Below are 119,977 nucleotides of genomic sequence, written 5' to 3'. Positions count from 1 at the left end.
TATACATCGATTAAATATCATACTTATTTATATCTATATAACTAAAATGTATAATTGTAACTAATTAACAAATAAATATTCTTTAATTTGATCATTTATTTGACATAAACGTAAAACGTATAGGTAATAACTTAAAAAACTGCAGCTGCTAGTATTATACAATAAGAAAGAATAAAATAGGATGCATTGTTCACAGTTAGATATAATATAATATTTGTGAACTAAAAAATATACTAAAATATTTTTAGCTAAAATCTTATTAACTAAAATATTTATGTATTAAAAATTTATAATAGTTTAACATTTTCAACGTAGATTTAACTTGCTTAAGTTTATGATTTTCATTAACTTACATAACTTTAATTATATACCTATATATATATATATAAGTTCATAGTTTTATTTAATTTATCGTCCGTTTCCTGAATAATAAAAACCTAACGGCCACAAATTACTGAAATTCTCGTTAAGCCGTTTTCTAAAATAAAACAGAGCACCTGTGTCACATTGACACTTTCGAGGACCCGTGACGGTTCATTGGGACATTAAGTTATCAAAACGAATTAGGACGGCTCATAACGTGTTACCGTCTTAAAACCGCGCTACTAACTTTCAGCAAAGATAGTCATTAATCATTATTCATTATACACGGTATCTACAGGTTTGTTGCTATGGTTGTTTGCTCGTCGTTTTTTTTCGGCTTCGAAATTGGTCGTCATCACCTTAGTACCTACGTGCAGCGGTGCAAGTGAGATAATTTTGAACACAGATTATTTCTATGTTAGGCTATCACTAGTCGGAGTGGTTCAGATATGATTACTGGTTGTAAAGACGATAAGACTACAATAAGAAAAATCGGAGAGTTGTAGGGCAGAGAACGGATTGGTTTTTGTAGCTGGTCCGTCCAGGAGAGCCTTCTTCATAGGAGCCAAAGAATTGCAGTCTTTCAAGGTATGAATAAAGTTCCATGTGTTTAATCGGTTAACAAAAAGTCACGTGGGGAGAACTAAACTGTTATCGGTTTTGATTTTGGTGGCTTGGAGTTCAAACTGTCTATTTGCTACATGATAACTGGACTATTGTCGAAGGACGATCGATTACGCGAATTGACATTTTGAGCATGGACCAATTACGCCTAAAACAAAGTTTTTGACTAGGGTCAGTGCACCAATTGCGCTTGTATTTAAATTTTCCTATCTCCAGAAATGAAAATATTGTTTTTTAATCTAATTTTATCAACATCGACACAAACAATCTACACACAACAATGCTTAAAAATTAAAAACTTATTTATTAATTAATTAATTAATGGTTTAAGTGACTGATTAAAATATATTTTATAATAGTATCGGAAATTTTATGAAACATTATTACGCACATTTGATCGTATAAGTACGAATTTGAGTGATACGAAAATAATTTTTCACTATCAGTGTGTTATTATTATTGTAAAAAAGTTTAAACTTTGTAACTATGTAACTGATATAACTTTAATTTTGAATAATTAACTAGGTATATTTATTTATATTATATTACGAGTATGTATTTATAGTTTATATTCGCAAAAATTCGATGTGTGTATTAATTTATTATATAATTATTACTAATTAAAAATTTTTCATTAAGTATTTTAAAATATTTTGAACGCAATTGGTAAACTCTCGACAATTTACCGATTAACGGGTAGGTACTCTTCAAAACAGTTGTATACTGTAACTCGTGCATCGCCCGCTGACCAATTGCTGTTCTGCCAGTTCATAACTTGTAATCAGAATTATCAAATCCATTATTGTCTACAAGACTGTGCACAGAATAAAATTCAGCTTTTCGCCGTGACTGACATCACATGCGATATAATATGATACTTTTAAGTACTTTCTTTTTTTTCAAATTTCAAGTGGTCGGACTATAAGAAATAGCAAAAAAAAAAAATTTTTATGGAAATTAAAACACCTAGCTATGATTCCGTTATTTTATTATTTATTTGACTTAGACATATTATTATAATACGCAGTAAGTGCATTACATATTTCGGTTATCAGTTTTACATTTTTATCGCTATTACAGTACAGTAGGATAATAAATGAATGACTGATCAAAACACCACTTCCGGTATTTATATAGTATAGGTACTTAATTCCACGACACCGATTAAAATAATATTGCTGCGGGTTGATGTTGGTTCAATTTGCATAATGCGACAATAAATTGTGCTATAATTATTTTGTCAGTTTAATATGTGTCATGTACTCTCATATGTTAATATAAATCAGATAAATTAGGTAAGATTGACATTTCAAACAAATAAATCTGATAATGATTTACTATAATTTTTCTCTGATGCTCATATAGAGCATCAGAGAAAAATTGAAATCAAAAATCGACTTTAATAAATGAAATCTATTTTAGGGATTTTTCACAGTATGGCCAAGATAATGGATATCATTTTAAAGTTTGTAGCATATGTCATTTTTATAGAAATATTCTCAAAAGAAAGCAAATATTAACATTTTTTAAAATACAAATTGTACGAGGGCAAGATAAGAAACTGTAACTATTAAATATTCTTAAACACTTAATAATAATTTCTTGACTTATTGTTATTTTCAGGCTTAAGTACTTAGATATCTACTAATTAAACTTTTCAACAATTAGATCAGGTTTAACGTACCTGTATGTAATTTTATAAATATAATAATAGAAAGTATTACTATAGGTATTAGTTATAAAATATAGATATATAGACTTAAATTAATATTTAAATAATTTTTATAAAATAAAATTATCCCACAATAGTAATTTATCGTATAGAATAGAAAATGGAATAATTAATAGTTATGACTATTATAAATTGTGACTAATTGTCGTTGAGTCAGGTTAAAATAAAAATGCTCTGTCTAAAATATTAAGTAACTGCTAACGATTACAAGTTAATCACTTTTTATAATTTTTATTATTTTTCAAATGAAAAAACTTCCTTAGAAGAAATACTAAAAAAAAAAACAGAATTTTTTAAGTATTTAAAATATTTGGTTAGTCGTCACTCGTCATTGACCATTATGCTTATTTGTGTTTAAGTATTATAACGGATTATTAATTATCATTCTTCGTTCATTGAAGTTGGTAAATATACTACACTTGTATTAGACATAAATACCTATATATTATAATACTTAGTGCTCATTAGTCATTATATGCGACAATCGTTTATTAGTTATTACATATGGTCATTTACAGATATCATTAATCTAATCTAATTTTTATAGGATATTAATTTATTTTTAACTGATTGCACATTTTTAAAATTTGTCACGTTTGGTCTTACAACTTTATTTTAATTTACTCGTAAGATAATTATTCGAGTTCGAGTACGCGTTTTATTGTCGTTACAAAGAGTATCTGTTTCAAAAATCTAAATACATTGGATAGTGGATACTCAGTGATATTCATCATTTTATCCAAAACCAACAGCAAACTTATTTTTGAACAGCAAGTAGGTAAACCGTAAACTTAAAACTTTAAACGATTCAATTAGTCTGATTGGTCAGAACTTCAAAATCTATTTATGTAAAAATGTAAAATATTATCATGCCTCATATAAAACAATTTAAAATAATATTTAATTGTAAAATAAATTATTTTAATGGAAATATCAAAACATTTATCATACCTAGGCTGACGACCGTCTCCACTTTACAGAATTGTTTTTATATCATGATTCATAATAAAATTCAATTTTAACACATTCATTTCAGTGGTCTACTGAATTACAAGGAATAAAATACTCGACATCTGCTATACACAAAGTGACTTCCGGATTTTTATCTTTTTGGAAATTTATAAAACATTTTTAAGGAGGCCTAGCTTTACTGCTTAAGCCTCTAGTTTCTACTTAGTTCTATATTAAATATAACCGTTTTAAAATGTGCGTGTGACTTACCGAAATTCTTGATTTATTACTTACGGGGCTTATAATAAGGTAATAGTGCCACACGCAGCTAGTATGTACCACATTTCCATATAAAACAACCATACCGGGGAAGCAGTTTAGGTCGCTGGTTGGTATGTAATACAATCGACGTTAGACTTTCTGGAACCGGCGAGGTAGCCTTGACGACGTGTCACGCCAAACACACTATATCGTTATGCAGTATAGTTACGCGTGTTCATGCTGCCATCGCATAATACATTAATACATAATATTTTTATCAATTAAAAATAAATTACAAATTTACAGCTCGATAAAATAGTTAGTCCCGTAATTTTTATGGTGAAGATTATCCAGTTGGATACGCGAACATCGTAGTTATTTTATAGTTATACTATGTATATAAATATTATGAACTATAATTGTTTTTTAGTGACTAATGAGATACTTTTAAAATCGTTTCAATACTAGTGCAATTTCTAATGTGTATAGTCAGAATAAAATTTGTAAAACTCATATACTTGGTGACTAGTGGTTGCCGGCAAGATTCTTCTTCGTGTTAAAATTGAAAGTTTATTCGATAACTACCGGATTGATCAACTTTTATTTTGGATTTAAAAACAAACATTGTTATATAAACAGCAATGGGTAAAATGTAACGAAAACAGTTAATGGTCTACGTCGGTTTTGATCTGGCTAGGTAAAGTCCACAAGAAATACCAACAAGCCTTAAACGGAAAGTGGTTGGTATCTCGGTCGTTTAGGGGAAAACGGAAACTGCAAATATTTTCTCGTAGCTGACTATGGACGTAAAAGTGTTGATGGTCCAGGGTACTCGTCACGAGTCTGGCGGCTTCGCGTGACGCCGGAAAATTTATCTTGTAACGACTGTTTCGTGCGGCCAACACGGACGGCCGGAAAAAAAAAAACCCGAAACAAAAGACTCTCTCGAGAGGAGCGAGCCGCTTGGCAACATCGCGGTCCGCCGCCGCCGCGCCGAAACCGGTCTTCGGTCGTTACAGGTGTGGTACGCGGTCACGATGGTTCGGTCGGACAGGTACCGTCGACAGTGGGGGCGCAGAAAGGGAACGGATGTGGCGGCGGTGGTGGAGTGTAATTGGTGGCGGTGGTTGCGGCGGTGAGGCGGTGCGCAACAGTAACGACAACGTCGACTCGGGAAAAAAGGTGAGTCACTCGGCCGCGTCGCGTGTGTGTGTACCTGCGCAGGTTGCCGGTGAGCGGCGGCGGCGGCGGCAGGGAACACCAGCCGCCCAGTGGGGGAGTACCGAGCGTAGCGGTCGTGGTGTGTATACGCACGCGAAAACATTCCTCTACAACTGCTACGCCGCTGTTGCCGCCGCCGCTCGTACCGCACGGCGATATTTAGTATTAATAATAATATTATGGTTTGGCGGGCCTTTGGCGGTTCCCGTCCGACCTCAGGTTACCTCCACGGCACCGGGACACTGCTGCCGCCGTCACCGTCATTTACAACCGCCGTACGTTAGGTGAGCGTCATCCACGATTGTTATTGATCGTTGTTTGTCAATTACTATTGTAAAATAATTTGTTTTCGCGACGCGGCCCAAACCGGTTGGTCTGCCGCGTCGGCGGCGGCGGCGGATGAGGTTCGGCCGAAGCGCGCCAAATGCGTACTGCGTTCCCGCCTGCAGTCACCGTCGTCGGCTCGGCAGTCGGCACTCGGCCGCGCGCGACTTGCGACTTGTTGTGTCGATAACGACAATATCACCGTTAAGTCTACGCGTGATACGATCGTTGTTACGTCGTGTCCGGCCTTTACTGCAGGTCAAAATATAATTTAATATTGGATTGCAGCCACTGCCATGACGGGCTTGTCGCTGAGGAAGCCGTGCGGCGAGAAGGAGTGCCCCGAGTACCACATGTGCCAGGCCCACGATCTCCAGTGCTATCCGTGTCATTCGTACTGCAACGAGACTTCGCACAACTTTGACGTCAAAATATGCCAACAACAGTGCCAAGGTACGTACCACAGATGCCGAGAATTTCGGCCCATATATAATTATTAGAGTCTTAGATCTACGTTTGTGTTTTTATTTATTACGAATTTTAGAGGTACATCGTACTGACCTACTCAGTATAGACTTATCCGAAATTTCCGATTAAAACTAATGCGTAAATAGTATAATTACGGGCAGATACGTGCTTTTTTTTTTACCGTACGAGTCTAAATCGTACGCTTCATACACCTATTAATTATAGTGCTGCGTGGAGTACGCGAAGTGACTTTATATCATACTATGTCCGTTTAATATAAAACATTAAAGCATCTATATAAATGGCCAGTTCATTGTAGTATCAAGTGTTATGTATTATAATAATGCTTGCTTACCGCAGCTGCAATAGTTTCTGCGAGGTCAACCGCTAACCGTCCTTTCTCGGCGAAGAAAAAAATTATAAACGACGAAACGCGCGCCCGTCAGAAGACCTTATTTCTGTCCACCGACTTTCTACTTTAAAATATCGTCTAATATATTCATCGTGCTAACCGCACACGTACAACATACATTTACTCATAATACCTACCTCATTTCTACGAATATTCATGTTAGTCTTGCAGCCGGCTGGTGACCGTCACATACTCACATCCGAAAGAATCTAAGCTCGTAAACTGTCAAGATAAACACAGCAATGTATTATAGATAAGATAATGCTTTGGGGAGTACTGTATAATTACAATACATGCCATTTATTCTCTTTGAGCTGTGGCAGATATGAGCTTTTACTTTTCCCAACAAGATTCCTTCAGTGCACCTTTGAATGTTTATTGCGCGTTTTTGTATGAAATTATTCTTGTTAAATCGTTCGACTTGTATTGGATTTTGTTCATATAGTTTTTATTTTTTATAAGCTGTTTTAGTAATACGTGTATTATACGTAAGTACAACTGTACGAGTAGATCTGGTAAACAACGTAGGGCGCGATGATGATGATGATGTACGTGATTGCGGTGTAAATAAAAATTAAAAACAACACATTCTTTAAGCGATGGTCCGTAGACGGGTTAAAGTTTTTTTTCTCACTAGTCCTCTTGTTATAGTGAGTTTTTTTCCTTTAAAATAAATATCGAGATATTGGCAGTAGAGAAGGGGCCACAATAATTTAAAGACTTTCATATTACTTTTACGCATACAATTGTTAATAGTTATTACACGTGTGTAATAAAATATTAAATAAGTATTAAATAATATCCGAAAAATTTGTAAAAAAAACTGCGTAAATCTTATTATAATATCATCAAACATATGTATACGAGAAATTGCAGAGTTCGGATTTTACGTGTAAATTTAGCCTTTATGTGTATAGTATCGTAAGTGTATGACGCAGACCTCGTACCACGTAGTCATAGTACCTATATAGGTGTATCTATTATACTATGAGAATAATATATATATATAAATATAGTAGCGAGACGAAATTGGTTGGTGGTCCTGCTTTGTTACAGAGTTTTGTTGTTTTTTCTTCGTGTGTCCTTGGAATACGATTCGAGGGGAACAATTCCAAAAAGAATTTGGTGCCTACCTTAGTATTGTTATTTATTGTCTGTAAGGTAATAAATAATGATTTATGGTACCTGTGGCTGTATAACTACAATGTCTTAAGTCTATACTAGATCATCAAATGCCCCCGCAACAGTATAATATATAATACTATATAACCAGTATATATCAACCAAAAGACGTGCACCCAGATTTCAAAAACTCTCCGTAGGATACCGACCAGTGTTCGATCGTCGCGCGAAGTATATTTATCATTGAAATACAACTGTAGAAGTCGAAAAATTCTACATGTTTTTCAACTTTGACGACTTCACACCTGTTGAATCCATGCGTAATCGTGTAAATTCGAAATTTTTACTGCAGAGTTATTAATTTCCGTTTTTATTACTCATTGTGTTTTGAATTTTTATTTTTTCTGATTTCCGTCCAAGGTTTTTTTTTTTTTGTTCTAAACAATTTTATGTTATACAAATCAATACTTATATTATTAATAAATAATAATATAATATGTCTACTACCACGAATGCAGCTCAACTATAAAATTTTCGTCAGTTATTGTAACTGTACTCCTATTTTATGCCCTATTTATTTATTTGGGTTATATCTAATGTGATCTCAAAAAAATTTGTGGTTTTTTATCCTTTCATGAATTAAGGTACTACATGTGTCGTATGTGTGTGTTTTTTGTGTACGTACTGTGACTTAAGTTTTATGAAATAACCTAACATAACACTGCTCCACAATCTATTATTTAAAACAATTTTAAATGGATTTTTTGCCATCATTTTTATATATATTTCGTCTAAACGAGTGTATACGAGTATAGTACTTACTGCAGAACGTATTTTATAAATAGTAGGTAATATATTTCATGAACTCCGTTGCAAAATATAATCTTCGATTAGATTCATACTAAAAATTTCAGAAACCATCTGTGGTGAAATTAAATTATAAAATAAACTGTATAACATTCAGTTGTTAAATTTTTGATGCCCAATGGGCAGAGAATATACTCAGTATGTAAATTACATTTTAAACATTTTTTTTATAATTAAGATCAAAAATTATGTACAGAGCTGTTTAAAAAATAAATATTATTAATAAAGAAATCAAAATTATTTAAGTAAAGTGACTAACACAATAATTTCTAATATATCAATTCAGTTTATTAAACAATTTAGGGCAATATTTTGTTTGTATAAATTGTACTATACCTGCGTAGTAAATGTTATTGGTAGATACATATTTTCACAGGTGGAATAAGAAAATTAGTATTATTTAATAATTCGGAACACTACTCATTCTATAAAAGAGACATTATTAAATACCTATACATATACACATATTATTTTATATAACAAAATATATTCTAGTCAATGATTAAAGAGAAATAATAACATAAGCAGTGATATGTACTGAAAAATGTAATATATTCATTTTAATTATAAAATTAAAACAATTTTTTTAATGTTTTCAGTACATAAATATGTGTATTTTTTACTATTCTACGTACGCTTTTTAAATATGGTATACTTATTTCCGTTGTACGTCATGCTATATTTTTCACTGCGATTCGACGAACCGTGAATTCACAACTATAATTGTATTATGATGCCCATGATAATTTTTACAATGAATTCTAAATACAACTTTAGATGATAAAGAATTAATTCATAACGCATTACCATAAATCAAAACAATGAGTTTCATAAATTATTAAAAAATATGTATTATTTTATGCTTTTAAACAAAAATACAGATAATTAGTTTCTCAGCATAAAAAAAATCTTAATATTGTTTTATAATTTATATTATTGTGTTTAATTAATTCTTTGACAAATAACTGAAATAAAATATAAGTTTTTATTTAGTATACAGGATAGCCCCTCTCCCTAAATAAGCTACTTGTTAGCCACTTATAAATTATAATATAAAACATAACTTAGGCAAATAAAAATTATTAATTGACATGAAATAAAAATAGAATTTATACAAATTCAATTAAAACTATATAGGTAGGCAGATTTTTTATATATTATCATTTATCACTCGTATAATAATATTTGATTCTAATTTGAAAAGAATTTGAACGTTTATCGAAATCCGCCGTCGATAAATAATATGTACACGCGGAAACTAGATTTTTCTATAGTATTACTATTTACATAATAATACCTAGCAAGAAAAGAAATTGAACGTTTCTTGAAATCCGCAGCCAATAAAAAATGTGTATTATATTGTTTAGCTGTATAATGACGAAACGTGTTTTCTTGTATTATAGGTACCTATGAATATTGATAGTATATTATCAACAGAAAAAAAACACGTAATGTTTTTGTTATTTTTCTATCTCGGATCGGCCAAATTCTTGTGTTTAATTGACCAAATCGTATATGTTGACATTTTTTAATCAAATAACCAGTTATATATTATTGCGCTACTGCGTAGATCAAACATTTTGTCAATTTTAACACAACCTGCACATAATATACATATTATAAACCACAATTTATTCTTCTTTTAAAGAATCATAGATCTTTCGTGCAAATTATTTAGTCATGACGCGTTTACAGTTGCAGGTTGTAACTGTATTGTTTATAGTTACACGTTGGAAATTATTATAACCGAAATTATAATAAAACATTGTATATAACTTTTTTGTACCAGTTCATGGTATACTGTATGGCGTATATACACATATAATAACACACAAGTGTGTCCAGACCTCTTTTGTAGATTGTGCACAAGCTAATATGTGAAATTAAAACTAGATAAGACCGTATAGAAATAAAAGGAGTATGACCCCTAAATTTTGAAAAAAGCATCATCGTTATACATCATTGAGGATTCTGAAAATAATAAATATAAAATCAATTTTTTTTTTTAATATAATGTTTATTGAATATTTACAATCTATACTTTATGTACAATGAGTAAATTTGAGGAAAGGATCGATATAAAATAATTTATAAATAAAATAGTTATAAATTATAATATTTTAAAGGAATTACAATTATTGATATCACATTTACACACGCTGTTCGCCAATTTCGCTGGTCGTTCCTATGCTGAGTTGTGCCTGTAGGCATGATGTTTAGACATAAAATTTGATGTATTATAGATTCTGCATGGCAATCTGAATCGGTATGTTTTTCGTTTTAGGTGATTTATGAAAAGAACCCCCATTATTTTTCTGAAAATCCTCAGCCTAGTGTGACCTGATTCTGTCACAGTGTCATCTATAAGACTGTGTACAGTTATTCACATTAGTGACTCATCGTGCGAGTATAATAATTATGTGCTTGTTTATAGCTCTAGGTAGTTGACCCATACCTATAGTCTATACAAAATGGTAGATATATGTTTACTGTGCATGGTGAATATCTACCCGAAACGGTGAAGTCGTTGTGTAAATGTGTTATAAGGGAAATCAATCGGGTCAACTGTTAGATAGTCATGCTGCTATGTAATATATGTACACATTTAATATAATACGCTGGAGGGAGAGTGTTGCTGGGGTAACTATAAGCTCAACATCGGCCAAACAAACACAAAAACATCCCAAACAATAGAATATTACACTCAGAAGGCCAGAAGTCTGTGTCGTCTTAGGTTTTATTATAATTTCGGTTTTTTAAATTTTATATTCTACACTTGGCGTATCGTCGCAGAACGTGCTTTATCAAGTTTGTTTTATCATCAGTAGGTATAATATACATATATATATATATTTATTATTTATTATAAGTACGTGTGATTTTTTCACTCCACTCCTGGGCACGTTATTAACTCAACCGTATAGGTCACACATATTATGTTTACCGCACGTATGGTAACTGTTGTGTACGCTACTTTAGTATATTGAGCATCATCATCCGTCCTAAAGCAAACGTAACATGTTATGTCCCTAAGTGATAGTCTAACGTTGATAATTTACCGCGAATGTATGTCAAAGGGTCGTGTCAGATGACTTATACAGTTATATATACTATTATTATAGTATTTCTTATTACACACAATGTGTATGATAATATTATGATAATACATTGGTTTTTGGAAGGGCAGATGGTATTATGGTGATCGCGGCGAAATCCGATACTCGTACCACCCGGAACACGCGAGTACTCGCGGTGCAGAGGACACGACCAATAATAATAATAATTATTGTTAATTCTGCAAAATAATTCAATTTTTCATGTATTATGTTGTCTTTATCATTACAACACGATCGTCCATGGCGGGAGAAGGGGGAATTGGGCGCGTAATATGAAATACTTTGTTTTGAATATAAGACGACTGCACAAGCGACGATTCGCAGTCGTCCGTATAAAACCAAAATGTGATTTATTCAACAGACACGACCATACTAATTTATCGTTTTTGAATTTGTTTGCGCAGATTACATACACGATTATGTGAAGCATTACGTCAAGGATAGTAACATCCAAGGTGAGCGACTGTCTATATACAATTATAAATTTATTATGATCATCGTTAATAGATAGTGTTGGAGGTACCTACTTTTCAAATATTTAATAATAAAATTCAAATTCGTTTCTACTCCGTGTACAGATGTGCTACAAGAGTTGGAGAGCCTGAAATCGTTGATAATTTGGTTGACGTTATTGGTGGTCATTGCTATCGCCTTGATGTCCATCATGTTGGCGTTCGTTTGGAAACGCGAGAGGAAAATGCCAAAGCTTAAGAACGGAGGCAAAGATTCATATTTCAAAAAAAAATTAGCTTTCTTAAAGGTATATATAATATATAATTTATTATACACTATTGTAATTCACAATAGGTAACGTTAAAAAAAAATAACCGAAAAATATTACCGTATATGTATGTAGGTAGGTACTAAGAGATGAGAATACGTGATGAAGGAAAAATGTCCTTATTGTCTCCTGTTTTTTTTTCTGAAATATCAACATGTTCAAGAAGGGTGTGTCGTGTTATTATTCTATTTTTCTCGGCATCGCATAGTATAAGAATGTTTTTCATTCCGTCTGGTGCAGGTATACGTGTTTTAAATGTGTTTAGCTCGGGGACGTGACGTTCACATCATTATACAAAGAGAAGCATATATCGTTGTAATTATATTTCCATTCGAACCTGGTGGCGTATATTATATATTATGAAGTATCACGAAGTGCATGCATATACAGGTGTTATGTGTTGTAATTGTGTTTTTATGGTCTTTTGTAACGCATATATATATATAGGTAGCCTCCGTTCCTCTCCCGGAATGGTCGCCGCTTCTATAAGACTTCTCCTGATAATGATTTGTCGTTAAATCGCAATTATTGTTTTTACGACGTATGTTAATATGTTACACGAATCATTCGGAGAAAAATGATAATAATCTTTTTAAAAAGAAAAATGTAATAACGTTAAGTTCCAATTTTGTTTTGAGGCGAATGTTGCACTACACTACCACAATATCGTCAACCACAAATCAAATAACAGACAATAATGCCATTCAAATATTTAAAACCATGTGTATTACACAACTTACGTGTACGAATATGATAGTTTAATAATTATTACTAGGTTTTATAAATGTCATTGTTAATAGAATACAATAATAATCATAGAAATTATAAAATGTTGTATTCACCACACAGTCATCGAGGGACACAATCGTAAATGTAATAGATTTTTAATGTTACTACACGTAATTATCAAAAATCACGTTTCAACAACTTATACATAATATGATATTATATATATTATTTACTTCAGTTGTCAATCGATATTTTCGTCCTTACTCGTTAACCCAAACAGTTCTTAATACATATTACTATTACCTATATTAGTAATATTATATAGTACCATTACCGTGATAACGATGGAAATATCAAACCTATTTCATTCAGACCTCGACCTCAAATTTTAATACATACATAAATGTATAATTATACATATTTTATAACATATGTATATGTTACTCAATATGCTTCACTTAAATAATGATATATTATTGTATTGATGCTCCGTATCGTGGGATGTTTACGGTTATTATCGAGTTGTGTTTGCAATATATGTCGTTCCGATGAAAAAAAAAGCCGATGTAACGTATAATATTTACACATTACATGTACATGTATAGTAATAATAAAAATAATATTTTGAAACGCGTACGTATACTGTGCCAGTTGTAGGTATATAGGAATTTAAAATATAAGTCATTAATATGTATGCTATGTATAAATATATATTGTGTGTAATGTGAACAATAAACAGAGCATACTGTCGTAGACGATTTTTTCCATCTGCGAAATCTGAACGTAGCAATAATTATATTATCATTAATGTAGATTCGTTTAGAAAAAATGGCTACTCGTCGCCTTGCGATGTGTACAATTAAATTATACTAATATGCATAGTGTTATACTTATCTTTTATAATACACATTTGAAGCTCTTATTTAATAAACAATATATAAACATAATTATTAAATAATATTATCGCTTTTCAGCATAGTTTTAACTTAAACATTCAATTTTAACTATTTCATATATTATAATATACCTAAAATCTAAATAGTAAATATATATCAAAATAATCTTATAAATGCATTTGATTAATATAAGGTCTCAGTTTTATGAACTGATTTTCATTATATAACTTCCAACAAAGTCAAGTCAGCCGACAACTAACAACCATTAAAAAATGACTAAAATGGCATAGGTACCTAAAATATTATGAAAAATTAAAATGTTTTTGTGACAATTTTTTACTTATTTTCTTAATTTGACTTAAGTAACGTACCTACAGTACCCTCTAGATATATAGTTATCAGTATTCTGATGATTGATTAAAGATGAACATTCGGCTATTATTCAATTTTTGTGCGTGATGATCAGAAAATAAATAACTTTTTATCTGTACGCCGCACCATAAGATTGATATAAAATAGTCTTCTTTATAAAATTATCATTTACGTTCGAACCACGTATAGTATTAGCTACAAAATTTCTGCAGAGTACAGTTATAATTGTTAATTAAATCACTTTAAAGTATATATTGTAAATTACTGTATCTATGTATTCAAAAAAATATCTTGAATGTAATTTTTTGCACTGGTCGCACTCGCCGTAAATTCGTACACCATGTGAGTCGTAAGACGCTTTAATGTTCAGCAGCAAAGTTCACAATTAATTTTTTCTACTTGTAATATTAATAATTACATTCTAGCTCGATCTATTATGATATCCGTATACACGACGAAGCTGCCGATTACGCAGTCTAATTGATTGACTATACGTATTGCAACATTGAATTCCGCGATAATGGTTTTAGCGCGATATATACTCGATCAAACTTTAATATGATATACATTTTTGTCGTGTGCGAAGTGAAAAATACTAAGCCATACAAGTCTCTGCCTTTACACATCGTACGTACATATGACGTTTTGAGCATTGAAATTTGAAATGTGCTCGTTTTAAAATAATAATACCTGTATAATATTATGTACATTTAAATATTATTTATTTTCTTCATCATCGTGTTTTAATAATATTATTGTCCGATTCGTAAACATTCTAAAGGTCTTCTTTGTGTTTTATGTTTTACCTTGTAGTTTAGGAAGAACACGGTTAACACGGTGAGCGAGACTGTGGACAGCAAACCGTGGACGGTGGCGACGACTATGATGGCCGCGCACACAACGGACGCCCCGAAATCGTCATCGGCGGGTTCGTCGTCCGGCGACAGGACAAACCGCACGACCGTCTCATCGTCGTCAACGTCTTCCACCGACAAACTTCCCTGCGAGGACGCTACCCTCGTGACACAGGAGTTCACCGGTTACGACAACCTGGGCCTGTGCAAAGTGTCACCAGTGCTGTGCAGCAAGCCAACGGCGACAATGAAGATGTACGGCACGACCGACGGGGACCTGCTCCACCGGTACTCACCCTAACCACCCCTATCGCTCCGGGCGACCGGAAGACTCGCCGTCGCCGATACGACGTGCCGGATTGGGATGTCCTAGACGGGGAGAAGTGGAAGACCAGACGATGACGTGCGGCGAGCTCGCGCGCGCATGGTCGAAGAAATAATTAACGTCGCCCGCGCAGGGCGGTACATCTAAAATACTTTTACCTTAGATATACATATTATTATTACCAGCCAAGGTTTGTGGACAATATCCGTTTTAGATTGTATTGTTTTAATATAAATTGTAGATTATAATGGATAAATTATTATCTGTGATCCTTGACTGACGGTCGCGTCTTGTCGTTTCGACCCGCCGCAATTGTTCCGCGGAAACTCGGTGAAACGCGACCTATTGTCTAACAATGTTATTATGTGTGTAGATTAATTTTGATTTGGCTCGCTCAAATGCTGTTTTTTGTGCAGAGGTGTGTGATTTTAGACTTTTGTGAGCGATAGCAGTATCGTGTAGTAGTATACTACTAGTTTGAGCGATTCGAAAACCGTTCCGGGAACGTTAACTAAAAAGTTTATAGTTGGATCGAGTGCATTTCGAAAATTTCGTTTTATGTATATTATTATCAATACAAAGTTTTGTCGTAGTATACACAAATTTTCAACACATAACGTAATGTCACACACGCACATACATTTTATATGTGTGCACGCGCATGTGTGTAACGCGTAAATTGTAGTTTTTTCGTTTCTTTGTACCTATATTATCATTACATTTTTTAAATGAACTGCGCACAGTATTATATCGACGACGCGCGTATCGCGGTCCAAGTACTTAAATCTTATTGTTGTTATTATTGTTTTTCTTTCTTTTTTTATAACAATATAAAAAATTTATACTATTTTGTGTATAACCTTGTATTTTGTAACTTGGTTGATACTTAGAAGTTAGGATAATGTGTTGTATATCGTATACAACTTTAAAGCATGTTGTACGCGCTTTAGCGATTAAATTATTTTAAGTATTAGATTTAGTGAGCTATGAGGAGGATGAAATAAACCTTTGATCAGTGAACCCCGTCCAATAAACTTTAACAGTTTTTAGATAATTTTACCCCACACTCGTCCATGTCTGTACATATATGTATGTGTATGTATAGATGCGCTGTCGGTGTAAAATTGTAAGTTGTCGGCGAACGCCGTTCGTCTAACGTTGTACATAATTATTATAATAATATTATGTTTTTATAGTAAAAACTTTTTTTTTTTATATAATATTATATGAAATGATTTTTTTTATTAAATTATATATTATAATATTTGTTTTATATTAATTTATAGGTACTTTAGCCATTTATAGAACGTTTTATTGTTTGTTTAAACTTCGTGAGACTTTTATTGTATAATTACTATAGTATTAATATAGTTTCCATAACACAAATATTATTAGATAGGTTTATTAATATTATATAGATTATAGTTACTATAGTTAGTAGTTAATATTAAAAATACATAGTAGTTAGGTTAATTTATCGTTCATGTAATCATTCATATTATAGAACCGAGACAATCATATCATATTACTTAAGAAGATATTTTTTATTAGGCATGGATATTATATTATTTGTAATACACCGTCGTACTTAGGTATCAATATAATATGTATACTTAGATAATATTATATTGTAAAAAAATGTTGATTAGAATCTAGTATAAAAAATAGGCACAATCTATAAACTATTTTATTTTTAACGTTGTTATTCATTTTTAACGGTTTAGACTTACCATAAAATGTGTATCGAAAAGCAATATTTATATTTAAGTATCGGTATTTGATTATCGTATTATTTTAAAACGGCGCCCAAGTAGAAGGCTCGATGACTATTTTTACACGTTACATGTACATAAATATACAATTTTCATAAAAATGTATTGTTGTAATACACAACAGAATAATCTATTCCTATTTATTTCATTTTTATACGAAAAAAATTATCACATAAGAAAAAATTATATTATGTTGCATAATATTTAATACTTATAAATACATTTTTTTTTATCTATATAATAATTATTTTTTATTTTTTTTACTTTAAATGACTCTGCCCAATTTTACCATACTTACCTTGAGAAAACGCCGAGAAAAATAAAATGCTTCATTTTCAAAAGACCCAAACCGTAGTAATTATGTCACTATGTAATTGGTTAAAAAAAATTAATTATAAAAAATATTAAAGAAATGTTAAATAATAAATATATAATACTCAGGGATTTAAAATGTTTTCATTTTACTCTATCAAAAATTATCTCAATTTATAATTTGCGCAGCACACTTTAATTTTAAGTCCAACTACACTTGAATCTCAGTTTTTTTCACCTTTGTTTGGTTAAAAAATATAATCAATGTCCAAGTATTCCAGCTTTTATTTTTTCAAACTATAGCTGTTACCTAAGGTCATACTCAGTACATATCTTAAAGGGGAGAGTTTAGAAATATTATTAAAAAAAAAATTAATGTTCAAGTTACATAATCTAAAAAAATATATTTAGAGTGGAAAGGTTGAAGTTTTACCTTCAAGGAACTTCTTAACAGCTACTTAAAATTACAGAACGTCAATACAACATTAAATGGTTGTGGCAACAGAATTTTTAAGTTATTTTTCATAGTTGCTGAACAGCTCAAACAATGATATGATTAGAGCACTAACTAGTAAGTATATAATACTATATTTCTGCAGCTCTGCCTCATCTAATAATCATCAAAGTAAAATAATATTATTTTTACATATTTTTATATTTAGCAAAGTATAAATTAGTTTTGTGAAGGGTCTAACATCAAATCAAATGGAATCAGTTTGTAAAAATGTAAAATGTACCTGAAGTTTTTAAAATTTGTTTTATATTTAATGTTTTAACTTGTATGAAATTCTAGTGGCATCTGAAATAAGGCAATAATTATGAATTTTTTTCAGTTAAGTATACATAGAGACATATTGAAAACAAACAAATCTAACTCAAAATTTATTTCTATTTTCATATATTGACTATAAAATTCTACCATCGTTATGCAAAAGATTTTCTAAACTCTTGTTATGCTGTTGCTTGTTTTAGATTCAATTATTTTAATTAAACTGCAGTAAAAATCAAATAATCCAATATAATATATAAATTTATATTTAAAACTTAAACCAATAAGGCAATAACATTATGTAAAAACTATTCAAGTAAAACATAAATTCAAAATTTTTTAAGTTATAACAATCGAAATTAGTAATTTGTAAACTTTATTGAAAATATTGAGTATTTTAAGGCTTTTTTTGTTCAGGGGAAATTTTATTTTGGTGGAATAGGCGTATCACAGTTACCATGATATAAATGCACTTTCTCAGTACACTTTGCAAATGAGTCAAACGTATCCGCATAACCATGTACTTTCCACCACATGCATAGTTGGCGATTCCATCCACATGACAAACGGTATATTAATTCTGGGTGTTCATAACTTACCAGAGTGTACCAGTCTTGATCACCCAAATGTCCCTTAAAATTAAAAAAATCATAAATTAATTATTTACTAAAGATCAAAAATAACAGATGATGTACACTCACTTTGAATAAATACTTTTGAACAACACCAGAAATCCATTCAGGACTGATAAGTCTATTGTACTCGGCACTTTTTCTTATTCGCTCCAAATATGACAGTATAACACCACTATTCAAGCCATTTAAGTTAGTATGTGGCTGAGTTTTGTACTTATCACCTTTATAGTTCCTCCATTTCCACAGTATATGATGGTAGACGGGGGAAAGTTCTGGGGCCAAACCAAAGAGTTGTGTGTTGGTAAAACTATAATAATAACAATATTTTTTTTATTTTTATTAACTTTGTAAACACTTCTAGTTCTGTTTACTTGTCGAATATGTTATAAAGGTCACAAATGCTGGATTGAAATGCTGTATCAACATCGACTACAATAGCTTTATCCAATAAATTAGGAGCAACTAGATGAAGTGCTGGTGATAGATAAAAAACATCATCACTGTAGTAAGATCCTTTTGATGATTGGAAAAATCGTTTCAATGGTTCGATATTACTCTCAACTATTTTCAGCACGTCTTGAAAATCATAATGAACTAGCTGTAAATCATCATACATATTACATACACTAATAAAACAGAATTTCTAAACTAAAAAACATTTAAAATTTATACTTACGGTAAGTAATGTTTCTTTGTATTGTTTGCTAAATTCATATATTACACCGTCAACTGTTGGACGGCTGGCATTGTCTGTTATAACATTTAGTTCAAAAACAGCACGGCACTTGCCACGCTGGCTAATAAGAGATTTAAAGAACTTGCGAAACTTTGTTAATAAGTGACCGCGAGCAATTTTTGTCACCGATATCCATATACTAACCTTAGACTCGGTCTTATTATTCGCTGGTACAGCCGCCACATGGCTCGAAGACAATATTTTCGATTTTATATTAACCGCAGACTTTGGGTTGGTGTACAGAATCACTAATATTGTAAATATCGTTATAGCTGTAATGATCTTGGCATAAGTGCGCATTAATACCACAGATGCATTGCAATTTTCAATAACAGTAGTACGAAAGATGACGTGTCTCTAAGTCATTTAAATCAACCAAAAATTGTTAACCATACTATGAATCAAAATTTAAAGGTCGTACACATAAGCTTAAAATTTAAATTGTAAAATAAGAATAAGTTAATACTTATTATAGCATAGAATAACGACTTACAACTTACATTTTACAATTTCAATTTTAATGTTTATTATTTACTTATTAAATAATTTAATATTTATTATTTACAGCGTACTATCAATATTCAAAGTTCAAACATCTGCAATATAGGAACCTCAGCGTTACCAACATATTTTGACTGTCTTAACAAAAAAAATCCTGCGCATCGAGAGAATTGACATTGTATGAAAATTAAAAATAAAAAATTGTACATAAATGTGTATAAATAATCGGGATCTGTGTTTGGACAATTGGACAAATCGATTAATTTGGAACAAGTACGTTACATCGTTATGTGCGCTTTGGCAAACGCTCGCGTAATGATATATATTATTAAATAGATAATTCAACACGTACCTGCCATAATTTGTGTTGCATATCTATCGGATGTCGTATGTGCTCCAATACCCATTAATATTTAATACTATCGCCATGGTTTTGGTGCTATCGAATATCGAGTCAGTCCAATATATTATCTAATCGTTGTAGTTGAGTTGGATCGGTCGTTTTTGTCGGTAACAGAAAGCACTTAAGCACAGTATATCAGTATACCTAGTCGTATTATAATAAGTATACACTATACGTTAAGTGCGCAACGCGTCGTCCATACCACGTATTACAAAAGCAAATTATCATTATATTATCTAAATTAATTTATTTAAATACAGTCCACTCGTAATTAAGTACATCGTATTACTTCAATCTTAACTCACCACGTAGCAACAATTTGCATAATGCATTATAAAAAGATAAACTTTCGTACTCTTCCCCGTACTAAAACATAATATTAATAAATTTCAAATTACAACTTTTAACGCTTGGTTGTTGAAGTAACTGGCCATTCACCATTATCCGATCTACAAGCTTATTTTTAACTCATTACGCTCGTATTGTGATTTGTGATAAAAATAATGTATCAATATGTTGTTATTGTGCTTTGTGTTTAATAATAACTGCCTTAACTAATTTCGTAATATTTAATGTATAAAAAACCCTGCCTTAGTGTATTTAAATCTAAAGCTAAGCATAAAATATATTATACTTTCTTCAAAATTCGCATTTATTACTTCTGTAATAAAATATTTCAAACAAAGACATTTTTTTGATAGGCGCAAATGGAGTTAAACATTGATAATTCATGCCATTTTATAGAAAATAGTATTTAAATACTTAACGTTAAAAACCAAAAAATATTTATTGAATACAACAATTTAAATATTGACATTCAAATTGTCTTTAATTTTTAATTGAATTACGAATACAAAAAATTTCATTACAAATAGTTATATAATTTATTTTACTTATCTAAATATAGAAAATAATATTAATGACATAAAAGTGTCAGTAAAGCCAGGAACGAACCCAAGAGAGATCGTGCAAGTGTGATACCTTCTATTTGAAAGTAACATTAGACTTTAAATTAATAATTAACACTTGATAAGCACCATCCCTACAATATTTTTTTTTAAAGGTCGTCCCTGACTATGGTAAGAAAGTATTAATTTATTGATAATAAAAAACGCTAAATAAAATATAACTTCTTCAGTTCATTAATTTTTGCATAATACAAAACCAAGATTGGTTATAGTATATATTTATCACAAGCCTCTTATTTACAACTGGCAAAACCAACTCTGTTGTTTTCTAGATCAAATTCTGTATAATAACGACCGATGAAGACATCTCCCAATATCCACAATGGACCATTTGGAGGAGGAATGTCGATACCCATAAAACCAGATATACACAAGGTTTTTCCAAACTGGGACACCTTAAATATAAAAATAAGTCTTTTTAAATCAATAATCAAAAAAATAACAAATTTTAACAATTTTTTATCTGGAAACATCTAATATTAACAAACAAAAAAAACACAAACTCACCTTCAATATATAATCTTTTCCTTCAAGTTTAAATGTTGTGTTATTAATTACAAACGATATCACAGGTAAATTATCAATTTGATCGCATGCAATCTAGAACAATCATTCACCATTAGTTATAGGTCCAATGAAATATTAAACAACTGATCTTACAATGTATTCTCCTCCTGGTATGGCAGTACCACCAAGAAGCTCATTGATTTGTTTTATATTATCAACGGGCCCAGCAATTAAGCTGGTACCAGTATCAGCAATAGCTTGAAGGGCACCATTCACAATTGATGTATTTCCAACAAGTACTCTTTAAAAAAAAAAAATTAATAAATAATAAAATATAGGTATATAAAAAGGAAAATAAAATACTTCTTCATAAAAATATTAATTAATATTATTTACAATAAAAATAATGAATTTTAACAAAAACGGTGTTTTGTCACAAATAATTAACAATTATGTAAAAATTAAAACATAGTACATACCCATCAAGACCAAACTGCCAATAACCATGCCTGGTAACAGGAACATATGTAAAGGGTCCTGTATATTTTTCAGGGTCAGATCCACCAAATATTATTTCACCTCCCGGAGTGCTGGATGGATCTCTAAATATAATAATAAAATAAAAAATAATTACTTTGAATGTTTTATTCCTGAACTTTTAGTTATGTAACAAGCTTTAAAAATAATTTTTTTTAATATATTACATCATTACCTGGACAAATAAAATGAAAATATGGCATTTTTAATAATTCCCTGACTAACCATATTGTAGAATGGAGGTATAGCTCCATCAACTGAAATTGTGTTGTATCCTAAACCAAGTATTCCATCAAATTTGGCGGCAACAAAAGCTAATCCTGGTTCTTGGATTGCTTCAGCAAAAGTTTGATTAATAATTGAATTTCCATCTATCTAAATGGTAATTATTATTAAATTTAGAAATTCAAATATTAACTAATCAAAAAAATTGGAAGTTTACATTAATAAAAGAAAAAATAAATAAATAGTATTATAAAATGTATTTATGATAAAAATTGATATCACTTTTGTCAAGAAAATGTTGATAAAAAACCAAAGCACTAATAAATAACATTATTCAAATACTTTATATTTATTATTAAATTTTAATTAGTGATGAGAACTTATTGACATTATTACTATTTGGCGGTGAAAAAACCTATTAAAATTTTTATACTTAAAAATTAATCTAACAGTTTTAATTATTCAATTCTGTCATCACTACATACAATAATTTATTTTTGAACTTTATACTTTTACTTTAACTATTAGTAAAAATAAAACTATTAATGCTTGTGAGTTATGACTTAATTTGTTAAGTGAATTTAAAGTTTTATCTATGTACATACTGATTTAAGTATAGGTACAATTACAATTATGTAATTAAATGTCAATTAATATTTAAAAAATTATAATCCTTGCAATACTAATAATTGAAAAATAATTCTATTCCATTGTTATTAATTTACTATAAATGTATCTAGCATCTATTAATATTATTAAATAAATAAATATTATGTATAGAATTGTTTTATTTAAAAAACCATGTACTAACAGAAATGACATCAGTAGATAAGTAGCCCGATAAACTTCCTGAACCGTAATGAATTGAAAATGAAGTTCCATTTTTTTGATATGTAGTTGACTTGGACATATCATATTTGTTATGTAATACTGAAAAAAAAATATTTAAAATAAAAATAAATAGTGTTGGTAGCATAAATAAAAATAATTATATATTACTGCATGCTATGTTCAAAACACTACATTGTTTTGATGGAACCCACAGATTTGATGAACCTGTATCAAATACTACATTGAAGGGTTGAGGAGGAGTTCCGATAGTAATCGGTCCATAGTATTGAGCCTGAAATTAAATTAAATTGTAGAAAAAAACTTAACATTTAAATATGGAGACAAAATATGCTTACATCTAAATAGTTGGACAAAGGTTCGGCATTGAGTGGATTATAGCGACTTTTAATATGATCAAAAGAATTGGTAATATTTCTGAGCTGCTTACGTACACTATCAATTTTGTAGAGTTTTACCCTGAAAATAACAAATAACGATGTGAATACATTTAATTTTTATTTTTTTAAATCAATTCATGAACTATCCTCGATAACATTACTCACCTAAGCAAATCGCCATCGCATTGGACTAATGTAACTGTAATCGCAAATACAGTCAGTAACAGCAGACATAAACGTTTGAATGCACTCATTGTGCACCACACAAGTATACAACGATAGTAGCAACAAATTAATGTTAATAAATTTGTACGAAGACGGATAACCGTAATAAAGTGTGTCGAAATCAAAAATAATGCAAGTCACTTGTTTTATCAACAAAAGAAAAAAATGTCTAAAAAAAAAAATAAGAATAATAATAGCTTATTATAGACACAAGTGTATACTGTGTAATATTAATCATACGTTATTATCAACACTGATATTGATTAATGACAAATGACAATAATATTTGCTTCTTCTTATCTTCTTCTTTTTATAATATAAAACGGGAGTGAACTTCGCTTTTTTCTCGATAAGTTTGATATACTGCCAATCAGAATATTAGATTTTTTCTTATCTACCTATGCGTCGTGTCGCTGTTATTTCCCGCGCCGCTGACCACCCGTTATCGTTATCAGTCGTTATTATTACTGTTATTGCAGTTTTTCCACTTTTCGCCCGTTTTTCCGACCTTTTGAGACCTTTTTCCGTTGCGTTCTCGATTCTGTCGCGCAGAGCGTGTTTTTTTCGTTCCGTACGTGTGCGTTTTTCGTGCGATTCGGTCTTCGACCGTAGCGGTAAGTGGTAACAAAGGCGGCCGCCCGCCGACGAACGTCGCGCATTTTTCTCCGATTTTTCTCTCGGCACGAGTCGATTTTGTCTCTTTCGCTTCCGCGTGTTTTCTCATCGCGTAGAACGTGTCTTTTGCGCGTGTGCCGGTTGTCCCCGAATTCCGTTCGTAGCTGTCGTTTCGCGTTCTCGAAAAACGCGTACGCCCAGCGTGTTTTACGGTCGGTTGGCCCTATTTTCTATTATCGTATATTCGTATATACTACTGTTTTTTTCTATTATTATTATTCAATAAATCGCATTATTTATCTGTATTAAATACGTGTTATTTTGTTTTCAGTGTCTCAACACTCGGACACTTCCACGACTTCATCAGTACTGTCTCGATACCTAATGTATAATATGTGTATAATATGATATATTTGTTAATAATATAATTGTGCGTATGATGGGTCACATTGCTGACATACGTCAGGTTTAACAGATTCTTATGTATTACAAAAACGAATTGCAAAAGTTTTGCTCTTAAGTCGTTACAATGTTTTTACTTGCATTTGAGGTCAGTGGTATTAATTAGCGGATGTGAGTTTGTTAAATATAAAATATTTAATAAACATTATTGAAAATTACAAAAACAAACAAAATCGAGTATTATTTATAGTCTCCAGTATCATATATATTAGATATAGAAGTATAATTCTACAGGATTTCAATTGTTACACATATGTATTATTGTACGAATACATATTAATGCTTTATGAAATGTTGCTATTATGTGTTAAGTAAGTTTTGTTTGTAATATGAAATTATATTTATCAGGCGAGGGCATACCATTTAGTTTTTTGTATACATTTGGTGTGATATGATATATGTACATAGGTATGTATGTGTAAACTCAATATATCATTAAGATATATACAATATATAAATATAGATGAATACAATATATAAATGTAGATGAATACATCATAAACACTCTAAACAACAATAAATATGTGATTTATGGTTTTATAACAGGAATTGTAAAAAATTGCATTGGTTATACTGTACCACAAAGACTCCTACGGGGATGGCGGTTGGTCTTAAATGGTGATGACTGATGAGAAAATATTATACAAGGGAAAATAATACCCAGAAATTTATCTCGATAACAACTATAATAATATGGTGACCTGTAAAAAGGACGGGTGACCAAAAATAAATATAATAATATAAATAAATTTGTTTACGCGCCGTCGTGTTATAATATTATATGATAGAAATATTGAGGTACTAAATTAATAATAACAATAATAATAAAAAAATAGGGCACCCAATTAATATGACAAAAATCGGTATACAAAAAACAAAACAAATGATAATAATAACAATAATAATAATTATGGATATCACCTATATCGACGACTTGGATCTTGAGCAACGTGATCGCATGAATTCTCCGCTGCAGGAACACCGGTATGGATTATAGTGATTATACTGTACACTACCAACTCACGAACTTTACGCCCAAATAATAATAGGTAGTTATATATATATATATTATATTTTAGTGTCTGCAACGGCAAGAGCGGCGGATACAACGACGGCACACACGTTATAAAAGAATAAGGGTGCAACGATACAAAATTTAACGACACACGCGGGCCAAGAGTTTATGGCAACGTCTCGACGATGTCGTACAAGACCAGCGAGCGAGTGAGTTCCCTTTGGACAGCGGTGGTCAAAGACGCCGATGCCATATAGACAAGAGGGGAGGAGGGCGACGATAAAGTCGACGAGCTTATCGCACGCAAACAATAATCATAGTATGTATATCTTGAGCATATACGACGTTTAATGCAGTAGTATTCGTTGCTACTCTATAAATGGTTTAAATCCTCAAGATTCGGCATCGGTTCCCAACTCAAATGGTAATCTGTTATGTGAAAATGATAGGTGTTAGGATAGGTTTTCTAATGTTTGATAGGCAGGTTTGATTCCCACTTCGGCAATATCCGGGCGGCGCATCGAATTACATTGCCGCCGGATATTTTGCATTTTTTATTCTTGATTTTTTCATTTAAATATTATTGTTAGCTAATAGTAATTTTCGTCATCAAGGTGAGTGCATATTTATTTTCGATATCTAATTTTCTATAAAATATCAAAAAGATTTTAAATATATGTATATTTTTTAATTGACTGTTTATCACGACTTGCAAACGTTTGACGTGTATTTTCTATAATACATTTAAAATCTCCACTTTACGCCTACCTGGGAAGTTTAAATGCGTTTTACTGGATAACCAGTGGTGATCGTTGAAAATCAAACACTTGATTCGACTTCACTATTTTACGTACAGAAACAGAACAAGAAAACATATTCGTCGTCTGCAGTAGGTATAACATTCAGCCGCATTACCCAGCCAGATATCGATATACATCGGGTGATGACTGTTAGCTAGATCCATAATTACCATTTTATAGGAGTTTATTTATTTTAAATTTGCGAAAAACACCGAGCAAGCCACGGAAAATGCATCCAATCCGCCGCAGGTGGTTTGCCCAGCCAGGTATCGATATGCACGGGGTGATGACTGATAGCTAGACACTCGATTACCATTTTCAGAATGTATTTTTATTTATTTTACATACATAAAAGCACCGGACAAGTTACGGGACAAGGTATTTTACACTTTTGAATTTCTTGTAATGAGTGATCATTAGACATTCGAATTATTCGACTTTTATAGACTTTTATTATTTACGCATTTAAAACAACACCGCCAGAGTAGAAAGCACAGTCTTAAAAGTTTAATATATATATATAGATACTAAGTACTAGAAATTGCACTTTTGCATTAACCAGTAGCCAAGTATTGAAATAATTAATGAGTATTGTATTTTTGTATAAAATAAAGGTGCTATATAAATTAAAATTTGATCTAGTTATAAAAAAAATAAATAAATTGTCTTATGTTAAAAGTTCAGAATGTCTAAAATTTAGTTTATTTATTCAGAAAATAATTTATAATTAAATTAAATTAAATGTCATCATAAACGGCATTTCATAAATCAGGGATATGAATTAAAGTATTTTTTTTATTCTGGGTACCTACCCACTTATTTTGTAAAAAGAAATTTTAAGTACGGTTAATATATTTTGTACAACAATACTATATAAATATTAATAGTATACAGACAAATGTTTAATAAAAATACGTAAACAAAATAAAAATTGAATGGTGATGGATAATAAAATAAAATAGGCACCTAGCTAATAATTAAGGAATATTCATACCAAAAAAATTTGATCATTTTTCAGCATCGTGTTGATCAAGCGTATAGTAATTAATGTTTTATATCATAATTAATGACCACATTTTCTTTGAAAGTTATTTTTGTTAGTTTTGCATTATTTTACATTATTTTGATAGTTATTGTGTATTTATTTAATTAAAAATTATAACTTAAAAGGTAGATTAAAATTTAAACTGTTTGTAAAACGTAAAAACAATAAGCATTAATAATTTATTGTTTGAAATTAATATAACGCCGTAATTTTGCCACTCTATAAGCGTTTTTTTTATTAATGGGTTTAACACTTGGACTGGTACTGATATTTTTCCTATGCACATACTAGAATAACATAGCTTACACAAACATCACATATATAGCTTTTAAGAATATAAAGAATAATATTAATGATCTTACAAATGTTAAAAAAAAGTTAATGTTTGTTTAATTATAACTTAAACAAAACTAATAAAATAAGTATAGTATTTGAATGAAAATTAAAACGAATATTACTATTCTTGACGACTGCCCCTCTCTAAACGCCATACTATATACGAATATTACGAATACGGGCTGTGTACAGCTGGCTGACCGCAGTTCAGCGTGAACATTATCGAATAGGTAGTTCAATTCCAGTCAACACACGAGCAACGACTGACGGTTATTCACCTATAGTCTTAAAACGTTTACGTTTATAGATATATTGAATATTAATAATAATATTGTACAAATATACAATTTATTTTTCATTAGAAATAAATCCGTAAAAATATATTAAAATAATGCCGGAAACTGTGGTTACCATTCAAAATCCTGAATCCAAACCTGGAAAACACGGAGTGGAAAATGGAAACATGAACAACATTTTTTCTTGGGTAGAAATCAACTACAAATATTTCAAAACCTTGCCAGGGATATTGAAATTAGCACAGTTGGTAAGTTGCATAATAAATATCTATGTATAATTTAAAATGTATTACACATATTATTAAGTAGGTATATAAACACAAACTATTATAACGATTAATTTTTACTAAAAATAGAAAAAAAAACATTTCGGTAAAAACTATTATTTTGAATAGCCTCAGAAATATGAAACATTCCATTGGTTTTGTTGTTGGATAACATATTCTGAACGTTAGACCTATCCCCCGTGCTTTTGAAATTAAAATACTTTTTCTTTCGAAGTCGTTTGAATAATAGTAATAATAATATTATGTAGGTACATAAAACAATCCTACCTAATTATAGTATGTACATATTTCATTCATAATCATCATATTCCAGTCAGAGATAAACTGTCAACTCGCATAGCGCGGTGGTAAACGATGCAACAGAATAAAGTAATGGAATATATCTGGAAAGAACAATAAAGTGAAATTGTATCAAATTTAAATAATTTAAAAATATTCCATACAAAATAATTGTATCGCGTTTTTGTGGTTAAGAAACAAAGGAACACAAACAAAATGTTTAAAAGATTTTAAACAATTATTGAACATGCAAAACTAAAAAGACATACCTAATTTTTGATAGGCAATGAAAATTATCAATGAAATCATAATTTTATCGTTTGGATTTTAATATTGGCTTTAAACGTTCAGTTTATGAATCATTAAACCATTAGTGTAAATGCGCATTTGTTTATAATAATAAAAAACATCGATGTAGTTTTTTTTTGTGTATTATAGTTTTATTGGAATTAGGGACTAAATAATATATGTATAGATAATATTTATACATAACTATATCATAAAACTGTTGTAGTTGTTTACGCAAGGAAATGCCGGATATACATATAACACATATTTTTTATGAATATAAACACAATATTATAATCTATGCGTTTACATTGATGTTATTGTTATTTTAATAAAATTTGTTAAGTGCGCGTGCATACTTAAAAAGAAACATCTATTGGCCAAACCTCACGCCACCACCACTACGCGTAAACACATCAAAATAGGTTTAAGCATTCTTGGCGCACCTAACTTCCACAAGGCTACTACAATAGCTTTTGTCAAACAGTGAAAAGTGACACACACAATTATTATTATATTATTATACATTACAGAAGAAAATATTATAACATTTATAACCTAAATGGAAATTTAATTACACGTTTTATTATTTTCCAAACAACGTTATTTAAGTGTTTGAACTGAAAATCGAACAAAAACAACTCTGCATAATGATATTATATTTTATAATACTAAATACTCAAAAATAAAATCTGGATCGATATTGTAAACGCCAAACAGTACGTACTTATAGATACGTACAATAATACATATATTTGTGCTTTATAACCTACGTAAATTGTTTCATTTTTATACATGTAGTTTTAAAAATATCGTCTCATTCTTGTACGGTTTAAAGAAAAAACAAAGTCACTGCGGCGTATCCACAGTTATATACTATATACATATATGTAGCGTCCTAAAATATACGCCCTAGTTATAATAATAATATTTAGTTGAATATCGGAATAGAATAAAGTATTATTATCGATTTTGTAATGTTTACAATATATTTTGATTCGAAAAATTTTAACGAACCTAATTGACTTATCGTAATTATGAAACAGTTATGTATAATTATTACATTAAATTCATTTCAGACGTGAAAAACGCACCACCATGTATTATAACAGTGGTGGCCAACCTTTTTTTAACTAGGGCCATAAATAAAAAAATTTTTTGACCGCGGGCCATAAAAATTTTTTTTACTTTTAAGTCATCAGAATTTTAGGTTATTTTGCCATTCTATACAAAAGTAATCGTCTTCCCACTGATTTTTAAAAACACGACATTCCGAGTCAATTTTCCGTTTTTTGTTAGACATAATGAACTTTTACAATACACAACGTAATATTACATTAACTTTATATTAGTCCTGACCGCAGACGAATAACGACTGAACACGATGGCTGTAGAAACTACAATGTAGATAAAATTGGTCGCGCAACGAGCGCAGTAATATTACTATATGTTGTATTACTATATATTGCTATACTACTAATATAATTGTAGTATTGTAGTTTCTACAGCCATGGTGATCGTATGAAAATAAGATAAGATACGGTAATGCTATTTATATTATTAAATTACATTGTAACAACAAAAACGCTACGATATGGCGATACGGGATTAAATATGAAGAATGTATACTGTATATTTTTAATTTTTTTTTTTTACGTAAATGTAAAATATTATACTTCTTTCGCGGGCCAGATATTAAATGATGGCGGGCCGGAGTTGGCCCGCGGGCCGTAGTTTGGCCACCACTGTATTATAATATCAAACGACTTGTATTTAACACATACGCGTGAGAAAAAATAACACGCGTACATATGTTTTATTTTTAGATGCCGGTTTGTAGAGAATAAATTGTAATTTAAATAAGCATATTATCGCAGGAAACTGTCGTAATGATAAATAACTTTCTTACTTGAGCGTGAATAAATGTTTTAAAGTCGTTAGATATTAACACTTAAGATTAAACGGTTATTTGAAGGAATCAATAATATTAAATATAAACAGTCGTTCAAAAATTTTTGGTCTGTGGTGACAGATTTTATTTTACCACCATTTTTGTTAAAGGATTTTCAATATGTTTGTCAAAATGATTTAAAATTTTTCACCGTTTGTGTGAATGCATAAATAACACGGAATCCGGAGACTTTGACCTAACGACTTATTTTATGAAATAATTATAACAACAAAGCTCCAGGCCATTTATAAAAACCTGCTCGTGTTCTGCTACAAAAATAATAATAACAATATCCAAACGGAATGTAGTAAAATAAAAAATTAAATTGTGGGTTATTAGGCATGTATTGGGGGATAACGTGTTTAATATTATGTATATAAATACAAATAATTGTTGTGACACACTGCACAAGGTAACCCACGCGAAGGAAGGCGGAAAAAGAAAAGTTCATCTATATATTATTATACCTGCTCTACACGAGGCTCTACACCTCTTTAATAAAATATATTTTTGAAATATATATGTTTGTATACAGAGCGATCGTTTTACCGATGAACTGCAGACCATAAATATATATACATTTCATAGTTGTTATTATTATTTTATATACTCGTATTTATGAACATTTAAACAAATGTTTCTTGAACAAACATAAACAGATAATACAACACTTGACGTGTACCATCCAACAATATTTAAAATTTATTTTTTTAAGCAGCATTAAGTTTAGCATAATTTAATAATACTCATTTCGTTGACATTTTTAAATGGAATTTTTTGTCTATAAGTTTAATTTTAGAATTTACACAGGTGCAAAATATATTTCGTAGTTGTCTACATCATTGCATTTTCATAATATAACTTGTCTATACCTAAACGTTATAAATTAGTGGAATAAATTATTAAAATCTGTATTATATTATACTCGTATATTATCCTTTGCAGTGTACGATATTTTAAACCATAAACCGCATAAATCGGTTGTCATTAAAATCACTTTCTGGGTAAGTAGCATCGGCATAAAATACAAATAGAGCGACTGGGGATTAGTCTCTCTCAATCCCCAGAAATTATAAACAATCCTCTAAATTAATATATACATGAGCGAAATACAGTCATACTTGGCATATATTTCTCTTTAATTTTTCCTGCGAGCGTATACTAATTATATATACTATATTAGTTTATAAAAATATTAAGGAGCCGAAGTCCCTTCTTCTTCTTTTAATCTTCGAGAATTTTGATTTATTTATGTGATCGATAAGAAAATAATATTATTCGTTCATAGGGAAGATGCGGCGAAAAGTACATAATATAAATATTTCTCTACTATATCTTGTAATAAGTCCAAAATATATTTTTCTAAACTCTTTTTCCGGAATTTCTCGTTATAGTCATCCACAATCAATTAATATATAATATCAATAATATTGATCATTAGTTCTGTGTGATTGTGTGTGCAGGTGTGTACCGCGTTCACTAGTTTTAAATTTTAAGTAGGACGAATGACGACGATGATGACGGTACGCACGTCGTTGCAACGGTGTTTTCGACGGAATATACCACTGTTGCAATCACTCCTACGCTCGAGAAGTTTTTCATTAATTAATACGATGTTGTAGTGATTATGGTCGTATTCATTTTTTCCGTTTCCTGCTGTTACGCGACATAAGTCATCTTTGCACTTCCGCTTGCTGACTGTAAGCATTTTTCAATTTATGGGGTACATTATAATAAAGATCATTGGCGTCGACACACTGACCTGCAACTGCGTATAATATGATCTATGATATTATGTGTGTGTAAGTATATACCTACGCTCCTTATACGCGACACATAAACGGCTAAACGTCTTAATTGAACGTTAATTAAACCAATTTCTACCGGTTAACAAACAGTATAATACAGTCATAATTATGAGATGGTCATTCGTTCCCTGTTCGCATTAAAATGAAAAATAATTAAAACGGAGGCGGAGGCGGACCACACCGCGCGGTATCTACCTTCTTTATAATATGTACTTTTGTTTTATTTTCATTAGAACGAGAGAAAATGAGAGGCAGTAGTTATAATGGTTTTATAATAGTACTTACATGCTAAAAAAATATAAAGTATACGCGTAATAAAATAGATACTAAACATGTATTATGTATATAATATTAACACTATATAGGGTGATATTGTTTTAGATGATTTTTAAAAAATGTTAATACAATAGAGATCGAAATATGAACTAGCAGTTTCTAATTTACTCGCTTAGTAAGATAATAATTTATTTTATTAAATATTTGATTACAGTAGTTAATACTTTATAGTGTACATTTATAAAAATGTTTGCATTATAATACTTAAATGCGCATTAATTATGTACGTAAAAATTTAAATGTTTAAAATCATGGTTTTTATAAATTTACTTAAAAATATATAATAAATGAAAATTATAAACATAATATAATTATGGCGAATAAGATTGCATATTGACATAGGTACTATAAATATCACTCCATATAGTAAAACTCCACAGCAAAACCTCTTAATATTTCTTTTGACATATACATAGAGAACAACGCTAATCAAGAATAAGGTGTACGATCGAAACAATAATTAGTAATACTATTTAGGTATTGTTGTGTTGCACTAATGCTGTCTCTTAATGGGAACAAAAAATTACATAGTGATTGTGAACAACTTTGTAAAAATTATAAACTGACATCATGTACGTAGGTACTTATTTAACATAGAGAATGATTCACCAAACATGATCACTCTATTTATTATTTAATAATAAATTTATTAAGATTCTGATTTTTGAAATTTTTCTTTAAAAACTATACTTTTAAATTCTTGAGATTTTTTTGTATTACTTAAAAGGTGTTATGTGGAGATGTAAATTTATATTTTTCAAATGAGAACGCATCTTTTTTAATGGATAATTTTTGAAAATGTAGAAGTACCTAATTCAAAATTTGAATGAGTAGTTCTCGGTTTTTCAAATGTTTATATACTAAGGATAATAGTTCTTAAAAAAGGTTTTATTAAAATATAAAATAGACGTAATATATTGAATCTAGTATTTATAACTCTTTGAAAATTTGACTATTTTTAAAAATTATAAATATTAATAAATTAATTTTAATTACTAATATTTTCAAATCACAATAGCCACTAATCTAATCCAAACCCATTACCATGAAGTTAAAAAACTACTAGTTTGAGTTTTGATACTTTGAAAGTGGGGCTCTCATTTGAAGAACATAAATTTATACCACTTCAGGATTTCCTTAAGTAGTACAAACAATTTTATAAATTTAAAAACTTTATGATCTTAAAATTTATTTAAAAATTCTAAAAATCAGAATCTAAATAAATTCATTATTTAATGAAAAAAATAAGGTAAGAATGTTTAATAAATCACTCTGTACATGTTAACACAAAAAATTCATATATGACCAGCAACAAGTAGTTTTCGAGTTTTTTTAGATTTTCGTGGACAGTTGTACTAAAACAATCACTCTAACATGACTGAAAATATACTATAGTCTATTCTATTATGAAACACAAAAAAATAGTAGTGTAAGAGTAAGGTATGTCATAGAATAAAATAACAATAATAATTATTTATTTTAATACCTATCACTTTATTTAAAAATTTACATTATGCAATTTTATTATATGATAAATAAATTGGTTATATACCAACGTTATAAACATTTACTTGAATTAAAATATATATTTGAGTAGGAAAACTTACAAGTGGATACAAAATTTAATTTGACTTATAAGTAATACGTCTGAAGAACAGTTTCGGTTTAGTTCTATGTTATAAATATCCAGGAGTGTTTTGGATGATTTTCTTAAGATGACATAGTTTGAAAGAGATCCCTGATAGAATTATGACTGGTTTTTTTACTTCGAGTATCTATTAAAATTATGTCGTTATATTATTTGTATTATATATCACATTAAATATTTGTTTTATTCAGTACAATAAATTATAATAGTAACATAGTATAATATAATAGGTAAGTGATTTATACTGCCAATTCTGATATTGTATCACCTATTAAAATACCATCTCTTATTAACACTATAATTTTAATTCCTTAGTATGATAAAACGATATACCTAGTTGAATTATTATTTCAATAACCTTGTATATGCGCTCAAAAAAATCGAACATAAATCCTTTTACACATGTATAACAATCAATAATAATATATTCATAAAACATATTATTATAATATGGACATTATCGCGTTTAACTAACCATCATGCGGGCGATGATAGTGTCCTTTTAACTTTAGTGTATTTGTTGAGGAACATTTTTGGGTCGATACAATTATAGCACAACTATGTAGGCTATAGCTATACATAGTTACATGTATTATTGTATCATAATATGCATAAAATATATAATTAATAGATAATAACATTATATGGTCATAGGGGTCGTGGTGATATGGATTTTCACAGGTAAAACGTAACATTAAAAATTTAAAGTTAATTGACATCGTTTCGAATATTATATCTAAACCATATTGTTCGAAGCCTAAATAATTATGGATACTTCAACAATAAGTATTTTTTAAGTGCTTCATTCTTCCCATTTCCAAGTTCATAAATCACAATTGAACATAATATTATAATATGTATTTTACAACGAATAGTATTATTTAGTCGATGGCTAAAGGGGCATATTAAAATATTAATAAATAGATACACGTACGACGTACCTACCTATATATAATATGGATACAATATAAAAGATAATAAATCAAATAAACACTTTTTTTGGGGGAAATGGAAAAATGTAATTTTTCTTAAAAGGCTTTAACATTTTCCACTGATAACTGAAAATAAGAAAAAGTAGAGAAATAAAATATTTTGAAAATATAAAAAGTAACTAGGTACCTATATATAGTTAGTAGATGCGTAGAAATTGTTTTCTACAATATAGCTTAATAAATAATAATCTAAAAATGGCTAAATTTACAACTTTTAATCACACACCATCCGTGTAGTATTATTTTAAGTGACTTATGTTTTCTTGGTAATTGTATATCTCTATATATTGCAATGTGCTGATATCTCAATAATTGATTCTTTTTATGTCTTTTGGGGAGCGGCTTCCGACTAAGTAATAATGACACAATAATAATTGTCTCGAATTATGCAGTATATTAAAGTGTTAAACTGCGTCTTATTTAAATATTACGTACATCACAAGTATAATGATAATTGAAAAAATAAATATTACAACAGCTGTATAGAATATTCAAACGATAATTTTGTCTTTTGCCGTCTTTCACAAACTTAGCAAAATATTATTATTATTTTTTTTATATATATTTATTGTTATAATTTGTTTTTAATATTTCACATATTTTATTTCAATTAATTATTATAATTACATAACACGCGTCAATCCGTAGAAAATTGGTGACTTTAAATTCATTAATAAAACGATTATATTATAAATATGTACCGTGAGTGACAAGCATTATTTTTTTACGTCACAATATAACAAATAAAATAGATTGAGAAAACTGAAGAAAAACATTTTATTTAATTTAATGGTTAAAAGGTTTTCGATGCATACATAATACTATATGGGTTCATTACTCTAAATTGCAATATGCTTTGATATACGTCCTCAAATTACGTTCTTCTCTACCTCTCAGGACCGTAAAACGCGACTTCGAAGTATTCGAAGTTGAATTTAACTTTGTATGATACGAAAGCGTGCATGAAAGGAATAAGGAACCGTCAATAATATGGATTAACCTTAAATCATTAAAGCATAAAACTATTTAGTAAAAATGACTTTAATGCCACAGAGGAATAAATTATGTGATCGAGTAAATAAAAAAAAAAAAAAAAAACGTAGGTATAAGACATAAATTAAATGCACATGCCATTGAACAAATATGTTTAGTTTTCGTATGCTATTAGGTAGTTATAAGAAAATGGCATTTTATAACGATACCGATTAATGGTGGTGACCGCGGAGTCGCGTCTTACAAAGATGCAATTATATTAATTGTTGCGGTTTACTGTTTGATGGATGCACTATGTGCGTACGTGTAAAGTTTTTACAATACATATAATATAAATATCACTATATTATATTTATTTATAGATAGATATATAGAATTTAAATCATGATAAAAAAAAAAAAACAAACAGCCGGCTTTGAAAAAATAAACGACTATATGTTATGTGTACATAAAATGATAATAAAGCGAGTTATACAGTTGTGCAAAACCACTATGTGTGACAATATTATTATAAACACATAGTGTAACTTGTGTACTTATACCTGAAATACCTATTTTATTCAGAAATAAATGACGAAAATACACAGAAAATGATAAAAGTATGTAGTTTCAAAAGAATGTTTGCGGATTTATCAACCATTAACATCATAATATCATAATCGGCAAAAGTTCATCCCCAGTAACTCATTGTAATATAAGTAAAGGCAACATTAAATTAACAGTATTTTTCGTTAATATACATATCTATATATCACAGATTTATAAAATATTTTAATATATATATTATTTTAATATTTAAAAAATTTTAATGAATGTATATGCAATAATAAGTTATAATAAAAAATTTAAACATGATTGTTGATTACATAAATATTAAAAACTCATTAAATATTAATAAAATTAGAAAATATTTGAAATTTAAAACTGTAAATCTTTTGATAAGTCAATAATTAATTTATTTTTATTTACATTATATACGATAGAAAATATAAAAATTAAGCAAATAAAAATATAATTTTTTTTTTTTTTTTTATTAAATCATTTAATTGTTGACATTTCGGCGTTACTGAATTATCTCTTAAATGTACCAAAAACTATAAAAATAAATATCATAAAAAATTACCTTAAGATTTTTTTGATTTTATTACAAAAAATCGAAATATGTATTTCAATGTATCGTTCTAGCTTCTAACATTAGTTTTAACATCCCCGATAAAATAAAAAACACTAAATTGAACATTGGGCCCTAATGATATGTGTACACAGGTGTGATTATAATGATTACTTTAAGCCGTTTAAAGTATACTAAATACATATTTGGTAATATTTGAATGCTACTATTGCTACTTACTCATTGTTTTTAAATTTGTCGAAAAATATTAAAATATTATTTGCACGCGGCGAGTAAGTGCACGCACGCGGAACCGTTCTCGCATTAGAGCTGTAAAAACATTTCGATAAATCGTTTGTTTTGCATCTGTGAAAACGATTTCTTTTCGTTTTTTTGTCATTTTATTAATTATATTTATACCGACGAGATTAGAAATTTCAGTCAGCGTTTTCCATATCCAGCTGAGCATTCGGTCCGCAAACCGTACACGATACAATAATAATAATATACTACACTTTTTAATCGTCATTCAAGATATAACATCGCGTATTTATATCTAATAAAATGTAGATGTATATACCATCGCATTAATAGAACGCGACGCTCATCTTGGCTTTTCGATCTCGCTATTAACCCCGAAAATAGCAGTCGGTGAACTTGAACATTTCATGAACCACCATACTAAATCGTTTCTATACGTCAATCCATCTGTTTCGTATAATATTAGTGTTTCCCAGATCTTGGGAAACAACAATTTTCGACGTCGGTGAAAAAATTGATGAAACGCAATTTTTTGAAAAAAATATACTCCATTTATACATCTCATAATAATCATTTAAAAATGTTATACTGCTTCTCCAGACTATAGTGGTCCGAATAGAAGCCTCCCTATCTACCAATATTTTATCAAATCATTTCAAATAATACAGATATTATAGTATATCAGTATTAAAATATGCATATATTTATTATATACAGAATAAAATATCGGTATATGTACATAATATATACTTATTGCAATCCTCCTAAATTTTAACATTGAAAAGAGGGGTAGAGGTATATATGTATATTCCTTCTTAATCTCTAATTTATATTTTTTATTTATATATTATCATTTTATTCATATATATTATATAGAAAAATGAGGGAAATAAGTTTTTAATCATATTTTTCTATAACACTTTTTATTAATAATGCATTGCATTATAAATTATAATTTATGATAATTAATGAATTGAAAACACCAAACTATTAAGTTATGAAAGCAACAAAATACTAATTAATTTTTTTTAATTTTAAGAATACCTATAATGTGATTATTATGATCGCTCCTTTAGTATGTAAGATTAAAAAACAAATTATTTGAATTATTTTTTTAAAACATTTGCAATAATACTAAATTTTAGTCGATTTGTACATTTATTTTCATTTATTGTAGAAACCATTTCAGAATGAAAAAATATTTTGCTTCCCCATATAAAAACTCTCTAGGGTTCATTTACTTAAAAAAAAATCAAAGGCTGAAGTTCTTCTTCCGAGATAATTTTAACTATTCATGTCTGATACAGTATATCCTGAGATCGCGGATATCTTGTTGTATTATTTAAACGTATAATAAGTAGGTAGGTACATCAAATTTTACTTGTTACAATATTTTTTTATACATTTTATTCTACACTTGGTAATGTTGATACTAGATAGTTTACCGTATAAATATCAATAATCACAATAGTTCATTAACTATATAGTACAACACGCATACGCCACTGCAACTGTAGTGATATAAAAATAAAACAATTAGTATTCTAGAACGTCATTCATTTTGATACCGTTAAATGGACTACCTATTTATACTCGTACGTTCCACGCGTGTAATCACGTATCGTAACCGTAAGTATATGATGTGAGCCTATAATAGTAGTTCTATATATTATTATACAGAAAGTCGCATTCACTGCAGGGCTGGCCGTGAATATTATCATACACATCATATAATTTATAATATAGGCACTAGGACTAAGCATAACGCATAAGTGATTCATCCAACATGCTCACCCATCTTTTCTTCTTTAATAATGTGCAGCAATTCAAAATCTGATTTTTTTAAATATTTTTAACTATTTGAGGAATGTCCTATACTCCTATAGAGGTATAAACTTCTGTTTTTCAAATTACAATTTACCCTTCCCCCTTTTAAATTTTACATTTTTTAATGAATAATTTTCCTGAAAATTTTGACGTATCCAAATAAAAATTTGAACGAGTAGTTTTTAAGCTAATTAACTTTATATAGGCATTAGGCATTAAAAATTTAAGGATAATAGATCCATAATAATGAGCGTAAAAAAAATCATGACCTACCTGTATAGTAGTTTGAAAATTAAAACGATTTATATTAATCTATCAATATTTATTATTTAAAAAAATGGCCCAAGTTATATTTTATATTTTTGTAAAACCATTTTTGAGGACTTATTTTTAATATGTATATTTTAATAACTAAAAGCTTTCAATTAGGTACATCGACATTTAAAAAACAAACTATTCAAAATAAAAAAAGGAGAATTTGGAGAATTTGAATTACTCTGTATGTATGCGTATACTACATACATATATAATATATGTGTGTGTGTGTGTATTATATAAACTGTAAGTATATGAGTAAACTCATTTATTTATTTACTTTTTCAGAACACGTTTGCAGGTCGATTATCATACTATTGAACTACAGCCCTTCCCCGCTCCTCCAGTCTATGTGACTAGTATAGTATTATAATGAAAACCGTCTATCTAGACTTACTGTATATGATTACAGTGGCCGCAGTGATTACGCGCTTAAAATATATTAAGATATCAATAACGTATACAAAAGAAATAATCGATACATGTATAGCTGTATTAGCTAGGGTAATAACATCATTTTATCCGTGAAGTTTTGTTTGTTTTTGATTTTAATTAGTATTGTTTTCGTAACAGTAGATGGTGCAGGAGCGGTCATCCCAAATCTTATGTAAGCACGTAGCATAACTTTCGTTATTTTTTGGTGTATATGATAGGTATAAGATAAAAAAAAAATCATTATAATGATATGTACGCTACAGCTATGCCATAATATTATAATACTCCGTTTTTGTGATTTACAGCTGAGTATACGAATAGTATAAAACTAATATAATGTCCATATGCAATTATTATGCCTACACATTATAAACGAAATTCCCACAGAAATGAAAGCTTATTATAATATACAATATATATATACTCGTAAGTAGGTACTCGCGCTTGTGTCAACGTCTCCGGGCTATACAATATGTGCGTTTTCATTGAAAAAAAAAGACGTTTAGATTTCAGTCATTTTTACAGCTGCTGCGAGATGTATGTATGCATATGGGCATGGCATAGATTTATATGTATATAGTGGCGCAAGTACGTGTAGGTACATGAACATCTCATAAAACCATCGCGACAGAACGTTTCCATATTAGTTAGTGTTTTTGTGATGTGTACGGAACTACGGAGTGAGTTTAATATTATTATAATGTGCATTATACGTATATTGGTACGTATAATATACCACACTGAAAACTGAATTATGTTTAATAATAATATTATACCAAAATACGAATATTGCTTGTAACGTTTGCGTCATCGCGCTACGACAGCGATGAGTCTGTATAAAATAAAATGCATGTGACGTTTATGACATGTTAATGGAACGCATTTTAAATTCTCATTTTAACGTAAAACTTTTCTTCATAAGCATCCGTAACCCGTTACGTCGTGCAGTGCAAAAACATTAATAATTATTTTTAATTCGTATTTTATTAAGAAAAATTTCCCTATAGTCTAAATGATTAGAGAATCATCAACAAACAACAGTAAAACTATAGAATAATGATTAATGACTATACGTACAAATTACGCGCATGTAATTTATTTTAAATTCTTAATGCACACAAAAAATATAATGCATGCACCTTTAATGCTAAATACCTTAAATTTTTAATAAACGAATTCTGAAACCTTAATCATACTTCATATCATTTACTATGTATTACTATATAACATAAAAACCATTCGACGATATTTTTTGAGAAACAACAAAATATACATCTATTGTTACCGTAGAACCTAGTAAAAATGCTTAAAACTTTCAAATACGATTAATTTTGTTCGAAATTACTTAAATGACCGTCTATAATGGACGTTTCCGTCTTCTATAATCTATAATAGAGCTGTGTTTATTTGAGGTATACTTTAATACTAATACACTATATTATATTAAATTATGTTTCTAAGTTTCTAGTTCAATAAATCGTATGTTAAGAGAATTTTTTTGTTGTTATAATATACAAAGATTCATAGAGATTCATAAAATTCTATTCGTTTGTTGAACCAATTGAAAACAAAGCTGTACGATAATAATTAAAGTGGATTTCGGAAACGGTTCAATGAAAATAGCGTCGCATGGTAATGATATGTACAATAAAAGTTTAAATGTTTAAACGTATATAGTCTCGCTTCTGCAGCATTTCTGGACGTCCTAATAATAGACTCGCATCAGTCATATCACATATTATAATGAATGGGGAACATCTCACGAGCGCAACTGCGTCAAACACTGAATTATAAAATCGTCGAGAAAAATAGGCAATAAATATAATACAATATTATAATTAATAATATAAAGTATAAATAGTATATAATAATATTTTATGTACTTTGTATGTATAATGTATATATATTAATATTAAATGTATAATTTATTTAATACTTAAGTTTCCACATTAAATGTCACCTCGAAAACTCCCAAAATAGTTAATTTAAATGTTGAATAAATATGATTGACAGTTAAGGTTATGTTAAAAAAAATGGAGATTATACATTATGTTTTATAAGGGCCATAAAATAATCGTTTTCGAGTTTTGTGGTTACATTATACAGTATTTGCCATGTTGTCATCGCCAGAAGGTAAATATTACATATTTTGTTGACATAGACGATTTTTTCGAGAGAAAAAACTACGTACGAGTATAATTATGTACTTTTGTCGATTGGAGAGCTGTATGTATAATAAAGCACATGACCTATAGCCTGCTATTGTCCAAAACAATATATAAACACGTATAAAATATGAATAGAAAAATCGACTTTCGTTGAATAACATAATGTATAATTAAATTTGACAGCATTACGAGTTTGTGACAAAATTCAGCATACAGTGCTCAATGAATATGACCGCAAGGCGAGCAAAAACGATAATAATGGAAAAACTACGGTCTTATGTATTAATCGGTAGTGTAATTTTAATCGAGTTCTTTTTATATAGTGCAGCGAGAATACTTTTTTTCTTTGTAACAATTAAACCGACGCAACGACGTTTTCTCCGGTTTGTTCTCACAAAGAGAAATTCAAGTTTCAACAATAACAGAAGAAAAACATGTCAACAAAATAAATAAAGAGTTGACTATATAAATCGTGTTTTTCCGCGAGAAAAAAAACATGTCACGGATTGCGTAGTTCGGATACTCGAAAACTTTTTCTTTTTAAATAATAATTATAACAATGTTGTATAATATATCGTCAAAAATTATACAATGGTTGCTGCGAAGAGGTTGATGAAACATTGTGGGCTTATAATATAAACATTATATTTGTTTAAAAAAAAATCAATCGTATACAATTGTCTACAACCAAAAAAAAAAAAAAAAAACACTCGATTTATTTTTTCTGATGTGTATACAATTTAATTTTAAACTATAATTTGTTTTTGGAATTCCATCCTCTCCAGATGTTTTCTCTTAATTATACGCCACTGTACTTTGTGTATAAAAATGTCGTTGGAGCTCTGCTATAATTGTTTTTTAAGTAATATTGTCGACCCTTTAAAAAGATTGATACAGCCGTAAAATATAAAAAATGTATACGCAAGTGCATTTTTATGCTTCGTGATGATGATACATTATGTACACGAACATACGGTGATGATGCGTAGGTTTAGTTTCCCAGTCAGAAGTTTGAACCAATTATAAAATAATAAATTGCGCGTACCTACATAATTTAAATCGTCTCATAAATGTTCTCAAAGCACAAACTGTTTCCTAATAAAAATATTTTTAAGGTTTAAAGAAATATTATTAAAAGTATAATAGTTATCATGTTAAAGCATCAACTGCAAGGTTTATAGCCAACTATTATAATTGTTGACAAGTTGTTTTCACGCGATGTTTTACCATATTATTTTTTCCAAAATATCATATTATAATGATATGCATATTAATTTAAAGCCTATTGTTCATTGAAAGAACCTATTTGAGGATCTAGAAGCTCTAAATTACATTTTAAATTATAAACTATTTTAAAAATTTGATGGATATGTTTATTTTAAAATATTAAATTATTTTACGGTTTTATATACATTAATAAAAATAATAATAATTTAAAAAAAGCAAATAACGGTGGAAAATGTTTAATATTATTACTATGAGAATACACATAAACATGTAATAAATTAAATGTAGACCTTTTTATTAGAAAATTGTTTTTTTGCGTAGGTATATTATGTTAACTCCGTGACCTAATATTAACTGTAACAAGTTGTGGTTTTTATAACAATTGTTTAACGTTTAACTTGTTACTGGTAGCACATTAGGTTTAATGAATAAATTGTTTATTATAAATATTTGTACTTTATTAAGCATAGTTCTAAAAATTTTAATTTGACGCATAAATAATACAGCTATAATTTAAGCCCCTTCAACCAAAATTTAACTTCAGTTACTTGACGTTTCCGACCATGTTTCAAGTTTTAATTTTTTGATATTAAAGCTAAGAAATGTAATACAACGTTCCTCAGTCCTCCCGTTTCTCTTTTATTCATATCATGGTACGGGTGCACAACAGTATCTAAATAATAAAAATACAATTTTTTGATAGTTTTGCATTTCTAGTGTTTGGCTCTTCTCAAATATAATATCAAATATGTAGGCCCTGGTATCGCGTAAAACCAGTGCAATACTATACCAGTACTACTGTCTACTTGATATCCTACGTGGATGCCACTGCTACTGTAGTTGTTGAGGATAAGAATTTCTGACTAATGTTGGTGTTTTTTTTTTTTGTTTTTTTTTTTTTTTTTGGGGGGGGGGGGGGGGTATTTCTCGCAACAGCACTTTATCGTTAAATTATATAAGTTTATTTTTATAATGTTTAATATAATTATTGCAATTATTATAAGTACTATGACTACTATGAATGATCCATTATGTATGATGTCTATAAAATCATATATATGACATCTAGTTATTGATTGTGTGAGCAAAGGCCGAAGAGATCACCGCTAATTGCTATTCATATAGAATTAATTTATAGAGTATGCTGTAAAAATACGAAGTATGTTATATATCTATTGGTTGTACCAATTATATGCACACATATTGCGGATATATACGTATACGCACTCATATTATTAAATATGAAAATACGGTAAAATTCATAAGACATGTGCTGTGCAGAATAATTAATTTGACGCTACGTAATATTATGATATACCTAAAACTGCGCGTAGTACCTTCTATACCTACGTTATATTTATTTATCCAAATCAACACCATAACATGATAAAATAATAATAATAATAATGACAACGTCGAAACCTGGCGTTTGATTAAGTCTTCGCCAGGCTTCAGAAGAAATTCGTACGGTATAATATTTTAATACCTACTACCTACATAATAATGTAAAATTAAAAATAATGTAAGAAAATCGGTTTTTTCAATGGGAAAATATCTGCACGTACGGGAAGCCATCGTCGTGCAGAGTAAACATTATTATATCATAAATATAATAGTAATAGTAATAACAATAATAATAATACAATAAATAGGCATATCGTTGATGTGTGATTCGTGTACAGCAATAGCCATTGTTTGGAAATTTTTTTTTTTTTGAAAATCGCTCTTTTAGTCAGTCCACGGGATAGTATTCGTATACATAATATATATAAAAAAGTATCTATATTATATGCCGACATAGGTATTATCGTCTCCTATAATAATATAATAATATGTATAGTGTATACCTATACATTATACATATGGTGTAACACTAGTGCATTACGAAGTGTGCCTCGCGCGAACGGTACTTTAATCGTTTTCTGGATCGCAGCGCGAAGAATACCGCTATGCAACTGACTGCGGAAAGAAAATACAAAATAGCGACTGCACAGTGACGGGAATAATAATATGAAATCGATCGGTCGATAATAAATTATAATAATATACTGCGACACATAAACGTCATAACTATAGTGTTTCCTTTAGTAACACCGCTACATATGGTAATGGTTTATTTACCTTCATAAATATATGATATTAGAAGAGTTTATACAACATTAAAAATATATGAGTAAGTAGTATCGATCAGTACCGAAGCCAAGTGGTTGGATCCAGAGTTCGGAGAGAATCATTCTAGGACCTTCGTACCTTAAAAATGTAAAAAAAAAAATGTTGAAAAGAGTTTTGTTATTATTTTAGGAAATAATATAAAATTTTATAGAAAAATAAAGAATTTTCTTTTTTTTCTGTTATTTTATATTTTAATAATTGTTTCAATAATATACTTATTTTTCATGTGATAGTTTTATGTTGATAGCAATGGTGTTTTTTTTATTACGTTGTGAAGTGTTCATTAGATACCTAAATATTTAATTTAAAACTTTATATTAAGTTATGCTATAAAAGAATACTTCATATACTTGGACTCCTCCCCATTAAGTTGTTACTGATTGCGCAACTATAGTAGTATTACGAGTACCTATACCTATATGGCTATAAAGTTTTCGCAGTGATGTTTCCACAAAGTTTTCGAATGAATACTAAGTCATCAAGTGTCTGGCCAGTTAGAATTAAGGTAACTTGTGGCTATAGAATAGTGAAATTTTAAATCTATGACATTAATAAAAATCAAAAATATTAAATAAATTGACACAGTATAATCCACAAAAAATTTAGATCTGATTCGTTCTATTATTTCCGCTACAGTCATGATTCCAATCTACCCACTATCAGCTTAATTAAATAGATAGACGGAACCATACTGCAGACATATGAAAGCTATTTTCAAATAAGCATACTCATAGAGTAACATAAGAAATTTACACAATTTGTAAGATTTGTAAAATCATTCTAATTTTTCGTGTACTTGTGTACGCTCACAATGTAAAGACATGCTTAACGTTTTTCAATTTCTATACAAAGTATACGAACACGCTAAAACATGTTATTAGTCAATGTTAAATGTTAATTGTTAAATTTTAACTAAAAGATTGTAACATTGTCCAACAGTGTTAGTGTAAAAATTCCTATCCAATTTCATTCCTGTTTTTATATTTTGTTCGTCTTCTCTTACCGCACACACAAGGATATAGTGTAAATTAGCTTAACCCAACATATCCAGGGGTCTAAAAACTTTTTTATTCAACAGCCGTATCATACAAAATTAAATCTCTTTACGAGCCAAAATATGTATAGTCAAAATAAACATTTTGAGTTTTATAGAAACTGCAAATTTTATTTAGTGTCAAGTTTAGAAGTAAAGACACTTAACGCATATTTTCCCCATACTTAATGATTTATTGTAGCTATTGTAATAAATTATAGTATTGAATGTAGATTTATAATATATGAATTTTACTTCATAATAAAATAAAATTAAAAACGAACAAGATAATATTATGTGAACAGTTTATTTTTTGAATTGTATGCTGCAGTTATAGATTTAACTTTCAAAACTTATTTGACAACAATAGTTTAAACTATGTAGGACTATGGTGATACCCATGTAGGACTATAAAATATCTATAGACACATAAACAGTAAGGTACTAAGGCCTATAATAGACGCTTTGAGGCACTATTTATGATATCGACAAATATACGGTCTCTGCAGTTCGTGGCGTGTGTGTGTCGTGCGTTGTATATTGTTATTGTTCACTAAAATATGTATTGACTGTATTGATTAACATCTATTTATCATTAACATCTGTTCAATAATTTCATCTGCAAACCGTCTGAAATATATTATATTAGACTCGTTTAAAAAAAAACTTTAAAACTGTGAGTGCCACGCGCTTTTGTCGTTAAATTACATAAAAAAATGTATATGAATACGCAGCGTTGCGCCAGATGAACTTTAACGCGCAGCTAAAATAAAATTATAAAAATAATAACGTCAAACGTTAAACGCATTATATTGTACTTACTGCTTAATGATTATTATACAATAGGCTACCTTGGTCAGTATTATTTACGCATAGTGTACAATATATAGTATACAATTAATATGTTCTACAGTGTTTTCGGTGAAAAAATCATTAGAAACCACATTATTATTATATCGCGTGTGGTTGTACGTAAGACTGTCGTGGTTATAAATGTATACATTATATATATATAAGCATTATATAGGTTATAGGGTACAAACGGTATAGCTGCAAACGTCGTCGGCGAATGAATTCGTCGGTTTTCATGGCCAAGACTTGGCGTGGGCATCGTCGCATATAGATATGGTGCAGGCTCCCGCGCGTGCGGCATTAATGGTCCTATATAATATTATTATAATATATTATTACATACAACATGTGGAGAGCTATACATATATAGCCATACAGATAGAAATCTAAATATTATATGTATTTACAGTCATCGCAAACGATGGTTATAACTATGATCTATCTATATGATATTATGTAGGTATATGGGTGACCTTCGTTTGTGTTTTTAGTTTTTTTTTACACGTGTCTAATATACATGTACGGAGTGATTCACCAAGCATGCTCCCCATTAAATTTTGATTCTTGAAATATTTAAATATAATTAAAGAGTTAAAAACAATATTTTTAAATTATTAAGATTTTTTTGTAGGAACTATTAAAAAGTGTTCCGTGGTGGTGATACAAACTTTTGTTTTTCAAATAAGGTCCTCCTCTTCTTTTTACTGAAAATTATTTATTGGATATTTATTTGAAAATATTGATATATCCAATTCAAAATTTGAACGAATAGTTTCTCAATTATTGAAATGTTTTTATTAAGAAGTAAGGTTAATTATACTTAAAAATAGTTTTACAAAAATATAAAATAGTTGTTATATTATATCTAAAATCTATTATGTATTTATTATACAAAGTTAATAATAACTCAAAAACTATTCGTTCAAATTTTGATTTTAATACGTCAACATATTTAGAAAAATTATCTGCTAAATACTAATATATAGTCTAAAATGAGGATTTTTATTTAAAAAATAGAAGTTTATATGTATATCCCTATTCCCCACAAGATATTTCTTAGTCCTTAAATTAGTACAAAATATTTCAAAAATTTGAAACTATAGTCCTTAAGAATATTTGAATATTTAAAAATTTTAAATATAAAATTTGAATAACTATATATAGTTAAGAGAAAATTAGAGGGTGAACATGATTTTTGATTCACTCTGTATATAATACAGTCATACACACTTCCATCACAAGCATATCGGAAATCGGAATAAATTAAATCGTTAATATTGTAAATTGAACTAAGTATAATGTATTGTAATATTTGTCGAAATATAATTTAATATCGTTATTAGTGCGTACAATTGCTGCATTGGGCGATCGGGTTTGTTATGTTTAGGTATTTATATAATATTGTTTGATTCATAAAAGACTTGTTCATTATTTCAAAATCTGTTAGCATTTTTAAAAATATTTTTAAATTTATTACAAAACATTTCTTTTTATAAAAAAATTTTTTATTTTATCATTATCGTTTTTAAGTTTTGCTTTTATAAATGATAATAGGTATACATTTTTAATATCAAAATCAGAATATTTTTTAAGTATTTTGATGCATAAAAATTTAATTTCAACTAAGAAAATAATTGGTTATAAATTATAACTTATAAGACGTATCCAAAGATTAGAAGAGTGGTTAGTAACGAACCTACATTTTGTTCGGTTCCCTTGAGTGCTGGTACTTTTAACTCCGCTCATCAATAATTTAAATACCTATTCAATTATAATAAATTGTATTAAACATACTATAATATATTATGTATTTATATTTGCATACAGAGCAAGTGCCGATTAAAAACAAAATGATTTTATTGTAAATATTTTTTTATTATTTCAGATACTTGGCATAATATGTTTGGCACTAGCTTCACCGGCCAGGTTACCAGGCACCAATTGGTTTCTGTTCGTGGTCATCATTAGTTTCATAGCGACGGCCATCTGGTCGTTTGTCTATTTACTCTCCATCCGGGAGGCTATTAATTTCCCAATAAATTGGGTGCTTACGGTATTATATTATTATTACTATTATATGTATTAATCAAATTAATAATATTTTATAAATGGCCAAAGAATTTAATAAATTTAATAAATTTATTTAATTTTAATTGAATTTTCAGACATTGTGTTTGAAAGTTATTTAAAGGCCCATTGAATTTTAAATTGAGCTACAAATGTAAGCTTAGCCTGGTAATATTAGCAGGTTAAAAAAAAGTCGATGGTAAATTGTACCCTAATCATTATTTCCTATGCTTAATAATATTTTAGAGTATCTATGGTACCCTTCTCTTTTTGGCCGATTTACTTTTCGATCAAATTTAAAATAGGTCGATTCCCTTTTTGACCAAAACAAAATTTTATATGATATATGTAAAAAAATAAAAAAAAATTAGTATATAATTTTTGTAAAATTAAATAATTATATAATTTTGAAAATAATTAAAAGTATAAAATGCATAAAATGTAGAAAATTGTTTAAAATATAAAAAATATTTATACATTAACATTATTTTTATGTTAATATGTCACAGTATGTATTATCTAAAATACGTATAATATAAAAAATAAAATTTAAACCACATAAGTAGGTTTGTGACATTAACGTAAAAATAATGTTAATATATAGATATTCTAATATTTTAAATAATTTTCTACATTTTATATTAATTATTTTCAAAATGATATAATTATACAATTACCCTAATTTTACAAAAAATTATATACCTACTAATTATTTTATTTTTTTACATACATTACATACAATTTTGTTTTGGCCAAAAGGGAAGAGTACGATTTTGGTCGAAAAAGGAATTTGTGTTTTTTTTTAAATTTGGTCGAAAAGTGAATCGACCGAAAAGGGAAGGGTAGGTACGTCGTTTTTGATCGAAAACGGTCTCACTCCAACACAATCCAATTTCGTCCAAAAATGCATCTTATATTCTTATTATGTCATAATATTGGTACACGTTTATATATTATTACGTTGTATACCCAAACCATAATGTAGATAGGTATAATCTTTATAAATCGACCCAAAACATAAGAACTTAGTTTAAGCGTTAAAATTGTACCTAGCTGGTAACTAATAAAAAGTGGTCATCGTGATTTCAATGCCATGAATGAATTATAAATTATTATCGAAACATAATTTTTTTCCAGGAATTCTTCAACACGCTCCTGTTAACTGTCTTGTACACGGTCGCATTCATCGTACAACTTTCAGCCTGGTCCAGACCGTACCAATCTTATTACAAAAATCCAAACATAGCGGCAGGGGTAAGTGTGCTATTATAATATTGGGTAATTATTTTGACAGAATATTCGTATGTCAAAAATTATTAAGGTTTTTGAAAAAATATTTATTTATTTTTTTAAATAAAGAAGATAATCTTGATCAATATTTTTAGTAATAATTGTGTTAACATTGAATAAGTTTATATGGCGGAGTATTACACCAACATTTTGTACATTTCAAGATACCACTGTGAAGCTATATTATCACTACATTCGGCTTATCTTAACTTTTAATACCTATTGAATTTAAACATAATTAACTATTACTACCTATATAGTATATACTTACTCGTTTGAAATTCGTTTTTTATGTATCAAAATTTTTATAAAAATGTTCTGCTTCGGAATATGAAGTTAAAAATGCATATATAAATGGTATATGTTGTTATTTAAAAATTAAAAATAATAAAATGTATAAATTGTTTACGAAAAATTTATTTTTTAATGACATCCTCGCATATAAAAATTTAATGTTCATAGTACCTGTTATTTGTAGATATATTTACTAATATTACTAGTAATTTCTTTTTCACTTTTTTTTTATTAATTAGGTGTTCGGGATTGTCAACGCGGCTGTGTATGGAACTGGAGTGTATCTGATATTTAACGATTGGAAAAAGTCGAGAACTGCTACAACGGTTCAACAGCAATAATATTCGAGAGGACAAAAAAAACCGCCTGCTACACATAATTGTCTCAGACATAAGATATTATATAATATCATAATTATTATTAATATACTATATAGTACCTAAATGTTTCATGTATTCGAATGTAGGTTATAATAATGGTAATATAAAATTTTGGATAGAATCGTAAATAAATATTATGTATACATTAAAACTAATTGCTAAGCCAATACAAGATTAAAAAATGTTTTCATTCATTAAGTATCAAAATATGGGTTCCTTGGGATATAAAAAACTAATTTTAGTTAGGTGCGAAAAGTATCACAAAATTCATATTAGTTTTTACCAATTAATTTAACGTGTTTTCAAATGTTTCTTTTACACCTTTAGGTTTTTTGACTTTTTGGTCTGTCTTTATGGGTTTGCGTACCTGCACTTTAAACTTAAATATCCATTCTTATATATAGTATTGTTGGCTTATACATTCACAATACATATTAAAAACTGAGCTATTTATAAGTTTATATTATATTACAATATATATTATTTTAATTTTAAATATATTCTAAATGTAAACCGGACGATAGTAGGTAACTGCAATTGTTTGTTACTGACACTAAACATTAACATTTCATCACTATAAGCCAAAACTTAATTAATTTGTTAATTATAAATATTATCAATGATTATTAATATGTTTAATCATAGGAATAAGTTCGATTGAAATGAAAAAAAAAATATAAAAAACTGAGTATATTTAATGAGGCTCAAAAGCGTAGTAAAAAACGGGTAGGAATTACATTTTTAAGCAGGAATAGATAACGTTTGAACATGGCATATTATTAAGTTTTATTTTATAAATAGTAAGGCACAATTTATAATATCAAATGTCTAATTAATTATGTTACTGTTGTTTCATTAAGTTTATGATGTGAATATATTATATTGTATTTTAGTAATTACCTATTTACATTCGGTTTTCCCTATTAGTTTTGTATAGATTTTTGAACAAATACATTTAATAAACAATGAACAGATTTTAAGTTTTATTAAATATTGAACGATAGTTAAATTATTTGTAAATATATATTTATTTAATATTTTTGTTAATCATAATGATATAATTATGTGCTTAAGTGCTTATTTTACTGCATACAAATATCAAATATCATATATTCTTATATTATATAAATCTATAATTTTTTTTCTAAATACCTACCTTTGAATATTTGTTATTTAAGTTTAAATATCATATATCTAAAGTCAATTGAAATATTTTTAATTTAATTTTTTTGTATTTTATTTCATTAAAATTATATACCTACATTTATTATATTAATGTCACATATGTTTTATATTATTTTTTTTTTGCATTTTACATATTTTAATGGTGAAGTATTTTTCCAACATCCATATTATGTTTTTTATACCATAAGAAAAGGGTACTAAACAACTACACAATATTTGGAAAGAGGTCTTATAATTAAAAAAGTCTAAATTGTCTTGTAGATATTGACGATTAACAAGAGTTAAATTAATATCAAAATAAAATAGATCAACACATTACCACGATACTGTACTATGTCTTGTTGAGACTTGTATACATATGAGTTGAACACCTATAAGTTGTTTAGAAGATAGTCACATCTCGAGACTAGTTATTAGTTATTACTAATAAAGACTTATGTTCATCAATGTCAATCATCAATAACATTGCTTCAGATCCAAAAATAATATTCCCAGTTAGAAACTTATGAAGTGTTATAGTTACTTTTTAAAGTAACAAGTATTTAACTTTATGATTGTTTACCTATCTTTTCAACCACTGTCTTAATTTTGTTATAGCTGTAACGTGTTATACCATTAAATAATTGTATGTGTATACATCTATAGTATCCTAGACAGCAATCACTTAAAAAAGTTTTATTATTTAATATTGACAAAGTAAAGCCTTACTCTGAATATAACATAAAATTGATAATTTTAAGTTATATACATGTTATACCTTATATATTAACTGTGGTTGTGTCAAAAGCTTAAAAAATAATTTTTGTAATCATAAGAATTATTTCATCATTGATTACATCATAAAAATATAAAATACTGTTAATATATATTTTATAGTAAAAAAGATAAATCCTGAACTTCCACATGAATTTTTACTCAGTGAGGCAAACTCCGTAATCTTTTCGATATCAAAATAAATAAATAATAGTAAAAAAACAATTACCTTAAGGATCAAGCTCTTTTCTAGTTGGTATTCTGTTACAGACTGAATAAATCTTATAAAGGTCATAATGTAAAGTAATGAATTAAAATTAAAATTATAAATTACATGGAATTTGTAAATAATATTTTTGCATGTTTGTTAAATATGTTTATAATCGATATCATTATCAAAATCAAATTTTATAACAAAAATTATGATTTTAATAAATAACAAATAACAATGTTTAAATTGTCATTTAACTATAAAATATAATTCTTGCTTATTGATTTAACATCATTCAAATACTAAGCATATTATACCATAAGTACTAGAAAGAGTTTTGATCGATGAACTAGTATTTAATGATTTTTGATCAAAAAATTACTATTTTACATCGACAATTTTACTATAAAATTTCATTATTGTCAGAATTAAAAATAGGATAAATATTACACGTTTTAAATCTAATGATATCATACATAAAACTTTATTCATATATTATGAACGTTGACTACTTACATAAACCGATCAAATTTTGTGAAATTAAAAATAATTATATATTATAATAATATAACAAATATGTAAAATTTAGTCAATTACACATTCAGCTCCTACTTTAGTAAATGCTTCTTTTAATTTCTCTGCTTCATCTTTACCAATATCTGATTTGATAACTGTAGGGGCACTTTCAACAAACTTTTTAGCCTGAAATTTACAATATTATATGAAATATCTGGATTATGCAGAAATTGAATATATTACTAACCTGTACTAAATTCATGCCTTCCAATAAGTTTTTTACTTCTTTTATTAAAGCAACCTTTTGCTTTTCATCGAATTTCATAAGTTTAACGGTGAAACTTGTTTTGACTGTTGCAGCTACTTCGTCTTCTTCTTCTTCCTTAAAAAGAATAATAGAAGTTGTATTTATAATGCTGGTTTAGTCTTTTTTTTTTAAATTGTATTTACTTGTGCTGCTGCAGCTGGAGCGCTGACCATTGCTCCCATGGGAATGTCTTTTAGGTTAAGGCGAACTTTTAATAATTCAGTAAACTCTGAAACTTCAACCATCGTTAAGGAAGTGATTTCTGTATATAGTTTTTCTAACTTGGGAGAACTTGTCAAAGAGCTTCCGTCTGGTTCTGGTACAGTCAGTGGCTGTGTAGCGGCAGAGTACATTCTTAATGTTCTTTAAATGAAATAATACATTTTTACAGCTGTATACCTATAAAGATTATTCATTTGTTCACACTTACTTCTTCGACAAAGGTCGTAGATGTCGGCCAAGCATACGAATGGGAGTGTTAAACAACATTTTAACTAGATAATTATTTATGAAAAATGGTTATTACTAATTAATAATAAATTGATATTCAAAAAAAAGTCGATAAGAAAATAAGAAATTCGATTGAAACTTGAAAGCCTTCGGTTTTTCTGGACCGAATAAACTAACCTAAAATGATACCAACAGCTGAAATTTTTCTTAACACTGAATCATGAAATAGATATGAGGTTTGTTCTAACCAAAGACCTTACATTGGGTATAAGGTCTATGGTTGGAACGCGTTTCTGATTGTGCTACAATCATTGTGAAACAGATAATAGATAAGAGATTAAACCGCGTTTTTACAAAACTTTTGCCGTTATGTTTTTTGAAAAAATATTGTATAATATAAAATAATAAATATAATTATAATATTCAAGTTAAATAATAATTGATATTAAAAATACAATTTTATCTGTGGTGTGTTGATGCATGCATTAAAAATTAACGATTTTGATGATTCGGATGACTTTCTTCATCTGACGACGGATTATAATAAATTAATATCCATAAAATGAAAAACAAATATTTTTTAGGCGAGAATATGCTAATTAACTTGCTGAGCATTTGTTTTTAATGATTAAATTCCTTTTTATTTTATTTTTTTATTTAGAAGAACCTAACCTACGATAATGAAACATATTTTGAGCATTTCAGAATTAACTATTATGTTACAACAAAGATTGCAAATTTGTACAGGGAGAGTAATTGTTTAAAAAAAGACAAGCATGGCCAATTTGGTCAAATACCAACGAATGGCTAGGTTTATATAGTATTTTAGTATAGTTTAGGTACTTTTTTGGCTTAGGTTCTAATTGAACTTTCAATTGTTTTTAAAATTATATTAATAATTGTAGACATTTTAATTTATAAATTATCAAATTTAACTTTTTTTTTTTATTGGTTTTAACAATATCTAAATTTATTTTTGTAAATATAATTAATAAGTGGGTCACTGTAGAACAGTTAAACACAAAATATTAAGAAATTTATTTTAACACAAGATCACAAAATCAATTTTTCAAAAAGATGGAAAATGTTTTCATATGTGTCTATTTTTGAAGTTGAAGGACTTTCGACGTCTTGAGATGAATAAACATCTTGCCCAGAAATAGTAGGATCATTAGTCTCCTCAAAGAAGAGTATAGAATTTCAGGGTGTACGTTTTCTTTATGTACAAAAAGCATGTCTATTTCCTCACTAAACTCAAAATAATTTTTTCCTCATCATGTGCTATTTTTGTTTTCCACATACTTTTTATAGTTTCTTTCCAAAATACGCCATCGGTTAATACAGTTATTAGGATTGATTTTCATTTTGTTCATTAGACTCAATTCTTCGGAAACTATAACCCACATCTGTTTAAAGTTTTAATTCTCTACGACACAAATTCGTCTTTATATTTACCTACTATATAAGTCTATCAATTATTTAGAATTATATATATTCTACCGGAATTCTCCGGTGGTGATATCTCTAGGCTTAACGATTAAAAATTCATTTAACTCTGAAATTGAAGATAAACACTTAAATCCAATTTAAACTGACTCAATATGTTTTAACGATGAAGTTCACCTTGTCTTAAATGCCAATTGGAAACTAAGTAAGTGCATAGTTAAAAAAATAAACAGTCCCTTTAAGTATAAAAATTATTTATTTAAAAGCTGAGACAGATGCACTAGTGTCTATTATAAGTCAATTTAGTAAGATTAACTCTGCCTATCCATTCATTAGACCTCTGGTCTAGGAATATGTTTTATTTATTATCAAAATAATAATAATAATTAATAACATTATATTCATTCAAATAACGCTACCTATCGGCAGCTATTTTAATTTAAATTTAAATTACCAAAATTCCTTATACCATTGCCTATCCATCGATTTAGACTTAGTGTGCTCAAAACAGGACACTGGACAATCATCTTATATTGTACAAAATGCCTGATAGTTAACACCAACTTTTTTTAAAATCATACTAGGTAACTGATGTCCCAATTTGCACACAATTTAATTATCGTTCAATTATTTTTAGAATATACTTTATCATTGTTGTAACAACTCAATCTTTATCGTCAAGTAGTATTTTTCTCATTGTACATAATATGTGTACAATCAATTATAAAAAAACTAGTTATACTAGATTGTCACATTTTTCAAGTGGTTCGTCGATTTTATTGCATATTTTATGTTATACACTTGTACTCATTGTCACATACTCACATTAGTTATATACTTATATGCCATGATTTTTAAATATTCCCTTCGGTCCGAAGAAGATAATCAATGCATGTACCAACATATTAAAAAAAAAAGGTTTTTTAATGATTATTTATACTATTTATTCTTGTATTTTATTATATAAATATTTAGTAATGGCGTTGATGTAGATTGTATTTGGTAAAGACAAGTATAAATTAATTACAATTATCATCCAACCGGTTTAAGTACAGATTTCAAACTTTAATGCTTTTTAAAAAAAAAAAAACAAACAAGATGGTTTACAGTTTTTTCTTAAACACAATTTCTACTTCCTTTTAAGTTTTAATTTAAGTAGGTACAATATACAATTAATGAAAAAAATATTTTAGTTCTTACCGTTTTAATATATCAATATGTTGTGAAGATTTAATATGATATTTTGGATATCTCCTTAAAATAATAGACTTTCTTATTGTATTTTAATTCAAAAAAGTATAACTGTAGGTACTTCAAATACTTGAAAATTTCAAAATATAAATGTTTGTATTAGCATAAAGTGTGATTAAATAATATAGGGTTCATTGTTCATTATAAGTGTTTATTCTGGAACTAAAAAATCTAAAAAAACATTTCAGCACAATTTTTATTTTATAAATATTTTAAACTTAAATTTGGTTGAAAAAAGATGTTTAAAAAAAATTATAATTTTTATTATTTGTTCGTGATTTAAGAATATTATTTGCGGGGACTTCCTATTTTTTACGAGTACCTAACTATATAATATTTTATATACATCACATTCACATTTTCAAAACATATAGATTAATTTTAAGTTTCATTGCATATTTATATCACGACTTACAACCTTTTCACATCGTCCTATGGTAAGGTGAAATTGGTTTGAAAGTTAACAATAATGATAAATTACATAAAATATGAATATATACTATTAAAATGATTATTTATTAAATATGTATAATATAATATGTGCAATATTTTTAGAAAAAACAATCAATCTATACTAATATAAAAATAAATAACTTTAAAAGTATCATTAAAAACCACATCATAAGTATAATATAAATCATAAAATAATTTAATATTATAGTATAAAATGTATGCTTTACGTAACCTACGTTGATCAGAATCACTTTGTGTATGCAATGATTTATTATTAAATTCAAATTTAACACATACATTATACAGTGATTTACTTAATGACGTGGTATACTCGACATTTATTGTAAATACAACAAAATGACTAAATTATTTTCTCTTTTTTTTTAATTTATTGATAAATATTTTTTTTATTTCGTCAAAAACCTTGATAATTTAATGCAAGGTTATTGTTTTAGCAGTTGATAAATATTGGAAAAATAAAACCATTTTTATATACACTTTGGTTAATTTATTCAAATAGCAAACTTACTGGTTTTTGAATATTAAAATACATTGGTAACTTCAAGTAACACTGTAGTAAATCTAAAACCGAGTATAGATATTTTACATATTCTAGTAACTATTATAATAAATTATATATTTAGTATAATTTATGATATGTAATGTAGGCATTAATGATAAAAAATATGGTGAACGTGCAAAGCCTAAACCAGTAACAAAGGTGAAAATAACATGTTGTTTTCCCCTATTCGCATAATTATACATATAGGCGTCAATCAGAGAATAACAGAATATCACGCCACCATACGTCATTAAGCGACCCCTATGTAAATACGAATAGAGCGCCTAGCATTTTTAGAAGATAGTCAGCATCAGTCGAAGACCCAACAAGCTTACGACTGTCAGCATAGTTTTTAATGTCTTAAAATCATCAGCCAATAAAGTATTTTATTTAAGTAATTAGTTAAGTGTTTTACTTATTTTTTACGTATCTTTCTCAACCATACGTCTCAAGGTTGTAAACGAACATGCTGCGTCGTTTAAATGAAAATTGTGGTACTTATATTGTGCTACACATTGATCACTACAACACTAACCTAACCTTTTCCGATTACGTAATATAAAACAAGAATAACTTGTATATATTAATTCAACATTAAATAAAAAGTATACATAGTAGGAGAAGAAGTGTATAAATAACATTGTTTAAGGACCGGACACAAAGTTCCATCATTATTTGATCACAGTCAAGGACCATTACCGTTTATATTGTAACGTCATCATGAAAAATATTATTATCATATTCACAATTTTTATTTTTTCTTCATCTTTAACTCTTAGTCAATTGTATCAGTCAACTTATGCACAACAACAGCAACAAGAAATTCCTTTCAGAGAAAACAATTCTATAAGTGATAGACCTATACTACGAGAGTATGATTTTATTGTAATTGGAGCCGGCCCAGGGGGCTGTGTCGTTGCAAATCGTTTATCCGAAAATCAAAATTGGTCAGTACTATTATTAGAAGCCGGTCAAGATGAATCTGTATACACAGATATACCAGCGGCGGTACTATTTTTAAAAACAACAGACTATAATTGGGGTTATTTTGCTGAACCAGCAAAAAATGGTTGTTTTGGTTTTAAAAACAATCGTTGTCCATGGCTAAAAGGAAAAGGCATGGGAGGATCATCAATAACAAATGCAATGTTTTATACAAGAGGAAAAAAAGAAGATTACGATCAAATTGCAGCATTAGGAAATGATGGTTGGGCTTACAATGAAGTATTGCCTTATTTTTTGAAATCTGAAAATAATTCTATACCAGAATATCAAAATTCATTATTTCATTCACAAAAAGGAAATCTACACATCGAACGAGTTAGATACCATTCTCCACGCGTTGACAAATTTATAGAAGCTGGTGGAGAATTAGGATTAAAAAAAAATATTGACTATACAATTGATCCGGAATATGGAGTATCTCGTTTACAAGTCACAACTCTAAATGGACGTCGAGTAAATATATAAATTATTTATGAATAAAATTAATATATTACATAAGTCTAATAAAAGCGCCAGTAATTGGATTCCTTCTATGAAAAATAGATTAATTTAATATTTCAATAAAATTCAATGAACCAATTCTTAATAACTAAATCACATTTAAAGAAAAATTATTTTATTATTTATTCATTGAATGTTTTGTAATTGTTCATATAACCCGCTGAATTAACATAGTAACATAGTACTATTTTTCATTAATTTATTAAAAGCAATTTTTTTTCAACTTAGTTTGATGAAATTTTATACTTTGGTATTGCTTGAAGTAAATTATACTTCAATATCCAAAGTTCCAAATCATTTTATATTTAAACATAATTAACAGTATTTAATAATGGAATCGAGTTTTAGTTTTTCATTGATATTATTATATATTAATAATTTTTTTAAGAATTTCAGCTTTCATTTATCAATAGTTTCAAGTTGATGAATAACTGCACTCATTTGTATGTTTGATTTTTACCCACAAAATAAATACTTTATTGTGTAGGTTAGTGCGTCCAAAGCCTTTATTCATCCAGCCAAAAATCGTCAAAATCTTCATGTGGCGATTCTCAGTAAAGTAACAAGAATAATCATTGATCCAAACACTAAAAAAACAATCGGGGTGGAGTTTATTAAAAAAGGAAAAAATAGAACAGTATATTCTAAAAAAGAAGTAATTCTATCTGCTGGATCCATCAATTCACCACAATTATTAATGTTATCAGGTATTGGACCAAAAGACCACTTAAAGCATCATGGTATACCAGTAATCCAAGATTTACCAGTTGGAAAAACTTTACTTGAGCACTATGGCACGGGTATGTTAACTTCAAGTTTTAAACAATAATAAATCTATAATTTTTAGAGTTTAAAATCTACATTTTTTTTTAAAAATATTTATTTAAAAACTTAATGAGATTCAATCCCACCTATTTTTTTACCATCTATCATATATTAATATGAAATGTGAATTATTGAAATTGTATAATTTAGTTTATTTTTAGTTTTAGTATGATTTACGTACAAGATGCATAGTATTATACATTTTCATATCTAAGCTATAAAAATTGAAGATTTTACAACTTTTTGTGATTTTGATGAATTTTATAGAAATATAAAATTCAAATACCTATAAAAAAATTGTGCTTATATATTTTTAATATTTATACGAAGATATGAGAATATATTACGGTGAATAATTTTTATCAAATACCATCTGTGTGAAAAAGCATAGTGGACTCCGTGACTGATGTTCTCTTATTGTTCCTCTTATTGTAATATAACAAAAACTTTAGCCACAGCAACGCGTGGCCGGGTCAGCTAGTAATTTATATATAAAAAAAAAAAAAAAATGGAAAATCTCAAATGTCTATATATAATTCAAAAAGATTCAAAATATTTTAAAAATTATACTAAGCATATTAGGAAATTCAAACATAAATATTTGGTGAAAATTTGAAATGTTTTGATTATTTATAACATTTTATTTTTATATCTATAAGGTTTTCAAATTGAACACAATATTTTTTGTTTTTCATTAGTTTTCTACATTAACCAAAATAAAGTTAACCGGGACGACATATATTATTAATTGAATCAATGATTGCAAAAACGACATGAGTCATTTTTTTTGTGAAACGTCATGAGTCAGAAAACTTTGAAAGTCAATAATAAAAATTTTTTAATTTTCTAGTTATTAATAAATATTAATTACTTTAAAAAATAAAAATAAAAATATTAAATTTGTTTTTGGAATAATAGACAATGTTCTTTGTATAATTATTATAGACACTATAATATTTTTATTTTAATAATGTTATCCTGATGAGTAAAGTATAGAGATAGGTTTTTAATTTTATTCCACTTATGTAAGACGAAATAGAAAATTATAATATGGTGTGATTAAGTAACTGAGTGACCTATATAGATACGCAGTTATATTTAAATACATTTTATTATAAAGGTGTATTGAACTAGGGGGGAGGCACTACACTAGTTCAGTATTTCGATAAATTTATATGAATATTTTCAACTATTTGATATATTGTTGTAATGAGTTAGGTGTACAAACCAAATATATTATACATTAAAATCACTTCTGTCCTTACTTTTGAGATTACTATTTATAAATTGTAATTTTTTTTTAAATGACGTTAACACTTCATTAGAATTATTTTATATTTATAGATGTATTGAATAACATTATATAATATATATACATATTTTTAATATTACAGCTATAAAATTTGAAGTAAATCAAACTGGACCAGTAATAACGCAAGCTACCTTATCAGACAAACATTTATTTGAAGAATGGTCCAAATATGGTCGAGGACTATTAACAGCACCAGCAGGAGCAGATGGTTTTGGTTATATAAGGACACCATCTGGCAAAGGGGTCGAATTAATATTTGCTCCCATATCAGATGAACCAAATATGTTTATCATTGGTACTGTTCTGTTACAACCAGACGCTCGTGGAAGCGTAACTTTGAAAAACAAAAACCCATTAGATCCACCCATTATGTCCTATGGTTATTATGATAACAATACTACTGATTTAGACGACAATATTTATGCACTTAAATATGCAGTGAAATTAGTAGAAGAAACGCAGGCATTTAAAGATATTGCAGCTAAACTAAGTCCAAAACCATACCCAAAATGTGAACATCTACCATTTAAATCTGACGATTATTGGGCTTGTATATCGCAACATTTAACTAAAACCTGGCATCATCAATGTAGTACTTGCAGAATGGGGGATGTCGTCAACAATAAATTACAAGTTATTGGTATTCAAGGATTAAGAGTAGTAGACAGTTCAATACTTCCAGTTATTCCGCATGGACATATATATGCCCCAAGTTTAATGATTGGTGAAAAGGGGGCAGATATGATTCGAAGATTTTGGTCAAAGTAGTTTATTATAATAAAATGTTTATTATCACTATAAAATAATAATTATTTATTATATTCATTATAATATTATCCTTTATTTATTCTTGTATATGTATTGTATTCTATCAGTAATTGCATATAGTTAAATCTATATAATTATCATTTTTTTTTTTTTTTTTAATAATTAATACAAGTAAATTCAAATCATCATTGTATTTTTATTATAAAACTAAATGTTTACTTAACAAGTAACAATTGACAGTAGTTTTTTATGAAAAATAAATAAATTTAATAATATGTAAATAATTATATTTTATACCAACATCATTTTAAATAAAATGGTAGAAGTAAGTAACTACTTTACTTAAAAGTAGAAGTCGAGTGTACCTTGTCATTAAAAAGGTCACTATAATAAGCGTATTAAATTTGAATTAAATTATTAATCATTATAAGCGAAAAACGAACTTGAACGGAGATAATCTGTTAACTTATACTACTATAAGTAAATATACATATTGCGTGATGTTTTTTGATATTAAAATAATTTATTTTACTATTAGTGTTACGATAGATTGATTTAATTTTTTTTCGGAAAAATTGATTTTATTATTATAATTTTTATTATTTCTATTTTATATTATTATTAACTTTTGAATCAATATTGACTTATTGTAAATACCTATATAGATTTCAGCATTCATGTTTTAAGTAGACAATAATATCATAAAACTAATTTAAATGTTTTTAAAAAGTCATTATGTATATTATAAAATATAGTAATATACGTATATATCCACAAAAAATATTTAATTGTATTCAAATTTAAACTAATACTTATGAAAAAAATAGTTCCTATTTATATAATATAATTTAATAGGTATAATTACAATCTATGAGAAATCGTTATGTACCTATTTGATTTTACTTGTTACCAATATGCCATACTATACAAATATACAATACAAAATTCTGCAAATAAGTTGTAGAGATCACCAGAAATCAGGTCCATTTTTCTGAGTTATTCGTTATCTTTGACGCAGAGTAGTAATAACTATGAATAAATTATTCTTGAAAATTAAAAAATAATGTTTTAGAAATCCTGTTAAGCAGTGACAATTGAACATCAGTCTATTAAACGATGAATTTAATACAACATTATTCTCTACGGAAATAGACTATTGGCATAGTTACTTAATAATTTGTATGTATTTTTATTTTTTAGGTACTGAAGGTGATCTTTACTGTTAAATGTAATGACTAATTCTTAATTTTAATCGTTGAGTAGAAATACATGATATTTAATACAAAGCTCCTCAAAAGTTGTTGATTTCTCAATGAAAAAATGTTGAAAGTCTTTAATCTTAATATTTTTTTTTTTATAATCGCTTAAAGTAGAATTTTTGACAAAAATTACTAAATAAAAATGTACTAATTATTTTGTAGTTAGAAATGCATAAAAATATTTGTTTTTATATTTAAGATTAAAAATTTAAAACAAAATTCTTTTTACAATAATTTTCAACCTATACAAAAAAAAATGTTCTATTTTATGAGTATTTAAAGATCTAATTTATACGACATCAGATATACTATAAAAGATCTACTATATCAAATTTACTCATAAAATAATTATTTTCCCTTAAACAATTTTTGATATTTTGTTGTATTAGAAAAAAGTTACAGTTTGAACTTGAAACGTTCCATGAATACTTATACTAAAATAAAAGTATTTTTACTTTATATCTTCTATAGTTAATATGTATATTTCCATTTTTAAGTTATATTTTTCCACAATTTATGTGTAACTATAGGCATATAAGAACCCGTGAGTGTTAATTTAGTTGCAAATAAGTTTCAATATTTTGGTATTGTTTGTATCTGATGAGATATCAAAAGGGAAAAGACTCCTACCTCTATATAACTATATGAAGTTAATCTCCATCTATTAAATATTGAATTGTGTTGACAATTGTGGGTTACAAATTAGTAATAAAATAATGGAATTGAGTTTCCCGAAAATAACTTAAATATTTGTGTTTAATTTAAATTTAATAATTGTTTTGTCGCACAGGTAAGTGAAACCAAAGCATTTATAAATCCAACCAAAAAATCTTCAAACCTTCAAATGGCAATTTTAGCCAAGTAAAAAAAAATACTCATTGATTCAAAAACTAAAAAAACAAACGAGGTGGAATTTATTAAAAAGGGAAAAATTAGAATGGTATATTCTAAAAAAGAAAACATTTTATCCGCTGAACTAATAAATTCACCTTAATTATTAATTATTGATGTTATCAGGAATCAGATTAAAAAAGCACGCTGGTATACCAGTTAACCAAGATTTACCAGTAGAACAAAATTTATACAAAACCTATGGATTAATCGATATAATAATTTAATATTTATTTGATATTAATTAGTTTTGAGATTAAAAATTGTCGTTTAAACTTCTAATAAACTATAACATATTTACATACATGATAACAATTTGTAAATCACAAGTTTTCAAGACTAAAAGTTACAATTAACTTAATTGAAATAAAATATAATACATATAAAATTATATTAATTATATCACAAAATTGTATTTGTTGTTTAGGTTTGGAATTCCTAGTAAATCAAACGGGTTCAGGGTAACGATCATAGGCGCAATTAGGGGGATTGGCCTGACCACCCTCCCACCCCTCCACCAAAAAAATAAATAAAAATATTCAGATTAGACCTATTAAGAAACCAATAAACGATTAAAATACAAAATTTGTTTTTTTTTTCTGTAGAATTTTGAACATTTCTTTAAATTAGAATTTTCACGACATCCAATCATTTTTGCAAAGATTATAGCCCAATTATTATAAATTATAATACATAGGTGTATCACATACCTATATTATAGATATTATCACATATTAGATGGTTAAAGTCTGTACGGATAAAAGTAGTTGTGGTCATGAATCGTGATCGAAAAATTATAAAAAATAATATATATTTTCAAATTATATTAAATTAAATATTTTAAAACTATTATATAATTTCTAGGAGTTATTGAACATAAATGTTGATGCTATAAAATGTGAAATGAAAGTAGCAAAAAACTATTAAGATTAAATCAGGAAAATGAAATCAATATTGATGGTCCTAAATAAGTTATTAGTTGATCCAATGGTAAACCTATGGTAAGCACTAAGCTTATGATTTATTGAACCTATCAAGGATCAATAGTTGAATAAAATTGTTTTATAACCATGGTATGTAAAACAATGTATAATGTTATCAATATTTTGGCGGGTAAATACAATATAAAAATGATACGATTAGAATTTAGACATGTAGTCGATGTATCAAAGGCAACTATTATTTTATATGTTACTACTATAAATCTATTGAACGAAAACATTATTACAGTAGAAAAATTTTATTTTTTTAAGTATAAAGTATTATACAATATATTTTTTTTTTATAAATATTTAATTATCTTTACCTTTTTGGAAGTCCACGTTTTAAACGCAATCAGACGAATTTAAATTTGAAGAGATATGGGTATTCAAGGGCTGATACCACTTTTAGAAAAATCATGGAGGACCGTTAATGTGTCGGAGTTTTCCGGATGTACTGTGGCCATCGATGCGTATTGCTGGTTACACAAAGGTGTATACACTTGTGCTGAGAAATTGGCAAGAGGAGAAGATTGTCAAGCGTGAGTACAACAAAAAATATTCTTAAAGTTGTATAGGTACTACACTTATAATGTGTACCTTAATGAAATAATATTTGAATATTAAAAAGTCTTCATATATATTATTATCTCGTTTTAACAACAGAATTAATTTCTTTTGATATGAATAATCAAAAATCTGTCTGACATTTTAATATTTCTAAAATTTAAACCAGAAGTGTAACTAAATGAACCGTAAGAAGGTTTTGAGTTTTATAAATTTAGTTTAAATGTTAACAGAATGGTCTAAAGTACTTTTTATGTTGTTTTTTATTTTGAAGAATAATATTCATAGAAATTGTTAATTTATGAAAAGAATTGAAAAATATATTTAACATTACTGAAAATGTATTCATTAGAAAAATGTTGTTAGTTTGTACACTTTCAGAAATGTTGACTGTTGTGTTACAAAATATTAAGCATATTCATGCAATTTGCATTAGCCTAACTAAGATTTAGATGTTATAAGTATTTAAATCAATTACATTTATTTTCATATATGACATTAGACATTAGTTGAGGCTAAAATTGGACAAAATGAATTAAGATCATCCAATTATTTATCAATATTTTATAGTTGTAAATATTCACTTATATTTTTTATACTTGGCCCAATTATATAGTGTATAAAGTTTTATTTAAAATATTTCTATAATACTATACTCAAAGCTAGCTTTAGCAGAGGCCAGCGGAGCTTATCCCTTAGACCTCAAATAATTTCTAAGGCGTTTTCTTACAATAATTGATCTAGGCATCGTTTTACTTTAAAACTGGCTCTGGTTTAACTTTACAGCTTCATACTGTTTCTACTGACATTAGTAATAATGCATATTATTAACAGAAATTAGAATGTTCAATTTTAAATAATAAGATTATTTTTTTAAAATAAATAAATTTAAAATCTATGACTAAAAGATTTTTACAATTTAATAATAATTAGTTTTAAGTATAATACTACTTTATTTAATTTAATTTTGTGATTTTTGTAATTTTTTAGGTATGTATACTATTGTATGCGATTTGTGTCTATGTTGTTGGATCAAAATATTAAACCAATTTTAGTTTTTGATGGACAACATTTACCTGCTAAAGCTGATACTGAAGCAAAACGGCGAAAGTAATAATATAATAATTATTTTAATTATGTCAAATTATTGGTTCTTACATTTCTATAATTCATTTTATTTAGATTAAGAGAACAAAATCGAAAGAAAGCAGCCGAATTAATGCGTTTGGATAAAGGAAAAGAAGCTTCATCACTTTTAAGGCGCAGTATCGATGTTACCCATAAAATGGCACTGAATCTAATTAAGCGATGTAGGGAGATTAATGTTGATTGTATTGTAGCACCATATGAAGCAGATTCTCAATTAGCATATTTAAATTTAAGCGGAATTGCTCATATAGTTATTACAGAAGACTCAGATTTGTTGCTGTTTGGTTGCAAACGAGTAAAATAACTGATTTATATGCTTTGAATATTTATAAAAAGTCTTATATTTATTATGCTTACAGGTGTTATTTAAAATGGACCTAAATGGTGCTGGTATATTAATTGAACAAGAAAAATTACATCTATCAATGAATATTCAACCTGAACAGTTTAGTTTAGATAAATTTCGTTATATGTGTATATTATCAGGCTGTGATTATTTACCTTCTATTCCTGGAATAGGATTGATTAAAGCACGACAATTCATTACTAGAACAAGTGAACCTGATATCTACAAAGTATATTTTCCAATAATTTATTCTTATGTTTTTTTTTAATCCAATAATTAATAAAATGTTATTGTTTCAATATTTTAGGCACTTTCAAGATTAGGATCTTTTATGAATATTAAAATTCCACCTGAATACCGTGATCAATTTATGGATGCTGATCGCATGTTCCAATACCAACCTGTATTCGATCCATTATCTCGTCGAGTAATACCATTAAACGATTTATCAGACCTTAATATACCTGTACTTGTTTCAAAACTAACTAAGGATCAGGCTTATCAGCTTGCACTAGGAAATATAGATCCTTTTTCTTTAGAAATTATGGATGATTGGGATCCAGATATTCAATTAGTAAGATTATACTCATTATACTGATAACATATTATATTTATTTAATCGATTATTGATTTGGGGGTTGTAGACTTCTAATAAAATTGTGAAAAAGAAAATTATTCAAGCTCGCCATAAAAGTATTTGGTCAAAAGATTATCAACCATTTAAATATAATTCTGAACAATGTACTCGTGAAATTATTAAGAGTACTTCAACTTTAAGTCCCAAGGTCTCCAAAAATGTCAATCATTCTTCATCAACTCATCAATCATCAGTAGTAAAAAAACGTCTTCCTGGTACTTATTGTTCAATATAGACACAGACTCCTAAATTAATTTTTATATACTACTTATATTTTTTTTTTTTAGTGACTGAAGATGATATTCTAAATACTCTTGATGAAATTTATGAAAATGAAAAAGTCTTGGAAAAATGTGACATTATTACTAAAGAAAAACATAAGTCTATAAAATCAACATATTCCAAAGATTGTAAAATTACAGATAAACTGTTTAATTCAAAATTAGATATAGATGAAAATGAATCGCCTTCATTTTTAAAACAGTTATCTAAAAGAAAATATACAGTTATAGATCCAGATGTACAAATAGTTAGTGGGTTAGTTATTAAAATTTTTTTATTTTGTTTGATTAAATATTTTATAAAAACTAATTATTCTAGGTACTTTTCTCCTCCAACATCCAATATTAGTGAAGTTGTTGAAGAAGAATCAATAAATCCGTTTAAATGCCGCAAGATTACCATTTATAAAAATAAAAATACTAATGACAATTTGAATATCTCTTTAAATTCTAGTAATATTAATGAAAACAATTTACTGCAGTCTCTTAAAAACAAGGAAGTTGAGACAAAAACATTTGACAAAAAACTGCCTAGTCAAATGCTATCAGCCTTTAGTTGGAAAAGTTACTCAAATAGTAGAGTGGTTACAAATAAAGAAGAATACAGTGAGGAACAAAAATACCAAAACAACTCAAATGATTATACTTCAGTAGAAGATGATACTAAAAAAGTAAGTATAATATCTTACATATATATTATTATGCTTCAAGATTTAAATTATTTAAGATACAGTTAATATTTGTGTTTTTTATTAGGTATTATACTATTATAGTTATGAATGTAAAATTAAAATACACTTAAAACAATTGGTTTAAAATCATAAACATTAGAATATTTTCATTACAGTATCCTCTTATAATAGTCTTACATGATTATTTTGTTTATATAAATTATACATGAATTTAACTTGTTATAAAATGTATATAAATTAAAGTACATCTAATCTATAGAAATAAAATATTTTCATTTTATAATATAAAATAAGTATACATTTCTTATAACTCAATAATAAATAATATGAACGATTGTTTAATATTCTATAAGACATGTGACAGTGTAACTATCCTCTATTATTAGCAGGTCAATCATGAAAATGATATAGATGAAGGATTTGGTAGTCAGAGTACAAAAGAAACAGACAATTTTTCTGTGGTAACACCGAAACAGGTTAAGCGTTCATGTCCAAGGACCGGATTATCTAAAAGTACTGGGAAAAACAATCAGACTCTGTTGTCCAAGTTTGGTTTCAAGTAAGCGATTGAGATTAATTTTGTTACAATATTATTCAAATTATTATTGCTTAATTTTACAGAAGTGGTGAAAAATTAAAACGTTGAGGACTTTTTCTCAAATAATTTCTATTCACCCTAAGACTGATGACAAATAAGCTTGTGTTATAACATAAGCTTGCACTATTCTGTATATATATATATGTTATTTTCATTGTTAGGTTTAGATTATTTCACAATTAATGTTTTTATAAAGGTTATCACAAATAAAACATTACTCAAATTATTGTATTTTGTTTATTTGACAATTTTCTAAACCATATCTGTTTAAAGCAATTGAATATTGAAAGCCCTAGCTGAAGCATAGTCTATTTTTTCATGGCAAAATTGAAGTTTCAATTTATATTTTATTATAAAATATGACACGTGTCTAATAATTATTTTTATACAATGGGTATAATTGTAGAACTTGTCCTTCATTTAAACAATAAATTAATGGTAAAAAAATTATATTTCAAATCAATAAAATCTTTTTTAATTAAATAAAATACATTAATTTGCTTTAAAACTGTGTAAAATGTTAATTATTGGCATTCTATTCGAGTCAATTAAAAATTGTCATTTTTATGAAGAAAACATAGGTATGTGTAGGTATAGATATAATTATTATATTGCATACATTAAATATTATTTATTGTTCCTAACTCTATATAAGGCAATCTATCATTACAACTTGTTCCCCCACACAATAAACAACTAAAATTATACAATTTATTACGACCAACAAATGGAATGTTCATATAGATAAATAAAATTGATTTTTTTTTTTCATAAAAAAATTGAAAAATATATAAATGTGCTAACTTTTTCTATATTTTAATACGCTTCAAATATATATATAATATTTATATTACTTAATGTTAAGTATTTACAATTAATTGGTACAAGAAAGTAAAAAAAAAAATTAAATTAAAATAAAATAAAATTATCATTTAAATATTTTTACATCATATTAGTAGCACCCATTAAAACTTGGGATTTTTTACTTATTACATTCAATGCATGCGTATTACTATTTATTGAACAATAATACACACATTATGTTCATGTTTTACACACTAAGATAAGATCCAGAAAAATTAATTTTAATATCTTGTCTAATAAGTCTACCTAGATAAATTTGATTAGGTATGAAAAAAAAAAATTAAGAAAAAAAATCACAACATTTACAAACTCATAGTATGTTTGGTACTTAATTATACTTTTAACATGAGGACGTATTTTATTCAATTAGACAAACAAATATAGGAAATTATTTCCAAATGAATAGCTGCAAAATAAATAAAATTCCTATCATTGCTACACTGATTTGAATGGATTGAAAATCAATTCAGCTGTAACTCAACCTTAGGTGCAGTATACAATGATAATATATATAATATAATATATTCATGTTAATATTAATACATTTTAATAAAATATTTCTAATTGTAATAATGAAACTAATTTTTTTTTTTTTTTTTTTTTTTTTAATATAGTTATACATATAAATAGATTTGATATTTAAGTAAACATATTTACTTGAAGAGCAAGCAAAAAAAAAAACCTAATAAAAAAAAAAAACACTCTTAAATTCTGATGATGCCATACTTTTAGTCAAAAATAAATGTTTAAATTGATTTGCATTCATGCATAAAATAATACATTTAGGTAATCAAAATATATTTAACGTATACTCTGAATAATAAAACCTCTATCACTACAAATATATTTTGGGATTCGAGTTCAAGAAAAATCAATGAATAACTGCAATTTTGTTAAGAAAATATAGATCTTTTTTTAAAAAAAAATCTAAGAATAAAACAAGGCAGTTATTATGACCCTGAATGGGCCTCACTGGGATGTCTTAAGAGTTGAGGTTGACTACCAGATTGAATATGCCTAATAGGCTGTAGTCCCAAGATAGTTGTATGAAGAGGAGTCGGTTGCAAGCCAACTTGTTCAGTCTGTAAATGTTGTATTGATTGGACAGCTGAGGTGGTAGCATTACGATTTCTAGATGGTGGTGGATCCATATGTTGTCGTTCATGTAATACAAGGTGATTTTTTTGCATAAAACTTTTACCACATTTTTGACAAGCAAAAGGCTTATCTTTACATGTTGCATTTGGGTATTTGACATGATGCTGTTGTAAGCCATGTTTTTGAGTAAAGCCACGGCCACAGTCTCCACAATAGTGAGATTTTTTATTGGCTACAACACCAGATTGATGTTGTGATTGATGATGATTTTGTACATTCGCAATACCATTTGATACACCTTGTACACTTTGTTTCAATGTAGCAGCTAGACTACAAATATCAGATAGGAAACTATGGTCACCGATGTGTAATCGCATATGAAGTGCTAGTCCTTCGTCACTAGCAAATGTTTCACCGCATTCACTATAAATAATTATAAATATTAATCTCAATACTTATTCATAAATTTTTTTTTAAATCAAAAAAATTAATTAATAGGTATACCGGCATGCTTTGCTTGCAGTTGCAGTATAAGGAGATCTATGTACTGGCGTCGATGAATTAAGACCACAATTTCTTACGTGAACTAATAATGTGCGTCTTTGTAAGAACTCTTTACCACAAGCAGGGCAAGATTCAGGTATACGACCATGCTGCCGTTCATGATTAACCAATTCAAATTTACGCAAAAATGCTGCTCCACAGTCTGGACATACGAATGGTTGTGTTCCTCCGTGGAATCTTGAATGCATGACTAGATGTTCTTCACGCGAGAAAGTCTCACCACAAACCTGTAAGCATTACAAATTTGATAAGTAATTTAACACACTATTCAGAAAGATCCATTTTAATCAAAGAATTGCTTACAGAACATGAGTATGGTCGTTCACCAGAGTGGAATTTTATATGAGTGGTCAGATGTCGTTTCTGGGGAAATCGACGGCGACATTCAGGACATTCAAATGGTCTATCTCGAGTATGTACTCTTTCATGACTTACCTAAAATATAATTAACATATATTAAGAAAAATAATTAAGTGAAATAGCCATATTATTGTTGAATGAAATACTAACCAAATGATGTTTTAAGGTAAAACTCTTATTACATTCTAAACATTTATATGGTCGTTCTGAGCTATGCAATAGCAAATGAGTACTTAGACAATGTTTGAGAGCAAAAGTCTTTCCGCATTCAGGACAAATATGAGGTCGCTCACCAGTATGACCTCGCATATGAGTTGACAAATGATGTTTCATTAGAAACGTCTTGCCACACTCTTCACACCCGTGGGGACGTGCTTTTGGAGGCTAAAATAATTATAATAGAATTAGTAAATTGATTAGTAGTGCATTCTATTATGATCTTACTTGTAACGGTTTGATTTCAACACTAGAACTGGAATCGTGATTGACAAGTGCTGCAACTGCTTGCTGCTGTTGCTGCTGATGGTGTGTATTCAAATTTGGATTACCAGTTTTACGTGTGAAATACTCTCCGTCAGTCGTAGACAATTGTATCGGCGGCGCCAAAAAATGTCTAGCTTCTTCGTTCATAAAAAACATACTTCGAAACATGAGATTGTTGCTCATCGTTGTCACGTCATTCTGGTTATTTTTTTTGGCCGCAAGCCGAATATGTTGTCCAGTCGTAGGCCGGCCCTTCTTTGTCGCTTTGATCGGTTTCGGTTCGTAGTACGCAGAACCTGAATTGGCCAACGGCAGTGCACATGCACTGTCAAGGTTCAGCCGTTCGGTCAGATGGTCCGTCACCAATCTTATTGGCTGGAGACTGTCATTGTACCTATGAACAACGACAACAATACTGTAAGTACACTATACGCGATTCGACACCCACGGGCGACATTTCGCAAGCATTAGTTTAACTTACCTTTTTAACATTAACTTGCAACACGAAGACCTGAGAGACTTCGGGAAACGGCTATATTGCGTACGGTCACGCACAGACGACAATCGAAGGAGACGCTAGCCAAGCAGTGGTTGAGACCGTTCGACAGCAAGAAGTCCAAAACACTTGGGACGCGCGCGCGCGCATCGTCGTCCCTAGATCTTGTCAAAAGCGCAACGATAGGACGCAGCAATAATCCCGAACGGACGGAAAAACTACCTTCCTAAAGAATTGGATTTGGCATCGTAAACAACGGAAAGCGTCAATGACATCTTCTGTTGTGTTGATAACGTTCCGCCATTTTAATTGTGTAGGTGAGTCGTCGGAGGGTCGTCGCGACGATGATTACATGCGCGCGCGGGGAGACAAAAAAAAAAATCGACAAAAACGTTGAGAGCGAGTGAGAAAGAGTAAAAAAGCGAAAAGGTGTATTAACCAACTGTCGGGATGGGTGGAGGAACAAACGACACAATAATATCATATCGAACAAAGAGCATAAACTGCAGTCACCGTATACAATTACGCGCGCAGCTCTATCTGGCGGACTGTGATCCATCAGTCATAATCGTTTCATCCATGATAACGCCCCTCGAACAACCAGCCTCCCACTAATATTGAATAATGCAACCAGCCACAGTTTCAATTCGTTTCCGCCAAAATTTAAAAATGTTGTTTGACTTCCGTTTCCGATGAAATCATTTACGATACCACTGATACGAGTGACGTTTTAGGTTAGATTTTTTTTGAAACGTGTTTACAACAACCCAAAGTAATTTAGTGGTACAAAAAAATTACAGAAACAGTGTGTATTATAATTTAAAACAGTAACAAAAAATAATGACAACCACATCTTATATATTTCATTCACAAATATATATATATATAATAGTATAATATTAGATAGCTAACTAGCATAACATTTGGAATATATAATCAGTTATAATAGCTATCTAGTTACTACACATATCTGTGATTTCATACATAAAATGCTTATAAATACTGATAAGGATAAATTATGCATAGGTAATTTATATTTTTTATATATATAAAAATTAAAGTTGTCAACGTATAGTAGCATTATTTAATTTGCCACGGACAACGCTGTGTGAGATCAGCTAGCCAAAATATAACAATAATTAATAAGACTAAAAATATAAGCACATAAACCAAATACTACTGTTATGATAACAACAATTATTAATCTTTAGAAAAAAATAAATATTTCAAAATTACCTATATTTTTATCTATTGAGTATTTTTTTAAGATACTTATTATGAAATACTCGATACATAAACTAAAAATACTATATGTCATAAACTCGGTTGGCGAATACCTTACTTATCAGGTATTGCAGTTATAATTATAACTAATTATAATATCAGTTAGGATATATTACTATGTGCATCAACGCATCACTGTGTTATTTTATTTTTTGCAGTACCTATTCATAAAAATGTTTGATTATGATTTTATTAATATCCACAAATATTTATTTAAATGATAAATTTATTTGTTTAAGAATATTTATATTATTAATATTAATTGTTTAAATATTTTAAGTATATACTATATTGTAATTTTTACATATTTTAACTTAAAAAAAGAAAAATTCATACTGTGTGATGTACTTCAACGGAAGTATTGTAAAACGCTAGATGTCGCGTCATATATATTATGCTCCTGATTTCAATTATTACAAAAGATAGGTAAGTGATTTTGTCTTTTACGAACAAAAATATAAACATTTTATAGTTTTTTTTTCTTTAAAGTAAGACTAACAAAAATTATTTAAAAAATGATTGCAAATAATTTTTTTAATTTATAACTAAAATTTTTTTTAAATAGGTATATTTTCTATTAAATTATCATACGAAACCATTTTTATTATTATGCATTTATGTGATAAAATAAATAATTATAATAGTTGGCGTCAGCGTCGAGTTGGTAAGGTATCGACCTACCAAGTTTTAGAATTTCTAACATTTTATTACAGCTACCGTACAGTTAAATAACTCAATCCAATTATATTTTCTACTTATGTTTTACAAATTATCATTAAAGAAAAAACAAATTAAAACCTTAAACTCATAACCAGCCCATAATTTGAGCGGCCTATCGAGTTTCGGCAGAATACGATTACGCACAGTGCTTGAATAACAAAGGATATAATTTTAACTGTCCAAAGGCGTACAATTGCGCATGAAATTAGGTGCGTCATTTCCAAATTTCTTGTTTAAAAAAAATTTATATCATAATTATTCTTCTTAATATTTAAATACAAGATACAAATACATTCATTCAGAAACTAAGAATATTATAATAGAAAAAATATGTTATCATACCGTCTTAAAAGACAAAAATTGTCATTAAATTTGCGTAAATAACACATTAGCACATAATAAAAAAAGTAAATAATTCAAAAAAATGGATAAATTATATTTAAATTAAATTTTAAAGCCCCGATACCTGTTTCTAACTATGGCCAAATACTTGAGTATATTTCTTGGTATTTTATTTTGTATATAATCTCTGTGTTGCTCACAGATAAATTCAATTATTTTAATTATTTTTTTGATTTTGGTTTGATTATTTCTTTGGAAATTGTTGATAATTTGGTAACTATTTCTGCCTAAGTTTCCCATAAAGGTAGTTATAACAAAAAATATCGGCAGATGAGCACTATTATATTGTGCGTTATATATACTATGGAAACTTTCAGTTCTGTTTGTAGTTCTAAAAATAAATAGCGTATAGTAAACAAAATTTTTTTTTAAGACTTATTACTAAATATTTACCTAGGATTTGGTAATGGTGTCTCAGCCCATAAAAATAGGTAGATATAAATAATCAGACATAATATACGTTTCCAAAAGATAATCTGAAAATAGTTGTCCAACTGCAATATTTGGTCACACTGCACTTATAAGCTCAACAAAAGCATCCTAAACGTCGTTTGGAGCGATAAAAGAAAGTCCAAAAAATGATTTAAGTCATACTTGTAAATTATTACTCTTATTGTTATATGTCATTTTTAATTTTGTGTCACTATTATTTTAAAAATTGATTTTGATTAGTTATTTTTAAAAATATTCATACTTAATTCAACTTACTTTGCGCCACCAAGCTTGTCCCAAGTGAAAACGGTATGCTTTAATTTGTACAGTTGGAAATACTTTTTTGTTGCTTCAATAGCACCAATTTCAAAATCAATATGTAATATTTTAATTTTAAAAATTAGTGACTGCTTTTCGAATCTACTTATTAAATATTTCCATAGCAATTCACAATAAAGATAATAATTCTCATCTATTATAAAAGTATGATATAAAATATAACCAATTACTTCTTAGTGATGGGAAGTTTATCTGGTATTGGCAATAATAAGTAACAAACTATATATTATATAATCTACTACATATACTATCGTACGGATTTACCATGGTTTGGCAATGTTGCTTAAAAGTAAAAATAATATAGCACGCGCAATCGTGCGCTTAAAAAGGTACCGTCGATAAGGACCGCGCGTAATCATATCACGTCCCCGAGGTCCTCAGTTAGTAGTAATTCACCGCCTCAATCCAGCCTTGGTTGATGACTGGTGTAATGGTGATTTATTAGTGTGGTATAGGAACTTGAGTACCTCATTTGAGGAATATATATTTGTTGCAAACGAGCATTTATTTCAAATAAATCTTAAAACCAATTACACAAGGAAAAATAAAAGGTGTAATTTGATATTGAGTAATACTTGAAAATATGATTGGTATATTTATTATATATTTTATGATACTTAATATTTTTATTGAATAATTTAACAAAACTAAATGCATATTTTGTTATTTTATACAGCATATTATATTATACAAATCCTAGCCTTTGTTATAAGTTTTATTTTATGTAGTATTTTGTTGCAGATGAATTGTAAATATAATGGTTAAACATCTGACAATATAAAAACGGAAAGAATCTCTAAAATAACAATATGTGCGGAGTATACGCATTAAGCAATCGATCATTGATATTAAATGATAATAGGTAATCATTAATCCTAAGTATATTTTATTTATAGAATAATAATAGATATATAATATATTATAGAAGTCGCCTGAGACTTTGACGCTGGTATTTAATATGATTATTAGTTGATTGTATTTGTGCCTATTTATTTTATGCACAATGCATAATTTTATAAACTTACATAGGATATGTGGTTATATATGCACATTTGATTTTGATTAACTTTATAATTTATACTCGTAAAGATATAAATAATTTATAAAAAGTGGCTTGGCGTGGCGCGTTGGCTGCTATCAGTTGTGGAATGCGACTGAGAGTAAGTAACGGCCACAGCTACTAGCTCCCGGATGGGTGACCACCCGGGATCATAGTGGTTAAAAACCTTGCCACACATACACGTGTTTACTATCAACCGTAATAATCGTAAAAAAAAACAACCTATCATACCAACCTTACTCCTACCACAGTTCATAATCCCTACAACAGCTAATGGCCCTAGTCGCCGGACTTAAGTTCAATAAGAAAAAAACAAATTATAAAAATAAAGCTATAATTAAATTAGGTTATACTTATAATATACTTTTGCGATTTTGCCAATCTTGTTTTATTTTTTTTTTAAATATTTATTTTTTACTAGTTTTAGAACTTCTAGAACTTATGATCTTTAACGACTTTAACCAAATAGATTGGTGAACAAACGCAATATTGTATATGTAATATTTATAATACATTATTTGTATTATAGCACAAAAAAGTACCTTTATGAATACTGAATAGAAGAATAAAATTAATATTATGTGGGAACGAGAGAGGGGTTCATTGCCTCTTATTAAGTAATACATTGATACATCTAATAATATATATATTACACCCATAGGCTATAATATGTAGAGTAGGTAATTAACTTAATGGTCTATTAACCTAACCTACTATCAGAAACATTAACTTTGCAATCTCGATCTTTAGACAACGTCTTTTTGTTTCAGTTTCATTTCATATGTATTTTATTATTTCATCATTTTACCATTTGACGATATTCTACAATCCATAACTACTGACGTATTTAATCACGGTAAGTACATTTTTTAAACATAAATACGCATTTGTTGATAACTAAAGCCTAAATTAATATTAAATTAAAACTTACAAAATACTCTTTAAAGGACCATCCAAGGAAAAATTTAATTTAATACCTATTAATATCATAATTATTTAATGAATATTATTGATAGGAATCTACAATTTAATAATTATATCGTTTTAATAACTAGGTATTTAAAAATCATAGCCGGTGGAACCCGTACGGTTTCTCTGCAGCGATTTGTCGCGGCCTCAGCACGTGGCATCGACTAATTCATAGGTTCGTTTTCGGTGTTGAGGCGTTTAAAACGTATTTAAGGAATAGTATGGGAGAACATCGTTTTAACGAATTAGCCTAGTTGCATATCCAACAAGAAATTGATGTAAATTTAGAAGAAGTTTTAAACAAATGAACAAAAAGAAAAAAAAGAAAATTAGGTTTAGATTTTTAAACTTTTAATTTAAATAAGTTTATAATATTGTGTATAATTTTATAAGTCCATAAGTCCATAATTTATAATAATTTATAAAATAACTCAAATTTATTCAATTTATTCATGACCATATTTTCCACTTTATTTTATTTTATATGTAATTAATAATAATTTGAGAAATTATTTCATTCTTTTCGTCCTTTGAGAAATAATCATTACTTACATCTATGCATAATGCATATGTATGATAAAAGAAAAGGAAATATGTAAGAAGAACAATTACATCATCCAAGTCTGTGAAAAGTTAAAAATTATTTGAACTCCTTCCCCCTTCTATAAAAAGTATTATGGATATGTGCCTGGTAATACTTATATATAGTATATATTATTATGAGATTATTGATTAAAATAAACTGGTTATTTTTTTACGAATGTATAGTAATATTATATGTAAATTCGAACTGAAATGGGAATCTTAAAATAGACACAACATCCAAGCCTGTTTTATATAATTTTAAATTTTTATATTTCATTTTAAATAATATGATGATGTTCATTAAGTAAAACTGGTAAAAGTATGTTTGTATGAACTTGAATTTTTATACGATATAAACCGCAGCTATCTTGTTTATTCCGATCATCAGAAATAGGTACTTAATCGTGATCACTAATATACTTGTAGGTATATTGTATATACAGGGTTAGAACTTTTTTTCGTTTGCAAATTTTTTTTTTATTTATTAAGTTTATTGATGGGTATAAAATAAATTAATTTTTTTAATAACAATAAATACAATTTAATGTAAAAACATAATATACAAATCCAAGGAAAAATAATAATAAGTGTACCTATATATTTTTGTTTCGAAATCCGAAGAGCATATTTTCGATCTTTAAATTCATAATAACTGCTTACCAACATAACTTTATGCACGGTTTTAGAGCACTTAAGTATTGACTACTTGTTAATTATCAATTATTATGCCTAGAGTCAATCGAATCTTCTAGATTTACATCAATACATCACTGATTCTCGGGCGTAACACATTTATGCATGTTATAAACAATTTATCTGAAAATTGTAAACATATTAAATTTGAGCATAAAGTAATTACAATTTAAAAATAATGAGTGAATTAATAAAAAAAAACTGAACTAAAAACCAATGTGGGAACAGAAACGTTGGAAAATTATCAAATTGAAAAAATATATTGAATTTTACACTAAATAGGGCAACATTTTGCGTTTAAAAATATTAATCAAAAAGAAATAGTTAGAAAATATTACATATTAATTAGTATCTCAACTCACATGTACAAATAATAGTAGTATACTAAAAAATATAGATACCTACTAATAAAATTATAATCATATTTTTGGAATATTATATTGGCTGTGAGTCTGTGCGTGAGTTGTGGCTCGGCGTGTCGTTTCCGGTGTTAGAGACCGGTGAATTCCGGCACGATAATATTTAAGTTGCAGGTGAGTTGCGGCACGAGTAATAATTATCAATACCTATGTTGGATAATATTCATAGCGATAAACGAATGACAGACGATAATCATTATTTAAAATAATTTTTGAATTGCCATTTTTGGAGCCTGAAAACGTCATATATTGCTTTATTGATAACTTTTTAGCATTTCAACCTCCTAAAAATGACCTAATTGTGAATTTTACAGAATAAATTTTTAAAAACTATATTTTTCCAGACGCAATGTCCCCTCGAATATTTAGGCACAGTTTACTGCTAAGTGCTAGCTGCAACCGTACTACTAACAGTTGTAAAAGTTTTCATTCAAAATTAAACGCGTCGTTCTACATTAGCCATTCTAACATATATGACTTCGTTTATGTGTTACTAAAAGTTCAATCTGAATTCTGAAACATGCATAAAACGCAGAAATAAAAGTGTCTATCTATTTTAATTGAGCTAAAAGAAATAGATAATTTTGATTTAGTTAAATTGTTGAGTTTTAAGTTGTTGTCAAAACAATTGTTAAAAAATGAAATTATTATACAATATTATTAATATACGAACACTTTTATTTTTTTTAAACATTATTATCAAATATCATTATATATTATGTTCTAAAAACACTGCAAAACAATATTATTAATAAACGGATATTAATAATTAATTTAGTAAATTCATATTGTGATGTTTATATACTATATAATATACCTAATATATATATTATTTATATTTAATATGTACATTATTGTATGGCCGCAATTCGTGCGTACCTTTCATAAACCAGGGCCGCAACTCGTACATTATTTAGGGTTTGGGCTGCAACTCACTAACACCGATTATAATGAGGCAACTTTGCGTAGTATCTTCTGGGTAACGCTAATAGACTCAGAATTATATGAACCCAAATATGCTAATAGAGAAATACGCCCAAATACGTATTTACATAAATTTACGTCTTAAAATATTGTTTTTTTGGGAAAATACACACAAGCATATTCCTCTTCTGTTTTCTATCCATTTAGTTCAATGGTTTACCCACCGTAGTATAGAGCTATAAATCAAAACTGTTTGTCCTGTTTTTTTTTTGTTTTTTTTTTTATTAAATAAGTTATCGATAATTACATTAACATATGCAATACAAAAATTAGACGACAAATCTCGTGTTTTTAGCTGATATTATACTGTTCGTCATCCCTCGGCCGGCAGCATAACTATCGTTAGAACTTAAAAATAGACGGTAGATCGTAGTTACATGTTTCTAGGGTTTCTAGGTTGCCTGTTGAGTTTACATAGGCATACTTTGAAATATCTACAATTCATAAAGTGTTTCTCTTATGTATATATTCTTGCCTAATAACTGTTTAAAATCATAATTATTATCATATAATTTTCCTGTAGTTTTGGTAATATTTTGCGATAAATTAATTCCTCCAATTTACTATCAAAGATATGTATATAATATGTATATACATATCAAAAGGGCAACAAATTTAATGCTTTCAAAATAAAAAAAAAACTGAAAATGAATTATGGCCATGAAAAAAATAACATTAAACACCAAATCTTTCAAGATGTATTAGATAAATGTTTAATTCATTATGTTCGATTTAATAAGACAAACAATTTGAAACAGATTTGTACCTAAACGAGCATCATATAATCTATCACTATATAAAAAATAAAAATACAAAGTGCATAGAGCTATAGAATCCAAGCCTTATAGGCTACAGTACTCACTAAAAAATATGCAAATGTAAAATTTTTCTCTTTGTCCTTTTTCCTAAACTTTTACTAGTTTATGGGCGTCCTCGAATATATACCAAACTATATACCTACTGTATACCTAGTATAATTTACACTTTTTTGGAATATTTATATTCATTCAATATGCAATAAGTACCTATTTACTATATCTATAATTATAAATATTAATTTATTTATTTAATGTAAAATGTTGATTAAAACTTAGATTATTGTTAAAATGTAACATACATAGTATGCATAATATTTAATGGTTATCTATATTATATTCATTACTATAAGCACGTATGTGTATAATATATATATTACTGTACTACAGTGTGTTGGTACATGTGCCTAAATATACCTACAAAATTGCCTACATAATTATATTTTAGATAAGAACTTCGATGTAATAACAAAATTCACAAGGTTTAATCTAAGGTGAACGAGGCAACAATATCAACCTAATAGGTCATTTTGATCCGGCTAAACTATTTTGTTGCAATATAATTAATTAACCATTCAATGGTTTTAATTAAGACAAGACAAACCTCTATTCAAGTGAAATCGATACCTATTAACTTTATCAAAATAAAATAGTTGTAATGTATTTAAATATAGCGAAAATGTACACTGATTTAATTAATTAATATTTACAATTATTTAATGATATACGTTGTAAATTTGTAATATACTTTTATTATTTAAAGGTACTATTGAATTTTATTTTTTTGAATTTAATTTTAAAGGTATATTATGCTTCTAATAATTAGGAATGAAAACTAATAACTACTTCTTATTGATATCTAATTTTTTAATAAATATATAATAAATTATAATAAAATAGATACCTAGTTAAAATATAAAAGGTCTAAATTATTGGAGTAACTTATTCAACTACTGCCGTATATTTGTACCTCAAACTAAAATACATTAATATAATAATAATTTATCATATTATTTTAGCTCCGTTGTTTACAATCATTGAAATTAAACATAACATGGACACATATTCTTATCTTCTGATCTTCACTAAACATCCAATTTATTCCAACAAATAACGGAGAGAGAAAGGATGTTGTTTGATGTTTCACTCACACTAAATTTCGTGTGATTAACAATAGGTAGTATCAATTATTGTGTTGGCTTATAGAATTATATATATTTAATATCACATCCATAAATTTAATATCAATATTTACGACTTAGATCAAAATTAATAAAGCTAATAATAATACCCATATATTTATATGCAATAAACGATAATTAAATAAATATTGTAAATTATTTTGGTTAGATATTAGTGATATTAGAATAAAATATTCAATCTAAATTTATGATTGAAGTGTGATGACTTTAATAGTATAAGTAATAAATTATCTTTACTGATAATTTTCACACTACACTAATGCAAATAACAATTTTATTGACCATGCAAGATTGTATCACATATCTATAATAGCGTATAAGCATATTAATGAAATTATTAAAAATTGTATTTACTTATGAAATATGTTTAATACAAATATACTACTTGAATTTAAACAATTCAAGTAACTACGTTATTACATTATTGTTTATTACCTACTCACAGACGAGGATACAGAGGGATTAGGGAGGAAGTACTAGGGTGCTATAGCACCCTCCTTAACATGATGCTTCCTGGAAGATAAATACTCTACATAACATGTATTTTTCAGTAGGCTGAGGACATCCCTAAACAAAATTGGCACCAATATATATATATAATGGATAAAATGGACTATCGGCAATATTTACATTGTCCGGGCATTGTGGCACTGCCTGATCATGATGTGCAATGTAGGCAAAATTATACTTAGCCTGGGTTGTATAGAATTGCCCAGTCTAGGTTGGGCAATAAAAACAAATTCATTTGAATTATTAAATTTACAACTGACTCTGTTCTTACAGCAGTTATTTTATTTATTTTATTATCTATTTTTCCTTCAATCAATGTTTGATCAACTTCACAATGATTTCCAGTATTCATAGATGTTATAACCACTTCTAAATCTTCTTCAATTTTCAATTTATTAATTATTGATATTGGATGTACCGATGATTTTGATCCAATTTTTGTACTACATCCAAATATTGCTTCTATATTCTCATACCAATTACTTTATAAAATATAAATATAAAAATGCGTATATAACTCAAAAAAATATAATACGTACTAAATTAACTGTAACATAGTACCTACTCTCCTCATTATATCTACTATTTTTTAACTGTTTAACACATTAAAAAAAAAAAAAATGTATTAAAATGAAAGTTTTGTTAATAGCTTAAGTTACAATGGCCAATTTACTACGGGCAAAGTAACTTGGACCTGTCAAGTACAACTCTGCATGGCAAAAATAGTCTTTTTAATACATTGCTCAAAAACATCGGGCAAAGTATACGTTGACTGGGCAATGTTTTACATTGCCCGTAACAAAATATATAGAAACAACTATAAAGCAAGCACACGTGCACAAGTGTGTAAATATCTGATAATATAATTTATCAATAATCATTGATTTTTATTATGATAAAAGATATAGTATATAATTTTACTTTTATATTTTAACAAAAGTATATTAGTATTAGTTATTACACAAAATATTAGTAATACTGAATTTACGGACAAAGTAAAACAATATTATATATCCAATTATTGAATAAATCCTTTTACTTTGTCTTTTAACTCAGTGGTTTTAGTTAATTATTAATAATTTAATAGCCATAAAATTGTTGATAAATTCAATAAGAAATCATAAACTTTTTCGAGAAGACCTTTATGATTGTGTTGACGTTTTATATTTAAATTTAATGATGTTTGATTTGAAAATGGTACTTAACTATTGTTATTTATCACTAACTAAAAATACTTCTTATAACAGTTTTATACAATTCGTACTGTAAATTTGTACTCAAATTCTTTAGTAATTAATGTTTACTATATTAAAACTTTTGCAGTTATTCAATGGGAAAATTCCATGAAATTTATTCAATCCTGACATTCTTTAAGTACCTACTATCTATTTTATGTATATAATAAACGATGTATATTGTATAGAAACACTATGTGTAGAAACTGATGAAATAGGTACCTATCTTTATTGAACTAAAAAACATTAAAAACAGACAACAGTACATGTAATTGTACAATCGTTTTAGAGTTTTAAATGATGATTAATTCTTACTTACGTGTTCAGAATCAAAAGTCCCAATGATTAGCTTTATGTGTTCATACATTTCTGATAAAGGCATTTAAAATGTTTTTCAACTATCGAATTATCATAAATATAATTTATTACCCATTATTTTGTTTATTTAAATAATGTTTTTGATGTAAAAAAAAAAAATATGATTTATCTTTATGATCTTAATATTATTGCCTTACATTCATGTTACGTTATATTATTATATTTCAAGGATAAGAGAAGCTAAAAGTTTTTTTATATGTTGGTTTATGATGTTTGTGATTTGTGATATTTGAAATCAAAGGTAATTTAAGTATTAAATATCAATACTATTTTGTAAATTCAATTAATACAACTTTTTTTATGAATAGCACAGTAAAATCGCTCATCAACATTTTTTAATGATACAATGAATGATCCACCACTTATAAAAATAAAATAACATAATATTTAATCTAGCTTTATGCTTTTATACTACAATATTTTAATTGGTACGTGATTACGTCATTGGCATCATGGGATCTACATTATGTCATTATACCTAAAAATTAAACCATTATAAACATTTTATACAAATAGGTAAATGTGAAGGTAATTTAATACAAATGTGGTACCTACCTACAAATTATGTATTGTACGTTCAAATTAGTGATTACCAAAATATAATGGAAATATGGGTCATTCTAGTTTTTGAATATTAATTAAGTTGTATCGTATTTAAATATTATTATCTTAAAATTTTCGCATCACAATTTAAAATTATTTTATTATCATTATTTATGAAGTTATAGTTTGATATTATAATTAATACCTACATAAATTGCGTTAAAAAATTATAATCCTTTTAAATTACATGTAGTCTCGATTTTTTTCTACTTTAGGGGGGCATATATTTGTAAGCGGTTCACTCCTAATAAGGGTGTACTGCAGAATTATGTTAATAGTATATCGTATATCTAAAAATCTTTCAATAAATAAAATATCTCATAGAAAAGCTAAAAAATTGCTCACTCCTTAAATTGAGTCTTTGTTTGTAATTTTTATTGATTAAAAGTAAAGTATATAACTAATAACTACACAACTAAGTATAATTAAACGAAATAAAAAACATACACTAGGCTTAAATACATTTTTAGTTACAAAAAAAAAATAATATATTTTATATTGCATAGGTAATAGGATTAAACTATTATTGATTTAAATACAGACATTCTCTATATTTTTTCGTCATACATTTAAACAAGGATTGTAATTTTCAATGAAGATAACTTGTTATTGGTATTAATAAATAACAATGATGTAATTATACAACAAACTTTCAATTTAACTAAATGTAAATACGATACTTGTTGAAAAATTAAAGTTAATGCTTGACAATTATATACAGAGTGATTCTCCAAGTATGTTCACCCCTATTTTTTCATAAATAATGAACTTACTTAGATTATGATTCTAAGAAATTTTTAATTAAGTATACTTTTAAGACTATTTTTAAAGCTTTATATATCCAGATATTTTGATTTTTTATGCCATTATTATAGAGTGTTCTTTATTAATAAAGACTTCTTTTTGTAATTAAAAATCACGATTTTTTATTGTGAATTATTAAGAAAAATTATAAAATTTAATTAAAATTCTATAACAAGTAGTTTTTCAGGTATTTAACTTAATGTAATAAGTAAAAAATGCCCATCGTCCATGATCTATTTGTTAGAAAGATATGGGCGGACTATGATAATTTGAAAATTTTTTAACTATATTATAGTAATAATTAATAATTAATAAATATTTACCAATCGATATTTTATAATTTGTAAATCTATATACTTTATATGATAAATGTAAAATTATTTAAAGAACTCTTAATTAATAAACATATATTTTAATAACTTAAAAACTATAAGGTTTTTCATTATAAGGTATTCATTTAAGTATTAATTTAGGTCCTTATATATAAATATTTTCAAAAAAAAAAAAACGTTTATATTGTCATTGAAAAATATTTAAAATAATAAACAAATTTAACAATTGAAAATACGGTTTAAGTTTAATTGAAAATTTCAAAAATCAAAATTTGAATAAATTCATTATAAAAAAGTAGATGTTAGCATACTAGGTGAATCAATAGTGGATACACTATATATTTTTGATTTTAATTTTTACGTTATAATTATTTTCAATGAACTAATACGTTTTTTGGAGAAAATAAAATATATACATTACTGCACAGGTATCTCACCAAGTTATAAGTTTCCATGCTATACAATTATTATTTATTTATTCATTTATTGTTACTAAGTAAATATATCACAATAAGATACGTGAACTATTTACTATTAAAATATTATTATATTTTAGATTAAAATTGTTTTTATATTTGTACATTTATAATTTGTTATTCATAATTTTTTAATAAATACGGTTGAAAGTTCTTTATATTTTTTTATAATTATTATAAGGTTTGAATTTTTAAATGATACGTACCTACCTATGATAAAAATAATTATTATTTAACTTGCAAATTTAAAAATACAATCACAATATAAAATACATTATTCAACTAACATTCAATTTCAAATATTCCAATTAATATTGAAAAAATATATTAATAAATAATTTAATATTCCAAATCTATAAATTTAATATTTTTCAATTACAGTAAAGTACTTGAATTTATTTTAAATTTTAAATTAATTGAATTATTCATTTTATCATGTGACTATATTTACATTTTACACCTTTAAGTTTTGTATTTAAATTTGTCAGACGTTTTGTTGTGTTAGTAGATTATTTTTGAGTGCGACGCACTCTTAAAACGTCGATTTACGTATATTATAGAAGAATGATACATAGTCACACTATTACTGTTAAATATTTTCGATGATTTTTAATGTTCATAAATTTGTAATTGAATATTTTTGTATAATAAATTATATATTTTTCTTTTAATGTATGATTTACTATAATGATTGTATTGATTTAATATATTACAGCTGTTGAATTAATAAAATGAAATAATAATATTAAAGCACGCGCGTGTGATATTGTGATGATTTATCACTAAGAATCATAGGCCTATTACAGAACCTACTACAAACTTATTAATGGTTTATGTCAAGCAATATAAATAATACTATAAATGAATATAAAATATCAATACATTATGCGCTATACTTAGTATATTGCGTTTTACAAGCACAATATATACAAATATAATAAATCATATTTATCAATTATTTGTAAAGTTTTTAACAAAATTTAGGAAATTTATGAATCGTGTTAAGAAAGTAAGTACAAAAATAATATTATTTAGTTACTAATGTGTGCTAAGCATTAGTTTTTTATTATTTATATATATATATATATATATATTTGAAATTTGGTAGTAACAATGAATTAATACTATATTACCTATGTATTTCTTATTTAATATTGGTTAAATTAAACTAAATAAACATGTATAATACATAGTATGAACACTGAACAGTGTACACAGGTGTACAATCAGAGATTGACTGACTTCAAAGAGATGCATGTAACGTAGCTATTGAACAAAAAATCATATTCAACTGCTTATCTATCATGAGATTTCGGTTTTTTTCTAGTTTATCAATAATATAATCACATTTAAAAATATATTTATTATAAATACATTTATTGATAAAGACTACCTTAAAAATATTATAATGATAACTTGGTTTATATTACTAACTATTAAGTACATGTCTTATCGTAAAAGAATTATCTAACTTGTTTAAATAATTATAATAAACTATTAATTATTATAGTATGAAATAATATAATAAGTATAATTACAAATTATAGTTATTAATTATTATTTATTAATATATAATAGCATAAGTACCTAAATACACTAAATTGGTATTGGTTGATTTGTATTGTTGCATTAGTACAATATATCAATATATCTACGTATAATGATAAACTATATCTAGTCAGGAAATTAACTTTTTGGGTAATTCTCATGAAAAAAGATTGGAAGTTTGTCTCCATTGATATGGTTGCATATTTTTTTAAAAGCCAAAGGCTTTAGAACTCTTAATTTAATTCTTTTGGAAAGAACCATTAAAATTTAAAATCTATTGTTTTGATACGAATTCTTAAGGGACTCTGCTGATATAATTTCCAGATAAAGTAAGAAAAATTGTTTTAATTTCCATAGATTGCCTTTTTATAAAATAATGAATAGTTGCTACAATTATTTTAAAGATTTAAGTTTTTGAAAGTATAGATAAAGTTTATATAGTATTACATATTTATATCGTATTTTATACTGTACAATTTTAAGTACTAAATTAAATTATAAGCTCATTAGGTACAAAAGGTATGTATTTCATTAAAAGAAAATATTTATAATTTCATAATGAACGACTGAACAAACTAATGAAAATTATTAATTGGTTGATAAAAATCACCAATTAACTTATAAAATAACAATTTATACACGGAATATCTATGTATAAAAATCAAAGTAATTTAAATAATTAATGAGAAATGTTCTATATAGTTGTTCTATTCGCGTCATAATATATATAGTAATATATAGTGTAGTATGAGTGTACTCCGTGCGGTATGTCGAATAATTAACACGAATCGGTCGCCTTGAAATAATTGCGATATAGTTCAACAATGATACAAATTGTTCTCAATTTCGTGAATATTATTTCTGATAAGCAACTGTACCTATAGGTATGTTTGACTATATGTGACACGTTATAATATACCTTGGTATATAATACTGTAATACAGTAATACATTATTTTAAAGTGCAATATACCGAGTTATATTATATGTTTTAACTTCTCTCACTATGTTTGATTACAATTTATGTTTATTAATTTAATATAAATGTATACATTCTACATTTTATACATAACTTTGTGTATAAATTATCAAATCTAAATTGTTGCTTTTTATTTGTAAGTAAAATTATTTATTTTGTGCATTTTATTACTGGCTACTGCAGTACATGCTGTACTATATTATGCATATATAAGATGTTATTAAAACGTTATTAAATATCTATAGGTAGTAACATTTCTACAAAATTTTATCTACCCGGTAAATGTGGCTACATTTTTATTTTTTATTTTTTTTTTCTGTAAGAAAAAAAAATTCAATCACAATAAGTTATAAAATTTCTAATTATTTTTCAAAGGCTTGTAGGTTGTACTTTGAATTTATCACACCCTGTAAAAACTGAATTCGGTCATATATTATGAGTTTGGGTACCGACTTGGATAATAAAATAATACATGGCACGACTAGAAATATACATATTTCATCATATTATGTCAAAAGATAAACAACGAACATTAATAAATTATTAATAGGTATTTTACATTTGAATAAGTTTTTTATAAAACTTAAGTCTTTAAAATATCACTATATTATCATATTGATTAAATGTATTATTTTATTATGTCACAATAATGCGAAATTACTTCATTAGTAATAAATAAATAGCAGTGTAATTTCTAAAGTAATTTATGGTACCTGTTATACTTACAATATGGATTCAAAAGATTTTAATTTTCAAGGGCATACGTTTTATGACGTGCGGTATTACACTATTACGTAGGAATTAATCACTAAACAATCAGTAAAAATATATTTAATAATGTTTATTTTTCCATTATCTATATTATCTTTATTATTTCTATATTATTTAATTATTATAATTAATAAGATAATATATACTGTATGTAGACACGTAGTACATTAAAAAATCATAAACGAAATTACAAATATGGAAATTCCAAAATGAGAGAAGGGAGAACGCCAAGAGAAAACTAAACAATCAAGTACTCTGTGATATACTCACGATTTTCTTATTTTTTAAAAACTTTTTAATTAGTAGCAATCCACCACGGACTACAAAATCTCGTAAAATTATATTTTCCTAAATTTCATTACGATGAAAACTACAAAAGGTGTGCATTTGAAATTTAAATCCATTCTATGTTAGTAAGTACTACGTTACATTAGTAATTACAACATATTGAAAGAAATCAAATTGTATTCGCAATTATTAATATATGGTCATAATTTGTGTACAATAATCGGCATAAACAAGTAGGTATCACGGTCATCTTTTTTAGACTTATTCGTATCTATTTTGTATATGTACAATGCTTAAAATTGTTTGTATAAAATACTTACATAGGTTAGTTCAACGAGGATGAGTAGGTATATCCGATTTTTATTTACGTTTAATAACTTATTTGTTGTTTTGTTATAGATTATTCGTCGAGTATTATAATTCGAGTGTAATAAATAATTATGTTGGATTATATTTTATAAAACGAACGTCAAGTGTATAATATTGTAAAATTATTTTTAAGGCCATGTCAAATTAAATATGTTATTTAATAAAATATTCGAGAATGTTCGACATCACAGTTGCCTCGTTTCCGGATAAGCCTAATTTATCAAGTGTATAGTATTATAGTTCATCGATTGTAAGAAAAAAAAATAATTATACAAATATAAATCTACCTATTTTAGTACTTTATAATAAATGTAGGTGTATATCTGGTGTCGTGGAACGAATAGGGGGAGGGGCCAGGGGGTTATAGTATGTAATTTATTATGTAATGATTTTTGTTATTAATATATTTAACAATTTTAAAATTATTTTGATTTTTATCTTTAGCACGACTCATCTTAACACTTAACATGAAAATAAATAACATTTTTTTTTTTATTTGTAAGGTTATATTTTAGATGTTTTACTGTCATAGAAAATATTATTATATACAGTAGTTTATAGGAATATTTTATTTATTATTAGCTATTATAGATGATATTTTTAATAAAGGGGAAAAACATATTTTAAACATTGATATAGGATGGTCATTATGGTGATCTTTATCTGTCCATCAGTCCATTTAACCCTGTAACTTTAAGACCCTTTAAAATTTAACTAATTCTCTACCCATATGCTTGCAGAGTATGGTTACACGACGTAAATAATGTTCATGCTGTGAATAAAAAACTAGAATAGTAAAATTTAAAAATAAAAACGTCTTTGGACAGATTTTAAGAGTGAATTTAGCTAAGGTATAATTACTGTATAGTATATAACTGTTTACAGTTCAAGTATTCTGTTTCTTATTGTAGTCCCATCGATAACAAAATTATTTATTTCATAATAATGATAATCTGTACGACACAAACAACTACTTAAATATTTTAAATGTAACAGTATGTATATGTATGACTATATAATTATTAATGTATAATAATACATTATTATGGTATGCGCGATAGGAAATACAAACGCGCGCGACTTATTAATGCTATGATGAATTCTCGGTGTGGTGACGTCAGCTGTTAAACATACATTATCTAAATTATTATGTAATTTCTACTTTCAACAATTTGTTTCCTTATATGATTTAAATGCAATCGGTAGGGATGCATAAAACGAATAAAATGAAATCAAATTCCGGAAGTATAAATTTTATAAACATTATATTGCTAAAAATATTACTGTAATAATAATGATAATAATATGAATGCAATTTGGCTGGTCTGTATTGCTGCAGTGTATTGTACTGATAAACGATAATGTACCAGGGTATCAGCTACCATGTTCTCGTGTCTGTATAAAAAACAAAATAACCGTTTAATTAACAACGTTTTGCACAAGTCATTCCTGTCGCATAGGCGTGCGCATGGGGCGAGCTGATCGGCGCATCCGAGTTGGGTCCCGAATACTAGGGTTAAATCGTAGGTAATACACTTGTTGGGTCCGGGATTTCTTTAGATACTACACTAGTTGGATCCGGAATTATTTTAAGTAAATATACAATCCAAACGAAAAAAAAATTGTCATTTACATTGATTATAAATTATAATCAATATATTTTTAGTTATTACTTCTAGTTTTAGTATCTGTATGTAATTGCCATTTACCTACTATTAAAAAAAATTCTAATAATTTATATTTTGAATGGCAAAAAATATATAAAAAATAAACTGTAAAAAACATTTTTAACCATACCTTTGGTCTAAATAAATCATAGACAGTCTTAGGTCTGTTAAAATGAGAAGGAAAATGATATTATGTAGTACTCACCAAAAAAAAAAAAAATTAAGGACCCAACTAGTATAGTACCTATAAAAATCCCGGACCCAACTAGTGTAGTACCTATAAAAATCACGGACCCAACTAGTGTAGTACCTATAAAAATCACGGACCTAACTAGTATAGGAATTTTTTTATTCGGGACCCAACTCGGATGCAGCCGAGCCAATTGAACCCCGACTCGACCGGAATCTTTTTAGAGATATTATAAAATTTCAACCAGATACTAATACTAATAATGAATCAATACATTCGTGGCCACTGGCTAGATTATGATATAAAAGCGAATAATTACATAAAATCATTTCACTGTACTGAAATTATTCAATGAAGGTAATACCAATTACCAATTACAAATTGTATTAGCAATAGTAAAATATAAATTAAGGATTATAATACATCGAAACCGACTTAATAATTGATTATTAATGTTTACTGAACCAAAACTAACATCTATAGTATTGACATAGTCAATTGCAAATTCAAAAATATGAGAAATAGGGGAATTAATTTATAATTTTTTCATTAAAATGACTACCTACATAATTAAATTTATATAATACAATTTTTTATTCATTAAATCAAATTGTTTTGAATTTTAGATATTGCGTTTTCTTCTTTTACGAGTATGCATAATTATATTTAAATCATTTTATTTTTAACTTCAAAAATATATATCTAGATATTAATACATTAATGTTGTGTGCACATACAACTTGATTTTTTTTTTTTCATTTTGCTATTTAAACTTGATTATATTTATATAGTTTTTAATTTACAACTAAACAAATTAGAATGTCCATTAATGTGCTAAAAAAAAAAAAAAAAATAGGGACATTGTCAAAATATCGGGGCATTAATTGTTCCAGGCTCGATCGGAAATTGAAGTCTGCGCACGCCTATGTTCCTATGTACATTTTAATATTTTAATTTTTATTATTTTTATTTATATTAAAGTTGCCAACTATGTAGTCTCTTATACAGGCGTACTGTTCATTATACTTTAAAAATTAGCAGTTTCAGAAAAAAACTACTTACTACAATTTGTTTACAGGTGAAAATACATTATAACACTTTCACGGAGCTAATATTTTTAACATACATATAATATGTAAGATGTGGGTATGGATATTACGAGTATATTATGTTGTGTGATTTAGACGCGTGACGCGTGCTATAATATTATGTCGATCAATTAAAAATAAGTCAAAATATTAACTATATAATATATGTATTTTACAGTAGGTATTGATGTCAAAATAATACATATAGGTGTTATAATCATAAAATATCAAGTAGGTGACCCGATAAACGTTGAATTACCTACATAGATTTATTTTTATTTTAAAAAAAAGATCACCAACTTAATCTAATATGTAAATATGGCTTCGATAGCTTTCGTGGTTTATGAGATTACGGTGCAATAAATAAAAATACATCATATTTGTTTTTGTATAATATACATAAATATAGTCTAAAAGTCACATCTATCGTATGTATTATGTGGTTACACCAAAAATCGAAAATTGTCCATCAATTAATCTTGTAGCGCGTAAATATCAATTCATATTTATTCTCATCAGACCCATAGTATAATGATTATAATTTATGATGTATTAAAATTAAATCTGGGACTGTCCATCGAATTTAGTAAGGCATCGATAATTTATAGAATATTATGCGAACATAGTTCATTTGTAATGTAATGCCAATGTTATTTTGTACATAATATATACATTATTTTTTATGTATGTAGATAATATGCACATACAATGTACTTATATCTTATTTGTAATATATAAACTATACGTATATATGATATATGCGGTGTGATTATTTTATAAGTAATACTTCATTTATCTGTATTTAGTATTTACCCAAGAATTTTCAACAGGAGTAGATGTTATCTTATAAATAATCATACATTTTAGTAAATTACGGAGGCAGAACCAATGACGCAATAAATAGCGGGTATTTATAGAAGTTATATTGTTAATATAATTTAAAACAATGGACTACAATATTAAAAATATATAACTTATAATAGTAATTAGAAAATTCTGTAAATCAAATTTGTAACTTTTAACTGTTTAATATTTAGATGGATACATTTTACATCCAAGTCCGTGCTGTATATATAAGCGTTAATATGTACCTACGTTTTCTCTGCAATCTCAAACAATTGTTTAAAAACGCCTACCGGTTCGGTGTTGGCATGTTAGACTACATTTAGGAGAAAACTTATCGATACGTTTTGAAGCAACTATTGATAATTGATAAGTGGTTATATACAAGTTTACTGATTTAGGTACCACATTTAATAATGTTTAAGTATAAGCTCTATTTAGTTAATACTAAACGCTTATAGTGATACAAAACATATGATAGTAAAACGTGACATATTTTTGTACAAAAAAAAAAAAATTTCGAAAATATTTATTATTAACAAATATGCGTAACACATAAATTAAAATCGGATATTCACGATCAAGAGGTAGGTAAGTACATTAAAAATAAAAGAAAAGAAAATCTTAATTTTTACTATGGTAGGACTGAAAAAAACGTATTATTTCTGGCCACTTCATGTGATTTTAATTTTTCAAAAAAAGAAGAGTAGTATGAATTTCAAAATTAGGCTTTCATGTTAGCAAAAAAAAATAAAAATTGAAAAAATTAAAGTTTATAACCGGTATGGAGTCTGGAATTTATGTAACTATTCTAACTGCAACTTTGTTCATGTCCGACTCGACTCGTCATCTGAAAGTGCTTACATGCTATACTGGTACTTTAACCATGCAAAACAAAAATTCATTAGAGCAGCCATATCCTGACATCATCTTGGTGAGTGTTTATCAAATCACCAAGTTTCCGTTAACTTATCATATCAATATTAGTGTTCTGATCCACACTTCTTTTTCTATACAACAATATAATATTATAGTGTCTGCGTGTTTCGTTCAAAAAAAAGTTCCCGCCTAAATGTTAAAGTTTTTAATGTTTTAATTCGGTACTTATTTACGAGTAGGTACACTTCATAGCTGCTACTATATGTTAGACATTCTGAAGCTCTAATCTATTGCTAGGTAGTATATATATACACTAAAGCGTTTAGTTCCAAAAAGATGTTTCATTTATAATAATAACGAATATATTAAGCCGTCATCGCAACTTATTTGTGCTCAATAAAGGTTTATCTGGGGTGGAGGGTCAGATGATGAATTTAAATTGGAATTTTCAAATAAATAATAAAATATAAAATGTCTTCTTTGTTAATTTATAATTTATGGCCATATTTATGACCAATATAAATAATATAACAAAAAATAGTAAATAGGTAGTAAGTAATACTAAACACAAATTATGAGAAACTGTCGTATTTAAGCACTGATGTAAATACAATCGCGAAAGAACAGAAATACCGGGAATTTATCATTCCATTTATTTTGGTAACTTATGATGTTACTGCATATTAATTTAGTTATCTGAGTATTATTCATTGACTGTTACCTGTGGACTGTGGTACATAGTTAAGTAATAGGCTTATAACTCGCTATAATATATAGATCTACATAAATAAAAAATTATAATAGTAATTAAACTAGGGTTGATTAATATTTATCGAAAAAGGTATGAAATTATAAAAATAAAAAATTTTTCAAGCAACAAATGAAAGAAACTATTGACTAGTTCGAATTGAGTTCTATAGGTAGTAGGTGGTAGACATTGCTTTTTAATGATTGATAATATGCATAATGTAAACAAGAAAACGCATTTTTTTTTTTTAAATAAGAAAAATAATTAGTTATGTTTTAAATATACCTTATTATACTAATCATTTATATATAAAAGATTTTATATAAATTTAGTGTAAGGGACATGGACGGAATAAGTGGTCTACACCGGGCAACCAGGATAATGCCCGGTAGCCTGATTTGCTTTTATAAGATAAAAAAATGGCTTGATCCTGGTGTGGTAAAAATAATTAATATTTTGTTATTTTTAGTTAATTTTAAAAATGACGGAACAAATTTTTGAGATGTGAACCACGAATCATAATATTTTAATTCGTGGTCTGAACAATAAATGGCAAATACGCGATAACTTATTTCTTATGTAATAACATCGTCTTATTATAATATTATAACAAAAATAAGCCAGTAAACCACACAATCTATAAATAGTTGTTCAGACGGATTTTAATATTATATTGTGATTAACATAACACTTAAAAAAAATAAAAAATATATACAACTGTCGACTATGATTGTGAATAACGTCATAGGCTTGAATTTTTATTTAATAATACTAAATACTACAGATTATGTTTGTAAAAAATATTTAATATAAATTGCTATAGTGATATATTTGTGTAGGTACATATAAAATAATACCCGTGTGGCTGTGTACAATTGTGAAATTATTTAGAGGGAGTTTTTTCATTTTTTGGTTCAAATACTATTGATATATATTTAAAAATTAATTCAAACCTATCAATCTATAGATATACAGTATACTGTATTGGTAAAATAAATTCCTTTATCTAATAGCAATATTATAAAACATAACATGAAATTAATTCAATAATTTAAGCTACTAAATCGTTTACGCTAAGAAAAATAAGCATAAAATATTAAAAAAATAAATATGTAGATATTATTTTTATACTATTATTATAGTACTTATATTACTGATAATAACAACTAATATTGACTTTTATAAGTTATTAATTATTATATTTATATTAAGTCAAATCATAACACAAACAAAAATAACAAATTATATTAAAAACAGTCTATAAATTACAATTGATTGTTATAAACTTAAATAATTACTTTTGTAGATCACATAAATAAATTTATTTATAGATACTGCAAGTATGTTGGTGAAAAAAAGGTCATATTACAATGTTATAAAATCATAGCATTAATACTTGCAACGTTCTCCTTTCTTTATAGGTATAGAGTATATAAAATCTCTTATAAATATGTATGGAAATGTTGGTATTTGTGTTACCTGGATGATGTAATATAAAATTATTTTTTTCTTACCTAATTTTTGAAAATTAAGAAACTAAAAATTGATGATTATGGAGAAAATAATAAACTGTTTTTATATAGTAAAGGTTAAATGTACTATAATATTATGAAAAATTAGAAAAATAATAAAATACATTTCTATAAAAGTTTTAGACAAAAAAATTAACGTAATTAACTATACTATACAAAATGTTAATATTTTTATAGGTTACAAAATATTTAAAGATATTTTCTATGTAAAATAAAAAATTTAATAACATCAAATTTCAAATTCAAATCAAACAGGTTAACTTATTTGACAAACGCAAAACTTTTATATCTATAATTATAGTTTATTTTATGTTTTATTAATTAAAAGAGCAAAACCAAACAAATTTTTAAGTAAAATAATATCTTTATTGGGTGAGAAAAGGGGAAAAGTTACATTTGAAGTGCATGAGCTAGTTTAATTTACATTTCCCATGCCGAAAAAATTCACCATTTCTATGGTATTATACTTTATATACAATGATAATTTTTATTTAGTATGTTGGTACGTTGCAAATTCAATGATATATCAATTTAGTATCATGTCTGGGTATCCTTCGATATCTATACATACAAAACTCACATAATATTATATTGAGTGCGATAGAAATGATAATATAAAACAAAAAGAATAACAATAATCTAATCTAACACACTTGCGATTTGCGAAAACACACTTGCATAGTTATGTCTATACAACAAGTGGTAATTATTAACTATAGTTATGTACTGTACTTATGTAGTGTTACGGTGTCATACTCATTATGAAGTACAATAATGACGTAAAAATTAAATTTAAAATACCTATTGTAGGTACAACACGATTAATTATTATGAAAATTCTAAAATGTTTGAAAAACCATAGCAGGTATAATTTTAAAACATAATACAACACATCATGAGCAGGTGTAGTTTATGTTAAAATAATATAACATCAAGATATTTTTTTATTAATATTCCTTTTTTCTAATAATTCGAACGGAACACATTCGGAAATAATATATCGACTTGACACGAATATAAACAGGCATGGCTTTAATCAAACATTTGATAGTAACTATAACGCTAAATTAAACATTTTTCCGTCCATTCAAACTCCAAAGGCTTCGTATTTAAATACTTTGTTTTTTTCAACTAATTGTTTACACCACGGAGCGGCCAGAGCTATATTAAACACTGTGTCTGTGTTGGCGGAAACAATATATTTCTTCACCATTTATAATATCGATTAATATGTATACAAGGATAGAGTGATAGTTTTTAAGTTGTAATTATATGATGCAATCTCGATATTTGTTGTTTTTTATACACGTTATGTCACGTATGCACAGACCTGGACACACAAGGTCATTTGCTTCATCATCAGCATCAGATACGTAAGGTATCGGCCTACTTTGTTTTAGGATTTCTAACGTTTGATCACAGCTACAGCTACTAATTTGATTCAAATATTTTCTATTAATGTTTTCAGTGTTTTCACTAATTTATTACTTCCATAAAACAATAAAATTACGATCAATCATTAATAACTAGCCGGTTCAATTAGGGACTGCTTATTTACGAGTTTATGGCATATTAACATTTATTTTTGATTGGCGATTTTACGTTTAAGCTAGTGATCTAATGGCACGTACTAATAAGACATACATATGTATATAACATCGTATTTTGAAAAGTATAAATTATACAATATACTATTCTATACAGTGTATAGTGTACACTATAGTACTAGGTAATTACTTATATCGCTTTTTATTTGTTTTGATCTTGTTGAATTGTTAGGATACCCATCTATATAATTGATTTTAATTATTTTTATCACCATTTGGAATACTTTTACCAACTATGATAGTCTTGGTTGGTGTAGTCCAACCCGCTGTACTTTTGGTTTAGCCGTACGATACTTGGACTATTTTAATAATTTTACTTTAAAATTTATAAAATAATATAATATTTTGTACAATTTAAAAAAATGTTTTATTTATCTTTCTGTTTTTTAATAATTTATTGTATAAATTGTATATATGTAATTTGAGTTTTGTATATTATGTTTATTAAATAAATAATAATAATTCTATTTTTTTTCATTAACAGTCCGTACTTCTATACAGTACATTTATTTACTTAATGATTATATAATGACCCACGAATTTAAAAAATTTGGACCATACTGATCTATTTTATTTAGATCTTATAGTATTAACATAAATTTGAACTCATATATATTGTGAATAAAATCAGTTTGTAAATAAAAAAGGTGATTATGAAAACAATGACACGAAGTACAATCTCAGATCCTACATTAGGTTTAATATACAAAATCAGAAATCAAAAAGTTATCAAAATTCACATTATCAGTATTTACACGTCACAAATCATGATAATATACTATAATTTGTATAATGATGTATTATTTAAAGATTTGATTTCTGATGTTATTTGCTCAACTCACCCCGACATTTGTGATGTGAAATTATATGGTTAATGATGATAAATAATAACACAACTTATTTAGTCAAAAATGTGTTTGGTAACAGTTTATTAATAAATAAATTATAAAAAGAAAGAAAATAAATCGCCTAATATAGGCTACGTTCAACACATTCATTCAATAAAAGTTCAAAAAACATATATACGCGTATACTATACACGTCGATAGTCACAAAAAACAATATTTAGGTTCACAATATCAAAATCAAATAACCGTCGGATCATAACTTATCCTTTAAGTTTATACCATATAAAATAATAAAATATATTGTGTACACATAATTTAGTAAAGATAATGGAAACTGAGTGGCCCCCACGAAGTTATGCGAGGCTGCACGTACACCGGACGATAGAACCATAGGGTATACAGGAACACGTGGCAAGTGCGTCGATGGACCGCGGCGCGTCGAAAGTGTGTCCGGCGGCGGCTCGTACTTGACTGCCGCGTAGAGACGTGTGTGTGTTCAGACAGGCGCTCGTTCTCAATATCGCGACACAGTTTGCTACTGTTCAGAGTGTTCAGACTGACGCGTGTACGCGATTAATAATAAAATAATATGATACATCGTTATTGCAATGTTATATACTACTGCACGAGTTTGTGCATACAAAAATTAAATATAATATTATATGTTTATAAATAAAATAATAAATAATTATGTATAATATATAAAAAAAAAAAAATCACACACACACAACAACAATAATAATAATAATATATAAAAACGTTTGGAAAGTACTCGTTTGAGTTGTACAAATAATAAATTATATAAACACGATTTTGTTGATAATCTTGTCGTGTGAACGAATAATAACCAACAATGTTTGGACGATCATTATAATATTATGCTCGTGTACAAATCATAACGCGTTTATCGTATTACATAATCATTTATAATAATATATTTACGCACGTACAAGGTAATGTGCGTGTGTGTGATGGCGTATAAAAATAACATTTGGATATGTACACATATATGTATAAAAATGAGATCAAAGAACGCGCCTGTTATACGACACGACGGTAGAGAGAGAGAGAGAGAGTGATTGAGAGAAAATATCATACGAGATATTATTTTATAACTCATTGTTTTTTGATTATAACATTATTATAAATTATACGCGTGCGTCGTCATCTTGCGCGAAAAAAATTGATAGAACTATATTATATTTTCAATGTCGTCATTGTCGTCACAGTCGTTCCCGTTCATCCGTCTGAAGAAGTAAAAATCCATGGGCAGCCCAAGGGAATGAACGGTGAGGGAGAATTAGGGGAGGGATTTGAGTGTGGGTGGCGGCCATGACGACTATTATTTGAATTTCGTCTGTGGTAGTACGGCGGCCAGTAGTTTAGAGTCGGCCACCGCCACGGCTACGGCTGCGGCGTTCGTGGTGCACGTGGCGCAGGTAGCGGCGCAGGTGGTGGCGGCGGTGGTCGTGGTCGTGGCCGCGTGTATGGGTACCACATAAACGTCGGGGAGCTTCTTGCCGGTGGTAATCGGAGCGCGATGATACTGTTGCTGCACCTGTCCGAATCCTCCCTTGACTGTGTCATCATAGCTGGGTGGCGCGAACAGGTGGTACGGCGGGGGTGGCGTCTCGGGCTTGTAGTTGTGCTGTCCGTGGTTCCGGATGCCGTACACGTGTCGGCGTAGGTAGCCGGCGTGCGGCAGCTCTACGGGACGGCGCGTATAGATGGGATTTCCAAAGAACAATTCGGAGCACGTGACCACGAAGAAGAACAGCACCAGGCCGCCGAACGCGGCCAGATACCATACGGCGGACAGCGCTTCCTCATCGCCTACTGCACCAGACGTTCCGTCATCGTCTTCCGCGTCTGCGCATCACAAAAAAAATAAAACATATTTTCGTTAAAAAATTTAAAGTCTCTTATAATCACAATACGAGTTAGTAGGGCGATTTTTCCACCCCTTATATCGACCCCATCACTAATACTTTATACGTTATGAACCCATAGACATTTCGAAACGACGCCGATTTTGATAATATAATACATATTTTATGGTGACAGAAATCAATTGAAGTAATTTGAGAACCAATTATAGTTAATATTAATAATAATAATAATAAAAAAAATGGATGTAAAAATATCATGAGTGACAATGCGACTCTTTTACTCACTCATTATATATATAAATAATTATTCAGAGGGTAAGGAAAAGGGAGAATCAAGGTCGAAAACAATTTTGCACCCACTGAACTAATTTTCTGCAGATATCCCAATAAATAAAAACCTTACAATCCATTATTCAAATTCGAACTAATAATATTAACCAGACAGCTATTATGTATATTATTTACAATATTACTACATTATTCATTTCCAGCTTTTCGGTTCGATCTAGATTTCTTCGATGACGTCATTATTTTATTTTACGACGGAATTTGACTTAACGTATCGAATTTTGTACATTCTATACATATTTTCATAAGCCCGAAGTCTTACATTGAAGTAGGTATAGCGACTGAATATATTATAATATACATATATTTTATGGGCTCGTTAAGTATTACGCAACGACCATATTATTCGTCGCTTGTCGCTATAATACATGTGTGTGCAGTCGCAAATGCGGATTAAGATATATTTCAAATGTTTATTATGCATATAATAATAATAAATTTTTGCAGATACGCGACACGAAAATGACGAAAGTGTCGTTGAATGAAAGAATTAACGATGACATAAAATTTAATAAAAATTCGGTCTCATCAGTTTACAACTCTGGGATTTAAAATAATTTTCGATTAGATGTACTTATAACTATAATAAATTATAATTAATAAATTTATAGTTTGCGCGTTGTGTTTGTATGTCGGGTATGTAAAATGCCGGTTTACGTATATGTTTATAGGCGGGGGTTGAAAACACTATAATGGGACGCAATCTTAGATGCTGCGTATAATTTAAAAAATATATAAATATATTTGCCAACCGTCGTATTACGGAGGAGCAAATTAATTTCGTGATAATGTACTGAAATGGACTATAATAATAGAAACGCATTATAACGCGACATGGGCGATATTATACTAAGCCGTTCACTACGTTCGAATTATATTATTACGTTGATATAAACGTAAGAGGTGTGTATAAAGTGATCTTGGATATTTTTAAAACCTGCCTAATGACTATTATTTTTGCACCGCACCTGGCAAAATGTGATTACCTACATATTTGCTTCACCGCGTCTGGTTCTGCGGACGCCCTTGTAAAAATACTACATCGTCTGATTGTGCAGCCTATATGCGTAAGACGTTGACAGCGATAATATAATAAAAAAATCCACAAATAAATTTCGAAAACAGCCGAATATAATTTGTTTAAATCCACAGACACTTGACGTGCGCGCGCGATAAGGCGAGGTTTAATATTGATAATAATTATAGGTGATAATATGATGGACAGAATTCGGTAATAAAATTCGAGTGCAAAATACGGATTACATATTTGTTTATGATTTTATTAGCAAAAATCGCGAAGAGGATTAATAAAGCATTTACAAAAATAAAATTATTACCAACTGCAAAGAGAGATAAGATAGATGGAACGGTCGTCGGCCATAATATTAAATACTATATACCCGCCGCCTATCAATGGTAAACAGCGAATTATAGATAATAAATAATATCTAATTAACGGTATATATATAAAACCATTAAACGTATTATTTTTTTATGTATATAATATATTGTCCCGCGATGATAAGATGGTCATCAAACACTCGATATGAGAGGATTAATTTTATTGAAGTAAATATTTCAATGTCGACTGCAATTAAATTATTTTAAATAGAATATTGAAACGTCCATAAAATAGACACGATTTTTGATGGGCTCAAACTTTTAACGGTATTTTAGCGAAATGCGACTATGTGCACAAAAAGTCGTATTCTAGTGACGTAAAGTAAAATTACATTTAGTATTAAGAATATACATTATATATAAGAGTAATGTTCGTTAATTTTGAAAACGTATATAACAATTTTATATTACTAATCTATTTTTAATTATTAATAATTTATTATACACAGGCGAATGGTAAATTTAAGTGTCATATAATTAATGAACCTCAGAAATTTTTTTAAATTATTACGTCAACATAATGTCATTCACAACAAATTTTTATAATAAATAGAGAATCATCAACCAATCTATCTGCGTAATAAATAAAATAACCAACTACCGTTAACTATTTACTATCGGGCGGCACGCGCTTGACTCATAATAATAGATAAACTGCGAATTAAACGCCACGCGCGATCTCAAAGGTATTATTGACTCTGCGGCGAATAAAACAAATCGGTAAACGAGCGATACGAACTTAATATGTTTATAAAAAGTTATAAACGTATACTCTAAAAATATACAAATTTTATGCATATTAATTACTTAATTATAAATGTCTACACCGGTTAAAGAGATCGAAATCAAATTTATATTACTATTATCAAAAGTTTAAAATCCGTAAACCTATTCGTGTTCTAATAATTATTCTAAACCTTCCTTTATATGCAATAAATTATCACCGTTATAAGAAACATTATACTCCATTAAAATAATATAGTATATAAATACACAGAAATAACAGTATTACGAAAAAGTAATAAGAAAAATTCACCGAAGTTATATTTATACGATTTCGGCACGTGGTAATTGCGAAACTCGCGTTAATGTGTTTTTGATAACTGTTTATTGACTTTGGTTAATTATTTTGTTTCAAAACGGGTTAAATCGACAAGGGTGTTATTTATTGGGATTAAAAAGATTATGAGCGTTTTATGTCTACATCAGTTTAATGTGGTGATAACAGCCAGTGAGTCAGATGTCAAAGATCTGAAATTCCTAGAGACCGTCTAATATCACGGAAAATACAATTAATGCAAACTATGAATGATGTTCATTATATACCTTTGTATAATCTTCATAGCTGACTCACCGAGAACATTAAATACGACAACGTCGTGGAAATCAAACGACTAGGGGATTGAGTAACATTTCAAATTGATATTAGTTGCGGTTGTCGTCCCCGTCACCGTGGGATATTTACGAAGAAATTACCTAACTGAAATTCTCGATCCCATCCATTTTGTTATAAGAGCGCCCACCCACCAGCCTACAAATTATAATTACATAATTCAATAGCCGTACTACGATCAAACTTACCGGTAATGTTGGAGACGTGTGTGTAGTTTTGAGCGTTAAAGTTGTATGTTTCGGCGTTATCCTTCATGGCTGATTCGGCGACATTTCCGTCCACATCAACGGCTCCTTTAGATCTAAACATGGAGGCGTCTGTAAACAAGAAAAAAACCAACAATTTATTAAAACCGATCGATCACATGCGCGAATACGTCACATTATTTAATTATAGTTTCGGCGACGATTGCATTGCCAAACGCAGAAAATAAACAGCATTTATTTTTTAATACAGTGTACAACGTCATCGATTAATTGTATATTATAATATCAATCGACGATACGATATCTCTGTACCTAGTATGGTATATTTTTATTATTTGAACATCAGCTGTGTCATGGTCAATGGGACGGGGGCGAGGGGGTTCACGGTTATTATGAATCATTCGCAAAGGTCGCCGACCTCGAGTACACGCGCGAGACCGACGAATGCGTCGTTTTGTCCGGCGCGACATCGGAATCTACGACAAAAAAAAAACAAAAAAATAACGTATATAAATATTGTAATAAATAATACAGCGGCGCTGCGCTACTACAAAAAATAATAATAACAACAACAGCCACGTTTCTTCTATCGCCTGCAAACCGTTTATTGGAAAATAATATTAATTTATTGTTTTTGTGACGACGACAATCGATTTGAGCGCAATAATAATAATATCATCACGAAATAGCTACAATTATACTACGTACTGTTTATTTAAACGACGACCTCGACGAGTAGTTTTTACGCCAACGTCAATGCCGATAAAAGAGCAATTTTTTTACGAGTTTTTGTTTTTATACGCCGAAGAATCCCCACGTCAATTGCGCGTTTTGACATACTTCGATGATACGACGTATGGAATTGTTAAATAATCATATCAACTTAATGAAATCGGATATTGGAGGTCTCCGTCGTTAAATATTAATTTACAATAACAATGATAATAAAATCACTAATGCTTAGTGCTGACACACGCGTCCGTCATCTATGTAACAGGTTGGAGATTAGTAGAGGGGTGCGAGTGGACGACGACCTATCATGCGGAGGATGACCGACATTCTCGACACGCCAACATAAAAGAGAGGAAAAAAGTGTGTACGAGAGAGTATAGAGGGGGAACTTTTCGTCTCTTCGAGATACCAAGAAATTCCGTAACCGAAGTACACACGGAAAGTAAACAAACATAATGGCATATGTTTATTATTATAAATAAATACGTAGGATTTTCTTGAAGTCCGCGTGCGGCGGTTTAGAAAAAAATGATGTAGGACCGCAATATCGAGTCATTGGAGGTGATCATGACGAGATGACGAGAAAAATAATTTTATTGATCAGCTTCGGTACATATTATACCATTTCATCAAGTAGAAATAGGTAAACAAATTCTACACAGCCAATAATAAGTATTATGGTAATTTACTTATACCGTTTGAAAGTTGTCGTGTAAACACTAATAAGAGATGGGAGAAGGGAGGAGCTAAACGATTTTGGTGACCTTTAAACTTAATTATCTAAACTTAAGTACGCTAACGAAAACTACAGTATAATAATAATAATAATAACGATACGTAGTAAACATTCATTTACGTAAAGGGTACGACGTAAAACCAAATGAAAATAATAACATCATGTTTAAACGTGAATAAAAATCTCGCACGAGGATTTCAGCGATATGTTTAATATAATGTATATATCCAAGCAAGCAAGCGCGCGCACACATACTCACTCGGTTGTATATACACGTGATGTGGGTAAGCGGAACTCGTTTTCTCGCACGTACACCAACCGTATTGTAATATTATTATTATTATGCCGCGACCACGCGATTTTTCGAACAAAGTGTAAGCAGTGTTACAATCGTAATCACGGTTAAACCTTAAACCACCTTACACACCATGCGTTAATATTATTATCGTGTACGACACGACGACTACCGGAAGTACCTACATGGCTACATACATAACGCCTTTCCGACGATCCATAAACGAGCGAAATAATAACAATATAGATCACCACCGCGGTCGGCGGGACCTGATTTCGGCCATATTTTTCTGACCCATTCGAAAAGCTTCGTTGGCAACCCCACAAATAATAATAAAAATAATATTAATGAACAATGATATCGTAAGTCGTGAGTGTTGTATTAATTATTATTATACAAGCCGACCGCAATTACACGCCTGTTGTCGTCCTCGTACGTGCGAACAGCAGCGCCAATGCGCCATATTCTGTATTTTATAATAATATGTGTACAACACTTATACACTACTACGCCGGTTGTTTGTCGAACGAAATAACAAAACAAAAGCGCGAGAGTTAACCGTAGTAGTAGTTAATAATAATAGTGGAAGTATTGTTTGTTGTTATTCCCGATATCTCGTAATGTGTCGTAGTAGTTTTTACGCTATTACAAAGTGTACGGCGGAAGACGACGTCTTTCAACGTGATCGTGCCACCCCACCGAATAAAAAAGTAGTTATTGACGACGATATAATATTGTAATTTACGTCGCACGCCGCAACCCGGTCCCTCGTGCTGACGTAGGTATTACAAAGTTCGGTTGTTTTCGTACGTGTGTTGCATTCACTATTTTTTTTTTACCACTATTATAATACCAGCTCGTTTGTTTGCCACATCCCACATGTGTCGCATCAATTATTATTATTGTTCTATTGCAGAAATATATTATAGGCTCGTGTTTACGGATCACGTTTATTGTACAGAGCTAAATTGACGACGAGAAGAAATAATGATTATAAACTTTTATAGTCTCGTTGTAATTGTTTTATTTTTCGAACAAAATATAATAGTAATAAGTAATAACTAATATAGGATGACACGATGACGACCTTAGCAAACAACGCTGATAAATGGAATCGATTAAAATTTAACGGTCAGAGGGACGAGGTTCGGCAAGTATTTTGGGTCCGATTCGTTTAATGCACCTTGTCCCGTGTTCGACATTTTATCGTCGTATGGTAAAACCAAACTGTTTCGGATTTAGGACAACCGGTAAAGTTCAACCTGAAAGAAAGTGACCACCGTGCAAATGCTCGTACACTTTATCACATTACAATTTTATACACATAGGCACACTTACACAAACACAACTATCTCCGCAAGCTTATCGCGGTGGCGGTACCTTACCCGAAGAACACGATTGAATACGACGATAATATCATAATTATTTATCAATACGAGCGCCGGCCAGCCGGCCGGAATGACGCGTGAACCATTATATACATTACACCAGACGCGCGTTTAACGTGTTTCGTAATGTTTATGCTACGAAAACGATGACGGTGACTGTCTCAAACTCCCGAAACGCGTCTGCGGTCACGTACACATTAAGAATCTAAGCGGATACGCTGTAAAGACAGCGGCCTGAACACGTATTAAGATCGTCCAAGGTAAATTATATCGTCAGCCGAGCTAATATGGCGATGGGCGAATGAAAAAAAAAAAATTGTTAAACAAAAATGAACCGTCAGACGACTACTTCACGTCGCAATAGCTATAATATATACGTATACACGATATTGTTGTCGTTGTGCGAAATGACCCATATTATTTCGTTCAAACAAAGCCGGACCCTCGAGGCGGTGGAGGTGTGTGGGGGGAGAAGAGGACAAGAGAAAATCCACTGACTTACTGTGACAATAATAATAATAATAATAATAATAATTATTATTATTATTATTATTATTATTATTGCTAACCGCTACCTAAACGTGCCTTATACTTTTTGTACCGGCCGTGGCGGACGGACACAGCACGTGTTGAGGTAGGACGCGGACGGACGGAAAATAATGGAAAGCCGAAAAACGAGTCTCACCTTTCATTTTGGTCATCACTGTGGCGGCGTCGGTGCACGACGCCAACGCGGCGACGACGGCCACGATCACGGACCTGGGCACGTAACAGCGCGCGCTGGAAGCTGCTGATGGCGACGACGTCATGTTCAGACGGGCTGACTGTCGACGGTGGGCGGCTGCGGATGCGGCTGATGCCCGCTGATGGTCGTTACCGGCGAGCGAATGTCGTCGCAACACCGGTGCTGGCTTATGTACTGTACGGCAACAGTTGTAGTTGTGCTCGTGGTCGTAGTCGCAGTTTAGCAGCAGCAGCAGCAGCAGCAGCAGTAGCAGCAGTATTAGTAGTCGTCACGAACGGTGCTATAGTACGCGGAGCGCGCCCGCGTGTGTGCGTGCGTCCGTCGTGAGCTGCGCTGCGTGCGGCGCGTGTGTGTGTGATAATGTTCGCTGTCGTCGTCGTACAGCACGAGCACTGTATACACTATACAGTATACAGTATGGGCACAATATTAAAAAAATATCGTCACGACAAAAATCACTTCGGGCACGCCGTCCGCGGAAATTTACGAGAGAAAAAAGATTTTCTTTAAATTTTCAAAACGAGCGGTTGTTATATTATTATAGAGCGCGATTCCGAACGCGGAAAACGATTTAGAATAATTAAAACCCCAACGTGCAAAGACGCTAACGTCGTATACACATATATGTATATTATGGCGTACGAACACTGTTCGTCTTGTCGGCGGGCACTTGTCGTTCCTATGAGACGAGTGAATGCGCGTAACGGATCTTATATATTATATTACCAGACGGCGGCGGCGGCGTCGTCGAACCGCGGGGAAAGGTGTGCGCGTGTATTATCTCCGGCGGCGGCGTTGTACACGCGTATTCCGTACGGATTACGCGCGCGCGCCCGCACGGATCGGGACGGCAGCGGCGGTGGAGTACGCACAAATTAAACAGATAAGCCGGTCGGTCGAGAACTCGGGACGACGACGCTGTAACTGCCAAGCTCAACAGTCGCCGCGCGTACGCGTACCACGCGGTAATTGGTAACTACCGCGCGGCGGCGTAGGTACCTTCCGACGTACGAAGTGACGCGTGCGGTAAAATATTATTGTTATTATATTTGAAATATTTATAATAATTAATAATATTTTTATCTTCGTGATAGTTTTTATTATTTATATTTCCGTTGTACGGGTAAGCAATAATAATAATAATATATAATATTATGGGCGTGTTCATTAATCATTTTGCGGTAGACTTACTGTATAGTTTTTAGGTGACCAAGGTTTGTATACCGAACGTGGTGGGTGCGCACAGCCCGATGGACAAGTTCGTTTTGCAATAGACTACCGTATAATATTTAGGTACCGGCGGCAGTAACCAAGGTTTATATACCGCACGTGGCGGCTGCGCAACAGCTCACTGTTATTTCACTGTTGAGTGTATGTAGATGCGCTTGTGATTTACAATAATTTAAAAACGTACCTTTCTCGTTACCAACCCCACCATTTCTGAGAAGTTCTCCGCCATATAAAACATAATATATTTTATCATTATCCATCATCGTTCGCTCTTATCCTGATTTTATTTTAAAAAATAATATTATACACACAAGAATATGGCCGCGGGTTAGGATGTTGATCAGGGTTCGTTATACATACGCCACATGCATATACTCGTATAATGTATAATATATTTTTATTAATATATTCAAGGGGTTAGTATTTAAATTGGATTTTTTTTTCATTTTCACTGTATCTGCAACGTTTATTAAATTTGTCAGAATTCATCATTACGAATTTATATTAAATTTTACCAAATTGTTATGTATATATGTGATAGTAAAAATAGATTAAAAAGAAATACTTTTAGTTTCATGGTGGATTTTGCATAACAACTAAATCGATGAAAAATAATTTTTCCAAACGTATGTTTGAAGTCTTGAACCCTCTTCAAGTTTTCTCTATATGATTTGTTGTAGAACACTCTGTTGAGCAATATTTATTTCCGTACCATTTGCCATGGTTATGTATAGCGTACACATTACAATGGCAACATGTATTTGAACTTTTTATGGTCTTTTAGCTTGTTGAAAAAAATAGGCCAAACGATATTATATATATATATATTACCGGTTTTCGAATTTAAACAAATTATTGAACTATAAGATAATAAATTGTTGTCTATTCTTTTTACAAATTATGCCAAACAGTATTTTATAGTAACGACTGTATTTTCGTGATCAACGCTACTTAAACAATTTTATAGAAATAGCCTATAAGTAATTTATTTTTCATCAAACGCTCTACATTTAATGAATGTGTTTATTTAGACTACGGGAAGATTAATTCGACAAATATCATGTAACATTGTACAATGGTTTGCTAATTGATAGTTATCGTTTAACATTTTAAATAGCATAAGAATGGTAATTTGAATTTTAAACTACGTTGTTATAAATTATCAATTTTTACTGTTATTTTTGTTCAGATTTAACATATATTCACAAATTTAGGTTATAGAATTCCAAATATTATAAGTTAGAACTTATAAATAGTTCTTATTGTCTATAGGCTATCCGAAAACATATTATTTATAGTTCTAAAGTTTTAATCTAATACAAATTTGGATGTACCTACAAATAAAGATCTAAAAAATGTACCGGAGTCTATATTATAACTGCGTTAATACTACAATAGTTTTTGATTTATTGAAGATTTTTTAATTTAATTACCTAATTAAAAATAAAAAATAATGAATAAAACTGCATTACATGAATATTGTGTATACGAAAATCATAAAAAAAAATGCATTTAAAAATTAAATCAATACATAATATACTATTTATGTAGTTATTATATTATGATAATTTGGTGGTTTATTTATTTACCATAAATGGTCCATCGTTAAAAATTTGAATCTGATTTTAATAACCTATTAAAGCAACTGTGCCACATTGTCCTAACAGATATAGTTGAAGGTACTTCAGATGATTTATGATATTATGTTTTATCGTGAAATAGGGTGAATTGAGCCAATTTTACAAAGGGTTTTGTATAATACCATTGAGATTTTTTTTAAATTAGTAATCTTGGTTTTTATGGAAGTTATACATGTCTTCGGACTTCAGATAATGATATAATTTTATTTAATGACTAGGTATTATTAACAATTTATTATTTTTTTATGTTCTTCAAAATAACCAGCTATAAAATATTATAAATATAAACGAACATTTTAATTTTATTGAAATGCTTTATTTGTAGATTGATTAATTTTAAAATTATTCTTTCATAGTGTCATACTCTTATACACTATTCATAGAACTATAGAAGTGCATTGTTAAAATAGTTATTATACAACCAAATGGTTAAAAAAATTTAAAAATGTAAAATTAATAAATTATTTCTTATTTTAACAGTGTTATTTGAATTTTATATTTAGAGTAAATTCGCTAGTGTTTGTAGTTTATTTTTCAATAATTGTATTCTACTATTAAATAACAAATCAAAGAAAAATTGTGAAATAACTGGTGACAACTGAAGTCATATAAAGACATAAAGACGGTAAAATAAAAATATCGAACACAATTATGAAAAAAATATTCAATAATATAATAAAAACCGAATAAATAGATATTTCATACCAAAAAAAATTAAGTTATTATTTGACCTTGATTAATACGAAAAACTTCTTTCAGCCGTAAACAGTTTAACCTTGAAAATTGAAATGTATGTGTAAAATTCAAATAATATTTTCCCCTCAAAATTAAAAATATTTACAATTAATTTTGTACTATGATAAATGTAAAATTTTAAAAATAATAACAACCTTTTTGTTGTAATTTTTAACCGATGCCAGGCTAATAGTATATTAATAATATATACAATTATATTATAAACCATAATGTGTTAATATAAAAAAAATGTATATCATAAGTAAAGTATAATTATTTCTATTTTAAATATAGTTAGGATGATGAGAAAATACTGTATTCAATTTCAACATGTATTAAAAATTTAATTTTCTCGTTTAGTAATGTCTTATGCTATTATTAAATCGAACAATTGTCCATTATATGTATTGACTTTACCGTTATTTGGAATGCTTACGCTAATGTTCCAATTATAAATACCGAAATAAACCAAATTATCAGGTTGTGATATAAATTATTATAATATCAATACTATTCGATGGTTAAACATACAAACTATTTTTGTGATGACCTTATGACATTTTAATTATAAAAATATATACAATATACCTTTTCATAACTGTATACGGTATATTATAATCACAGAACAATAGCGTACCTGCATTATTATAATTTATAATATATAAAATACATAGAATTGTATATAACATCATAACTATAATTAAGTTCAGTGAAAACTTGTAATAAAGGGGCTATACTATAACTGCATTTAATGAAAATATTTTAACATTAATAAAAATTGCATTACTTAGTCAAAATTTAAGTAAGCGATGAACTAATTATTGAGTTTTCATCAGATAAAAATGTACGTAACAAATTTGAAAAAACTACATAGTGATCAATTTTGGATTTCCGTTAAATATAATACTCAGGGTTATAAAAACAAGTAGTATCGTTTCTATTTCCGTTTGTTTCTGCTAATTTTGTGAAAGCACTTTTTTTGTTCTAGTCGTTATAAAAACAAATATCAGCTAAGATTGAAGAATATTTACTTATTGCAGTTTCAAATATAAAACCTATTATGGTTCATTAATCTAAGAATTATGTCAAATATTCAATTAAAGTTTAAATTTTTAAATTTTAAATTTTAAAATTAAAATTGTATGTAGGTAATTTTTATTCCTGTATTTATTTTAATTTTTTAACTCATTTTTTATTTTAGTCACGGTAAATTGTACACCACACCGACTTAGTCAAATATAAATTTGAAGTGCCAAGGCTGCAGTATTGTAAGAAGAAGAATTTTCTTTATTCCTTTCACGTTAGTTTGAATAAAGATACATTATATTTTACATTAATTTGATTAAATTATAAAGGAAATTGAGTAAACAATTATTCTGCTTCAATAAGAGTAAGGTTATAATTTTAAAATGTTTAGGAATTTTCTAATAATTATCTTGGTAATCAGGATATGATTTTAAACATCTAAATTCAAAAAAATGTTTAGTATACCAATATGGTTATACGACTATACGAGTATGAGTATATCTTACAATATTTAAGATATTTATTGTAATTATTATCATCAATTTATATAGTTATGATGACATACTATTTTAATATTTATAAGTTTTAAAGCACTTTAGAGTTTATAATTATCGTTAATTATTGGTGTATTAGACATTAATAATGTAGGTACGTATGTTATACATTATAATGTATAATATATTCATATTATTCATATAAGCTCATATTTAATTTGAGCGTAATCATAATTTAGCATTTACAATTTAGTAAATTTGTAAACTGTTAATTTTTATTTAGTTAAATATCTTTGATAAAATATATTAAAAACATCGAATTTATTTTTTACTATGTTTGAGTTATGCGCCAAATGCAGGGTATACAAACGAAACGATTAATAATTTCGTAAAAGTTTTAATGATCAATAAAATTTTATATAATTTTAATATAAATGTATTGATAAAAATTTTAAAATGTCGAATAGAATCATACAAAGTAATACAGGAGTATATATATATATAAAAAACATAAGTTCGAAATGAAATTTGAGCAAATAAAAAAAAATTAAAAATGTAAATTAGTTGTTTTAATTAATTGATTTAATTTTAATAGTAAATTAATTATATTCGAAATCTTTTCTAGGGTATAGAATTCATTAATGATTGGTATCTAAGCATGTTAAACAATAATAGATTTGATCTTATATTTGTTTACATTATATTTTGGTTTAATATTTTATAACCTCGAGAAGAAATTAAAAACATTAAAATTAAGAGCATTTTTTATAGATTCAAAACACAGTTTTATAAATCTACGCGTTAAAATATTATTGTGCATTTGTGCTTATAATTTTGTTATTTATCAATTTGTTTTTGTTTTCTAGAATTTATAGTAGGGTGTTTTTGGTTTTTCGTCAAGGCGAAATGTTATATGAAGGAGAACTATAATATGCATATTGTACATAGACTGTATACTGTATAGTATATTATACGTTATACACTAATACTAATACATAATAATAAATAGAACGTGTGGTAGGCAGCGATCAAGGACATGTTTACGTTACAGCGTAAATAATTGTTGTTTTGGGTCTACAATTCTCCGTAGGATAATTATTTATTTAGTTGTTTGTTAATTTGAGTATTTGAATGATTGGAATATGTGATAAACTTTTCAATAATAACAACAACAAATTTATTTATTTATTTTTATTGTTATAAATTATAATACATGGTTAATATTCTGTTAATAAAATATTTTCATTTCATTTTATTTTTATTTTTAAAAGATATTGTAAATATCTGTATACTGTAATTAGTTAACGTTTGTACAAGACTTGAAAAACATGAAGAAAGGGAGTATCTACGGACACTATTTCTAATACTTTTAGTTTAACAAAGAAAGATTTCAAAAAAAATTAAAAAGACCGGGAAAGTCACTTTACTTTAGAGTTGCTATATATATCATGAATGTACCCCGTAATTGAGGAATCTATTTTATTTAAAGTCAATGATTATAATCGTTGTAATTTATGAAAAATGATTTTTGGTGGACTGTGTTGATGATCATATGTCTAAAGATATTTTATTATATAGGTTTATTTAGGTTTATTGCTATTAATGAATACTTATTTTTCTTTTATGAGTTACTAGCATAATAAGTTGTACTAATATTTGATAAAAGCAAATCGCATATATTATTAAAATATTATTTAATATAAGATTACTAAATATAAGTACCATTACATTTGTTATTTATCGTTTAACTATCCAAATTCATAAAAATCTATAGGTACATAATTGCCTTTAGGTTTAATACTCTAAGATTGCTTTAAAACCAACTTATGAGAAACTTGGTACCTATTTAATGTTTACATAACTACTAAAAATGAAATATAATATTATAATACATGAAATATAAGATTTCAACTACAAAATAATTTACAAATTTTCTCGATATTGAAAAACCATATCATGTATTTCTATAAAACCCATAAATTCGTTGTTTTTCTGTTCAGAATCTAAAATATAGTTAGATATTATAAATTCTATGTTTTATAAAGGATATAAATCGCTAAAAATATATATTATGAGTGATGATTAAATTGGCTATAAGAATATAGGTAATTACTAACTACTAAGATATTATAAATCATAAGTACTTAAAATGATCACCTAATTTAATAGGATATCAAGAAGACTTTTTAAGATAATAATAATTTCTTAAGTTTAAAGATTAATAGGTGTAATTACTTATTAAAATTTGCTTGTCAAATTAAAAGATACGAAGTATCAATAATTATTAATTAATATTGAGTCATTGAGTGCAATAGAATAGTAATAAATTATGTTTTCACATTTCGTACCAAATATTATTGTGTCATTTTATTTTCTTAGTAACGTTTTAGGGGGAAGAACGTCCCACCATGGGTGAAGCACACCCCTGCAGCGCCGTGATTCTTCACACACACACACACACACACACACACACACACACACACACACACAC

The 119,977-nt window shown here is 28.1% G+C and overlaps 9 protein-coding genes and 1 pseudogene across 13 annotated transcripts; 4 read left to right on the top strand and 6 right to left on the bottom strand.

The window, feature by feature from the left end:
* Window positions 1–4,367: 4,367 nt before the first annotated feature.
* On the top strand, window positions 4,368–16,653 carry LOC112593545 (protein grindelwald). Of its 3 annotated transcripts, none has more exons than XM_025337987.1 (5): window positions 4,368–5,113; window positions 5,765–5,929; window positions 11,866–11,916; window positions 12,040–12,221; window positions 15,053–16,653. In XM_025337987.1, exons 2-5 carry the CDS (start codon window positions 5,773–5,775, stop codon window positions 15,392–15,394), a joined length of 732 nt encoding a protein of 243 aa, XP_025193772.1. In that variant the 5' UTR covers window positions 4,368–5,113; window positions 5,765–5,772; the 3' UTR covers window positions 15,395–16,653. The 3 variants fall into 3 exon arrangements, with proteins under 3 accessions (XP_025193772.1, XP_025193770.1, XP_025193771.1); XM_025337985.1 differs by lacking the exon at window positions 4,368–5,113 and adding an exon at window positions 5,122–5,436; XM_025337986.1 differs by lacking the exon at window positions 4,368–5,113 and having other exon boundaries at window positions 5,451–5,929.
* A 1,861-nt stretch (window positions 16,654–18,514) lies between these two features.
* Window positions 18,515–20,705, bottom strand: LOC112593541 (xyloside xylosyltransferase 1). Its single transcript, XM_025337976.1, has 4 exons — window positions 19,583–20,705; window positions 19,278–19,504; window positions 18,973–19,213; window positions 18,515–18,903 (listed from the first exon to the last, which is right to left on the bottom strand). Exons 1-4 carry the CDS (start codon window positions 19,940–19,942, stop codon window positions 18,697–18,699), a joined length of 1,035 nt encoding a protein of 344 aa, XP_025193761.1. The 5' UTR covers window positions 19,943–20,705; the 3' UTR covers window positions 18,515–18,696.
* Window positions 20,706–21,665: 960 nt separating this feature from the next.
* Window positions 21,666–24,573, bottom strand: LOC112593540 (lysosomal aspartic protease). Of its 2 annotated transcripts, XM_025337975.1 has the most exons (10): window positions 24,478–24,573; window positions 24,178–24,406; window positions 23,971–24,091; window positions 23,783–23,906; window positions 23,595–23,713; window positions 22,734–22,933; window positions 22,501–22,623; window positions 22,175–22,322; window positions 22,022–22,114; window positions 21,666–21,909 (listed from the first exon to the last, which is right to left on the bottom strand). In XM_025337975.1, exons 2-10 carry the CDS (start codon window positions 24,264–24,266, stop codon window positions 21,748–21,750), a joined length of 1,179 nt encoding a protein of 392 aa, XP_025193760.1. In that variant the 5' UTR covers window positions 24,267–24,406; window positions 24,478–24,573; the 3' UTR covers window positions 21,666–21,747. The 2 variants fall into 2 exon arrangements, with proteins under 2 accessions (XP_025193760.1, XP_025193759.1); XM_025337974.1 differs by lacking the exon at window positions 24,478–24,573 and having other exon boundaries at window positions 24,178–24,452.
* A 4,152-nt stretch (window positions 24,574–28,725) lies between these two features.
* On the top strand, window positions 28,726–52,984 carry LOC112593542 (CKLF-like MARVEL transmembrane domain-containing protein 8). Its single transcript, XM_025337978.1, has 4 exons — window positions 28,726–29,054; window positions 50,675–50,842; window positions 51,994–52,110; window positions 52,680–52,984. Exons 1-4 carry the CDS (start codon window positions 28,902–28,904, stop codon window positions 52,779–52,781), a joined length of 540 nt encoding a protein of 179 aa, XP_025193763.1. The 5' UTR covers window positions 28,726–28,901; the 3' UTR covers window positions 52,782–52,984.
* A 2,515-nt stretch (window positions 52,985–55,499) lies between these two features.
* On the bottom strand, window positions 55,500–56,424 carry LOC112593719 (39S ribosomal protein L12, mitochondrial). The gene is made up of 4 exons (XM_025338235.1): window positions 56,223–56,424; window positions 55,936–56,155; window positions 55,733–55,867; window positions 55,500–55,671 (listed from the first exon to the last, which is right to left on the bottom strand). The coding sequence occupies exons 1-4, from the start codon at window positions 56,279–56,281 to the stop codon at window positions 55,555–55,557; spliced, it is 531 nt and encodes a 176-aa protein (XP_025194020.1). The 5' UTR covers window positions 56,282–56,424; the 3' UTR covers window positions 55,500–55,554.
* Window positions 56,425–60,594: 4,170 nt separating this feature from the next.
* Window positions 60,595–64,439, top strand: LOC112593570 (glucose dehydrogenase [FAD, quinone]-like). Its single transcript, XM_025338029.1, has 3 exons — window positions 60,595–61,412; window positions 61,948–62,260; window positions 63,680–64,439. Exons 1-3 carry the CDS (start codon window positions 60,675–60,677, stop codon window positions 64,363–64,365), a joined length of 1,737 nt encoding a protein of 578 aa, XP_025193814.1. The 5' UTR covers window positions 60,595–60,674; the 3' UTR covers window positions 64,366–64,439.
* Window positions 64,440–67,753: 3,314 nt separating this feature from the next.
* Window positions 67,754–72,224, top strand: LOC112593510 (exonuclease 1). 2 transcript variants are annotated; one of them, XM_025337919.1, is made up of 10 exons: window positions 67,754–68,037; window positions 69,053–69,172; window positions 69,245–69,506; window positions 69,571–69,786; window positions 69,865–70,131; window positions 70,202–70,409; window positions 70,482–70,731; window positions 70,795–71,146; window positions 71,557–71,726; window positions 71,789–72,224. In XM_025337919.1, exons 1-10 carry the CDS (start codon window positions 67,877–67,879, stop codon window positions 71,811–71,813), a joined length of 2,031 nt encoding a protein of 676 aa, XP_025193704.1. In that variant the 5' UTR covers window positions 67,754–67,876; the 3' UTR covers window positions 71,814–72,224. The 2 variants fall into 2 exon arrangements, with proteins under 2 accessions (XP_025193704.1, XP_025193703.1); XM_025337918.1 differs by having other exon boundaries at window positions 71,554–71,726.
* Window positions 72,225–73,310: 1,086 nt separating this feature from the next.
* On the bottom strand, window positions 73,311–76,052 carry LOC112593509 (gastrula zinc finger protein XlCGF57.1-like). The gene is made up of 6 exons (XM_025337917.1): window positions 75,616–76,052; window positions 75,096–75,528; window positions 74,802–75,035; window positions 74,595–74,726; window positions 74,232–74,518; window positions 73,311–74,150 (listed from the first exon to the last, which is right to left on the bottom strand). Exons 1-6 carry the CDS (start codon window positions 75,624–75,626, stop codon window positions 73,580–73,582), a joined length of 1,668 nt encoding a protein of 555 aa, XP_025193702.1. The 5' UTR covers window positions 75,627–76,052; the 3' UTR covers window positions 73,311–73,579.
* Window positions 76,053–78,078: 2,026 nt separating this feature from the next.
* On the bottom strand, window positions 78,079–78,663 carry LOC112593646 (annotated as a pseudogene).
* A 24,617-nt stretch (window positions 78,664–103,280) lies between these two features.
* LOC112593694 lies at window positions 103,281–113,358 on the bottom strand. The gene is made up of 3 exons (XM_025338202.1): window positions 112,302–113,358; window positions 108,448–108,576; window positions 103,281–105,097 (listed from the first exon to the last, which is right to left on the bottom strand). Exons 1-3 carry the CDS (start codon window positions 112,423–112,425, stop codon window positions 104,571–104,573), a joined length of 780 nt encoding a protein of 259 aa, XP_025193987.1. The 5' UTR covers window positions 112,426–113,358; the 3' UTR covers window positions 103,281–104,570.
* Window positions 113,359–119,977: the final 6,619 nt, after the last annotated feature.

This window comes from Melanaphis sacchari, unplaced genomic scaffold (genome assembly GCF_002803265.2).
Source record: "Melanaphis sacchari strain LSU unplaced genomic scaffold, SCAv2.0 Contig20_pilon_pilon, whole genome shotgun sequence".
NCBI classification, from domain to species: domain Eukaryota; kingdom Metazoa; phylum Arthropoda; class Insecta; order Hemiptera; family Aphididae; genus Melanaphis; species Melanaphis sacchari.
This window is presented reverse-complemented; position numbering and strand designations above follow the sequence as displayed.

Bases quoted from the DNA above. Each gene is read 5' to 3' on its own strand.
- LOC112593545 (XM_025337987.1), top strand. From the start codon at position 5,773: ATGACGGGCTTGTCGCTGAGGAAGCCGTGCGGCGAGAAGGAGTGCCCC. The intron at 5,930-11,865 runs GTACGTACCACA...TTGTTTGCGCAG, and splicing joins ATGCCAACAACAGTGCCAAG to ATTACATACACGATTATGTG. The intron at 11,917-12,039 runs GTGAGCGACTGT...CTCCGTGTACAG, and splicing joins CAAGGATAGTAACATCCAAG to ATGTGCTACAAGAGTTGGAG.
- LOC112593541 (XM_025337976.1), bottom strand. From the start codon at position 19,942: ATGCGCACTTATGCCAAGATCATTACAGCTATAACGATATTTACAATA. The intron at 19,505-19,582 runs GTAAGTATAAAT...GATGATTTACAG, and splicing joins ACAAAGAAACATTACTTACC to CTAGTTCATTATGATTTTCA. The intron at 18,904-18,972 runs GTGAGTGTACAT...TTTAATTTTAAG, and splicing joins TTCAAAAGTATTTATTCAAA to GGACATTTGGGTGATCAAGA.
- LOC112593540 (XM_025337975.1), bottom strand. From the start codon at position 24,266: ATGAGTGCATTCAAACGTTTATGTCTGCTGTTACTGACTGTATTTGCG. The intron at 22,115-22,174 runs GTAAGATCAGTT...TGATTGTTCTAG, and splicing joins TACCAGGAGGAGAATACATT to ATTGCATGCGATCAAATTGA. The intron at 21,910-22,021 runs GTGAGTTTGTGT...TTTATATTTAAG, and splicing joins GAAAAGATTATATATTGAAG to GTGTCCCAGTTTGGAAAAAC.
- LOC112593542 (XM_025337978.1), top strand. From the start codon at position 28,902: ATGCCGGAAACTGTGGTTACCATTCAAAATCCTGAATCCAAACCTGGA. The intron at 50,843-51,993 runs GTATTATATTAT...ATTTTTTTCCAG, and splicing joins CAATAAATTGGGTGCTTACG to GAATTCTTCAACACGCTCCT. The intron at 52,111-52,679 runs GTAAGTGTGCTA...TTTATTAATTAG, and splicing joins ATCCAAACATAGCGGCAGGG to GTGTTCGGGATTGTCAACGC.
- LOC112593719 (XM_025338235.1), bottom strand. From the start codon at position 56,281: ATGTTGTTTAACACTCCCATTCGTATGCTTGGCCGACATCTACGACCT. The intron at 56,156-56,222 runs GTAAGTGTGAAC...TTTCATTTAAAG, and splicing joins CTACGACCTTTGTCGAAGAA to AACATTAAGAATGTACTCTG. The intron at 55,868-55,935 runs GTAAATACAATT...ATTCTTTTTAAG, and splicing joins CTCCAGCTGCAGCAGCACAA to GAAGAAGAAGAAGACGAAGT.
- LOC112593570 (XM_025338029.1), top strand. From the start codon at position 60,675: ATGAAAAATATTATTATCATATTCACAATTTTTATTTTTTCTTCATCT. The intron at 61,413-61,947 runs GTAAATATATAA...TTTATTGTGTAG, and splicing joins CAACTCTAAATGGACGTCGA to GTTAGTGCGTCCAAAGCCTT. The intron at 62,261-63,679 runs GTATGTTAACTT...TTAATATTACAG, and splicing joins ACTTGAGCACTATGGCACGG to CTATAAAATTTGAAGTAAAT.
- LOC112593510 (XM_025337918.1), top strand. From the start codon at position 67,877: ATGGGTATTCAAGGGCTGATACCACTTTTAGAAAAATCATGGAGGACC. The intron at 69,787-69,864 runs GTATATTTTCCA...TCAATATTTTAG, and splicing joins GTGAACCTGATATCTACAAA to GCACTTTCAAGATTAGGATC. The intron at 71,147-71,553 runs GTAAGTATAATA...CTCTATTATTAG, and splicing joins TAGAAGATGATACTAAAAAA to CAGGTCAATCATGAAAATGA.
- LOC112593509 (XM_025337917.1), bottom strand. The intron at 75,036-75,095 runs GTAAGATCATAA...TAATTATTTTAG, and splicing joins TTGAAATCAAACCGTTACAA to CCTCCAAAAGCACGTCCCCA. The intron at 74,727-74,801 runs GTTAGTATTTCA...ATTATATTTTAG, and splicing joins TTACCTTAAAACATCATTTG to GTAAGTCATGAAAGAGTACA.
- LOC112593694 (XM_025338202.1), bottom strand. From the start codon at position 112,425: ATGACGTCGTCGCCATCAGCAGCTTCCAGCGCGCGCTGTTACGTGCCC. The intron at 108,577-112,301 runs GTGAGACTCGTT...TCTTGTTTACAG, and splicing joins AGTGATGACCAAAATGAAAG to ACGCCTCCATGTTTAGATCT. The intron at 105,098-108,447 runs GTAAGTTTGATC...TGTGATGCGCAG, and splicing joins ACACGTCTCCAACATTACCG to ACGCGGAAGACGATGACGGA.